At 40.7% G+C, this 144179-nt stretch overlaps 9 protein-coding genes across 16 annotated transcripts in view; 6 read left to right on the plus strand and 3 right to left on the minus strand.

Annotated features, from left to right (window-relative positions):
- dapk1 (death-associated protein kinase 1) overlaps positions 1–6730 on the plus strand; it is an 89967-nt gene extending 83237 nt beyond the window's left edge. Inside the window, exons 23-26 of the mRNA XM_087812706.1 lie at positions 908–1046; positions 1106–1226; positions 2257–2445; positions 2499–6730. Of these exons, the coding sequence (XP_087668832.1) occupies positions 908–1046; positions 1106–1226; positions 2257–2445; positions 2499–3788 (1739 nt within the window). The 3' untranslated portion in view covers positions 3789–6730. The remainder of the gene's footprint in view (positions 1–907; positions 1047–1105; positions 1227–2256; positions 2446–2498) is intronic.
- Positions 6731–7720: 990 nt separating this feature from the next.
- Positions 7721–16717, plus strand: LOC148090131 (G-rich sequence factor 1-like). Its single transcript, XM_087812805.1, has 10 exons — positions 7721–8099; positions 11597–11729; positions 11790–11945; positions 12008–12130; positions 12281–12419; positions 12474–12577; positions 14920–14990; positions 15096–15231; positions 15287–15345; positions 16654–16717. The coding sequence occupies exons 1-9, from the start codon at positions 7911–7913 to the stop codon at positions 15340–15342; spliced, it is 1107 nt and encodes a 368-aa protein (XP_087668931.1). The 5' UTR covers positions 7721–7910; the 3' UTR covers positions 15343–15345; positions 16654–16717.
- A 9644-nt stretch (positions 16718–26361) lies between these two features.
- On the minus strand, positions 26362–32326 carry LOC148090132 (G-rich sequence factor 1-like). Its single transcript, XM_087812739.1, has 10 exons — positions 31945–32326; positions 29036–29168; positions 28820–28975; positions 28635–28757; positions 28354–28492; positions 28196–28299; positions 28067–28137; positions 27844–27979; positions 27730–27788; positions 26362–26420 (listed from the first exon to the last, which is right to left on the minus strand). Exons 1-9 carry the CDS (start codon positions 32131–32133, stop codon positions 27733–27735), a joined length of 1107 nt encoding a protein of 368 aa, XP_087668865.1. The 5' UTR covers positions 32134–32326; the 3' UTR covers positions 26362–26420; positions 27730–27732.
- A 5220-nt stretch (positions 32327–37546) lies between these two features.
- On the minus strand, positions 37547–43304 carry LOC148090133 (G-rich sequence factor 1-like). The gene is made up of 7 exons (XM_087812750.1): positions 42926–43304; positions 40119–40251; positions 39903–40058; positions 39719–39841; positions 39462–39576; positions 39292–39383; positions 37547–37951 (listed from the first exon to the last, which is right to left on the minus strand). Exons 1-7 carry the CDS (start codon positions 43112–43114, stop codon positions 37929–37931), a joined length of 831 nt encoding a protein of 276 aa, XP_087668876.1. The 5' UTR covers positions 43115–43304; the 3' UTR covers positions 37547–37928.
- Positions 43305–48607: 5303 nt separating this feature from the next.
- LOC148090134 (heterogeneous nuclear ribonucleoprotein H2-like) lies at positions 48608–54960 on the plus strand. Its single transcript, XM_087812820.1, has 8 exons — positions 48608–48989; positions 50128–50260; positions 50321–50476; positions 50538–50660; positions 50802–50940; positions 50995–51086; positions 51142–51200; positions 54902–54960. Exons 1-7 carry the CDS (start codon positions 48801–48803, stop codon positions 51195–51197), a joined length of 888 nt encoding a protein of 295 aa, XP_087668946.1. The 5' UTR covers positions 48608–48800; the 3' UTR covers positions 51198–51200; positions 54902–54960.
- Positions 54961–62563: 7603 nt separating this feature from the next.
- Positions 62564–66481, plus strand: LOC148090135 (G-rich sequence factor 1-like). The gene is made up of 8 exons (XM_087812853.1): positions 62564–62942; positions 64092–64224; positions 64285–64440; positions 64502–64624; positions 64720–64834; positions 64913–65004; positions 65060–65112; positions 66274–66481. Exons 1-7 carry the CDS (start codon positions 62754–62756, stop codon positions 65107–65109), a joined length of 858 nt encoding a protein of 285 aa, XP_087668979.1. The 5' UTR covers positions 62564–62753; the 3' UTR covers positions 65110–65112; positions 66274–66481.
- A 7015-nt stretch (positions 66482–73496) lies between these two features.
- On the plus strand, positions 73497–79703 carry LOC148090136 (G-rich sequence factor 1-like). 2 transcript variants are annotated; one of them, XM_087812840.1, is made up of 8 exons: positions 73497–73888; positions 77143–77242; positions 77303–77458; positions 77521–77643; positions 77794–77932; positions 77987–78078; positions 78134–78192; positions 79523–79703. In XM_087812840.1, the coding sequence occupies exons 1-7, from the start codon at positions 73700–73702 to the stop codon at positions 78187–78189; spliced, it is 855 nt and encodes a 284-aa protein (XP_087668966.1). In that variant the 5' UTR covers positions 73497–73699; the 3' UTR covers positions 78190–78192; positions 79523–79703. The 2 variants fall into 2 exon arrangements, with proteins under 2 accessions (XP_087668966.1, XP_087668958.1); XM_087812832.1 differs by having other exon boundaries at positions 73500–73888; positions 77110–77242.
- Positions 79704–88728: 9025 nt separating this feature from the next.
- On the minus strand, positions 88729–111207 carry rufy3 (RUN and FYVE domain containing 3). 3 transcript variants are annotated; one of them, XM_087812784.1, is made up of 18 exons: positions 110725–111207; positions 104017–104190; positions 103833–103950; positions 103669–103770; positions 99690–99813; positions 99542–99606; positions 97120–97185; positions 96993–97062; positions 96847–96939; positions 96693–96776; positions 94258–94425; positions 94104–94201; positions 93458–93577; positions 90037–90139; positions 89915–89982; positions 89415–89442; positions 89271–89348; positions 88729–89090 (listed from the first exon to the last, which is right to left on the minus strand). In XM_087812784.1, exons 1-18 carry the CDS (start codon positions 110972–110974, stop codon positions 88947–88949), a joined length of 1953 nt encoding a protein of 650 aa, XP_087668910.1. In that variant the 5' UTR covers positions 110975–111207; the 3' UTR covers positions 88729–88946. The 3 variants fall into 3 exon arrangements, with proteins under 3 accessions (XP_087668910.1, XP_087668918.1, XP_087668901.1); XM_087812792.1 differs by lacking the exon at positions 110725–111207 and adding an exon at positions 107647–108089; XM_087812775.1 differs by having other exon boundaries at positions 89915–90139.
- Positions 111208–115608: 4401 nt separating this feature from the next.
- slc4a4a (solute carrier family 4 member 4a) overlaps positions 115609–144179 on the plus strand; it is a 66627-nt gene continuing 38056 nt past the window's right edge. For 4 of the 5 annotated variants that reach the window (XM_087812996.1, XM_087812962.1, XM_087812971.1 and 1 more), the window contains exons 1-2: positions 126927–127136; positions 137909–138082. In XM_087812996.1, coding sequence (XP_087669122.1) covers positions 126929–127136; positions 137909–138082 — 382 coding nt within the window. In that variant the 5' untranslated portion in view covers positions 126927–126928. Of the gene's footprint in view, positions 115682–116470; positions 116539–126926; positions 127137–137908; positions 138083–144179 lie in introns of those variants that run through there. The other variant, XM_087812979.1, reaches the window with a different exon arrangement.

A 144179-nucleotide genomic window follows, 5' to 3' on the forward strand; every position in this document is an offset into this window, starting at 1 on the left:
GCTAAAGGTATTAAAATCAATAAGATATAAGGCTGCCTAAATTTATGCACATGCCTAATTTTGTTTAAATAATTCTTGCACACTTTCTGTAAATCATATAAACTTTATTTCACTTTTCAAATATCACTGTGTTTGTCTCTTATTTTGATATTTAACTGGAATGTTTTATCCAAAAAACAGTGATTTATAAAAGAAAATCATGAAAATGTACAGGGGTGACCAAACTTTTTTATACCACTGTATCGATAGAATATAGACTCAGTTCAGTTAATATATAAAGATAGAATATAGACTCAGTTTAGTTAATATATAAAGATAGAATATAGACTCAGTTTAGTTGATATATAAAGATAGAATATAGACTCAGTTCAGTTAATATATAAAGATAGAATATAGACTCAGTTTAGTTAATATATAAAGATAGAATATAGACTCAGTTTAGTTAATATATAAAGATAGAATATAGACTCAGTTCAGTTAATATATAAAGATAGAATATAGACTCAGTTTAGTTAATATATAAAGATAGAATATAGACTCAGTTTAGTTAATATATAAAGATAGAATATAGACTCAGTTTAGTTAATATATAAAGATAGAATATAGACTCAGTTTAGTTAATATATAAAGATAGAATATAGACTCAGTTTAGTTAATATATAAAGATAGAATATAGACTCAGTTTAGTTAACATATAAAGATAGAATATAGACTCAGTTTAGTTAATATATAAAGATAGAATATAGACTCAGTTTAGTTAATATATAAAGATAGAATCTAGACTCAGTTTAGTTAATATATAAAGATAGAATATAGACTCAGTTTAGTTAATATATAAAGATAGAAGCTAGACTCAGTTTAGTTAATATATAAATTGTTACTAAAACACTGGTGGACTTGTGTCCAGTGTTCGGAGGTCGTATCCAGGATCCTCTGACGGTCGCTCTCGTGGCGACTCACGCTGATCTGGCTGACGTTCCTCGTTCCTTCTCCGGAGAGTTCATCTACGACAAGGAGTCGGCTCTGCTGAAGGAAGTCCGCAGCAGGTCTGTGTCTGTGTCGTCGACTACACGCGTGATCGTTGTGACTCATGCCGTGTTCTCAGGTTTGGAAACGACCTGACGCTCAGTGACCGAGTGTTCGTGATGGACGCTGGAGCCTCCAACTCCAAAGATCTCAAGCTGCTGAGGAGTCACCTGCAGGAGCTACGCTCACACATCATCGCTGTGAGACACACACACACACACACACACACACACACACACACATCATCGCTGTGAGACACACACGCACACGCACACGCACACGCACACACACATCATCGCTGTGAGACACACACACACACACGCACATGCACACGCACGCACGCACGCACACACGCACACACACACACACACATCATCGCTGTGAGACATACACACGCACGCACGCACACACACACACACACACACATCATCGCTGTGAGACACACGCACACGCACGCACGCACGCACACACACACATCATCGCTGTGAGACACACGCACGCACGCGCACACGCACGCGCACACGCACACGCACACACAAATCATCGCTGTGAGACACACACACACACACACACACGCACATGCACACGCACGCACACACACACACACACATCATCGCTGTGAGACATACACACGCACGCACGCACGCACGCACACACACACATCATCGCTGTGAGACACACGCACACGCACGCACGCACGCACACACACACATCATCGCTGTGAGACATACACACGCACGCACGCACGCACGCACACACACACATCATCGCTGTGAGACATACACACGCACGCACGCACGCACGCACACACACACATCATCGCTGTGAGACACACGCACACGCACGCACGCACACACACACATCATCGCTGTGAGACACACGCACGCACGCGCACACACACACACACACATCATCGCTGTGAGACACACACACACACACGCACGCACGCGCACACACACACACGCACACACACACACGCACGCACGCACACACACACACACACACACATCATCGCTGTGAGACGCACGCACGCACGCGCACACACACACACACATCATCGCTGTGAGACACACACACACACACACGCACGCACGCACGCACACACACACACACACATCATCGCTGTGAGACACACACACACGCACGCACACACACACACACAAATAATAAAACATTTCAATATAAAGTTCAAATGTATAAAATGTCTGATTCAACGTCGTCTCCTCTCAGGGCTGTGACCCGATGACGACGCTGTCCGAGCGGCTCCTGGCGGCGCTGCCGGCCTGGAGGAAACTGAGCGGACCGAACCAGCTGACGTCGTGGCAACAGTTTGTGAGTGACGTCCAGGAGAACATCAACCCTCTGGTCAGCCAGGACCACCTGCGAGTTCTGGCGCTGCAGCTGCACAGCATGGGCGAGGTGGGTGGACCACTCTGGTGCGACTGGTCGAGTCTGACGTCTGCTCCCTGCAGATCAACATCATGCAGAGCGAGACGGTCCAGGACGTGGTTCTGCTGGAGCCGCGCTGGCTCTGCAGCAACATCCTCAGTCGCCTGCTGTCCATCGAGACGCCCAAGGCCATCCACCACTACAGGGGGCGCTACAGGCTGGAGGAGGTCCAGTCACTGGCGCCCGAGAGCGACGTGGACGAGCTGCTGCAGATCCTGGACGCCATGGACGTGTGCGCCCGTGACCTCACCAACCCCGCCATGGTGGACGTGCCGGCGCTCATCAAGACGGGCGGGCTGCACCGCTCCTGGACGGACGACGAGGAGGACGAGGACGAGTCGCTCATCTACGGGGGGGTCCGCCTGGTCCCGGCCGAGCACCTCACCCCCTTCCCCTGCGGCCTGTTCCACAAGCTGCAGGTCAACCTGTGTCGCTGGAGCCACCAGCAGAAGCCCGAGGACGAGGCGGGCGAGGAACTGGACGGGGACATCCACCTGTGGACCAACGGCGCCAAAGTCAGCCAGGCGGGGGTCGAGGCCATGGTGCTGCTGGTCAACCACGGCCAGGGCGTGGAGATCCAGGTGCGGGGCCATGACTCGGAGCGGGCCAAATGCTACACCCTGCTGGATACCGTCTGCAGCATCACGGAGAACCTGCTGGCGTCCACGCTGCCCGGGCTGCTGACCGCCAAGTACCACCTGAGCCCGCAACAGCTGCGGGAGCGCCACGCCCCCGTCATGGTCTACCAGCCCAAGGACTTCCTGCGCGCCCAGGCCCAGCGAGAGACCTCGCTCACCAACACCATGGGCGGATACCGCGAGAGCTTCAGCAGCATCCTGACGTTTGGCTGTGCCGAGGTCTACCAGCAAGGCATTCTTGGAACCAACGTCCACATCTCTGACGTCCCCCTGCTGGCCCGCCGCAAACTCTGTCGGATGCTGGACCCGCCCGACGCCCTGGGCAAGGACTGGTGCCTTCTGGCCATGAACCTGGGTCTGACCGAGCTGGTGGCCAAGCACTGCCCGGGCACCCCCAACGGTACGTCGGAGATAGACTCATTGGGTCCGGCGGGGGCACTGCAGCCCAGCCCGACTGCGGCCGTGCTGCAGGAGTGGAGCGGGCGGGCAGGCAGCACCGTGGGGGTCCTGCTGAGCAGACTGAGGGAGCTCGGGCGCCGGGATGCGGCGGACTTCCTCCTCAAAGTGTCTCCGGTGTTCAGGGTCAACATGGAGGCGGTTGCGGCGGCCAGCTACCCGCCCGCCTGTAACGGCGGGACGTCGTACAACTCCATCAGCTCGGTGGTCTCTCGCTGAGCCACGACAGGAAGTGTCCAAAGACTTCTTCTAGCTGCTCCTTCAATGTCTGGCTTTTTTACTTTTGTTTTCTCGTCCGCCTTCATAGCAACGATCTTCACGTCAATGACCTTTACATTAACGACCTTCACATCAACTCCTTCTTATCCATGACCTTCTTAATAACAATATTCACGTCAACGACCTTCACATTAATGACCTTCACATAAACTCCTTATCTAACTATCTATATCTACGACCTGGGCATCAACGACCTTTACGTCAACGACCTTCATGTCAACGACCTTTACATCAAGACCTTCTTATTGATGACCATCATATCAACTCCTTCTTATCAAAGGCCTTAACGTCGACGACCTTAACGTCAACGACCTTCGCGACGACGACCTTTCATCAAAGATGTTCTCATCGACAACCTTCACATTAATGACCTTTATATCAACTCCTTCTTATCAACGACCTAAGATGTTCTTATCAAACTTCACATTACAATGACCTTTACCTTAATGACCATCACGTCAACTCCTTCTTATCCATAACCTTCTTATCCATGACCTTCTTATTAACAATATTCACGTCAACGACCTTCACATTAATAATGTTCACATCTATGACCTTCACGTCAGTGACCTTTACATTAAAGACCATCACGTCAGTGACCTTTACATTAACGACCTTAAAATCAACACCTTCTTATCAATGACCTTCTTATTAACAATATTCAAGTCAACGACCTTCACATTAATGACGTTCTCGTCAATGACCTTCACGTCAGTGACCTTTACATTAACGACCTTCACATAAAATCCTTATCAATGACCTTCTTATTAACAACATTCACGTCAACGACCTTCACATAAATGACATTCACGTCAACGACCTTCACGTCAGTGACCCTAACATTAATGACCTTCACATTAACGCCTTTATATCTACGACCTGGGCATCAACAACCTTTATGTCAACGACCTTCATGTCAACGACCTTTACATCAAGACCTTCTTATCGATGACCTACACATCAATGATCTTTACATAAAGACCTTCTTATCGATGACCTTCACATTGACGACCTTCACCTTAACGACCTCCATATCAACTCCTTCTTATCAACGACATTTACATCAAAGATGTTCTTATCGACGACCTTCACATTAATGACCTTCACCTAAATGACCTTCATATCAACTCCTTCATATCCACAACCTTAACGTCGACGAGCTTAACGTTGACGACCTTTACATCAAAAATGTTCTTATCGACGACCTTCACATGAAAGACCTTCACCAAAATTACCTTCACAGCAACTCCTTTATATCCACGACCTGGGCATCAACGACCTTTACGCCAACGACCTTCATGTCAACGACCTTTACATAAAGACCTTCTTATTGATGACCTACACATCAACGACCTTTACATCAAAGATGTTCTTATCGACGACCTTCCCATTAATGGCCTTCACCTTAATGACCTTCATATCAACTCCTTCTTATCAACGACCTTTACATCAACGATGTTCTTATCGACGACCTTCACATTAAAGACCTTCACCTAAATGACCTTCATATGAACGACCTTTACATCAAAGATGTTCTTATCAGCGACCTTCACATTAATGACCTTCACCTAAATGACCTTCATATCAACAACCTTTACATCAAAGATGTTCTTATCGACGACCTTCATATTAATGACCTTCACCTAAATGACCTTCATATCAACGACCTTAACGTCGGCAAGCTTAGCGTCGCGACCTTAGCTGACGAGCACAAAGTATTCCCGCCAAAATCTTCTGGACGACCTGTGCCTTTGCTCAACTTCACTGACGGCTAAGACAGGAAGTTCTTTTTATATCGATCCATGAACGTTTGTCTCTTGTTCGCTCCACAAACTTCACATTAAAACGAGATGAAATAATGTGTCGAGCTGAAAATAAATTGGTCACATGACTTGAGGAGGAAGTGACATCAAAAGTCACCCAAGGGCTCTTTACACGATGAAAAACAAATATTTATTCGTCTAACATTTTTTTTGTGTCGTTATATAGATTTATATTAAGGTATTTTTTGTTTAGTTTTTTATATTTCTGTCATTTATGACTCGTAAGATTTAAAACCAAAGGACGTTTAAAAGCATTTAATCCAAACTGATCTGGTTCTTGTTCCTCATAAAACTCAATAATGTTCTTGATCTGTCGCTGGTTTGAATCCTCAGTTGTGCCAATTCATCACTTAAATATCAGGAAAAAAAACTGTTTCTAAAACATTGTTGTCTTTTAAAATTAGAAAGATTATCATAAATTTGACTTTTTCATCCAAACTTGCTGTTTTTAGTTTGAGTTTTTCCAAAGCCATACATATTTGATGTTTTTTTGTTTTTTTTTACCCCAAAGATGCTATTTTTAACGTTTATTAAAGGCTTCTGGTCGAACTGAAGAACAGGGTCGACCGATATGAAGCGGCGCGTGTTGATGACATCACTCCGGACCGCCGGACGACTCGAGTGTTTCCGTCCAGAACTCGCCAACTCAGCAGCTGTAAATAACATGAATGTACCGTCATTGCTCTTGATCACCTGTGAAAGGTTTATTTATGGAAGGGATGTGTGTGTTATTGTGTTGCCAATGTTGTGTGTCCCTACACACACACACACACACACACACACACACACGTCTCTGCCTTGTTTAGTGAAAAAGTGTCAGAAAGGGAAGTTAAACCTTTTATTTCTGTTCCTCCTCTCACTTCTTTTTCGTTTCCTGGATCATTTTTTTTTCTGAATAAAAAAAAAACGACAGCTTCTTTTTCTTTCTTTTTTTTTGGTCCAGGTCGGCACATTGCACACGTTTGTCTCTTATTTATGTGGTTTTAGCATGTCCTGGAATGTTCTTCGTTTGTTTGACACTTTATAATGGAAAAGTTTTATAATAAATTCTGTAACTAATTTTGTTGTAGTTTTTTTTTTCCTCCTCCTGATGTGACTTGTGTTGCATCAGTGAAAGAAAATATAGAGAATATAATAAAAAAAAGTGAATAAAATTATGAATATTTTTTGCTCGTATTTAAGCTAACCACAGTTTTTTACCATTAGCAGCAGAAACTGTTTCCTTCAACTGAGAAAAATCTCTAAACTTGGGAAAATGATGTCACAACATGATCTGGATCTTATAATCCATGTGTTCGTGTCGTTTACACGATTTTAACAGTTTATTTTCATGTCTTAACCAGAAGGATGTGTCTCGCCTGCAGTTCATACAAAACTCTGCAGCCAGAATTCTGAGCAGCTCTAGTAGAAGAACTCACATTTCTCCTTCAAACTCTTCACTGGCTGCCAGTTTCTTTCAGGATCATTTTAAAATTCTGGTTCTTACTTTCAGATCTATTCATGGTCAGACCTTCCATCAGTGATCTGATCCAGACTTACACCCCAGCTCGGGCTCTGAGGTCTGTGGATCAGAATCTACTGATGGTTCCTGAACTTCAGGACCAGAGGAGAGAAATCCTTCCGGACTGTTGACAAGCTTTGGAACCATCTCTGTGTTTGATGATCTACTGACTCCTTCAAGAAACATCTGTGTTTGATGATCTACTGACTCCTTCAAGAAACATCTGTGTTTGATGATCTACTGACTCCTTCAAGAAACATCTGTGTTTGATGATCTACTGACTCCTTCAAGAAACATCTGTGTTTGATGATCTACTGACTCCTTCAAGAAACATCTGTGTTTGATGATCTACTGACTCCTTCAAGAAACATCTCTGTGTTTGATGATCTACTGACTCCTTCAAGAAACATCTGTGTTTGATGATCTACTGACTCCTTCAAGAAACATCTCAAGACACTTTGATTTGAGCTTTTCCTTGTTTCACTGTGAGAGAACCGTAGTGACGTCATCAAGTTTGCGACGTCACCGCACATGCGCAGACGCGATACTGTAGGATCTGTACAGACTCTGCCCTTGACTGACGCACGTGAGACGCACGTACTCATGCTCTCACGTTCTTCTTTATTTTCTTCTTTATTTTAATGGATTTAACTCGTCACTGGTTCCGGAACCAAGTGTTGGTTCGTTTATAAGTTACAAGTCAAAGCTCGCGTGGTTGTTGTGAAGCTACATGCTAACATGTCTGTAGCCGGGAAGTCAATGTCGTTGTTGCTGCGTCGGTGTTTTGGACCTTTGACAGCGACCAGAACCAGAACCTTGTGCGTGTTCCTGCAACGACCTTCATGGCCCTCGTCCAGTCGCCCGGGATCTGTTCAGAACCTCCGGCCCTGGTCCATCTTCACAAGTCAAGACCGGTTCTGCACCACGGTTAGCATCTCACAGGAAACTCTTTGAATCTGTTTTAAAATGTTTTAAATTATGATTTAATATTTATTCTCTGTTTGAGAATAAATCAAATGTCTGTTTAATTACAAGTATTAATTATGTGTCTATCTTTACCACAAATAGGTACGTCTGTGTCATCAGAGTATTGAAAGATTGAATTTAAAATTATACAATCTTTAAAGTTATTTTATGCAAATGTCGGGTTTTTTTTTTTTAAAGCGCTGAATTCTATTTTTTTAAAAATTCTAATAAAAACATAATGTAGGTTGAATTAGTTTTTCTTGAATAAGCGGATTCAAAAATGTTCCTATTAAAAGGTTGAATTCCTTTAGGTAAAAAAAATAATTTAAGAAATTGAGTATTTTTCATACAGAGTTTAATATCGTAATTACAAATAAAAAAAATAAATCTAAATGAAGTTTATTTTAATTCATTTAAATGTAATAAATAAATGCTACACGATCGTACTTTCAGCCAATCATTCGACACACAAACGATCACGTGACGACGTAGACGCGCGAGTTTGATACTTAAAAAAAAAACACAACAATGTTTTGTATTGTATTTAAAAGTCTATACATTAAACTATTGAATTGTCTTTTAAATATTGGAATTAGAATATCAAACTCACCTAAAAAATAATTCAAAATACTAAATATGAACAAATCTTTCAATAATGAAATAGTTGAATGCGTAAAATACACAAATAATACTTTTATATTTAATTTGAGACAATATTTGTATATGGAGTTTATCAAACGATTAGATTGTACAGATGGTTTATTGAAATATAAACCATAAAATGACCAAATTTTAATCAAATTTAAAGAAATGAAGAAAAAATAGATACAGTGCTGATCTTTTCTTATACAAATTGTTGAATTCTCTTAGAGCTGCACAATATTGGAAATAAGTGTGATATTCGATATTAATAAGTAAGTAAGTCATTTTTATTTGTATAGCGCTTTTCCAGACAAGGGTCACAAAGCGCTTAAACCAGGGGTGGGCAAACTCGGTCCTCAAGGGCCGCAGTGGGTGCAGGTTTTTGTTCCAACCGATCCAGCATGCACATTTTAACCAATGAGGTTTCGGCTAAAACAAGCAACACCAGACTGACAATCAACTGATTACACTCCTAACACACCTGATTGGTCAAAATGTGTCCTTGAATGGTTGGAACAAAAACCTGCACCCACTGCGGCCCTTGAGGACCGAGTTTGCCCCCCCCTGGCTTAAACAATCAAAACAATATTCAAAAAAGTATATACTTTAAAGGGCAAGATAAAACTGATAACACAACAGGAGTTCCAGAAAATCAAGGAAAAGCCTGAACGGTTTGGAGTACTGTAGTGAAGGTCCGGGAGTTAAGAGAAAGAAACGATGAGATATTTCCCTTTCGTTTATTTCAGCGCTTCGGTGTCGACATGATGGTAGAAAAATATCTCTTCTAACGCTCAGTCTCGCGGGACTTGAATCGGTTTCCTGCGCAACCGAGCGACATCAGAGAGGAGCCGCCGGCGCGTCGTGATATCACCAAATCAATAATAAATCCACCTCCTTGTACACACACACATAACACTTTATAAATGACGCTAACAACTTAGCTCGTTAGCATACGGTGAAGACGCACACATAACACTTTATAAATGACGCTAACAACTTAGCTCGTTAGCATACGGTGAAGACGGACAGGTTTGTTTGGAAGTTCACGATCTTATAAGAAAACAACTGAGACGAGATGAAAAGTTCTTACAATATGTTGCTTTAACAAAGGAGGTTGAAAGAGACGAGTGACTGGATCACTAGTGTTTGACTAGATCATGAGTTAGTATTACTTCACTGGATCACTAGTGTTTGACTAGATCATAAGTTAGTATTACTTCACTGGATCACTAGTGTTTGACTAGATCAGAAGTTAGTATTACTTCTGTGGATCACTAGTGTTTGACTAGATCAGAAGTTAGTATTACTTCTGTGGATCACTAGTGTTTGACTAGATCAGAAGTTAGTATTACTTCACTGGATCACTAGTGTTTGACTAGATCAGAAGTTAGTATTACTTCACTGGATCACTAGTGTTTGACTAGATCATAAGTTAGTATTACTTCACTGGATCACTAGTGTTTGACTAGATCAGAAGTTAGTATTACTTCTGTGGATCACTAGTGTTTGACTAGATCAGAAGTTAGTATTACTTCACTGGATCACTAGTGTTTGACTAGATCATAAGTTAGTATTACTTCACTGGATCACTAGTGTTTGACTAGATCATAAGTTAGTATTACTTCACTGGATCACTAGTGTTTGACTAGATCATAAGTTAGTATTACTTCACTGGATCCCTAGTGTTTGACTAGATCATAAGTTAGTATTACTTCACTGGATCACTAGTGTTTGACTAGATCAGAAGTTAGTATTACTTCTGTGGATCACTAGTGTTTGACTAGATCATAAGTTAGTATTACTTCACTGGATCACTAGTGTTTGATTAGATCATAAGTTAGTATTACTTCACTGGATCACTAGTGTTTGACTAGATCATAAGTTAGTATTACTTCACTGGATCACTAGTGTTTGACTAGATCAGAAGTTAGTATTACTTCACTGGATCACTAGTGTTTGACTAGATCATAAGTTAGTATTACTTCACTGGATCACTAGTGTTTGACTAGATCAGAAGTTAGTATTACTTCACTGGATCACTAGTGTTTGACTAGATCAGAAGTTAGTATTACTTCACTGGATCACTAGTGTTTGACTAGATCAGAAGTTAGTATTACTTCACTGGATCACTAGTGTTTGACTAGATCATAAGTTAGTATTACTTCACTGGATCACTAGTGTTTGACTAGATCAGAAGTTAGTATTACTTCACTGGATCACTAGTGTTTGACTAGATCAGAAGTTAGTATTACTTCACTGGATCACTAGTGTTTGACTAGATCAGAAGTTAGTATTACTTCACTGGATCACTAGTGTTTGACTAGATCAGAAGTTAGTATTACTTCACTGGATCACTAGTGTTTGACTAGATCATAAGTTAGTATTACTTCACTGGATCACTAGTGTTTGACTAGATCATAAGTTAGTATTACTTCACTGGATCACTAGTGTTTGACTAGATCATAAGTTAGTATTACTTCTGTGGATATACTGAGCCGGCAAGACGCGTGGTCATAACAACGAAGTGTCCGTTTAAGAAATGCTTGATGTATACAATAAATAATTATAAATGATGGGACATGTTTTATATATATACTATATACTATATATATATATATATATATATATATAAAACCCTAAACTCTATTATTTAAAAAAAAAAAATCATAAAACAACATTTCAAATGATATTCAATCAATATTCTGATAAACTCTTGTCTTAATTCAAGTATTATTTGTGTACTTAAATACTTGTCAAGTTGTACTCTAACTAAAACATGTATCATTGAATACAAACCCAGGATGTTCCTCCTGCAGGTGCTCGAAGAAAAAACGTTCCCGTCGTCGCAGGTCAATGAGGACGAGCCGGAGAAGAAGGACGTGTTCGTGGTGCAGGTCAAAGGTATCCCGTGGACGTCCACGTCTGCAGACCTGCTCCAGTTCTTCTCTGGTGAGAGTCTTGACGTCTGGTCCTGAACAGCAACCATTAAACCCATGACACTCCATGTAGACTGCAACGTCAGTAACGGGGAGTCTGGGATCCACCTGATACCAAATGCTGACGGCAGGCCGTCGGGTCGAGCCTTCGTGGAGCTGGAGCAGTCAAACGACGTGAGGAGAGCACTGGAGAAACACATGTGCAATCTGGACAATCGATACTTGGAAGGTAGTCCTTCCCTCTAACTGATTCATGTTTGTGGTCCTAATGTTTCGTGATGTCTCGTTCAGTGTACGAGCTGACCAACCAGCAGGCCGAAGAGCTTATGCAAAGTTGTGCTGACACCCGAGTGGTCCGAGTCCGAGGGCTTCCTCGCTCCTGCACGGAGGACGAAGTCAACTTATTCTTCAAAGGTGACTCTCTTTTGTTCTTCTAAAAATCTTCTTCTCTCTTTATATTACTCAATATTACATGAGTGGATAAAGTCTCCTAAAGTCGTGAGGCTTCGTGAGGCTTCAATAGGTTTCATAACTCTTCATCCACTGACCAAACATGTCCTCCAGGTCTGCAGATAAACCAGGACGGCATCTCCATAGTCCTGAACAATAAGGGTCAGTGTTCTGGGACAGGTTTCGTCCGGTTCTCCACGCAGGAAGAAGCCGACGAAGCACTGAAGAGGGACAAAAGCTACATCGGCAGCAGGTGGAGATGAAGCCTTGTGTGTCTGACGGAAGATTAACTTTCCTGCTTCTTTAGATACATCGACGTGTTTCCCAGCAACGTGGAGGAGCTGCTGTCCAGCAGGCGGACCTCGAAGTCCTTGCCCAGAGAGAAGCTCCCTCAGAGGAGCTCCAGGAGCGGTGAGGACATCCAATCTTCTAGAACCTTCCATGTTCAATTCAATTTTATTTAAAGTGTCTCATCATAACAAAGTTATCTCAAGACACTATACAGTTGAAATAAGACTATAGTTGATTAATGAAAAATAGATCCTAGCAATTAAACAAAGAGCAAGAAGCGAAACACTGTACAGTGAGCTATGGCGAGGAAAAACTTCCTTTTAGAAGCAGAAACCTCGAGCGGAACCAGACTCATTGTTGACGGCCTGCCGCTTTGACCGGCTGGGAGGAAGGATGGGGGGGTAGACAGATGGATAAGGAGAGGAGTGAGGGAAATTATAGTCTGAAAAAAAAGAGGAGAGTGTAGGAGAGTCCATGGAGGTGCTGGAGAGACCTCGGGATCTGATGACGTGGTGAAGATCCTGGATCAGCAGCAGCTCTGGAGTTGGATCCCTGGGGCTCCGGGAGAGAAATAAAAAGGTGTGGGTTTAAACTGCACAGGTGATGAATGTAATGCAGAAAAGAAAGATATACAGAGCTCGGTGTCTAAAACTTCTCCAGCATTCTCATAAACAGTAAATAAACAGTTAAGTTAGTTATAGCAGCTAAAGATAAACAGTTAAGTTAGTTATAGGCTTTATCGAAAAAAAGGAAGGTTTTAAGATTGTTTTTAAACATAGAGAGGGTGTCTGTCCTCCGGACTGAAGCCGGTAGTTGGTTCCACAGCAGAGGGGCTTGAAAACTGAAGGCCCTGGCTCCAAATCTACATTTAGAGATTTGTGGTATAACTAATAGATCAGAGTTTAAGGATCGTAAGGTCCTAGAGGGTTGGTAAGTTTGGGTTAAGTCTTTAATGTATGTTGGTGCTAGACCATGTAAGGCTTTATAGGTTAGGAGAAGGATTTTAAGTTGTATTCTAAATTCTACAGGAAGCCAATGTAGGGAAGACAGCACAGGTGTGTTTGCGCCTCTTAGTCTTAGTCAGGACACGAGCTGCAGATGAATGAGCTGAAGATTCTGAGAGACTTTTTAGAACATCCTGACAGAAGAGAGTTACAATAGTCCAGCCTGGAAGTTACAAAAGCATGGATGAGCTTCTGAGCAGCATCTAAAGGAAGGAAGTGCCTGATTTTTTTAAATGTTACGAAGGTGGAAGTAAGCAGTCCGTGAGATTTGTTTTATGTGTGAGTTAAATTATAAGTCCTCGTCAAAGCATACACCCAGATTCTTTACAGTGGTGCTAGTAGCAGGAGCAAGTCCATTTTGTAAAGCTAGATCATTAGTTAAAGATTGTCTGAGATGTTGCGGACCAACTAGTAAAACCTCAGTCTTTTCCGAGTTCAGTAGTAGGAAGTTTTTGGTCATCCATGACTTGATATCTGTGATACAGGACTGTAATTGTGTTAGCAGATTTCTTTCATCTGGCTTCATGGACAAGTAGAGTTGGGTGTCATCAGCATAACAGTAAAAAGTTTATAGAGTGTCTTCTAATCTAGTCCCCTAGTGGGAGCATATAGATTGTGAATAGTATTGGACCAAGAACAGAACCTTGTGGGACACCATAGCTGACCTTGGTGTGTGTCGATGAGAGGTGGTTGACATGTACATAGTGCGTTCTAAGATTTAAACCAGTTTAGAGCAGTTCCACAAATGCCTATATGGTTTTCTAGCCTCTGTAGAAGGATTTGGTGGTCGACCGTGTCAAATGCAGCACTGAGATCTAGAAGAACAAGAACTGAAACATGGCCCTGATCAGAGGCCATCAGTAGGTCGTTACTTACTTTTACCAGGGCGGTCTCTGTGCTGTGGTGTTCCCTAAAACCAGACTGAAACACCTCAAATTGATCATTGTCCTGGAGATAATCACAGAGCTGACTTGTTACCACTTTCTCCAGAACTTTTGAAATGAAGACAAGATTAGAGATAGGCCTATAGTTAGTGAGGACCTCTGGATCGAGAGTGGGTTTTTTAAGCAGAGGTTTAATTACTGCAACTTTAAAAATCTGAGGCACATGATGTCATTGACAAGTTAATAATGTCAAGTATGAAAGTGCTAAGTAAGGGGAACAGTTCTTTAAGTAGCCATGTGGGAATAGGATCGAGAAGACATGTTGTGGACTTTGAGGAGGAAACAACCTGGGACAGCTGTCGAGGACTCACTGGTAGAAAGGAGTCAAAACATGTATCAGTCATAGTGTCTGTGTCCGGTGAAGCTGCACCGGTTGTATTAGAAGAATCTAGCGGGTCTTGAATCTTTCCTCTGATAGTTACAATTTTTTCATTAAAAAAGTTCATGAAGTCACTGCTACTGAGATGGGGAGGGATGGACTGCTTAATGTTGAACTGGTCTCTTGTTCCTTCAGGACCTCTGTCGCAGCAGTTCATCCACATGAGAGGACTTCCCTTCCACGTGTCCGGAAACGACATTGTGAAGGTGAGGAACCTGCAGAACCTGCAGAGCCTGCAGAACCTGAAGAACCTGAAGAACCTGAAGAACCTGAAGAACCTGCTCACATGACTCACAGTCACCTTTCCTCAGTTCTTCCAGCCTCTGGTCCTGTCCCGGATCCTGATCGAGTGCAGAGGAGACGGACGTCCGAGTGGAGAAGCCGATGTGTGGTTCAGCAGCCACCAGGAGGCTGTGGAGGCCATGAGACGAGACCGACAACACCTCGGTGAGACTCCACTCTTCTCTGACGTGGATCCTTTGAATGACATGATTTATTTCAGGAAACCGATACATCGAGCTGTTCCTCAAATCTGCAGACGACACAGACGGAAGATAAACGGTCAGAACTTTGATTTCACCTGCTTTTTTTTGTTTAGCTTCAGTTGATTTATTTTCATTGAATCATTGATTTTTAAATCCTTTCACTTAATCTTCTAAATAAATCTCTTTATTTTATTTCATCTTGATCACATTTTTTTGTCTATTTTAACTAATATTCTGCATTGTTCCTCAAACAAAATTGTAAATGTTTTACATTTTGGTTTGATAGTTTATTAATATATACACATATATACATATATGTGCTTCGGGAGTATGGAGTGAGAGGCTCTACTGAGGCCCTCCAATCACTGTATTCCCGCAGCGGGAGTTGTGTGCGGATCCTTGGATGCAGATCGGATGTATTCCCGGTGAGAGTTGGTCTCCGTCAGGGATGTGCTTTGTCTCCTGTTTCTGGTTTTCATGGACAGGATTTCGAGGCGCAGCTCTGGCGGGGAAGGTTTGCGGTTTGGTGACCTGAAGATCCGATCGCTGCTTTGTGCAGATGATCTGGTTCTCATGGCTTCATCACGCTGCGACCTTCAGCTCTCGCTGGATCGGTTTGCATCTGAATGTGAAGCGGCTGGGATGAGGATCAGCACCTCTAAATCTGAGGCCATGGTTCTCAGCAGGAGAAAGATGGATTGTTCGCTCTGGGTTGAGCCTTTGCCTCAAGTGGAGAAGTTGAAGTATCTTGGGGTCTTGTTCTCGCATGAGGGGGTTCGGGAATTGGAGATTGGTCGGTGAATTGGTGCAGCAGGGGCGGTATTGCATTCGCTCTACCGCACTGTTGTGCGTAAGAGAGAGCTGAGCCAGAAGACAAGGCTCTCTAGTTACCGATCAATCTTTGTCCCAACCCTCGCCTACCGTCATGAGCTTTGGGTCATGAGGGAGAGAACGAGATCTCGGATACAAGTGGCTGAAATGAGTTTCCTTCGATGGGTGGCGGGCGTCACCCTTAGAGATGGGGTGAGAAGTTCGGTCATGAGGGAGAGACTCGGAGTAGAGCCGCTGCTTCTCCGCGTGGAAAGGAGTCAAATGAGGTGGTTCATCTCTTGAGGATGCCCCCTGGGCGTCTCTCTTTGGAGGTGTTCCAGGAGCGTCCAGCTGGGAGGAGACCTAGGGGTCGACCCAGGACCAGGTGGAGAGATTATATCTCTTCACTGGCATTGGAGCGTCTGTGTGTGTGTGTGTGTGTGTTTATCTTGAAACTAAGTAAAAAATGTTAGATTTGTTTCATCATTGATCTACAATAACTATTTAAATGCATTAATCGTTTTAAACATGTTTTTTTTCATCTCATGGTAAACAATGTTTTCTTCTTCAACAGACGGAACTTCATGTATTAAGTAACGACGTGTCAACAAATAAATGTTCCTGCAAAATAAAAAACATCTGGTTTATTTCATTTATTACATTCAAATGTTTGTTTAAATGTATTTGTCAAAAATATATATTTTTTGAATTGTACCTAAAAAAAAAAAACCTTAAAAAAAACAACAACTAATAACTTGTTAAGAATTTTATATTAAGAAGTATTTAATCCAGCAATAAATCAGTTGAGTCGGAGGTTTTTGTGTCTAAATTATTGTTAAAATGTCAAAACATTTTGGGATGTAAAGAAAAAACCAAGATGGACGACAAGCTTTTTTCTATTTCGTCCCTACTGACCGCCAGAGGCGGTGCTTCAAGCACTGAACGTATCCATCTCGCGCATGCGCTGTTCGAGTTTAATACCAACAAAGTCACCTGTGACCCCTGATGACCCCGGATAGGGTATATCTTCCGGTGACATCAGAGGATCTGTTCCTTTTCATCTTCTCACTGCGCAGGTAGCATGTCACAGAGCTAGCTCAAGGACTAGTTCTTTTGTGCGTTGCTGGTAGTCTCGCGACTTCTGGCGGAGCTGCGAAACTTTTGCCCTCCAGAGGCTGCAACAAACTTTGACGCTGAGAAGTTGTAGCGGCTCGCCGTGGACACTTCCGCGGATCGTCATCGTTTGGCTAAGTACTAACTTTCTTATATCATTGAATATCAGTACAACATGTTGTACTCGCTTTTGGTTGTATTTTGATTCATTTCGGTGACGGGATTGTGTTCGCTCCCTCTCCCGACATTTATACCGCTGATATACAGCTACAGTTAGTGAGTGCCGGTGCAACCTATCGCACTCTCTTGGTTATTTTTTACATTTGTTGGTGACGGCAGTGTTTTCGCTCCTTCTCCCGACATTTATACCGCTGATATACAGCTACCGTTAGTGAGTGCCGGTGCAACCTATTGCACTCTCTTGGTTATTTTTAACATTTGTTGGTGACGGCAGTGTTTTCGCTCCCTCTCCCAGCATTTGTGCTACTTCTATCTCATGTGTAACACTCGTTGGTGAAGGCTGTGTTTTAGCTCCCACTCCCAGCGTTTGTTGTTTTTTCTCTGTGTGGCCTTCCGCTCGTTACTAACATGCTTGGCGGCCACTCTTGCTCAGTCTGTATGGCTTCTCTGCAGCCTGAAGATGGCCATGATATGTGTCCCTCATGCCTTGGTCTTGAGCATCTGAGGGAAGGTCTTTCAGAAGATCCCTGTATGAACTGCAGTTTCATGCCCCGGGGAGTAAGGGCTGCCAGCCTTGCTGAGGTGTAACAACTGTTGGTCCTTGTTTCGTTGACCTCAGCCCAGCGGCAGACTCCAGCTCAATCCCGCCGATCTAAACGGCAGGCTGCTGAGACTAGAGGCCCCACTTCTAGGAAGAAGGTTAGAAAAGAGTCTGGACTTGCTTCCAAGGTGGACCAATTAACAGAGGAGGTTAATCAAATGAGATCCTTCTTCCTGGCCTTCAAGTCTGGCTCTCCAAAGCCTATGACGCAGCGGCACGCATGGGACGCATAGGTAATTCTATGTCCCACCTGATGCTTGCTTTATCAGCATCCCTACAGGAGACTCCACTGGATGCTTCTGTCCATAATTTCAGTGACTCTTCCCTGCAGGCATTCGCGCTGATGTCTAGAGAGCTGGGGCAGTTGATGTCCACTCTCGTCCAGGCTCGCCGCCAGGTTTAGCTGGCACAATCACCTCTGACAGAGGCATGCAGGAGAACCCTCCGCAGTGTTCCAGTGGAACCGGGGGAACTGTTCGGACCTGCAGCGCTAGAGGCACTTGAGCGTACTGTCCAAGCCAGACAAACTCAACAGCAGCTGTCCGGGCTTCGCAGGAGTGTGCCTCCTCCGGGCAGACCTAGGGGTTCTTCAGCTCCTCCCCAGCGCCGCTCTCATCCACAGGCTTACCCCAGAGGCTACCTCAGGTCTCAGTGCCCACGTCCACAGCCTGCTCAGCAGGCGGAACAGACTTTTCGAGCCCCTGAGCGGCTGCCCTCTGGACAACCTCAGGCCTCACATACTGTCCATCGTACCCCCAGAGCCTTTCGAGGCCGGGGGACCCGGGACTGAGGCATTGGGGTCGGCTGTTTTTCCCAGCAGCATCTCAGCTATTGGGCTGCTTACACCCGGGACCCTTGGGTGCTCTCCACCTTGACCAACGGGTACAAACTTCAATTCCGACGCCGGCCCCCAACCGTCGGCCAGGTCAAGATGACCATCATACGTGACCCGGCAAAAGCCCAAACCCTCAACCAGGAGTTGTCCGTCCTCCTGGACAAGGGTGCAATCGAGCAGATAGATCCCCTGTTACAACCAGGAGGGGTCTCCTCCACTTACTTTCTGGTAACAACGAAAGATGGCGGACTCCGCCCTATCCTCGACTTGAGGGGACTCAACAAGTTCCTGAAGGTCTTGAAATTCCACATGCTCAGCCCTGCAGAGGTTCTGTGCACTGTTTCCAGAGAGGAGTGGTTTACTTCAATAGACCTGAACTTACCTGAATTTACCTAGATGACTGGCTCATCTGTGCTCCGTCCCGGTCTCGGGTGACCCTGGACACGACAAGCCTTCTTTCCCATGTGTCTCGACTAGGTCTCAGGGTGAACTCTATAAAGAGTTGCCTAGTTCCCTCGCAGAGCACAATTTTTCTCGGTATGACACTTGATACAGTCTCAATGAAGGCCTGGCCTTCACCACAGCGGGTGGACGACATCCTCCGCGTCCTTCCCCTCTTTTTGCAGGGGCATGTGGTTGCATTACGTGGAGTTTCTGCGACTCTTAGGCAAACTGACGGCTGCCGCCACCGTGGTCCCTTTGGGGCTGTCGCTACGTCCCCTTCAGAGGTGGCTGAACAACTTTCATTTGGATGCCAGGTGGCACCGGCACAGGAGACTCAAGGTGTCACACCGTTGCCTCCTTGCTCTGGCTCCGTGGAGAGTAAGACGTTTTCTCCTCCAATGCATGCAGATGGGTTCGGTTGCATTCCGTTGAAAGGCCATCACAACAGACGCCTCCCTCTCAGGGTGGGGTGCAGTGTGGCAAAACCGTACAGCCCAGGGGCTGTGGTCTGCTCGAGACTGCTCGGAGCACATCAGTGTTCTAGAGCTACGAGCTGTGTATATGGCCCTGCAGTACTTTCTTCCCTTCCTGAGCGGGCGACATGTGCTTGTGCGGTCAGACAATGTGTCGACCGTATTGCATATAAACCACCAGGGGGGCACCAGGTCTGCACAGCTGTTGCAAGCATCCTGGGACCTCCTGCTGTGGGCGGCTCCACGCCTGGCCAGCCTGGGAGCAATGTATTTGCCCAGGGACCGGAATCAGGTCGCAGACCTGCTCTCTCGGGGCAAGCCTCCGTCGGGGGAGTGGCGGCTTCATCCAGAGGTGGTGCTCAATATCTGGGACATCTTCGGCAGAGCAGAGGTAGATCTGTTTGCCACAGAGGAGTTGACCCATTGCCCCCTCTGGTTCTCCCTGAAAGAGAAAAGCAGTCCTCTGGGCCGGGATGCTCTTGCGCACGACTGGCCAGAAGGTCTCCTCTATGCTTTTCCCCCAATCCCTCTGATATTTTTAACACTACAGAGGGTCCTCCAGCAGGGTCACAGGCTGCTGTTGGTAGCCCCCTTCTGGCCAGAGAGAACATGGTTTCCACTGCTGCGCAGGCTCTGCCGCAGCTCACCATGGCGCCTCCTCGACAGGAAGGATCTCCTGTCTCAGCTAGAGGGCCAGATTTGGCATCCCGACCCTCTTCGCCTGCAACTATGGGTCTGGCCGCTCTCGCAGACCTTCACCAAGTGTGTGGAGGCAGCAATGGAACCAATAAGAGCAAATGGGGTGAGCATCTCACCTATTTAGCGACTTGTTGATCCTTGCCAGGTCAGAGGCAGAAAGTCACGCTCACACACAGCAGATGTTGAGCCATTTTGTCAACCTGGGGTTCATGGTGACCCTCAGCTGGAAGCTCGCCGCCATGAAGAAAGAAGGATGGCAGCAGGCGCTGTTATGTCCCTCCTGGGGTCAGACCAAAGTCAGCAGTGTCTGTAACAGACCGGTGTACTTCAACTGGCTAGTGTTGAAAGCAATTCACAACGTCCTGCTTCACCTCTCTCTCCCCAACTGTCACAGTCCAACGTCCTAGTGCTATCAGACAGCTCCACCGGTTACGTGAATCGCCAGGATGGAGTCAGATCTCCAGCCATTCTGAGTGTGGCAAAGAAGATTTGGCTGTGGGCAGACTGTCACCTGCTTTCTCTCAGAGCTCAGCATGTGCCGGGTGCGCATAATGTAGTAGCAGACAGACTGTCAAGGGGGGCTGTCCAGGATGAATGGGGTCTGTCCGAGTCGTGGCTACCAAAATGTGGTCTTGGTTCGGTCACATGGTGGCAGACCTCTACGCCAAAAAGGAGAACTTCAAATAGACATTTGACTCTCCCTCAGGGCCCCTGATTGCCCCTCACTAGGCGTTAACGCTTTGGCCCACTTAACTTGGCTGGCCGGTTACTGTTTGCCTTCCCTCCTCCGCTGCGACTCCTCCCCTTGTTTCAGGGAGCAAACCTGGGGAGTCTGAGGTTAATAAAGGTGGCGCCGTACTCCCCGGGCAGGGGGGACTCTGACGGCACCCCTGGTGCTGGGTCTGCCTCTCAAAAAGTGACTCTTACATAGGACAAGCTGAGCGGGACTCTGGACCCGGACTTCCCAACCCGCTGGGCCTCACACATTTGAGCCTCTTGACCAAGTCCCACTGGACATTTTGTTTGAGGTTTCGCTCCTTCTGGTACGGACATCCACGAAGAGAGCGAGCGAGCCTCGTGCTCTCTCCATTAGTCCGGTTGACAACACAGTTGCTGGAAGCTTGACGTCATGTGACGTCAGCAGGCACTGTTTGTGTCCCCTGGGGCTCATGGCAGCAGCTCACAGGCGGCTGGGCTTGCTGCAAATGAGTGACATTTTGTCTTTAAGGTTTCACTCCTTCTGGACCTGACATCCACGAAGAGAACTAGTGAGCTTATGCTCTCCCCATTAGCCCTGAGTGTCTTCCTTGAGTCGAGGAATCATCAGTGTCATTGCATCCGATCCCAGCGTTCCGTCGTCCGAATGTTCAGGTCCTTCCGGGCAACAACTCTTACGCTGCAGGCCTTCCAACCGCCGCCCCACTGGGAACCGGGTCAAAATCGTCTTCACCTGTTGTCCTGTGCGGGTTTTGTTTTGCTACGCCTGGCCTCATTCGGCCGCTCGGATGCCCTATTCTTTGCCACGGTAGATGTTGGCCTGGTGAGCCGGTCTTCCCTCAGAGGTCTCTCATTGGGTGGGATCAGCCATTATCCAGGCCTAGCAGGCAGCGGGTGGATCTGCTCCTAGCAAATTAGGGGCACATTTCACCCGTGGTGTGGCGGGTTCAATGGCTCTTTCGTGGGGTGTTGTCTTGGGAGCCTCTTGGGCATCCACCTCAGCTTTAGCTAGAGCCTATCTCCTCGACATGCAGCAGGATCAGTAGCTCATACTGTTTTTGAGCGATTCCATTCCCCCGAGGCCCGTGGCCCCAATGGATTTGGATCCCTTTCGGTGTGTCTTGCTTCATTCTTTGATCTACGATTTAAGGTGTGATTTGCAAATAAAAAGATGTTTTAAATAACTGGTGTCGTATCTCTAATTCTGATCCAAGCTTGCCTCGAACCAGTGAATCAGTCTGGAGTGGAATGTTGATTGTGAATGTGTAGTCAAATGTTTAAGCTTTTAGATGAAGCGAGTAATTTATACTTTATAATTTGATTATCTTTTAGCATTGATTTAAGTATGGCGTATACATATAGTGTATAATAATTTTAATCTAACAGAATTGTACACGTTTCTTATCTCAACAAGAAGAGCATGCCCACATGGCTACATCCTCTTTCCCAACACATATCTTTCACAGTTTGGAACTATTGACACACGGAGGTCTCCGTCAATGATATCAGAGACACACACCAAGGTTCACACAAAGTTGAGGCACAGATGCTTAGAGCCTTCAACTTTTGAACCCTGCTTTTTGGGAATAACAAGTTTGTTAAAAGATAAAATACAAGGATAGATAGATAGATAGATAGCGACGTTCGCATATGCAGCGTGTGACGTCATCACGTAGGAAGTGTGGGGACAGAAAATGTACCTACACTGGTGCTGTGTCTCAAATCACATACTTCTCTTAGTATACTAGAAGTTAGTATGCGTCAGGATAGTGTACATACTAACTAGTAACTAATTCTCCACAGATAGTATGTCTCAAATCAAACTCTGCTGCTACGCACTAACCGGAATTGACGTGACAGCTTCTTCTTCTACTACTATTTAACGATGGTTGCAACCAACTGTTTGAACGCTATCGCCACCTGCTGGCAGCACGTTTTGCAAGTTTGGAAAAAGAAATAAAGAAAAAATATGAGAATCGAAATATTTACGAGATATTTAAGCTGGTATCAGCACCGAAGATGTGTCATCCTCCTACTGTTGGCTGAAAATACACCTGCAAGTATATGAACGTAACTTCCGTTTACAACGTCACTAAAATGGCGGCCGTTTAGGGTGGTTAGTGTCCATCGAACCTTTTCTAGTTTTGTGGGCGTTTTAGTGACAATTTAGTGTGCATGGCGTACTAAATTTCTCATACTAAGAATTGAGACGCATTAACGCACTAAAATTACTGAGTACGCAAGTATGCGATTTGAGACACAGCACGGGATACTGTAGGCTAGTGATGGCGAGATTAAAATTCCAATTCTCAGTTTGAGCCCTACCACTACCACTACTCCTAGCACTACCACTTCGCCACCCGGTAGGCCCTTCGCGTCACCCTTCAGATTTGGGCACGGCCTACCCTACGTTAAGTCATCAATCGTTGCCGCTGACGTCAGCAGAAGCGACTCAGAACCTGCTGCAACAACAACACTGGCTTTGCTCCTGGCGTTATATCGTTATATATCGTCTTTCTACAACAAGTCGCCGACCTATCCGGAGAAGAAGATATCATCGAAACATCCAAGTGCTGTTAGACAATTTCACGGTAAGTTTTTGCTTGAAAATAAGTTTTATACGCGCTAACGCTACCAGCGATTTATGTGTTTCTTTGTTTTGTTTTTAAAGTATGCAAACAGTATTGAAGTAAATTTGGAGCTTATTGTGGTTATTTTGTTCGATGTATTTTGAGGTTTATTAACTTTTTACGACCACAATTGTAAGCGGAATGCTAAACGTGCTAGCAATGGTCAATACAAGCAATCTATTTTAACGTGTTTCTTTGTTGTTGTTTCCTAAAAAATGCAAACGTTAGTGAACTAAAGTTTGGAGCTTATTGTGATTGTGTTAATCGATGTATTTTTAGGTTTATGCACTTTTTACGACCACAATTGTAAGCGGAATGCTAAACGTGCTAGCAATGGTCGATACAAGCGATCTATTCACATGTTTCTTTGTTGTTCAGTGTGTGAATTTTCCTCCTCAGACTGGTTCTCTCTCAGTGAACTGCAGAAACAACTTCAACTTGAACTTACTACTGTTATGGTTCAACGTGGAGACTGAGCTACAGCAGGATTTTTGCCTGTTATGTTTTTTGTTGTTTGTTTTATTAAAATGTTTATAATTGAACATTTGTATTTGTATTTATTGTACCTGTATGATTGTAAATGTGTATTTAGGAATGACAACACTAGAACTTGTAAAAACAAATCTTGTATTTGACCAAATAATCTGACTCATTTAACATGCAGAACCAAAATAAAGTGCAACAACCAAACAACAATAGTGCATAAACAAAATAATGCTTAAACAAACACTCAAAAAAAGAAAGTCCATCTACATTTTGTCTTTATTTTCCTAAGACAGATCTTTTTGTTGCTCTTCATGCCTCCTTTGCTGCCTCCTCCAAGTACCGTTAGGGTGTTGCAGGCATTGAAGCTGGGAGACCGGTGACAGAATCCAGACGTGCACCTGAGGCGAGTGGTGGGTGTCGGAGCTCCCGAAGTGCTGGACCCGGTTCGGGGCATTCTGCATCATCCTGGAGAACTGAGAACTGAATTAAACATCGTTTTTTATATGCAAGAAATAATACTGTAGCGAGCTTCAGTGAGCGTCAGGCACAGAGAACAAGGGTGTCTTTTCCACACTGCCACAGACAGGTGCCTTTTATTTAACAGAGCCCGTACAGGCTTCAGTAACATGTAAAACATGGTGAGGTTGAGGACCCATAATGCACCAGTCGCTACAATACTTTTCACAGTAAATACACAAACAATAGCATCTTAACTGTTACTCTTAAAAGTGTATTAGCATGAAATGTTGTTAAACAATGCTTAATTAGCGTCGAATTAAACATCGTTTTTTATATGCAATAAATAATACTTTTCACATGAAATACACAAACAACTAACATCATCACTGTTAAAAGTTAACAACTTAAAAGTTTATTAGCATGAAATATCGTCTAAATAATGCATACTCAAGAGTTTATGAACAAACAATTGCTAACGTTAGCATCTTCACCGTGTGTTTATATTTTATCAACATGGACTATCAGCAAAAACAATGCTTTCACATGAATTTTATGAAGAAACACTAAAGCAAGAATACTCACATTTATGTACTGTGTTGCTCACAATTCTTACGTCTCCGTCAGCACTCGGTTGCGAAGTGTGCCTCCGACATCACTACCTCTAGTAGGGAGACCTGGCACTACCTTGGACACTATCCCTACGCCGAAAGTAGAATTGGGAATCCACTACACCTCGCGGGCACGTGCAAACGTAGTGGTAGGGCGTAGTGGTAGTGGTCCAACTGAGAATTGTAATCGAGCCTAATGAAGCACTGAAGCCTCCCAGCCCAGTAGTTCATCTTTGGAGCAAAGCCTCGCGAGGCTTCATTTGCACGACCATGCCATCATGTGGACAATTGGGAGCGTTGCATATTTTGTGCGCAAATGATTGTGATAATAAAAAATTGTGCTTGACTAACTTGTTTTCTGAAATACTTATTTTTATTTTTTTTTAAAAGCAACAGTGCATGGCTTCAGTCTGTTTTTTTTTATTATTTCACCAGCTTTGGAAGTTCCCGAGCGATAACCGAACCGGTCACGTGACGGGCCGGTTCGCGAGGTGTCCTCGAATGTCATCACTACGTCTCCACCTACGTCTCCACCACACGCTTCATGAAAATTTCCTGGATTACTCGACACACGCTTCGACACAGTCGGACACATCACTACTGTAGGCTGCCCCGATCCTGTACTGACAAATACAACTCCTCGCCCTCGTGACCTTTGAACCCTCCACACCTTTTAACAAAGTCTTCAAATAAACCTATGGTTGTGGGTGTTGACATTTTTAATGTATTTAACAGAAGACAAACTCAATTAAAACTAATCAAGAGTCATGTGATCGTTGAATCAAGTGAGACAATAAAAGCTTTTATCACGTCGATCTTGGTTGTTTTTTTTACATTCCAAAAACGTTTTGACATTTTAACAATAATTTAGACACAAAAACCTCCGACTCAACTGTTTATTGCTGGATTAAATACTTCTTAATATTAAATTCTTAACTAGTTATTATTTGTTTTTTAAAGCTACAATTAAAAATATATATTTTTGACAAATACATTTAAACAAACATTTGAATGTAATAAATGAAATAAACCAGATGTTTGTTTTGCAGGAACATTTATTTGTTGACACGTCGTTACTCAATACATGAAGTTCTGTCTGTTGGAGAAAAAAACATTGTTTACCATGAGATGAAAAAAAACATGTTTCAAACTATTAATGTATTTAAATAGTTATTGTAGATCAATGATGAAACAAATCTAACATTTTTACTTAGTTTCAAGATAAACATTCATAGCCACACACACACACACACACGCTCCAATGCCAGTGAAGAGATATAATCTCTCCACCTGGTCCTGGGTCGACCCCGAGGTCTCCTCCCAGCTGGACGCTCCTGGAACACCTCCAAAGAGACGCCCAGGGGGCATCCTCAAGAGATGAACCACCTCATTTGACTCCTTTCCACACGGAGAAGCAGCGGCTCTACTCCGAGTCTCTCCCGAGTGACAGAACTTCTCACCCCATCTCTAAGGGTGACGCCCGCCACCCGTCGAAGGAAACTCATTTCAGCCACTTGTATCCGAGATCTCGTTCTCTCCCTCATGACCCAAAGCTCATGACGGTAGGTGAGGGTTGGGACAAAGATTGATCGGTAACTAGAGAGCTTTGTCTTCTGGCTCAGCTCTCTCTTATGCACAACAGTGCGGTAGAGCGAATGCAATACCGCCCCTGCTGCACCAATTCACCGACCAATCTCCAATTCCCGAACACAATCATGCGAGAACAAGACCCCAAGATACTTCAACTTCTTCACTTGAGGCAAGGGCTCAACCCAGAGAGAACAATCCATCTTTCTCCTGCTGAGAACCATGGCCTCAGATTTAGAGGTACTGATCCTCATCCCAGCCGCTTCACATTCAGATGCAAACCGATCCAGCGAGAGCTGAAGGTCGCAGCGTGATGAAGCCATGAGAACCAGATCATCTGCACAAAGCAGCGATCGGATCTTCAGGTCACCAAACCGCAAACCTTCCCCGCCAGAGCTGCGCCTCGAAATCCTGTCCATGAAAACCAGAAACAGGAGACAAAGCACATCCCTGACGGAGACCAACTCTCACCGGGAATACATCCGATCTGCATCCAAGGATCCGCACACAACTCCCGCTGCGGGAATACAGTGATTGGAGGGCCTCAGTAGAGCCTCTCACTCCATACTCCCGAAGCACATATATGTATATATGTGTATATATTAATAAACTATCAAATGAAAATGTAAAACATTTACAATTTTGTTTGAGGAACAATGCAGAATATTAGTTAAAATAGACAAAAAAATGTGATTAAGATGAAATAAAATAAAGAGATTTATTTAGAAGATTAAGTGAAAGGATTTAAATCAATGATTCAATGAAAATAAATCAACTGAAGCTAAACAAAAAAAAGCAGGTGAAATCAAAGTTCTGACCGTTTATCTTCCGTCTGTGTCGTCTGCAGATTTGAGGAACAGCTCTATGTATCTGTTTCCTGAAATAAATCATGTCATTCAAAGGATCCACGTCAGATAAGAGTGGAGTCTCACCGAGGTGTTGTCGGTCTCGTCTCATGGCCTCCACAGCCTCCTGGTGGCTGCTGAACCACACATCGGCTTCTCCACTCGGACGTCCGTCTCCTCTGCACTCGATCAGGATCCGGGACAGGACCAGAGGCTGGAAGAACTGAGGGAAGGTGACTGTGAGTCATGTGAGCAGGTTCTTCAGGTTCTTCAGGTTCTTCAGGTTCTTCAGGTTCTTCAGGTTCCTCACCTTCACGATGTCGTTTCCGGACACGTGGAAGGGAAGTCCTCTCATGCGGATGAACTGCTGCGACAGAGGTCCTGAAGGAACAAGAGACCAGTTCAACATGGAAGGTTCTAGAAGATTGGATGTCCTCACCGCTCCTGAAGCTCCTCTGAGGGAGCTTCTCTCTGGACGAGGACTTCGAGGTCCGCGTGCTGGACAGCAGCTCCTCAACGTTGCTGGGAAACACGTTGATGTATCTAAAGAAGCAGGAAAGTTAATCTTCCGTCAGACACACAAGGCTTCATCTCCACCTGCTGCCGATGTAGTATTTGTCCCTCTTCAGTGCTTCGTTGGCTTCTTCCTGCGTGGAGAACCGGACGAAACCTGTCCCAGAACAAAGACCCCTACTGTTCAGGACTATCGAGATGCCGTCCTGGTTTATCTGCAGACCTGGAGGACATGTTTGGTCAGTGGATGAAGAGTTATGAAACCTATTGAAGCCTCACGACTTTAGGAGACTTTATCCACTCATGTAATATTGAGTAATATAATAAGAGAGAAGAAGATTTTTAGAAGAACACAAGAGAGTCACCTTTGAAGAATAACTTGACTTCGTCCTCCGTGCAGGAGCGAGGAAGCCCTTGGACTCGGACCACTCGGGTGTCAGCACAACTTTGCATAAGCTCTTCGGCTTCCTGGTTGGTCAGCTCGTACACTGAACGAGACATCACGAAACATTAGGACCACAAACATGAATCAGTTAGAGGGTTGGACTACCTTCCAAGTATCGATCGTCCAGATAGTTCTTGTGTTTCTCCAGAGCTCTCCTCAGGTCGTTTACCTGCTCCAGCTCCACGAAGGCTCGACCCGACGGCCGGCCGTCAGCATTTCGCATCAGGTGGATCCCAGACTCCCCGTCACTGACGTTGCAGTCTACATGGAGTGTCATGGGTTTAATGGTTGCTGTTCACGACCAGACGTCAAGACTCTCACCAGAGAAGAACTGGAGCAGGTCTGCAGACGTGCACGACCACGGGATACCTTTGACCTGCACCACGAACACGACCTTCTTCTCCGGCTCGTCCTCATTGACCTGCAACGGCTGGAATGTTTTTTCTTCGAGCACCTGCAGGAGGAACATCCTGGGTTTGTATTCAATGATACACGTTTTAGTTAGAGTACGACTTGACAAGTATTTAAGTACACAAATAATATTATAAAAATATTGATTGAATATCATTTGAAATGTTTTGTAAATGATTTTTGCTTAATAATAGAATTTAGGGTTTTATTTTTTATATATATATATATATATATAAAAAACATGTGCTAAGATTGTGTACAATTAAATCAAGCATTTCTTAAACAGACACTTTGATCAATCAGTGTCACGTTCTGTAAAGTTGTCAATTTGTACTTCTATGTCTCGTTGTTGTTTACGTCTCCGTCTGTCTGTGAACTGTGCGGCGCAGCTTGTTAGGCTCGGTTGCTATGGCGACGCGTCTTGCCGGCTCAGTGTATACACGGAAGTAATACTAACTTCTGATCTAGTCAAACACTAGTGATCCAGTCACTCGTCTCTTTCAACCTCCTTTGTTAAAGCAACATATTGTAAGAACTTTTCATCTCGTCTCAGTTGTTTTCTTATAAGATCGTGAACTTGAGGAGCTTAAAGAGGTTCAGGATGGCCAAGGAGGAGTACAAGAGGAAAACTGGAGGAGCAACTGGCGCAGGGCAACACAAGGGATGTGTGAAAAGGCCTGAAGAACATCTCAGGTCATGGCCAGAGTGGAGCCAGAGCCACAGCAGGGGGAGACCAAAGATGGGCCACTGAACTTAACCAGTATTTCAACCGGTTTGATCAGGGCCCCCCTCCATCTCTGCCCCCCACTCTTCACAAAGCTGCTTCTCCTCTGCTTCAGCCCCCTCCCCCCCAACTGTTCTCACCTCCAAGCCACCTCTCTCCCCCCCAACATGCCCTACTGCCTCAGCTGCCCAACCCCCCACAGCCACCTCTCTCTGTTACATCTGAAAAGGTGAGGAGAGAATTAAGGCGACTGAAGATCAGGAAAGCTGCTGGACCAGATGGACTCAGCCCCAGACTGCTCAGGGACTGTGCTGATCAACTTTGTAAGTGGGTCACACACATCTTCAACCTGAGCCTCAAACTGGAGAAGGTCCCGGTCCAGTGGAAGACCTCCTGTGTGGTTCCGGTTCCCAAGGCGGTGCACGCGAAGGAGTCAAGCCACTTCAGACCAGTCGCCCTGACCTCCCATCTGATGAAGACCTTGGAGAGGCTGGTACTACTTGATTTCTCAAGTGCTTTCAACACCATCCAGCCGGCGCTGCTAAGGAAGAAGATGGAGGACGCAGGAGTTGGGACACAGCTGGCAGCATGGACGATGGACTACCTCACCAACAGGCCGCAGTATGTGAGGCTGCAGGACTGCTGGTCTGAGGTGACCATCTGCAGCACCGGGGTGCCTCAAGGGACAGTGCTGTCACCTTTCCTTTTTTCCCCTCTACACGGCGGACTTTACCTATGACTCCAGCAGCTGTCACCTCCAGAAGTTTTCTGACGACTCGGCCATTGTGGGCTGCGTGTCTGGGGGGGGGGGGCGAGCTTGAGTACAGGTCAGTCATCAAGGACTTTGTTGACTGGTGTGAGAGCAACTACCTTTGCTTAAACACTGGTAAGACAAGGGAGATGGTGATTGACTTCAGGAAAAAGTCCCCACCACATCAACCGGTGAGCATCCAGGGCTCGGACATTGAGCTGGTGGACAGCTTCAAATACCTGGGTGTTCACCTCAACAATAAACTGAACTGGTCCACACATATCAACGCCGTGTATAAGAAGGGCCGAAGTCGCCTCCACCTCCTGGGGAGACTGAGGTCCTTCGGAGTGTGCAGACCACTATTAAGGACCTTCTATGACTCCGTGGTAGCCTCTGCTATCCACTACGCTGTGGTCTGCTGGGGAGCAGGCAGCACGGACCGGGACAGGAAGAGATTGAACAGGCTGGTCACGAGGGCCGGCTCTGTCCTGGGCCGCTTGCTGGACTCGTGGAGGAGGTGGGAGAGAGGAGGACACTCTCCAGACTATCCTCCATCAGGGACAACACTCTTCACCCACTGCACCTGACCGTGGAGGAGCAGCTCCTTCAGTGGCTCAGGCCCCCCAGTGTAGGACGGAGTGTTATAGAAGGTCCTTCATCCCAACTGGTGTCAGGATATTTAACTCTACTTTAAATATCCTGATGCTAATCCGTAGTGTGTTTTTATTCTCGTGTGTTTTATTTTATTTTTTGTTTTTATTTTATCTTATTATTATTGTTATTATTTTTTTTAATTTTATTTTCTTAATAGTGTTACATTTCCAATATTGTAAATAATTTGTATATCTTTAAGATCTTTTTTTTTTTATTATCTCTTTTATTCTTTCTCTTTTCCTTGCACTTTATTTCTTTTTCAACTGTGCTGTTGTAAAAGTGTTTATCATCTCTGGGGATAAATAAACATTTTCTATTCTATTCCAAACAAACCTGTCCGTCTTCACTGTAAGCTACCATACCATCTGTACAATCTAATAATTTGATAAACTCCATACACAAATATTGTCTTAAATTAAATATAAAAGTATTATTTGTGTATTTTACGCATTCAACCATTTCATTATTGAAAGATTTGTTCATATTTAGAATGAATTGATTGTATAATTTTAAATTCAATCTTTCAATACTCTGACGACACAGACGTACTTATTTGTGGTAAAGATAGACACATAATTAATACTTGTAATTAAACAGACATATGATTTATTCTCAAACAGAGAATAAATATTAAATCATAATTTAAAACATTTTAAAACAGATTCAAAGAGTTTCCTGTGAGATGCTAACCGTGGTGCAGAACCGGTCTTGACTTGTGAAGATGGACCAGGGCCGGAGGTTCCGAACAGATCCCGGGCGACTGGACGAGGGCCATGAAGGTCGTTGCAGGAACACGCACAAGGTTCTGGTTCTGGTCGCTGTCAAAGGTCCAAAACACCGACGCAGCAACAACGACATTGACTTCCCGGCTACAGACATGTTAGCATGTAGCTTCACAACAACCACGCGAGCTTTGACTTGTAACTTATAAACGAACCAACACTTGGTTCCGGAACCAGTGACGAGTTAAATCCATTCAAATAAAGAAGAAAATAAAGAAGAACGTGAGAGCATGAGTACGTGCGTCTCACGTGCGTCAGTCAAGGGCAGAGTCTGTACAGATCCTACAGTATCGCGTCTGCGCATGTGCGCTGACGTCGCAAACTTGATGACGTCACTACGGTTCTCTCTGAGAGACAAAGGTCGTTCAACCAACAGTATCGCTGCTGCGCATGCGCGGGATTTGCTCGAAAGCGTTTTGAAACTCTTTACCGTGAGAGTCAAAGTAATCCAACAATGATTCAAAACATATTTACGTGCTGTAATGAAATAAACACGCGACCGAGATCCTACCTTTGTTTACTTCATTAGTGTTTTATTCACATCGCTATTATTAAACGGATCATAGATCAATGTTTGGACAGAGAATCATTTAATCTAAATATAGACTTTGACTAACTGTGCGATAAAAACAAGTTATTTATTAAAAATAATTGATCCAATAATTAGCTTCATTAGTACTCAGTTATTTCTAAAGTAGCAACAATACTCACTAAAATATATACTTTAAAGGTCAAGATAAAACTGAGAACAATACAGAAAATCAAGGAAAAGCCTGAACAAACAGAAACGTCTTAAGATGTTTCTTAAAGGAGTCAGTAGATCCATCAAGTGCAAAGAGAGAGAAGATCGTTCCAAAGCTTAGGAGCAACAGTCTGGAAGGATTTCTCTCCTCTGGTCCTGAACCGTGTGCGAGGAACCATCAGTAGTTTCTGCTCCACAGACCTCAGAGCCAGAGCTGGGGTGTAAGTCTGGATCAGATCACTGATGGAAGGTCTGACCATGAATAGATCTGAAAGTAAGAACCAGAATTTTTAAGTTGATCCTGAAAGAAACTGGCAGCCAGTGAAGAGTTTGAAGGATCGGAGAAATGTGAGTTCTTCTACTAGAGCGGCTCAGAATTCTGGCTGCAGAGTTTTGTATGAACTGCAGGTGAGACACATCCTTCTGGTTAAGACATTAAAACAAACCGTTACTGTAGTCATATGTATTCACAAATAAACAAGCGTGGAATATCCGTGTAGGTGTCCATCATGGATGATGACAGTCATCCTCTGAGCACTGTCATCAGTGAGCAGAGAAGCAGAATGAGTGCACGAATGCTCCTACCCAGGTGCAACACTAATAGACTCAGGGACTCATTCATTCCTCGGGCTATTAAATTGTACAATTCTGAGTTCGGGGGCAGGAGTGGAGTGAGAGTATCTGGATGTTCTGTTCTATGTTAGTCTTTGTATCCTTTGTCTTTGTTGTTTTTCTTTGACCTATGTTCTTTGTCTTTATCTTTAGACTTAGATTGTGTCATCTTGTTCTTTTTCTCTTTATGTTCTTCCTCTTATTTTATTTTTATTTATTATTTTGTATTGTTTAGGGAAAATTGCTGGCTGTTGGAAAAAACAATTTCCCGAAGGAGACCTCCTGAGGGATCAATAAAGTTTTACCTTACCTTACCTTACCTTATTTACACAGGTGTTTAGCCGTAGCTTCGGACCAAGAACAACACACACGTCACTCCCGATGTATCCATGCGCCGTGCGCTATAGAAAACAGTCCCTTAACACCACATCTCCCTTCCTTTGAGTCTGTTGAGACATAGTGTTACCATAACCAAATAAACATTTTCTTCAGAACAAATGAATAGAAATGTGTGCAAACAATATTTCAAGCATGTTTCCTTTAACATTTAACTAGGGTTTTCTCTCCCAAACAATTATTTACACAAACTCCTTAAATCTTTCTGGAGGTTTTATTTCCACTTCTTCTCAACACTTTAGGACTCTCCGGTTTGACAGGAGAAGAATCTTATTCCGTGGCTTCCGTTTGTTCACATTTTCTTTCTCAGTCTCGAGCCTTCAGTTGGTTGTTCAGGTGTTTAAACAGTTTGTCAATTTTGAAAGGTTCAAAATTTCAATATACTGGGAAAAATAATCAACCACCACTAAATCGTTTTTTCCCTCAAAGTGACAAATGTCAGCCGCGATTCTCTCCCACGGACGACTTGGTAGCGGTGTACAGATAACAGGCTCTTTCTTTTGAGATGGTTTCATCTCCTGACATTCTCTACACACACTGATTAGGTCCTGAATGTTTTTACTCAGACCCGGCCACCAAACACTACATTTCTCATGACACTTCACTATGCCTTGGTGGCCATCGTGAATGCGCTGTAGTATTTCCGACCTCATGTTTTGTGGAATTACTATTCTGTCGTTGTAAAGTAATGAACTTTGTGAGTAAGGTGATCACGATGTGAGAAATAAGGTTTCACACATACCGGTACATCAGCATAATACCTCGGCCATCCATCTGTAATGAACTTTTGGATCAACTTCAACTCTGGGTCTAGTTGAGTCTGCTTTCTAATCAGTTCCAGCTTTACAGGGGAAACTGGCCAACTTCCTTGAACTCCTTCCTCGTACGCCTCCATCTCACTGGTCAGTTCTGATACTTCTTGTTAAACTTCTACCAGTGGATGTCGAGAGAGTGTATCTGCCACGACTAACTGTTTCTGGTACAAACTCTGCCACAGGATTGTATCTCATCATGCGGATCAGCAGTCTCTGGCACCTCATAGGCACACTCTTTGCTGTTAATAAGTGGTACAAGTGGTTTGTGGTCAGTCTGAAGTCTGAAAGAATCTACAATCCCCATGTCCATGTTACATCAGTCTTTAACAAGTCATTCTTGGCTCGGATGTATAAAGATATTTATTTACATTTATATATTTATAATATAACATGTATCCTCCGTTCTCTCACTGGGCTGCTGTACACACTGGTGAAAACGTGCTCGTTCATGTATGACGTTAACTTTTGGCACAAAATAATTGTCCAGTTTGCCCAGCAGGGTTTCATAGTCATCTTCATCTCCTTCTTGCCCAAAGACAAACGTTTTTAAACACTTGCTCGGACTCTTTTCCAAGCGAATAGAGCAGCTACACACCTGCACTTCTCCCTCCTCCTTCTTTAACTTTTTTGCCACGCAGTAGCGCTGGTCTACATTCTGGCCAAAGTTGCGGGCGAGAAAAGTCCAAACTCCAAAGCGTGGAGTTTTATTTACACACGTCTTTAGCCGTAGCTTCGGACCAAGAACAACACAAAACACACATCACTCCCGATGTATCCATGCGCTATAGAAAACATAGTCCCTTAACACCATAGTTACAATAGTCCAGGTGAGAAGACACAAATGCATGGATTACAAGCTCCAGATCATGTTGTGAAAACATTTTCCTAAGTTTAGAGATTTTTCACAGTTGAAGGAAACAGTTTCTGGTCAGTTTTCTGCAGTGTTGAACTACATACATGTCTGTCAAATACAACACTAGGTTTCTCAGGCTCAGTTTGACAGACTGACCTAAGTCACCCAAGTACTGACTCAACCCTGGAACCTTATCATCAGGAGCAATAAGCAGAGTTTCAGTTTTATCCACATTTAGCTGCAAAGTGTTTTCACTCATTGTTTGATTTCTAGCAAACAATTGATTAAGCTGTTCAGCCTCTGGGGCTCAGTTGGATGAAAAGATTAGTAAAGCTGGATGTCATCAGCAAAAATGTGATAAGAAACATCATGAAATCTCTGAATGATTTTACCGAGGGGAATCAAGTACAGCAAAAGCAATAAAGGACCCAGAACAGAACCATGAGGGACTCCGCACAACAGATCCGTAGATTCAGAGCTCATTTGATTGGCAGATACACTAAAACTGCGCCCAGAAAGGTATGGCGAGAACCTCTGTAACACAGACCCAGACAGTCCCACTTCTTCCCTCAGTCTTCTCAGCAGGATCTGGTGATCAACTGTGTCAAAGGCTGAGGACAGATCCAAGAGAACAAGAACAGTGTATTGACCCGAGTCAGCCGACATCATGATGTCACTGGACACTTTCAGTAAGGCTGTCTCCGTAGAGTGATGTTTACGGAAGCCAGACTAAAACTTCTCATGAATGTCGCTCTGATACAGGAACAAAGACAGCTGCTCAGACACCACCTTCTCCAAGATCTTGGACAAGAAAGGGAGCTTAGAAATAGGCCTGAAATTTCTGAGGTCAGTCGGGTCCAAGCCTGGCTTTTTGAGCAAAGGCTACACAATCGCATATTTAAATGCATTGGGAAAAACCCCTGTGGAAAGGGAGAGGTTCACCATATTGGTAACCCAGGGGCAAATTACATCAAATGTTTCGATAGAAAGCCTACAAGGAAGGACGTTATCTAAGCAAGAGCAGGGTTTCATCTTGTTCACTAGTGCCGAAAAATCACCCAGAGATACAGCAGTGAAGGAAGACCAAGAGGAGGAGAGTGGCTCAGAGACAGACACCAAACAAAGGGGGAGAGATTTTCTCTTTGATCAATTTAATTCTGTCAATGAAAAATCTCAACAATGCATTGCTGTCAGCTTCACAGAAGACAGGCGTGATTTTAGGAGCAGGAGACACGAGAGAATTAATCGTGTCAAACAACATTTTGGGGTTTTTCTTATTTGCTGCTACCAGTTTTCAGATCTAATCAGATACAGCAGTTTCCACCATCTCATTGTATGAAGACATAAGATCCCTGAGGTGAATTCTGAGCACCTCAAGTTAAGTGGACAACAAAGTGTCTTCAGACTCGGGAGATCTTCATTTGTCCGAGGACACCATTTTTTTCAGAATTTTCAAGTTCGATTTAACAGGTGCCACTTGATCCAGTATTTCAACACAATGAGTAATGAAACAGTGAATCAAAATGTCCACGTTTAGGCAGTTATCAAAGAAAAGAGGGTCAATCATAGCAGAAAAACTGTCGGCAGTATCGGCTGAGATGACACGCCTCTGAGACCTAACTTTCAAAGGCTTAGGTTCAGGGATGAAGTCCAGGTTAAACAAGACAATATAATGATCACTCAAATGGACATCATGTACATTAGAAATGTCCAGGCAAGAGTAAAAACTAAGTCTAAAGTGTTTTTTGATGAGTGGGTTCAGAAACATGTTGCTCAAAATTAAAGGATTCTGTTAAAGTTAAAAGTTCTTGAGAAAAGACTTGACATCATCAACATAAGTCTCCAGGAATAAGGACAGATTCCATTTGAATAATGGAAGATAAGAAGTCACTAAAGTCTTTCAAGAACACCATCGCAGGACCATGCGGGCGGTAGATTGACACACAATAGAAAGTTCTTCTAGAACCAACCAAGATCATCCGAGACTCAAAAGAAGTTAATTCCTGTGTCTGAATCACTTTGCAAGAACAACTCTATGTCTATACGTCTATATATACACGTCTATGGTGTTGAGCTGCTTCTCTGAGCTGCTGCAACTATACGACTCCTCGCCCTCGTGACCTTTGAACCCTCCACATCTTTTACCAAAATCTCCAAATAAACCTCTGGTCGAGGGTGTTGACAATAAAAGCTTTTATCATGTTGTCTTCGTCCATCTTGGTTTTTTCTTTACATCCCAAAATGTTTTGACATTTTAACAATAATTTAGACACAAAAACCTCAGACTCAACTGATTTATTGCTGGATTAAATACTTCTTATTATAAAATTCTTAACTTGTTATTAGTTGTTTTTTAAAGCTACAATTAAAAATATATATATTTTTGACAAATACATTTAAACAAACATTTGAATGTAATAAATGAAATAAACCAGATGTTTGTTTTGCAGGAACATTTATTTGTTGACACGTCGTTACTCAATACATGAAGTTCTGTCTGTTGGAGAAGAAAACATTGTTTACCATGAGATGAAAAAAAACATGTTTCAAACGATTAATGGATGATTAAGATAAAACACATATTATATATATACATACACACACATATATATATATACATATACATACACATCTGCCAGCTCTGACTGAAGGATCCCGAGACGCTCCAATGCCAGTGAAGAGATATAATCTCTCCACCTGGTCCTGGGTCGACCCCTAGGTCTCCTCCCAGCTGGACGCTCCTGGAACACCTCCAAAGGGAGACGCCCAGGGGGCATCCTCAAGAGATGAACCACCTCATTTGACTCCTTTCCACACGGAGAAGCAGTGGCTCTACTCCGAGTCTCTCCCGAGTGACAGAACTTCTCACCCCATCTCTAAGGGTGACGCCCGCCACCCGTCGAAGGAAACTCATTTCAGCCACTTGTATCCGAGATCTCGTTCTCTCCCTCATGACCCAAAGCTCTTGACGGTAGGTGAGGGTTGGGACAAAGATTGATCGGTAACTAGAGAGCTTTGCCTTTTGGCTCAGCTCTCTCTTACGCACAACAGTTAGGTAGAGTGAATGCAATACCGCCCCTGCTGCACCAATTCACCGACCAATCTCCAATTCCCGAACCCCCTCATGCGAGAACAAGACCCCAAGATACTTCAACTTCTTCACTTGAGGCAAAGGCTCAACCCAGAGAGAACAATCCATCTTTCTCCTGCTGAGAACCATGGCCTCAGATTTAGAGGTGCTGATCCTCATCCCAGCCGCTTCACACTCAGATGCAAACCGATCCAGCGAGAGCTGAAGGTCGCAGCGTGATGAAGCCATGAGAACCAGATCATCTGCACAAAGCAGCGATCGGATCTTCAGGTCACCAAACCGCAAACCTTCCCCGCCAGAGCTGCGCCTCGAAATCCTGTCCATGAAAACCAGAAACAGGAGACAAAGCACATCCCTGACGGAGACCAACTCTCACCGGGAATACATCCGATCTGCATCCAAGGATCCGCACACAACTCCCGCTGCGGGAATACAGTGATTGGAGGGCCTCAGTAGAGCCTCTCACTCCATACTCCCGAAGCACATATATGTATATATGTGTATATATTAATAAACTATCAATCGAAAATGTAAAACAATTACAATTTTGTTTGAGGAACAATGCAGAATATTTAGTGCAAATGTTAAAATGGACATAAAAATGTGATCAAGATGAAGTAAAATAAAGATATTTATTTAGATTAAGTGAAAGGATTTAAAAATCAATGATTCAATGAAAATAAATCAACTGAAGCATAAAAAAAGGTAATTCAAAGGATCCACGTCAGAGAAGAGTGGAGTCTCACCGAGGTGTTGTCGGTCTCGTCCGGACAAGGACTTCGAGGTCAGCCTGCTGTACAGCAGCTCGTCTGCGTTGCTGGGATACACCTTGATGTATCTAAAGAAGCAGGAAAGTTAATCTTCCGTCAGACACACAAGGCTTCATCTCCACCTGCTGCCCATCTGGCATCTGTACCTCGTCAGCGCTTCGTCAGCTTCTTCCTGCGTGGAGAACTGGACGAAACCTGTCCCAGAACAACGACCCTTATTGTCCCGGACCAGAAAGATGCCGTCCTGGTTTATCTGTAGACCTGGAGGACATGTTTGGTCAGTGGATGAAGAGTTATGAAACCTATTGAAGTCTCACGACTTTAGGAGACTTTATCCACTCGTGTAATATTGAGTAATATAATAAGAGAGAAGAAGATTTTTAGAAGAACACAAGAGAGTCACCTTTGAAGAATAACTTGACTTCGTCCTCCGTGCAGGAGCGAGGAAGCCCTTGGACTCGGACCACTCGGGTGTCAGCACAACTTTGCAGAATCTCTTCGGCCTCCTGGTTGGTCAGCATTGACACTGATGAGACATCACGAAACATTAGGACCACAAACACGAATCAGTTAGAGGGAAGGACTACCTTTCACGCATCGATCGCCCAGATTGCTCTTGTGTTTCTCCAGAGCTCTCCTCAGGTCGTTTACCTGCTCCAGCTTCACGAAGGCTTGACCCGACGGCCGGCCGTCATTACTCAGAATCAGGTGGATCCCAGACTCCCCGTTACTGACGTTACAGTCTACATGGAGTGTCATGGGTTTAATGGTTGCTGTTCAGGACCAGACGTCAAGACTCTCACCAGAGAAGAACTGGAGCAGGTCTGCAGACGTGCACGACCACGGGATACCTTTGACCTGCACCACGAACACGTCCTTCTTCTCCGGCTCGTCCTCATTGACCTGCGACGACGGGAATGTTTTTTCTTCGAGCACCTGCAGGAGGAACATCCTGGGTTTGTATTCAATTATACATGTTTTAGTTAGAGTACAACTTGACAAGTATTTAAGTACACAAATAATTAAAGAATTAAGACAAGCGTTTATCAGAATATTGATTGAATATCATTTGAAATGTTGTTTTGTGAATGATTCGAAAACATATGCTATCATTTATAATTATTTATTGTATAAATCAAGCATTTCTTAAACGTATACTTCGACCAATCAGTGTCACGTTCTGTAAAGTTGTCAATTTGTACTTCTATGTCTTGTTGTCGTTTACGTCTCCGTCTGTCTGTGAACTGTGCAGCTTGTTAGGCTCGGTTGCTATGACGACACGTCTTGCCGGCTCAGTATATACACGGAAGTAATACTAACTTATGATCTAGTCAAACACTAGTGATCCACTGAAGTAATACTAACTTATGATCTAGTCAAACACTAGTGATCCACTGAAGTAATACTAACTTATGATCTAGTCAAACACTAGTGATCCAGTGAAGTAATACTAACTTATGATCTAGTCAAACACTAGTGATCCACTGAAGTAATACTAACTTATGATCTAGTCAAACACTAGTGATCCAGTGAAGTAATACTAACTTATGATCTAGTCAAACACTAGTGATCCAGTGAAGTAATACTAACTCATGATCTAGTCAAACACTAGTGATCCAGTGAAGTAATACTAACTTATGATCTAGTCAAACACTAGTGATCCACTGAAGTAATACTAACTTATGATCTAGTCAAACACTAGTGATCCAGTGAAGTAATACTAACTTATGATCTAGTCAAACACTAGTGATCCAGTGAAGTAATACTAACTTATGATCTAGTCAAACACTAGTGATCCAGTGAAGTAATACTAACTTATGATCTAGTCAAACACTAGTGATCCACTGAAGTAATACTAACTTATGATCTAGTCAAACACTAGTGATCCAGTGAAGTAATACCAACTTATGATCTAGTCAAACACTAGTGATCCAGTGAAGTAATACTAACTTATGATCTAGTCAAACACTAGTGATCCAGTGAAGTAATACTAACTTGTGATCTAGTCAAACACTAGTGATCCAGTGAAGTAATACTAACTTATGATCTAGTCAAACACTAGTGATCCAGTGAAGTAATACTAACTTATGATCTAGTCAAACACTAGTGATCCAGTCACTCGTCTCTTTCAACCTCCTTTGTTAAAGCAACATATTGTAAGAACTTTTCATCTCGTCTCAGTTGTTTTCTTAGAAGATCGTGAACTTCCAAACAAACCTGTCCGTCTTCACCATATGCTAACGAGCTAAGTTGTTAGCGTCATTTATAAAGTGTTATGTGTGCGTCTTCACCGTATGCTAACGAGCTAAGTTGTTAGCGTCATTTATAAAGTGTTATGTGTGCGTCTTCACCGTATGCTAACGAGCTAAGTTGTTAGCGTCATTTATAAAGTGTTATGTGTGCGTCTTCACCGTATGCTAACGAGCTAAGTTGTTAGCGTCATTTATAAAGTGTTATGTGTGCGTCTTCACCGTATGCTAACGAGCTAAGTTGTTAGCGTCATTTATAAAGTGTTATGTGTGTGTGTACAAGGAGGTGGATTTATTATTGTTTTGGTGATATCACGACGCGCCGGCAGCTCCTCCCTGATGTCGAAACCGATGCAAGTCCTGCGAGACTGAGCGTTATAAGTGATATTTTTCTACCATCATGTCAACACCGAAGCACTGAAATAAACGAAAGGGAAATATCTCATCGTTTCTTTCTCTAAACCCCCGGACCTTCACTACAGTACTCCAAACCGTGCTCGACTGTGTTTGCACGCGGCTACATTTTTAGCTGAAGGAAAGAATATCGCATTACTATCGAATATCACACTTATTTCCAATATTGTAGAGCTAATAGAATTCAACAATTTGTATAAGAAAAGATCAGCATTGTATCTATTTTTGTCTTCCTTTCTTAAAATGTGGTCATTTTATGGTTTATATTTCAATAAACCGTCTGTACAATCTAATAATTTGATAAACTCCATACACAACATTTGTGTATTTTACGCATTCAACTATTTCATTATTGAAAGATTTGTTCATATTTAGTATTTTGAATTGTTTTTTAGGTGAGTTTGATATTCTAATTCCAATATTTAAAAGACAATTCAATAGTTTAATGTATAGACTTTTAAATACAATACAAAACATTGTTGTGTTTTTTTTTAAGTATCAAACTCGTGCGCGTTTACGTCGTCACGTGATCGTTTGTGTGTCGCATGATTGGCTGAAAGTACGATCGTGTAGCATTTATTTATTACATGTAAATGAATTAAAATAAACTTAATTTGGAAAAAAAAAAAAAATCATTTGTAATTACGATTTTAAACTCTGTATGAAAAATACTCATTTCTTAAATTCTTTTTTTTTTTACCTACACGAATTCAACCTTTTAATAGGAAAGAAAAAAAAGAAGCCACATTTGCATAAAATAACTTTAAAGATTGTATAATTTTAAATTCAATCTTTCAATACTCTGATGACACCGACGTACTTATTTGTGGTAAAGATAGACACATAATTAATACTTGTAATTAAACAGACATTTGATTTATTCTCTGTTAAATCATAATTTAAAACATTTTAAAACAGATTCAAAGAGTTTCCTGTGAGATGCTAACCGTGGTGCAGAACCGGTCTTGACTTGTGAAGATGGACCAGGGCCGGAGGTTCCGAACAGATCCCGGGCGACTGGACGAGGGCCATGAAGGTCGTTGCAGGAACACGCACAAGGTTCTGGTTCTGGTCGCTGTCAAAGGTCCAAAACACCGACGCAGCAACAACGACATTGACTTCCCGGCTACAGACATGTTAGCATGTAGCTTCACAACAACCACGCGAGCTTTGACTTGTAACTTATAAACGAACCAACACTTGGTTCCGGAACCAGTGACGAGTTAAATCCATTCAAATAAAGAAGAAAATAAAGAAGAACGTGAGAGCATGAGTACGTGCGTCTCACGTGCGTCAGTCAAGGGCAGCGTCTGTACAGATCCTACAGTATCGCGTCTGCGCATGTGCGGTGACGTCGCAAACATGATGACGTCACTACGGTTCTCTCTCAGAGACAAAGCTCGTTCAACCAACTGTATCGCGGCTGCGCATGCTCGGGATTTGCTCGAAAGTGTTTTGAAACTCTTTACCGTGAGAGTCAAAGTAATCCAACAATGATTCAAAAAATATTTAAATATATTTAAAAACATATTTTAAATTATTTAAAATAATTGATCCAATAATTAGCTTCATTAGGATTCAGTTATTTCTAAAGTGGCATTTGATGATGTTCAAAATAGTTTTTATCAACGCTCGTAGTTAATTCATTTTAATTTAAATTAATTTTTTATACACATTACTACCATATAGGGCCAATTACATCAAATACTTTGATAAAAAGCCTACAAGGAAGGACGTTATCTTAGCAAGAGGGTTTCATCTTGTTCACTAGGGCCGAAATATCACTGACGATACAGCACTGAAGGAAGACCAAGAGGAGGAGAGGGGCTCAGAGACAGTAAGGGTTCCAAACAAAGGGGGAGAGATTTTCTCTTTGATTAATTTAATTTTGTCAATGAAAAATCTCAACAATGCATTGCTGTCAGCCTCACAGAAGACAGGCGTGATTTGACGAGCAGACACGAGAGAATTAATCGTGTCAAACAACACTTTGGGGTTTTTCTTATTTGCTGCTACCAGTTCTCTGATGTAATCAGATAAGATTGTAAGAAGACATCAGATCCCTGAGGTGAAGTCTGTGCACCTCAAGTTTAGTGGACTTCCAGAGACACAGTCTTTCGACAGAGTCTCTTCAGACTCAGGAGATCTTCATTTATCCAAGGGCACCGTTTTTTTTCAGAATTTTCATGAAGTTCTGTCTGGAGAAGAAAACATTGTTTAAAAATGTACAAAAATATATATATATATTTATAGTCTGACTGAAAAAAATACATGTATATATGTATGTATATGTATGTGTATATATATATATACAAATACATATATATTCTTGTTTTTTTTTTAGTACGCCTTGTGGCACCATACAACTTCACAACAGTATGTGCAAATGAAAAAATTAACCTCTGTTTTTTTTCTCAAACAAAGATTGAGTTCTTCGAAAACATATTTGTCTTCCAGTCTGACCTTCCGACAATAAGGAAATAGTGGACCCTGGTTCTGAGGGAGAACTTTGGGGACTTCCATGAAAGATAAGTCCTACAACATTAAATTACTGTGTGAAGAACCCATGTCTAACCAATCCATTGCAGGACAGAAAACCATGATGACAGAGAGATTAGTTTTTTTATTTCATAGTTTGGGTTATGAGGTTTCTTTGTTGCTTTTTGCCCTTTGTTTTTAGTGAATAAAGTTTTATGAACAGTGCCACTGTGTCTTTCAATAATTTGATTAATATATATGTGTTGTTAACATCTAAATTAATTGCTGATTGCTCCCCTGTGTTCTTAAGCCTCCACTCTCTGTCACGTCCTTTGTCTTGTCGTCACCGTATTCCAGTACCTGTATCCTGCCGTTGAGTATTCCTGCTTCCTACCCTGTCTCCTTACCTTTGTCCCGACCAAGACTCCATTCCTGCCTGTTGTGATTATCGACCTGTTTCTGCCCTGTGACGCCGAGTTTGCCTTACCCCTGCTTTTGCCTTTTGTTGCCATTTCCTGTGCTGTGTCTCAAATTGCATACTAGCGTACTCAAAGTTAGTATTTTTAGTGCGTTAGTGCGTCTCAACTCTTAGTATGCGAAATTTAGTGCGCCATGCACACTAAATTGGCGTACTAACACGCCCACAAAACTAGCATGGTTCAATGGACACTAACCACCCTAAACAGCCGCCATCTTAATGACGTTTTAAACGGAAGTTACGTCATATATAACTGCATATACAGTATATTCATATACTTACAGGTGTATTTTCAGCAGCAGTACTAGGATGACATGTCTACGGTGCGGATACCAGCTTAAATATCTCGCAAGTATTTCGATTCTCATATTTTTTCTTTATTTCTTTTTCCAAACTTGCAAAACGTGCTGCCAGCAGGTGGTGATAGTGTTCCTACAGCTGGTTGCAACATCGTTAAATAGAAGTAGAAGAAGAAGCTGTCATGTGATTTCCGGTTAGTGTGTAGCAGCAGTGTTTGATTTGAGACACACCATCATCTGTGGAGAATTTGCATACTAGTTAGTACGTACACTAAACTGATGCATACTAACTTCTAGTATACTAAGAGTAGTATGCGATTTGAGACACAGCACTGGACTGTCTGACTACGCACTGCCTTCCCCACTGAATTAAACCAAGTCTATGCAAATTACCTCTGCGCCTGGGTTTCTCCGTTCCACATCGTGATACCCTCAGTGGCTTAGGTTCGTTTGGTTTTATTTTAAGAACAAGTCACCACACCTATTCTTTAAAAAGTTATGCAGCTATACACATAAAAGCTTAGTTAAAAAAAGGGTTCATGATTTACTTAAGTTTATAATTAAGATTGTTTTATTCATTACTTCTCATTTACTATCTCAGTTAGTAGATATATGTAAATTGAAATTTTCATATTACAGTATGACGTTTAGGAGATTGATCTCTCGTGAATTCATTGCTCTTGCTTTGTCCCTTTTTTGTGAACCTGAGAGAACTCGAGTGAGCAGTGGAGGTACCTGTTACCAACTTACCTGTTACCAACTTAACATGGAATATAATCTGCAAATTTTTCGGCTATGCACAAGTTCCTGGAGAGACAGACAAAATAATTTTTCAAATATCAAGACTCTTGTGAAGACTCACGTACAGGATACGTGGGGTAAGGAAAACAAGGAGAGTTGCAGGAAATTATATTCTGATGACCCACATCCAGGATTTTGCATTTTGCACCTATTTAAAAGTGTGTTATTGTCTGATTAAATGCATATTATCGTCTCTTCTGGGCATCAAATCTTCTCACTCCTCGTCTTCCTGCCCATGGATTATTGGAGGATCCAATGTTCCATGAGCCAGTTGTTTTATTTATTATGGTGTGTTAATGTAAATAAATGTAATTGTGATCTTGTACACACCGAATATTTTTGTTTTTATGTCTGCATACAGCAGTGGCGGGTCGTGCATTTCACACATAGGCCTTCAGTGGCGCACATTTGAATGAATCCACCTCTCAATAACTACTTTAAGGTTCTTTATACACAACAGGGATCTGAGTGTGTACTGTTATAGGTCAATAAGACGTTTATCATCAAATGAACAGCACTGCATTATAAGAAATTGAATCAAAATATCACTCCCACTAGTCTGTGTGATTTCCATGGCCACGACACACAGGCTCTGCATCGCCAGTACCCGCCTACCCCCCAAAAACATACACACACACACACACTCACACACTCTACGCGCTTCAGCGACAAACACACATACGCTAAAGCGACATATACAAACACCCCTCTCCCCCCCCCCACACACACACACACACACCCACACACACACACACACACACAAGCACCACTATTGAACTCATAAAGCGCAACATTATTAAGAAAAAAATGCATTTACTCACGTAGTTCATGGAGGAAATAAATAAATCCTTTTAAACTTGTGAAAGACTCGTCTCGGAGTTAGCATAACTTTCTTAACAACGTCCTTTTTTTTTTTTTTTTATTAAAAATTTAAATGTATCTTCTGATTATATGTAGGCCAGCAGAGAAGGCCTTGCTGGCCCTGACGGCCCGCCACTGACTGTATGACCTATATGACTGTATGCCATACAGTCATTGTACTCTAGTTGGAATATTCTGTTATTATCAAATCTACAATTTCGATTTAGTTATACTAAAAGGCCACTAGATGGGAGTAATGTATATAAAAAATGAATTTAAATTAAAATGAATTAACTACGAGCGTTGATAAAAACTATTTTGAACATCATCAAATGCTACTTTAGAAATAACTGAATTCTAATGAAGCTAATTATTGGCTCAATTATTTTTAACAAATTACTTATTTGTATCACACAGTTAGTAAAAGTCTATATTTAGATTAAATTATTCTCTGTCCAAAAAATGATCTATGATCCGTTTAATAATAGAGATGTGAATAAAACACTAATGAAGTAAACAAAGGTCGGATCTTCGTTGCGTGTTTATTTCATTACAGCACGTAAATATGTTTTTCCTTCAACTGAGAAAAATCTCTTAACTTAGGAAAATGATGTCACAACATGATCTGGATCTTATAATCCATGTGTTTGTGTCGTTTACACTATTGTAACAGTTTATTTCATGTCTAAACCAGAAGGATGTGTCTCGCCTGCAGTTCATACAAAACTCTGCAGCCAGAATTCTGAGCCGCTCTAGTAGAAGAACTCACATTTCTACGATCATTCAAACTCTTCAATAGTTTCTTTCAGGATCATTTAAAAATTCTGGTTCTTACTTTCAGATCTATTCATGGTCAGACTTTCCATCAGTGATCTGATCCAGACTTACACCCCAGCTCGGGCTCTGAGGTCTGTGGATCAGAATCTACTGATGGTTCCTGAACTTCCGGACCAGAGGAGAGAAATCCTTCCAGACTGTTGACAAGCTTTGGAACCATCTCTGTGTTTGATGATCTACTGACTCCTTCAAGAAACATGTGTGTTTGATGATCTACTGACTCCTTCAAGAAACATCTGTGTTTGATGATCTACTGACTCCTTCAAGAAACATCTGTGTTTGATGATCTACTGACTCCTTCAAGAAACATCTGTGTTTGATGATCTACTGACTCCTTCAAGAAACATCTGTGTTTGATGATCTACTGACTCCTTCAAGAAACATCTGTGTTTGATGATCTACTGACTCCTTCAAGAAACATGTGTGTTTGATGATCTACTGACTCCTTCAAGAAACATGTGTGTTTGATGATCTACTGACTCCTTCAAGAAACATCTGTGTTTGATGATCTACTGACTCCTTCAAGAAACATCAGTGTTTGATGATCTACTGACTCCTTCAAGAAACATGTGTGTTTGATGATCTACTGACTCCTTCAAGAAACATCTGTGTTTGATGATCTACTGACTCCTTCAAGAAACATCTGTGTTTGATGATCTACTGACTCCTTCAAGAAACATCTCAATACACTTTTATTTGAGCTTTTCTTGATTCTCTGACTCTGATAGTCTTTTGTTTGTCTTATGTGTCTGACTCTCTCGGTAAAGAGTTTCAAAACGCTTTCTAGCAAATCCCGCGGAACGAGCTTTGTCTCTGAGAGAGAACCGTGGTGACGTCATCAAGTTTGCGACGTCACCGCACATGCGCAGACGCGATACTGTAGGATCTGTACAGACTCTGCCCTTGACTGACGCACGTGAGACGCACGTACTCATGCTCTCACGTTCTTCTTTATTTTCTTCTTTATTTGAATGGATTTAACTCGTCACTGGTTCCGGAACCAAGTGTTGGTTCGTTTATAAGTTACAAGTCAAAGCTCGCGTGGTTGTTGTGAAGCTACATGCTAACATGTCTGTAGCCGGGAAGTCAATGTCGTTGTTGCTGCGTCGGTGTTTTGGACCTTTGACAGCGACCAGAACCAGAACCTTGTGCGTGTTCCTGCAACGACCTTCATGGCCCTCGTCCAGTCGCCCGGGATCTGTTCGGAACCTCCGGCCCTGGTCCATCTTCACAAGTCAAGACCGGTTCTGCACCACGGTTAGCATCTCACAGGAAACTCTTTGAATCTGTTTTAAAATGTTTTAAATTATGATTTAATATTTATTCTCTGTTTGAGAATAAATCGTATGTCTGTTTAATTACAAGTATTAATTATGTGTCTATCTTTACCACAAATAAGTACGTCTGTGTCGTCAGAGTATTGAAAGATTGAATTTAAAATTATACAATCTTTAAAGTTATTTTATGCAAATGTCATTTGAAAAAAAAAAGGGCTGAATTCAATTTTTTTTAATTCTAATAAAAACATACTGTAGGTTGAATTAGAATAAAATAATAATAATAATAAAATTCTGAGCTGCTCTAGTAGAAGAACTCACATTTCTCCTTCAAACTCTTCACTGGCTTCTAGTTTCTTTCAGGATCATTTTAAAATTCTGGTTCTTACTTTCAGATCTATTCATGGTCAGACCTTCCATCAGTGATCTGATCCAGACTTACACCCCAGCTCGGGCTCTGAGGTCTGTGGATCAGAATCTACTTATGGTTCCTGAACTTCTGGACCAGAGGAGAGAAATCTTTTCAGGCTGTTGCTCCTAAGCTTTGGAACGATCTTCTCTCTCTTTGTGCTTGATGGATCTACTGACTCCTTTAAGAAACATCTTAAGACGTTTCTATTTGTTCAGGCTTTTCCTTGATTTTCTGGAACTCCTGTTGTGTTATCAGGTTTATCTTGATCTTTAAAATATATACTTTATTGAATATCGTTTTGATTGTTTAAGCGCTTTGTGACCCTGGTCTGGAAAAGTGCTATACAAATAAAAATGACTTACTTACTTACGGTTTGGAGTACTGTAGTGAAGGTACGGGGGTTTAGAGAAGGAAACGATGAGATATTTCCCTTTCATGTATTTCTGCGCTTCGGTGCCGATGTGATCGTAGAAAAATGTCACTTATAACACTCAGTCTCGCAGGACTTGCATCGGTTTCCTGCGCAACTGAGCGACACCAGAGAGGAGCCGCCGGCGCGTCGTGATATCACCAAATCAATAATAAATCCACCAATCCAATTATAAATGATAGCACATGTTTTTATTTTTACTCTGTGTGTGTCCATGTTTTTACTCAAACTAAAACATGTATCATTGAATACAAACCCAGGATGTTCCTCCTGCAGGTGCTCGAAGAAAAAACGTTCCCGTCGTCGCAGGTCAATGAGGACGAGCCGGAGAAGAAGGACGTGTTCGTGGTGCAGGTCAAAAATCTCCCGTGGTCGTCCACGTCTGCAGACCTGCTCCAGTTCTTCTCTGGTGAGAGTCTTGACGTCTGGTCCTGAACAGCAACCATTAAACCCATGACACTCCATGTAGACTGCAACGTCAGTAACGGGGAGTCTGGGATCCACCTGATTCTGAGTAATGACGGCCGGCCGTCGGGTCAAGCCTTCGTGAAGCTGGAGCAGGTAAACGACGTGAGGAGAGCTCTGGAGAAACACAAGAGCAATCTGGACGATCGATGCGTGAAAGGTAGTCCTTCCCTCTAACTGATTCGTGTTTGTGGTCCTAATGTTTCGTGATGTCTCATCAGTGTCAATGCTGACCAACCAGGAGGCCGAAGAGATTCTGCAACGTTGTGCTGACACCCGAGTGGTCCGAGTTCGAGGGCTTCCTCGCTCCTGCACGGAGGACGAAGTCAACTTATTCTTCAAAGGTGACTCTCTTGTGTTCTTCTAAAAATCTTCTTCTTCTCATTATATTACTCAATATTACATAAGTGGATAAAGTCTTGAGGCTTCGTGACGCTTCAATAGGTTTCATAACTCTTCATCCACTGACCAAACATGTCCTCCAGGTCTGCAGATAAACCAGGACGGCATCTTTCTGGTCCAGGACAGTAGGGGTCGTTGTACTGGGACAGGTTTCGTCCGGTTCTCCACGCAGGAAGAAGCCGACGAAGCACTGAAGAGGAACGGATGCTACATCGGCAACAGGTGGAGATGAAGCCTTGTGTGTCTGACGGAAGATTAACTTTCCTGCTTCTTTAGATACATCAAGGTGTTTCCCAGCAACGCAGGTGAGCTGCTGTCCAGCAGGCTGACCCCGAAGTCCTCGTCCGGACGAGACCAACAACACCTTGGTGAGACTCCACTCTTCTCTGACGTGGATCTTTTGAATGACATGATTTATTTCAGGAAACGGAAACATCGAGCTGTCTCTCAAATCTGCAGACGACACAGACGGAAGATAAACGGTCAGAACGTTTATTAATTATTTTATTTCTTGGTTAAAAAAAATGTATCTGTTCTGCGTCTTTGTTTTGAAATACAATCGTACATGTTTTACATTTTTTTGTTAGATAAGTTTTCATTATCTTTATTTAATTGTTTTTAATTGCAAAATTGCATTTCATTCCTTTATTTTCAGCATTTTTTCTTTATATAACATTATATACACATATATACATATCAGAATCAGAAATCCTTTATTTGTCCCGCGAGGGGAAATTCGGTTTAAACAACATCAAGCGCAATACCACAAATAAGAAACACCCAGAAATAAAAATAATAAAATGAAAAAAATCTAAATAGAATAAAATAGAAATCTGCACCATATTATATATACAACATATTTACAAAAATAACAAGAAGAGGTGCTGTTAAATATTATCTGGCTGTGTTCTTGTTGTGGAGTCTGATGGCAGCAGGGAGGAAGGACCTGCGGTACCTCTCCCTCACACACCTGGGATGGAGCATCCTATCACTGATGGAGCTCCTCAATGCCCTCAGTGTGCTGGAGAGGGTGAGATAAGTTCTTCCTCATGGAGGCCAGCTTGCTCTGTATCCTCCTCCCAGACACTTCCTCCACAGGATCCAGGGGGCGCCCTAGGACGTAACCGGCCTTCTTAATACGGCTTTCCAGTTTAGCCCTATCCTTTGCTGTCATGCTGCTCCCCCAGCAGACCACACCGTTGAAGATGGCAGAGGCCACTACTGAGTCATAGAATGACTTCAGGATGTTCAGTGGTGAGGGGGAGATGGAGGGACACCGCCGGAAATCCACAATCAACTCCTTAGTTTTGCTGGAGTTGATCTGGAGGTGGTTTTCCAGGCACCAGTCAACAAAGTCCTGGACAAGTCCCCGGTACGACCCGTCATCCCCGTCCTTAATGAGGCAGACGATGGCGGAGTCGTCCGAGAACTTTTGCAGGTGACTGGTGGGAGACAGGTGTTGGAAGTCTGCAGTGTACAGTGAAAAGAGGAACGGTGCCAACACTGTTCCCTGGGGGACCCCTACACTGCACAGTACAGTCTTCGAAACACCATCCCGGGTCCTCACGAACTGTGGACGGTTGGTGAGGTAGTCCACAATCCAGTGAGGTGAGTGTCCACTCCAGACAGCTCCAGCTTGTCCCTCAGGATCTCTGACCCGATGGTATTGAAAGCACTGCTTAGATCCAGGAAAAGGATCCTCACAGTGCTTCCAGGGGACTCCAGGTGAGAAAGTGCTCGGTGGAGAAGGAAGATGATGGCGTCCTCCACGCCGATGTCAGGTTGGTAGGCAAACTGCAACGGATCCATGGAGGAGCGTATCAGAGGACTCTGGTAACTAAGGACCAGCCGCTCCAGAGCCTTCATAAGGTGGGATGTCAAGGCCACAGGTCTGTAGCAGCTGGGATCCTTAGGGTGCTGAGTCTTCGGCACCGGTACCACACAGGAGGTCTTCCACAGTAGTGGAACTCTTCCCAGGGTCAAGCTCATGTTGAACAGAAGTCCAACAATTTCACTTAACTGGTCAGAGCACGTCCTGAGTACTTTGCCACCGATGCCGTCTGGTCCAAGGTCCTTTGTTGTCCTGGTTCTCCTGAGCTGATTTCTCACCTGGAGAGGTGTGAGGGACAGGCTGGGGTGGAGGGGGCATTGTCCCCTGTGGAGTCAGCGGGGGGGCTGAAACAATACAAGCTCGGGGGGAGGAGAAGGTAAATGTAGAGGTGTGAATGGTGGAGAAGCAGGGGGGGGAGCCGACACCTCAAACCTTGAAAAATAATTGTTTAAGTTGTCAATTGCCCAATTTTGATCCCCCACCGCTACAGAGAGCCTGGTCTGATGTCCGGATATGGATTTTAAACCTCTCCAGACATCTCTGGTGTTGTTATTGGCCAGACTCTCTTCCATCTTCCTCCTGTACCTCTCCTTTCCCTCCCTGATCTTTCTTCTCAGCTCCTTCTGAACTGAAGATCCTCTTTGTTTCCTGACCTAAAGACTCTCTTCTTCTCCTTTAAGAGAACCTTTATATCAGGATTAATCCAGAGTTTGTTGTTGGAGAAGCATCGTACAGTTCTGGTTGGCACAATGCTCTCCACACAGAAGTTTATGTAGTCCGTGACACATGTGGTTAGACCGTCAATATCCTCCTTGTGGGACTCACTGAAGATGCTCCAGTCCGTGGTCTCAAAGCAGACCTTCAGAGCTTCCTCAGCTTCTTCAGACCACTTCTTGACCGAGCGAGTCACTGCTGGTTGCATGCTCAAAAGTGGCTTTTAAACAGGTAGGAGATGGACCAGACAGTGGTCAGCTCGTCCCAAAGGAGGAAGGGGGGATGATAAATAAGCGTCTTTTGTGTTCGCATAGAAAAGGTCAGTGTGTTATTGTCCCTGGTGTCACAAGTGACGTACTGCGTGAATTTGGGCAGACGGGAAGAAAGAGATGCGTGATTAAAATCACCGGAGATGATAAAGAGGGCCTGAGGGCTCTGAGTCTGTAACCCGTTCACTACTCCAGTGATGACGTCACATGCTGCCTCCGCGCTCGCCGACGGAGGGATGTACACAAGCACTGCGACAACATGTGAAAACTCCCGTGGCAAGTAGAAGGGTCTCAGACTCAGCGCCAAAAGTTCAATGTCAGGAGAGCAGTGTTGATCCTTTAAAGTGACGTGTCTGGGAAGGCACCACTTCTCGTTGACGAACACTGCCAGTCCTCCGCCCTTTCTCTTCCCGCTCATCTCCGTCCGGTCCGCGCGTAATAAACAGAATCCATCCAGCGCAGCAATCGCGTCCGTGTGGTTCTGGTTCAGCCACGTCTCCGTAACATCAGCATACTGCATACATATATGTGCTTCGGGAGTATGGAGTGAGAGGCTCTACTGAGGTCCTCCAATCACTGTATTCCCGCAGCGGGAGTTGTGTGCGGATCCTTGGATGCAGATCGGATGTATTCCCGGTGAGAGTTGGTCTCCGTCAGGGATGTGCTTTGTCTCCTGTTTCTGGTTTTCATGGACAGGATTTCGAGGCGCAGCTCTGGCGGGGAAGGTTTGCGGTTTGGTGACCTGAAGATCCGATCGCTGCTTTGTGCAGATGATCTGGTTCTCATGGCTTCATCACGCTGCGACCTTCAGCTCTCGCTGGATCGGTTTGCATCTGAATGTGAAGCGGCTGGGATGAGGATCAGCACCTCTAAATTTGAGGCCATGGTTCTCAGCAGGAGAAAGATGGATTGTTCGCTCTGGGTTGAGCCTTTGCCTCAAGTGAAGAGATGGGGTGAGAAGTTCTTTCACTCGGGAGAGACTCGGAGTAGAGCCGCTGCTTCTCCGCGTGGAAAGGAGTCAAATGAGGTGGTCCATCTCTTGAGGATGCCCCCTGGGCGTCTCCCTTTGGAGGTGTTCTAGGAGCGTCCAGCTGGGAGGAGACCTAGGGGTCGACCCAGGACCAGGTGGAGAGATTATATCAGACTGGAACGGATAAAGTGGATGACTATGGATGGATGGATGGATATGTGTGTATATATATATATATATATATATATATATGTACACATACACATGAATTTTTTTTTCAGTCAGACTATAAATATTTGTATTTTTGTACCTAATATAATTCTTTGCATGTTTATCGTGATGTATACTATTTAATTACATTAATGGTTTGAAACATGTTGTTTTTTTCTTCTCCAACAGACAGAACTTCATGTATTGAGTAACGACGTGTCAACAAATAAATGTTCCTGCAAAACCAACATCTGGTTTATTTCATTTATTACATTCAAATGTTTGTTTAAATGTATTTGTCAAAAATATATATTTTTTAAATTGTAGCTTTAAAAAACAACTAATAACTAGTTACGAATTTAATATTAAGAAGTATTTAATCCAGCAATAAATCAGTTGAGTCTGAGGTTTTTGTGTCTAAATTATTGTTAAAATGTCAAAACATTTTGGAATCTTAAGAAAAATCCAAGATGGACGACGACGACGTGATAAAATTTTTATTGTCTCACTTGATTCAACGATCACATGACTCTTGATTAGTTTTAATTGAGTTTGTCTTCTGTTAAATACATTAAAAATGACTTGGATGTAAAACCATGTTTTTGGTTGAAAAGCTTTGAGAAATGATGCCAACATGTCAACACCCTCGACCAGAGGTTTATTTTGGAGACTTTGGTAAAAGGTGTGGAGGGTTCAAAGGTCACGAGGGTGAGGAGTCGTATAGTTGCAGCAGCTCAGAGAAGCAGCTCAACACCATAGACGTGTATATATAGACATATAGACAGAGTTGTTCTTGCAAAGTGATTCAGACACAGGAATTAACTTCTTTTGAGTCTCAGATGATCTTGGTTGGTTCTAGAAGAACTTTCTATTGTGTGTCAATCTACCGCCCGCCTGGTCCTGCGGCGATGTTCTTGAAAGACTTTAGTAACTTCTTATCTTCCATTATTCAAATGGAATCTGTTCTTATTCTTGGAGACTTTAATCTTTATGTTGATGACGTTACATCTTGCTCTGCTAAATAACTTTTAACTTTAACAGAAGCCTTTAATTTTGAGCAACATGTTTCTGAACCTATTCATCAAAAAAGCCACACTTTAGACTTAGTTTTTACTCTTGACTGGACATTTCTAATGTATCTGTACATGATGTCCATCTGAGTGATCATTGTCTTGTTTTACCTGGACTTCATTCCTGAACCTAAGCCTTTGAAAGTTAGGTCTCAGAGACGTGTCATCTCAGCCGATACTGCAGACAGTTTTCCTGCTATGTTTGACCCTCTTTCCTTTGATGACTGCCATAAACGTGAAGACTGAGCGTCTCTGCAAGTCCACTAAACTTGAGGTGCACAGACTTCACCTCAGGGATCTGATGTGCAATGAGATGGTGGAAACTGCTAGATCTGATAACATCAGAAAACTGGTAGCAGCAAATAAGAAAAACCCCAAAGTGTTGTTTGTCTTTGTTCCTGGATCAGAAGTTTCAGTCTGGCTTCCGTAAACATCACTTTACGGAGACAGCCTTACTGAAAGTGTCCAGGGACATCATGATGTCAGCTGACTCGGGTCAATACACTGTTCTGGTTCTCTTGGATCTGTCCTCAGCCTTTGACACAGTTGATCACCAGATCCTGATAGTGATACATGTCCTAAAGGGTTAGAGTCCCTGAGTCCTAAAGGGTTAGAGTCCCTGAGTATTGATTTTTAATCAATATCTTAAAAAGGACCATAAAAAGGTTGGAGGCCTTGGAAATTGATCAATTGATCAAATCCTAAAGAACCACAGGGTTAGAGTCCCTGAGGTCTGTGGATCAGAATCTACTGATGGTTCCACGCACACAGTTCAGGACCAGAGGAGAGAAATCCTTCCAGACTGTTGCTCCTAAGCTTTGGAACGATCTTCCTCTCTCTTGCGCTTGATGATCTACTGACTCTTTCAAGAAACATCTTAAAACATTTTTACTTGTTCAGGCTTTTCCTTGATTTTCTGGAACTCCTGTGTTGTTCTCAGTTTTATCTAGACATTTAAAATATATATTTTAGTGAGTATTGTTTTGATTGTTTAAGCTCTTTGTGACCCTGGTCTGGAAAAGCGCTATACAAAATACAATTTTGGTAAGACCAGACCACTTTATTGATTATTAGTCTTCTTTTGAGTCCAAGTCCCCGTTCCGTGGCTGAGACCAAGATAAATGTAAATTTAAATAAGTATAGAGTGAAGTGTGTTTGACTGTTCAGAAATGCCGAAGTTAATGTGTAAACTTTGTTGTTGTTGTTAAATATGCATGTGGAAAAAAAGGTCAGATGTGCTTTTTTTTATTTAAACATGATCATAAGCTGTTAAAGTTAAAAGTTAAATAAGGGTCTTGTTGGGGCAATGAACCAAGTTGTACAAACCTGACGGGTGTCAACACACACAACTTGGTTCATTGAAACAAACACGATCATAAGTTAAGATTAAATCAATAAGGGTCGGTGATTTCTTTCACGATCATAAAAAAGCAGACATATCGGAAAAAAATAAAGTACATAAAAAAATAATTAGTACATATAACGGGTTAAAGACCCTGAGTATTGATTTGGTAATAAATGTCCTAAAGGCTTAGAGTCCCTGAGTCCTAAAGGGTAAGAGTCCCTGAGTATTGATTTTTAATCAATATCTTAAAAAGGTCCATAAAAAGGTTGGAGGCCTTGGAAATTGATCAAATCCTAAAGAACCACAGGGTTAGAGTCCCTGAGTTCGAACAGGGTTGAGTTAAAGACGTCATTTTTGTTGTGGTTAGTTTAGTTTTGTTTTGCTTAGTTAGTTAGTGTTGCTGAGGAATTCTTGAATTAGTAATTATCTATGAAGTTGAAATTAATCTTGTGTTCAAAGTGGAATTTTGGGTGCAGCCTGCTGACCTGAGGAAAAAACATACAATCTTGTCCTTCTTTGGCTGACTAAAACGCAGACATAACATAGTGAATGTTACGTTTTTCTTTTCATATTCTCTTTAAATAAAACGTATAACATCTGTGAATGTTACATTTTTCTTTTCATATTTTCTTGAAAGAAAACGTATAGCATCTGTGGATGTTACGTTCTCCTTTTATATTTCCTTGATATCAAACTTACAGCATCTGTGAACCTTACATTTTTCTTCTTTTACTTTCCTAAATTACAGCCGCTGTGCTGAGAAATGTCTGTGGATGTTTTCATCCCTTAAGGGCCTTCTTGGATTAAAGTCTGCTGTGATACGAAATGGACGCAACTTGAATGTTTTTTCGATCAAATGAAAAGTTATGGCCAAACGGACAAGGGTGCAAAGGAAGTTGAAAAAAGGGTAAAAAGAATTGTGAAAGAATGGCAGAGTACAGGATTATTTCCAGCAAATAATCACAAATATGATGTGTTTAAAGGACTGATATGTGCACAGAGATGAGATTGATTAAAACTAGTGTTTCATAGTTAATTAATAAGGTCAATTAATTAATTATTATCCGTGTAAATTTAATAGTTTCCCTTGTACTATAACACAAAGGGTGGTGCTCCAACTTCAGGTAAATTTTAATTTTAAAGTTAAATCGACCAGAACTTAGATGTTCTGAAAATAAACCTTTTTTTATAAGGAACATATATAACATTACTACACTTTGAAGGCTCTAGCGTTCATTTGTTAGTATGATTCAAACCTATAATTTAAGTATTTGTCTATGTCTATGTGTCTGTGTGTCTGTGTGCTGCCAGGATGAATCAAGTGCAAGAACATGAGAGCATGTGTGTGTGTGCACTGAGAGAAAGAAGCAATATACACTAACACATGCATATGTGGTACGTGCATGTGGATGATTCAATTGATCATTCTTTTGATGTTTTGTCTAACGAAGTGTTCGATTAAAAATTATTATACACTATATGTATACGCCATACTTAAATTAATGCTAAAAGATAATCAAAATATGAAGTATAAATTACTAGCTTCATCTAAGAGCTTAAACGTTTGAATACACATTCACAACCAACATTTCACTCAGACTGAAACACTGCTTCAAGAAAAGCTTGGAGCAGACTTAGAGCCAAACAGCGATTAGTTTAACATCTGTCGTCTGCCCTTTTTCACACCTGTGGGCGTGAAACAAAAGAGCAAAACAGAACACACCCAAAAGAGGGGGGTTGGAAGACAAAGGAATCCGCCCACACAACAGGGAAGCAAGGAAGTTACTCTCCAGGTGACCCGCGACATCAAGAAACGTGAAAGAACCACTGCCTCGGAAATGACGACCCCCTGGACAGGAAACTTTCCCTTAAATATAGCGAAGCTCCATAACACGGGACCGTCTTTCCCGGAGCTATTGACCTGTAGAGCTGCCGGCAAAGATCGAGTCCTTTCGATCGTAAAAGTTTATATCTTTGTTTGACTTGAAGCGGGAAATAAACGACCCGTACACTCTGCATTTTGACCTTTTCTCTCCATAAAGCAAAGTATTAAGACCCGGATGTGACTTCATGTTGGAGCGACAGAAACGGACTAAGTTTTAATTGTTTTAGGTGCAACAGCTGAGGAACATGATAAACAACTGAAAGCTGTACTTTGGCGTATACAAGATGCAGGTCTCAAGCTGAATCATTCAAAATGCAACTTCAGACAACCAGAACTGTCTTTCTTGGGACACACAGTGTCAGGTAAAGGATTGCAGCCTGCACATGTGACTGCTGTTTTTCAAGCACCGCCACCAATGGACCTTCCCAAGTTGAGGTTATTTCTTGGGCTCACATCTTGGTATTCAAAATTCATACCAGACTATGCTGCAATTGTGGAGCCTCTGAGAGCACTTTTGCGTGGAGCAGAGACATTCACATGGTCTATTGAGGCTCAAAGGAGTTTTGAGAATGTTAAAAGACTGATTGTGAACAGCCCGGCACTATCAGTGTTCAACCCAGAACTACCTGCTTGTAACTACTGACGCGTCTGACTATGGACTAGGAGCAGTTCTCACTCAGATACATCAAAATGGTTCTGAAAAGACTGTGGCTTTTGCATCACGTACACCAAGGTTCCCTCTAAGCTGCGCGCCGCTCGAGGAAACTCCGCGCACAAGAACTTCTTTGCAGCGCACCTCAGTGAGTGACAGGTGTCCAGCCAATGATACGATACGATTTACTTACGCTACGCAGCATGTCAGACGTGTTTAAAATTAGTAATTGTAAACTCTTAGTTTAAATTCATGTTTTCATTTGTTTTTGTTTTCTCATGATCACAGAAATGGAGAAGTTTAAGTCTTGTGCTTCATTTAAATATGATCGACATGGAGGCAGGGAAAGGGATGAACCCTTCTGAGTTCTTTGTTGATTTTGATGAACAAAGTAAAAAGGCTCGAATTCGTGTCATGCACAGATTCTTAAATCTGAATATTTTTTGTGCACCATTTGGGTTCGAATGAACGACCATTTTTAGTTGGAAATCAATGCAATTCTTAGTACACATGAGTCTGAACTTGTCTGCAGTGAGGATGAGATTCAACACAGGCTGAGACACTGAGCTTAAGACCAGGTTTCATGGACATTTTTGGAAGTTACTCTCAGGAAAAGTATCTTCTTATGAGGAAATAAGTCTTGGACTGAACTATTTGAATCTAGTTATTTATGTAAGTCAGCCTTTTTTATGAAGATGATTAAATCCACTCATCCTTCCATCATGTCTGATTATCAGTCCATTCACTTCATTCAGTGCAAATCATCTGAGTGAAGTATGTACTTACTTACGTTGAGCAAATTTGATGAAGGTAGATCTTTTGAACTTGATCATTATAAAAGTAGCTCGCAAAATGAAAAAGTGTGGACGCCACTGTTTTAGATCATTTAAATGGAAAATTTAAGATTATGATAAATAAATACTTTCCATGGGTAACAATCATGGACATCTATTCTTGAAGATGTGGACTATTCCACAAAATATTATATCATTTGAATGTAGAATTTAGAGAAATTGATAATTAAATCATGATATTGTAGCTAGGAAGCATAATATTAATTGTCAAAGATGACATGGTTATTATATAAATCAATTGTATTATAAGTTAATATTGAATGGATGCGATACTGGCCTAATGACAGTACAGCTGATGTTGCTCACAGTGGTACAAGGGGCCGCTGAGGGAGACTTCCACTGCCAAGCTTAGAACCTAGCTTGGAAGATGACACAGAGGTTGCACTCACATCTACACTTACTGCTATTTCTGATGTGGACTTTAAAGCTGCATGTGCTTCATGTCCTGTTCAGACTGGACTACGTGAACTACTTACTTCAAGATGGCCAAAATCAGCAAAAAGCTTGGTATCAAACTTGCAGCCATTTTTCAAAATAAGGCACAAACTCTCCTTACAAGATGATTTAGTGGTGCATGGCAGACACAGACTCTTGGTACCAGACGGCCTTCAACCAAAGTTGATCTCACTGGCACATGACACACATACATGATAAGGCACCAATAGATTGTAGATTTGCAATCACACTTATTGATTATCATAGTAAGTGGCCAGAGCTAACATTTGTACCACAGGTCACTTCATGTACTGTTATTCAGTTTTTATCTGCAGTTTTCAGCAGAGAAGTTGATCCCAAGGAGCTGGTTTCTGCAATCGGCTCTCAATTCGTGTCACAGGAGTTTGAAACATTCCTCTGTGATCGAGGCGTTTTGCACAGGAAGTCTTCAGTCGACTATCCAAGAGCAAATGGAGAGATTGAACGTTTTAATCGCAGCTTGAAGGATAGTTTAGAGACGGCCTCACTGGAAGGAAAGCCATGGAAGGAGTTCACAAGAGAATTCTTACACGTCTATCGTGGAACACCTCACTCTACAACTCAGTGCTCACCAGCTGAACTGTTGCATGGTTGACCCATGCCAACCAGACTTCATGTGGCCGGACGTCCACTGCCAGTTAAAAAATGCTGTCACCAAGACAGGTTGCTCTCCGAGTGAGAGATATGCAAAAGAAAAGCAAGGATTACACAGACAAAAAGCGAGGAGCTACTGCTGTGTTTTTCAAATGTGGATCATATGTCCGGGTTAAGAAACCTGGCATTATTCCTAAAGGCACCTGTTTCTCTTCAGGAGAAGGAGACTGATAGAGAACTTATACCTATGGACTTTCTGAATATACCACCTGTTTTACCACTAAAGGGAGACATCCACATCACAGGCGAGACCAGTCAGGTTCAGAAGAGTCCCGGTGTGGACTAAGGACTTTGTGTGATAGTTACTGTTTGGAGTACTTTAATGTTCTTGAGTTTGGCAGAGTTCAATTAACACAATGGTGAATATACAATGTTCTTATGCTAGAGTTTAAAAGGATAATACATGGTTGATTTGGGTTTAAAGATGTTTAACTAAGTTGGATTATCTACGCATAAGTATTTAAAGACTGTGTAAGAAATGTTTACTACAAGTAAGGGTACGAAAGAAAACATTTTAATTTGTTGAAATGTTCTTCATGAATAGAAAATGTTTGCTTATTAAGGGGGATATGTCGTGTTTCAGCCTGAACACTAGAGGCGCTAGTGAATGCTAGATGTAGAATAAGCCAGTGAGAAGAAGACTGTACTGTGATGCTAGATACTACTGCTAGATACTACGTTCTACCTGTTGATCCATTTGCCTTTGAATAAAGTGTATGAAGAAAATCACCGACTCATTTCTGCAACAATACAACAATTACTTTGATTCTCACGGTAAAGAGTTTAAAAACGCTTTCGAGAAAGTCCCGCGCATGCGCAGCCGCGATACTGTCGGCTGAACGAGCATTGTCTCTGTGAGAGAACCGTAGTGACGTCATCAAGTTTGCGACGTCACCGCACATGCGCAGCCGCGATACTGTAGGATCTGTACAGACGCTGCCCTTGACTGACGCACGTGAGACGCACGTACTCATGCTCTCACGTTCTTCTTTATTTTCTTCTGTATTTGAATGGATTTAACTCGTCACTGGTTCCGGAACCAAGTGTTGGTTCGTTTATAAGTTACAAGTCAAAGCTCGCGTGGTTGTTGTGAAGCTACATGCTAACATGTCTGTAGCCGGGAAGTCAATGTCGTTGTTGCTGCGTCGGTGTTTTGGACCTTTGACAGCGACCAGAACCAGAACCTTGTGCGTGTTCCTGCAACGACCTTCATGTCCCTCGTCCAGTCGCCCGGGATCTGTTCGGAACCTCCGGCCCTGGTCCATCTTCACAAGTCAAGACCGGTTCTGCACCACGGTTAGCATCTCACAGGAAACTCTTTGAATCTGTTTTAAAATGTTTTAAATTATGATTTAATGTTTATTCTCTGTTTGAGAATAAATCAAATGTCTGTTTAATTACAAGTATTAATTATGTGTCTATCTTTACCACAAATAAGTACGTCTGTGTCGTCAGAGTATTGAAAGATTGAATTTAAAATTATACAATCTTTAAAGTTATTTTATGGAAATGTCATTTGAAAAAAAAAAAAAAGGGCTGAATTCAATTTTTTTAAATTCTAATAAAAACATACTGTAGGTTGAATTAGAATAAAATAATAATAATACAATTCTGAGCTGCTCTAGTAGGAGAACTCACATTTCTCCAATCCTTCAAACTCTTCACTGGCTTCTAGTTTCTTTCAGGATCATTTTAAAATTCTGGTTCTTACTTTCAGATCTATTCATGGTCAGACCTTCCATCAGTGATCTGATCCAGACTTACACCCCAGCTCGGGCTCTGAGGTCTGTGGATCAGAATCTACTTATGGTTCCTCGCACACGGTTCAGGACCAGAGGAGAGAAATCCTTCCAGGCTGTTGCTCCTAAGCTTTGGAACGATCTTCTCTCTCTTTGTGCTTGATGGATCTACTGACTCCTTTAAGAAACATCTTAAGACGTTTCTATTTGTTCAGGCTTTTCCTTGATTTTCTGGAACTCCTGTTGTGTTATCAGGTTTATCTTGATCTTTAAAATATATACTTTATTGAATATCGTTTTGATTGTTTAAGTGCTTTGTGACCCTGGTCTGGAAAAGTGCTTTACAAATAAAAATGACTTACTTACTTACGGTTTGGAGTACTGTAGTGAAGGTCCGGGGGTTTAGAGAAGGAAACGATGAGATATTTCCCTTTCATGTATTTCTGCGCTTCGGTGCCGATGTGATCGTAGAAAAATGTCACTTATAACACTCAGTCTCGCAGGACTTGCATCGGTTTCCTGCGCAACTGAGCGACACCAGAGAGGAGCTGCCGGCGCGTCGTGATATCACCAAATCAATAATAAATCCACCAATCCAATTATAAATGATAGCACATGTTTTTATTTTTACTCTGTGTGTGTCCATGTTTTTACTCAAACTAAAACATGTATCATTGAATACAAACCCAGGATGTTCCTCCTGCAGGTGCTCGAAGAAAAAACGTTCCCGTCGTCGCAGGTCAATGAGGACGAGCCGGAGAAGAAGGACGTGTTCGTGGTGCAGGTCAAAGGTATCCCGTGGTCGTCCACGTCTGCAGACCTGCTCCAGTTCTTCTCTGGTGAGAGTCTTGACGTCTGGTCCTGAACAGCAACCATTAAACCCATGACACTCCATGTAGACTGTAACGTCAGTAACGGGGAGTCTGGGATCCACCTGATGCGAAATGCTGACGGCCGGCCGTCGGGTCGAGCCTTCGTGGAGCTGGAGCAGGTAAATGACCTGAGGAGAGCAATGGAGAAACACAAGAACTATCTGGGCGATCGATGCGTGAAAGGTACTCCTTCCCTCTAACTGATTCATGTTTGTGGTCCTAATGTTTCGTGATGTCTCATCAGTGTCAATGCTGACCAACCAGGAGGCCGAAGAGATTATGCAACGTTGTGCTGACACCCGAGTGGTCCGAGTCCGAGGGCTTCCTCGCTCCTGCACGGAGGACGAAGTCAACTTACCCTTCAAAGGTGACTCTTGTGTTCTTGTGTTTGGCTTCGTGAAGCTTCGTGAGGCTTCAATAGGTTTCATAACTCTTCATCCACTGACCAAACATGTCCCCCAGGCCTGCAGATAAAGGAGGACGGCATCTTTCTGGTCCGGGACAGTGAGGGTCATTGTCTTCGGACAGGTTTCGTCCAGTTCTCCACGCAGGAAGAAGCCGACAAAGCACTGAAGAGGTACAGATGCAACATGGGCAGCAGGTGGAGATGAAGCCTTGTGTGTCTGACGGAAGATTCACTTTCCTGCATCTTTAGATACATCAGGGTGTTTCCCAGCAACGCAGGTGAGCTGCTGTCCAGCAGGCTGACCTCGATTTCCTCGCCCGGACGAGACCGACAACACCTCGGTGAGACTCCACTCTTCTCTGACGTGGATCCTTTGAATGACATGATTTATTTCAGGAAACATCGAGCTGTCTCTCAAATCTGCAGACGACACAGACGGAAGATAAACGGTCAGAACGTTTATTAATTATTTTATTTCTTGGTTAAAAAAAATGTATCTGTTCTGCATCTTTGTTTTTAAATACAATCAATTTTCTTGATATAACATTATATACACATATATACATATATGTGCTTCGGGAGTATGGAGTGAGAGGCTCCACTGAGGCCCTCCAATCACTGTATTTGTGATCCTTGGATGCAGATCGGATGTATTCCCGGTGAGAGTTGGTCTCCGTCAGGGATGTGCTTTGTCTCCTGTTTCTGGTTTTCATGGACAGGATTTCGAGGCGCAGCTCTGGCGGGGAAGGTTTGCGGTTTGGTGGCCTGAAGATCCGATCGCTGCTTTGTGCAGATGATCTGGTTCTCATGTCTTCATCACGCTGCGACCTTCAGCTCTCGCTGGATCGGTTTGCATCTGAGTGTGAAGCGGCTGGGATGAGGATCAGCACCTCTAAATCTGAGGCCATGGTTCTCAGCAGGAGAAAGATGGATTGTTCGCTCTGGGTTGAGCCTTTGCCTCAAGTGAAGAAATTGAAGTATCTTGGGGTCTTGTTCTCGCATGACTGTTGTGCGTAAGAGAGAGCTGAGCCAAAAGGCAAAGCTCTCTAGTTACCGATCAATCTTTGTCCCAACCCTCACCTACCGTCAAGAGCTTTGGGTCATGAGGGAGAGAACGAGATCTCGGATACAAGTGGCTGAAATGAGTTTCCTTCGACGGGTGGCGGGCGTCACCCTTAGAGATGGGGTGAGAAGTTCTGTCACTCGGGAGAGACTCGGAGTAGAGCCGCTGCTGTGTGGAAAGGAGTCAAATGAGGTGGTTCATCTCTTGAGGATGCCCCCTGGGCGTCTCCCTTTGGAGGTGTTCCAGGAGCGTCCAGCTGGGAGGAGACCTAGGGGTCGACCCAGGACCAGGTGGAGAGATTATATCTCTTCACTGGCATTGGAGCGTCTCGGGATCCTTCAGTCAGAGCTGGCAGATGTATATGTATATATATATATATATATGTGTATATATGTATGTATGTGTGTGTGTGTATATATGTGTGTATTTTTTCAGTACTATAAATATTTGTATTTGAGTTCTTTGCTTGTTTATCTTAATCATACATTAATCGTTTGAAACATGTTTTTTTTCATCTCATGGTAAACAATGTTTTCTTCTCCAACAGACAGAACTTCATGTATTAAGTAACGACGTGTCAACAAATAAATGTTCCTGCAAAACAAACATCTGGTTTATTAAATTCAAATGTTTGTTTAAATGTATTTGTCAAAAATATATATTTTTTTAATTGTAGCTTTAAAAAACGACTAATAACAAGTTAAGAATTTTATAATAAGAAGTATTTAATCCAGCAATAAATCGGTTGAGTCTGAGGTTTTTGTGTCTAAATTATTGTTAAAATGTCAAAACATTTTGGGATGTAAAGATGGAACGACGACAACATGATAAAAGCTTTTATTGTCAACACCCTCGACCAGAGGTTTATTTGGAGACTTTGGTAAAAGATGTGGAGGGTTCAAAGGTCACGAGGGCGAGGAGTCGTATAGTTGCAGCAGCTCAGAGAAGCAGCTCAACACCATAGACGTGTATATATAGACATATAGACATAGAGTTGTTCTTGCAAAGTGATTCAGACACAGGAATTCACTTCTTTTGAGTCTCAGATGATCTTGGTTGGTTCTACAAGACCTTTCTATTGTGTGTCAATCTACCGTCCGCCTGGTCCTTCAGTGTTCTTGAAAGACTTCAGTGACTTCTTGCTGGCTAAAATCCCGTGGGTACTTCGGAGGGTACTAAATTCATTGAACAACAAATTGACTAATTGACAAATTGACAAATTGAAAAAACAATTGAACAACAAAGGTTTTGTATAAAAAATCCCAAAATTGCTGGCTATTGTAAAAAAACAATTTCCCAAAGGAGACCTCCTGAGGGATCAATAAAGTTTTACCTTACCTTTACCTTACCTTACCTTATCTTCCATTATTCAGATGGAATCTGTTCTTATTCTTGGAGACTTTAATCTTCATGTTGATGACGTCACATCTTGTTCTGCTAAAGAACTTTGAACTTTAACAGAAGCCTTTAATTTTGAGCAACATGTTTCTGAACCCACTCATCAAAAAAGCCACACTTTAGACTTAGTTTTTACTCTTGCCTGGACATTTCTAATGTCTCTGTACATGATGTCCATCTGAGTGATCATTGTCTTGTTTAACCTGGACTTCATCCCTGAACCTAAGCCTTTGAAAGTTAGGTCTCAGAGGCGTGTCATCTCAGCCGATACTGCAGACAGTTTTTCTGCTATGTTTGACCCTCTTTTCTTTGATAACTGCCTAAACGTGGACATTTTGATTCACTGTTTCATTACTCATTGTGTTGAAATACTGGATCAAGAGGCACCTGTTAAATCGAACTTGAAAATTCTGAAAAAAATGGTGCCCTTGGACAAATGAAGATCTCCCGAGTCTGAAGACACTTTGTCGTCCACTTAACTTGAGGTGCTCAGACTTCACCTCAGGGATCTTATGTCTTCAAACAATGAGATGGTGGAAACTGCTGTATCTGATTACATCAGAAAACTGGTAGCAGCAAATAAGAAAAACCCCAAAGTGTTGTTTGACACGATTAATTCTCTCGTGTCTCCTGCTCCTAAAATCACGCCTGTCTTCTGTGAAGCTGACAGCAATGCATTGTTGAGATTTTTCATTGACAAAATGAAATTGATCAAAGAGAAAATCTCTCCCCCTTTGTTTGGTGTCTGTCTCTGAGCCCCTCTCCTCCTCTTGGTCTTCCTTCACTGCTGCTATCTCTGGGTGAAATATTTGATGTAATTGGCCCCTGGGTTACCAATATGGTGAACCTCTCCCTTTCCACAGGGGTTTTTCCCAATGCATTTAAACATGCCATTGTGGAGCCTCTGCTCAAAAAACCAGGCTTAGACCCAACTGACCTCCGTAATTTCAGGCCTATTTCTGAGCTCCCTTTCTTGTCCAAGATCTTGGAGAAGGTGGTGTCTGAGCAGCTGTCTTTGTTCCTGTATCAGAGCGACATTTATGAGAAGTTTTAGTCTGGCTTCCGTAAACATAACTCTACGGAGACAGCCTTACTGAAAGTGTCCAGTGACATCATGATGTCGGCTGACTCGGGTCAATACACTGTTCTTGTTCTCTTGGATCTGTCCTCAGCCTTTGACACAGTTGATCACCAGATCCTGCTGAGAAGACCGAGGGAAGAAGTGGGACTGTCTGGGTCTGTGTTACAGAGGTTCTCGCCATACCTTTCTGGGCGCAGTTTTAGTGTATCTGCCAATCAAATGAGGTCTGAATCGGCGGATCTGTTGTGTGAAGTCCCTCATGGTTCTGTTCTGGGTCCTTTATTTTTTTTGCTGTACTTGATTCCCCTCTGTAAAATCATTCAGAGATTTCATGATGTTTCTTATCACATTTTTGCTGATGACATCCAGCTTTACTAATCTTTTCATCCAACTGAGCCCCAGAGGCTGAACAGCTTAATCAATTGTTTGCTAGAAATCAAACAATTAGTGAAAACACTTTGCAGCTAAATGTGGACAAAACTGAAACACTGGTGATTGCTCCTGATGATAAGGTTCCAGGGTTGAGTCAGTACTTGGGTGACTTAGGTCAGTCTGTCAAACTGAGCCTGAGAAACCTAGTGTTGTATTTGACAGACATGTCTGTAGTTCAACACTGCAGAAAACTGACCAGAAACTGTTTCCTTCAACTGTGAAAAATCTCTAAACTTAGGAAAATGTTTTCACAACATGATCTGGAGCTTGTAATCCATGCATTTCTGTCTTCTCGCCTGGACTATTGTAACTATGGTGTTAAGGGACTATGTTTTCTATAGCGCATGGATACATCGGGAGTGACGTGTGTGTTGTGTTGTTCTTGGTCCGAAGCTACGGCTAAAGACGTGTGTAAATAAAGCTCCACGGATATTCTACGCTTGTTTATTTGTGACTACATATCACTACATGGTGTCAGAAGTTAAAGGACCATGGCGAAATTCTCCCCACCAGAAAGTTTGGACTTTTCTCGCCCGCAACTTTGGCCAGAATGGAGACCAGCGCTACTGCGTGGCAAAAAAGTTAAAGAAGGAGGAGGGAGAAGTGCAGGTGTGTAGCTGCTCTATTCGCTTGGAAAAGAGTCCGAGCAAGTGTTTAAAAACGTTCGTCTTTGGGCAAGAAGAAGATGAAGGTGACTATGAAACCCTGCTGGGCAAACTGGACAATTATTTTGTGGCAAAAGTTAACGTCATACACGAACGAGCACGTTTTCACCAGCGTGTACAGCAGCCCAGTGAGAGCACGGAGGATACATGTTATATTATAAATATATAAATGTAAATAAATATATTTATACATCGGAGCCCTGCACAAGCACGCAGACACATGTGCCTTTGAGGAAGTGAAAAATTAAAATATTGTGACAGACTGGTCGTGGGCATCTTGGATAGGGAACTGTCAGAGAAGCTACAGTTAATCCCGGACCTAACTCTGGACAAAGCGGTCGAGATCAATCGGAACAAGTTAAATGTCACATTGGTGAACAAGGAGCTCACGCAGAGACGAGAACTAACCTGAATGAAGTATCAAAGTGGAAAACAAAGAAGGATGCTGGTCAAATGCAGAGACATGGACAAAGAGGAACTCAAGCACATGCATCAAAAGGAAGAAAGAAGTGCTACAGATTTGGAAATACTCATTTAAGAGATGAGGTGTGTCCTGCAAGCAACTCCGAGTGCCACACATTTAAAAAGATGGGACATTTTGCTGCTGTGTCGTTCACACATATTCAATGAGGTCAATGTGAGGACAGACAACCATCTTCTACATTTCCTAGGAGAGGTTACGGAAGTAAATGACTCAAATGACGCCTGGAAAGTGAAACTCAGAATTCTTGACGTTCTGGTGAACTTTAAAATTGACACTGACGCTGATACCACTGTTGTATCAGAAAATACATTCAAGTTGATGAGTGGAAAACCTGCATTAAAGAAGGCCTGAGTACCACTCGACAGCCCAGGAGGTAGCCTTGAGTGTTTGGGTTATTTCACAGTGACTACTAAGAGTAAACGGAGACATTACAAGTTCAAAGTTCACATACTCCGTGGTAGTGAAAGTCATTTGCTCAGAAGCAACAGCGATGGGCTTAGTGAAACGGATCAGAGAGGTGAAAACTTCACAGAAGGAAAAGATCCAAAGTTCAAATGAAATTGGAGCATTGAACATCATGCCAATAAAAATCAGACTTATAGATGATGTCCAACCATACAGTCTGACAACAGCAAGAAGAGTGTCAATACCTATGCTTCAGAAAGTGAAGGAGGAATTGAAACGTATGGTTGAGGCTGGAGTCATAACAGAAATCAAGGAACCAACAGAGTGGTGCGCTCCAATGGTACCAGTACCAAAGAAGAACAAGGAACAGCTGAGGATATGTGTTGTCTTGAAGAACCTCAACAGAGCAGTCAAGAGGGGAAAGTATTTGCTACCAACGATAGATGACATCTTGCCAAAATTAGCACATGCCAAAATGTTTTCCCTACTTGATGCTGCAAGTGGATTTTGGCAAATACCGCTGGATCCTGAGAGTGCAAAGTTGACTACGTTCATAACGCCATTTGGGAGATACTACTTCAACCGGCTTCCATTTGGAATAACAAGTGCCCCAGAAATCTTCCCGCATGAGATGACAGAACTGCTGAAAGACCTTGATGGAGTAGCTGTATACATGGATGACATTCTTGTTTATTCGGAGTCAGTGGAGCAACATGAAGAGATACTGCAAAAGACCCTTGACATCCTGAGGAGAGCAGGCCTGAAGCTGAACAAGGAGAAGTGCTTACTGCGACAGCGGAAACTTAACTACTTGGGACACTCCATTGATGAGAATGGAATACGTCCAGATGATGTGAAAGTTCAAGCCATCATGCAGCTGGTTGAACCAAACAATGTGCCTGACCTCAGAAGGATTCTGGGGATAGTTTATTATTTAGGCAGGTATCTTCCTCACCTATCTGAAATTACGAAACCCCTGAATGACTTGTTAAAGACTGATGTAACATGGACATGGGGATTGTAGATTCTTTCAGATTTCAGACTGACCACAAACCACTTGTACCACTTAGCAAAGATTTGGACTGTGTGCCTATGAGGGGCCAGAGACTGCTGATCCGCATGATGAGATACAATCCTGTGGCAGAGTTTGTACCAGAAACAGTTAGTCGTGGCAGATACACTCTCTCGACATCCACTGGTAGAAGTTAAACAAGAAGTATCAGAACTGACCAGTGAGATGGAGGCGTACGAGGAAGGAGTTCAAGGAAGTTGGCCAGTTTCCCCTGTAAAGCTGGAACTGATTAGAAAGCAGACTCAACTAGACCCAGAGTTGAAGTTGATCCAAAAGTTCATTACACATGGATGGCCGAGGTATTATGCTGATGTACCGGTATGTGTGAAACCTTATTTCTCACATCGTGATCACCTTACTCACAAAGTTTATTACTTTACAACGACAGAATAGTTATTCCACAAAACATGAGGTCGGAAATACTACAGCGCGTTCACGATGGCCACCAAGGCATAGTGAAGTGTCGTGAGAAATGTAGTGTTTGGTGGCCGGGTCTGAGTAAAAACATTCAGGACCTAATCAGTGTGTGTAGAGAATGTCAGGAGATGAAACCATCTCAAAAGAAAGAGCCTGTTATCTGTACACCGCTACCAAGTCGTCCGTGGGAGAGAATCGCGGCTGACATTTGTCTATTTAAAACGATTTAGTGGTGGTTGATTATTTTTCCCGGTATATTGAAATTTTGAACCTTTCAAAATTGACAAACTGTTTAAACCACCTGAACAACCAACTGAAGGCTCGAGACTGAGAAAGAAAATGTGAACAAACAGAAGCCACAGAATAAGATTCTTCTCCTGTCAAACCGGAGAGTCCTAAAGTGTTGAGAAGAAGTGGAAATAAAACCTCCAGAAAGATTTAAGGAGTTTGTGTAAATAAATGTTTGGGAGAGAAAACCCTAGTTAAATGTTAAAGGAAACATGCTTGAAATATTGTTTGCACACATTTCTATTCATTTGTTTTGAAGAAAATGTTTATTAGGTTATGGTAACACTTTGTCTCAACAGACTCAAAGGAAGGGAGATGTGGTGTTAAGGGACTGTTTTCTATAGCTTACGGCGCATGGATACACCGGGAGTGATGTGTGTGTTGTTCTTGGTCCGAAGCTACGGCTAAACACGTGTGTAAATAAAGCTCCTACACGGATATTCCACGCTTGTTTATTTGTGACTACATATCACTACAGTAACGGTTTGTTTTAATGTCTAAACAAGAAGGATGTGTCTCGCCTGCAGTTCATACAAAACTCTGCAGCCAGAATTCTGAGCCGCTCTAGTAGAAGAACTCACATTTCTCCTTCAAACTCTTCACTGGCTGCCAGTTTCTTTAAGGATCAACTTAAAAATGCTGGTTCTTACTTTCAGAGCCATCACTGATCTGATCCAGCCTTACACCCCAGCTCGGGCTCTGAGGTCTGTGGATCAGAAACTACTGATGGTTCCACGCACACGGTTAAGGACCAGAGGAGAGAAATCCTTCCAGACTGTTGCTCCTAAGCTCTGGAACGATCTTCTCTCTCTTTGCTCTTGATGATCTACTGACTCCTTCAAGAAACATCTTAAGATGTTTTTATTTGTTCAGGCTTTTCCTTGATTTTCTGGAACTCCTGTGTTGTTCTCAGTTGTATCTTGACCTTTAAAGTATATATTTTAGTGAGTATTGTTTTGATTGTTTAAGCGCTTTGTGACCCTGGTCTGGAAAAGCACTTCATAAATACAAATTAATTACTTACTTACCATATATAATAGACGCCGGATCGACTGTAGACGGTTGTGTATAAAGCGCCGCCATCTTAAAACTATTGTGTACATCATCAAATGTTACTTTAGAAATAACTGAATACTAATGAAGCTAATTATTGGACCAATTATTTTTAATCAATTATTTTTAACAAATTACTTGTTTTTATCGCACAGTTAGTCAAAGTCTATATTTAGATTAAATGATTCTCTGTCCAAACATTGATCTATGATCCGTTTAATAATAAAGATGTGAATAAAACACTAATGAAGTAAACAAAGGTAGGATCTCCGTCGCGTGTTTATTTCATTACAGCACGTAAATATGTTTTGAATCATTGTTGGATTACTTTGACTCTCACGGTAAAGAGTTTCAAGCATCAAGCTTTCGAGCAAATCCCGCGCATGCGCAGCAGCGATACTGTAGGTTGAACGACATTTGTCTCTGAGAGAGAACCGTAGTGACGTCATCAAGTTTGCGACGTCACCGCACATGCGCAGACGCGATACTGTAGGATCTGTACAGACTCTGCCCTTGACTGACGCACGTGAGACGCACGTACTCATGCTCTCACGTTCTTCTTTATTTTCTTCTTTATTTTAATGGATTTAACTCGTCACTGGTTCCGGAACCAAGTGTTTGTTCGTTTATAAGTTACAAGTCAAAGCTCGCGTGGTTGTTGTGAAGCTACATGCTAACATGTCTGTAGCCGGGAAGTCAATGTCGTTGTTGCTGCGTCGGTGTTTTGGACCTTTGACAGCGACCAGAACCAGAACCTTGTGCGTGTTCCTGCAACGACCTTCATGTCCCTCGTCCAGTCGCCCGGGATCTGTTCGGAACCTCCGGCCCTGGTCCATCTTCACAAGTCAAGACCGGTTCTGCACCACGGTTAGCATCTCACAGGAAACTCTTTGAATCTGTTTTAAAATGTTTTAAATTATGATTTAATGTTTATTCTCTGTTTGAGAATAAATCGTATGTCTGTTTAATTACAAGTATTAATTATGTGTCTATCTTTACCACAAATAAGTACGTCTGTGTCGTCAGAGTATTGAAAGATTGAATTTAAAATTATACAATCTTTAAAGTTATTTTATGGAAATGTCGCTTTTTTTTAAAGCGCTGAATTCTATATATATTTTTAAATTCCATTAAAAACATCTTGTAGGTTGAATTAGTTTTTCTTGAATAAGAGGATTCAAAAATGTTCCTATTAAAAGGTTGAATTCGTTTAGGTAAAACAGTTACCTAGTACAGTTTAATATCGTTATTACTAATGATTTTTTTTTCTAAATGAAGTTTATTTTAATTCATTTCAATGTAATAAATAAATGCTACACGATCGTACTTTCAGCCAATCATGCGACCCCAAAGTTTTGTTTGACACAATTTATTCTCTCGTGTCTCCTGCTCCTCAAATCACGCCTGTCTTCTGTGAAGCTGACAGCAATGCATTGTTGAGATTTTTCATTGAGAAAATTAAATTGATCAAAGATAAAAATCTCTCCCCCTTTGTTTGGAACCCCTACTGTCTCTGAGCCCCTCTCCTCCTCTTGGTCCTCCTTCACTGCTGTATCTTTGGGTGATATTTCGGCACTAGTGAACAAGATGAAACCCTCCTCTTGCTCAGATGACGTCCTTCGTTGTAGGCTTTTTATCAAAGTAGTTGATGTAATTGGCCCCTGGGTTACCAATATGGTGAACCTCTCCCTTTCCACAGGGGTTTTTCCCAATGCATTTAAATATGCCATTGTGTAGCCTTTGCTCAAAAAGCCAGGCTTGGACCCGACTGACCTCAGAAATGTCAGGCCTATTTTTAAGCTCCCTTTCTTGTCCAAGATCTTGGAGAAGGTGGTGTCTGAGCAGCTGTCTTTGTTCCTGTATCAGAGCGACATCTATGAGAAGTTTTAGTCTGGCTTCCGTAAACATAACTCTACGGAGACAGCTTATTGAAAGTGTCCAGTGACATCATGATGTCGGCTGACTCGGGTAAATCCACTGTTCCGGTTCTCTTGGATCTGTCCTCTGCCTTTGACACAGTTGATCACAAGATCCTGCTGAGAAGACTGAGGGATGAAGATTGCCTGGGTCTGTGTTAGAATGGTTCTCATCTTACCTTTCTGGGCGCAGTTTTAGTGTATCTGCCAATCAAATGAGGTCTGAATCGACAGATCTGTTGTGTGGAGTCCCTCAAGGTTCTGGTCTGGGTCCTTTATTGTTTTTGCTGTACTTGATTCCCCTCGGTAAAATCATTCAGAGATTTCCAGATGTTTCTTATCACATTTTTGCTGATGACATCCAGCTCTACTGCTCTTTTGACCCAACTGAGCCCCAAAGGCTGAACAGCTTAGTCAATTGTTTGCTAGAAATCAAACAATGGCTGAATGAAAACACTCTACTGCTAAATGTGAAAAAAACTGAAACACTGGTGATTGCTCCTGATGATAAGGTTCCAGGGTTGAGTCAGTACTTGGGTGACTTAGGTCAGTCTGTCAAACTGAGCCTGAGAAACCTGGGTGTTGTATTTGATAAAGACATGTCTCTTGTTCAACACTGCAGAAAACTGACCAGAAACAGTTTCCTTCAACTGAGAAAAATGTCTTAACTTAGGAAAATGTTGTCGGAACATGATCTGGAGCTTGTAATCCATGCGTTTGTTTCTTCTCGTCTGGACTATTGTAACAGTTTGTTTTCTTGTCTTAACAAGAAGGATCTGTCTCGTCTGCAGTTGATTCAGAACTCTGCAGCAAGAATTCTAACCCGCTCAAGTAGAAGAACTCACATTTCTCCGATCCTTAAAATTCTTCACTGGCATCCAGTTTCTTTAAGGATCAACTTTAAAATTCTGGTTCTTACTTTCAGAGCTATTCATTGTCAGGCTCCTCCTTACATCACTGATCTGATCCAGTAATGTAAGGAAGCACTTCTGGCATTCCTTGCTTTGAACAAACCTCATCAGATCTGGCTTGTATTCAGTTGTTGCCACTCGAAGCAATTCTTTCACATGGGTGTCAGTCAGAACAGATCAGTGCTTTGATTTCACGTGTTTCAGGGTAGAAAACACAGACATATGTCGACCCAAATATTGACAGTATCTTAAGCGCAGCCCGTTTGACATTGGGGTACTTTTCCATAAAAAATATAAACTCTCCCATGTAAAAAAAAACGTCCCGTGTTCATCTTCATATTTTCGTTTGGCTGTGCATTTTTTCCCTGCCATTTTGAAGGCGAACTTGACACAAATTGTTTACTCAAAAGATCCTGTCCCTAATGGGAAACTTTGCGGTATTTTCATCCAACGCGCATGTATTGAACTCAAGCGAAGCGAACACGCACATTAAAATCACAAACCCAAACTTCGATATGATTGTTATAGTGATGGGATCGGCAGTTCTTTTGACTGACCTAAATCACTAGTATTAGTTCATTAAAAGGATTCGTTCAGTTTGTTCGTTCACCAAATCACTAACTCAGTGCTAAGTTCTTCTACTTCCTGAACGCAGCCAAACAATCCGTTACTAGGTTTAATGATTCAGATCCGAGGTTCACATTCACTGCACTTGAGGGACAATGCAAAAAAAGAAAAAGTGCGTTCACGGAAAAGGACCAGTACACAGACATTCGTGAGAAATTAGGCAAATAGAGAAGATCTTGAGGTGTGTTCACAGCCGAACATGAATCCTCGTTCACTGAACGAATCTGTGCCAACATAAAAACTAAATGTTCTGTAGCAAAGTCTATCATAGAATCCCTCACACCGGCACAGTCGCGGCGTTCAACTGAACTGAGAAAGGAATGAAGTTCAGTACTTTCACTCAAAAGATCGTCGTTCGCGATAGACACAACACTAGAACGTTAGAGCCGCATGAAACCAGGCAAAGAGCCGCATGCTGGATTGGCCAGGCCTGGACTAGATCATAAGCAAGTATTACTTCCGTGTATATACTGAGCCGGCAAAACGTGTCGTCATAGCAACCGAGCCTAGCAAGCTGCGCCGCACAGTTTACAGAACATGACACCGATTGGTCGAAGTGTCCGTTTAAGAAATGATTGATGTATACAATAAATTATTATAAATGATAGCATATGTTATATATATTCATGTGCAGGTGCTCGAAGAAAAAACGTTCCCATCGTCGCAGGTCAATGAGGACGAGCCGGAGAAGAAGGACGTGTTCGTGGTGCATGTGAGAGGTTTCCACAGGTCGTCCACGTCTGCAGACCTGCTCCAGTTCTTCTCTGGTGAGCGTTTTGACGTCTGGTCGTGAACAGCAACCATTAAACCCATGACACTCCATGTAGACTGCAACGTCAGTAACGGGGAGTCTGGGATCCACCTGATGCGAAATGCTGACGGCCGGCCGTCGGGTCAAGCCTTCGTGGAGCTGAAGCAGGTAAACGACCTGAGGAGAGCTCTGGAGAAACACAAGAGCAATCTGGGCGATCGGTTCGTGAAAGGTAGTCCTTCCCTCTAACTGATTCATGTTTGTGGTCCTAATGTTTCGTGATATCTCGTTCAGTGTACGAGCTGACCAACCAGGAGATCGAAGAGATTATTCAAAGTTCTGCTGACACCCGAGTGGTCCGAGTCAGAGGGCTTCCTCGCTCCTGCACGGAGGACGAAGTCAACTTATTCTTCAAAGGTGACTCTTGTGTTCTTCTAAAAATCTTCTTCTCTCTTATTATATTACTCAATATTACATGAGTGGATAAAGTCTCCTAAAGTCGTGAGACTTCGTGAGGCTTCAATAGGTTTCATAACTCTTCATCCACTGACCAAACATGTCCTCCAGGTCTACAGATAAACCAGGACGGCATCTTTCTGGTCCAGGACAGTAGGGGTCGTTGTACTGGGACAGGTTTCGTCCAGTTCTCCACGAAGGAAGAAGCCGACGAAGCACTGAAGAGGGACAAAAGCTACATCGGCAGCAGGTGGAGATGAAGCCTTGTGTGTCTGACGGAAGATTAACTTTCCTGCTTCTTTAGATACATCAAGCTGTATCCCAGCAACGCCGGCGAGCTGCTGTCCAGCAGGCTGACCTCGAAGTCCTCGTCCGGACGAGACCAACAACACCTCGGTGAGACTCCACTCTTCTCTGACGTGGATCCTTTGAATGACATGATTTATTTCAGGAAACGAAAACATCGAGCTGTCCCTCAAATCTGCAGACGACACAGACGGAAGATAAACGGTCAGAACTTTGATTTCACCTTTTTTTTTTTAGCTTCAGTTGATTTATTTTCATTGAATCATTGATTTTTAAATCCTTTCACTTAATCTTCTAAATAAATCTCTTTATTTTATTTCATCTTGATCACATTTTTATGTCTATTTTAACTTTTGCACTAAATATTCTGCATTGTTCCTCAAACAAAATTGTAAATGTTTTACATTTTCGTTTGATAGTTTATTAATATATACATATATGTGCTTCGGGAGTATGGAGTGAGAGGCTCTACTGAGGTCCTCCAATCACTGTATTCCCGCAGCGGGAGTTGTGTGCGGATCCTTGGATGCAGATCGGATGTATTCCCGGTGAGAGTTGGTCTCCGTCAGGGATGTGCTTTGTCTCCCGTTTCTGGTTTTCATGGACAGGATTTCGAGGCGCAGCTCTGGCGGGGAAGGTTTGCGGTTTGGTGGCCTGAAGATCCGATCGCTGCTTTGTGCAGATGATCTGGTTCTCATGGCTTCATCACGCTGCGACCTTCAGCTCTTGCTGGATCGGTTTGCATCTGAGTGTGAAGCGGCTGGGATGAGGATCAGCACCTCTAAATCTGAGGCCATGGTTCTCAGCAGGAGAAAGATGGATTGTTCTCTCTGGGTTGAGCCTTTGCCTCAAGTGGAGAAGAAGTTTAAGTATCTTGGGGTCTTGTTCTCGCATGAGGGGGTTCGGGAATTGGAGATTGGTCGGTGAATTGGTGCAGCAGGGGCGGTATTGCATTCGCTCTACCACACTGTTGTGCGTAAGAGAGAGCTGAGCCAAAAGACAAAGCTCTCTAGTTACCGATCAATCTTTGTCCCAACCCTCACCTACCGTCAAGAGCTTTGGGTCATGAGGGAGAGAACGAGATCTCGGATACAAGTGGCTGAAATGAGTTTCCTTCGACGGGTGGCGGGCGTCACCCTTAGAGATGGGGTGAGAAGTTCTGTCACTCGGGAGAGACTCGGAGTAGAGCCGCTGCTTCTCCGTGTGGAAAGGAGTCAAATGAGGTGGTTCATCTCTTGAGGATGCCCCCTGGGCGTCTCCCGTTGGAGGTGTTCCAGGAGCGTCCAGCTGGGAGGAGACCTAGGGGTCGACCCAGGACCAGGTGGAGAGATTATATCTCTGCACTGGCATTGGAGCGTCTTGGGATCCTTCAGTCAGAGCTGGCAGATGTGTATGTATATGTACAGTATATATATATATATATATATGTGTGTGTGTTCATATATATAATATGTGTTTTATCTTAATCAACCATTAATCGTTTGAAACATGTTTTTTTTCATCTCATGGTAAACAATGTTTTTTTCTCCAACAGACAGAACTTCATGTATTAAGTAACGACGTGTCAACAAATAAATGTTCCTGCAAAACAAACATCTGGTTTATTTCATTTATTACATTCAAATGTTTGTTTAAATGTATTTGTGAAAAATATATATATTTTTAATTGTAGCTTTAAAAAACAACTAATAACTAGTTAAGAATTTTATTTTAAGAAGTATTTAATCCAGCAATAAATCAGTTGAGTCGGAGGTTTTTGTGTCTAAATTATTGTTAAAATGTCAAAAAAATTTGGAACGACTTTAGTGACTCTTGCCTGGACATTTCTAATGTCTCTGTACATGATGTCCATCTGAGTGATCATTGTCTTGTTTAACCTGGACTTCATCCCTGAACCTTAGCCTTTGAAAGTTAGGTCTCAGAGGCTTGTCATCTCAGCCGATACTGCAGACAGTTTTTCTGCTATGTTTGACCCTCTTTCCTTTGATAACTGCCTAAAAGTTGAAATTTTGATTCACTGTTTCACTGATCATTGTGTTGAAATACTGGATCAAGTGGCACCTGTTCAATCGAACTTGAAAATTCAGAAAAAATCGTCTGAAGAGACTCTGTCGAAAGACTGAGCGTCTCTGCAAGTCCACTAAACTTGAGGTGCACAGACTTCACCTCAGGGATCTGATGTCTTCAAACAATGAGATGGTGGAAACTGCTACATCTGATTACATCAGAAAACTGGTAGCAGCAAATAAGAAAAACCCCAAAGTGTTGTTTGTCTTTGTTCCTGGATCAGAAGTTTCAGTCTGGCTTCCGTAAACATCACCCTACGGAGACAGTCTTTCTGAAAGTGTCCAGGGACATCATGATGTCAGCTGACTCGGGTCAAAACACTGTTCTGGTTCTCTTGGATCTGTCCTCAGCCTTTGCCACAGTTGATCACCAGATCCTGCTGAGAAGACTGAGGGACGAAGTGGTACTGAATTCCTGATGTTTCTTATCACATTTTTGCTGATGACATCCAGCTCTACTGCTCTTTTGGTCCAACTGAGCCCCAGAGGCTGAACAGCTTAATAAATTGTTTGCTAGAAATCAACAATGAGTGAAAACACTTTGCAGCTGAATGTGGACAAAACTTAAACTCTGGTTATTGCTCCTGATGATAAGGTTCCAGGGTTCAATTCAATTCAATTTTATTTAAAGTGTCTTATCATAACAAAGTTATCTCAAGACACTATACAGTTGAAATAAGACTACAGTTGATTAAGGAAAAATAGATCCCAGCAATTCAACAAAGAGCAAGAAACAAAACACTGTACAGTGAGCTGTACAGTGAGCAATGGCGAGGAAAAACTTCCTTTTAGAAGGCAGAAACCTCGAGCGGAACCCGACTCATTGTTGACGGCCTGCCGCTTTGACAGGCTGGGTGGAAGGATGGGGGGGGTAGACAGATGGATAAGGAGAGGAGTGAGGGAGGATATAGTGAGAGAAAATAGGAGAGTGTAGGAGGGTCCATGGGGGTGCTGGAGAGAACTCGGGATCTGATGACGTGGTGAAGATCCTGGATCAGCAGCAGCTCTGGAGGTGGATCCCTGGATCAGCAACAGCTCTGGAGGTGGATCCCTGTATCAGCAGCAGCTCTGGAGGTGGATCCCTGGGGCTCCGGGAGAGAAATAAAAAGGTGTGGGTTTGGGACAAATGTAGACAATACACAGGTATACAGACTCCGGTGACGGGTGAAGATATATAGAGGGGAGAGGGAAGGGGTTGAAATAGCCAGGCCAGAGGGCACATACCTAGCACAGCAGATCCAGACACAGGGGCCCAAGCCGCGGCAGGAACCCGCGGGAGACCAGGACCCGGCAGGCGAGATAACCACCAGAGCCGACCCCAAACACCAGCGAGAAGGCGGACCACCACCGGGGGCGCAAGCACAGGCGAGGACGACCGAGGAAGCAGAGAGGGGGAGGCGCCAGGCGCAGGCACCGGGGCAGAGGGGCAGCCAGAAGAACCAGTCAGGGGATAGGGCCCCGGGGCCAGGCCGGGCGACTGAGGACCCCCAGACCGTCAGGCTGCCACCAAGTCCATAGCAGGGGACCGAGTCAAGGAGATGGGGATCTACCACAGCAGTGGCAGCGGAACCCCCCCCAATACCCTCCGGACATGGACAGTAGCCGGGTTGAGTGCCACCGCATGAGCCCGGGGGAGCGATGGCCAGGCACCGGCCCAGGTCCCCCGGGTCACAGGGGGGCCACGGTTGTGCGGGCAGGGCGGGGGCAATGGGGCTGCAGCCGTCCGGGAACGGCCCCCAGTCTTTGAACTGTAGACCGTCCCCAACAGCCGCAGCCCACCTCCCCATGAGGGAAGTTTGGGGGGCCAGCAGTATTCCATGGGCGGTCCACGGTCTCTAAGGTGCCGAGGCCCCGCCCATCACACGTACTGACCCCCAGCCCCCGCCCCACCCACCATGCAGCACCCAGGGGGACAGCAGCACTTGCATGGGCGGTACATGGTCACTACGGTAACATGGGTCCGCCTAATGCCTCCGCTGTCCCCCCAATGTGGCCCCGCCCAGTTTGCCCCCCCCCACCCGGGAAGCCCCCGAAAGACCGACCAGCCCGGCCACGAACTCCCAGGACCAAGGGCGACAAACCCCCCGACCACGGCACATGCCACACAGGGCGGGTAGAGGACCACAGCCACCGCTGCAGCAGACACCCACCCCAAGACATGCCCCCCACCACAGACCAGGTGAAGCCATCCGGGCCGGAAGGTCATCCAGAACACCCGGCCAGCCCCAGCCCCACCCCTGACCCGCAACCCCCCAGCCCCAGCACCGCCCCCAGCGCAACCCCCCATCCACCACCCCAGCCACCCCCGCCAGCACCCGCGCCCACGCACCATCAAAAAAACCCCGGAAGTGGGCCACCCCCCCGCCGGCGCACGGGGCCATCGCGGCACCAGCGGTCACCACCACCAGGCCCAAGGCCCCCACAGGCCCCACCCGCCGGACCCCCACACCCGAACCGGCCAAGCCAGAACGGCCTCGGCGAGAAAAGGGTTGAGTCAGTACTTTAGTGATTTGGGTCAGTCTGTCAAATTGAGCCTGAGGAACCTGGTGTTGTGTTTGACAGACACGTCTGTAGTTCAACACTGCGGAGTCTCGAGGTCTTTAAAAGAAGGGACATGCTATGAGGTTTTCAGCCACTCTCTGGGAGGATCTGGTTGGTGAACCAGGATTTCGGACAGAGACTGGACCAAGAGCTCAAACTTCTGGTATTTCTGAATAATTTGCATTCTTTGTTAACTGTTGTATTTAAGGTCTTGTATGGCCTACTTTTGTAATCATTCTTTACTTTTAATAAATTGACTGTTTTAATTCTAAATGTTACTCTTCCTTGGATCAAACAAATGCGCAGAACTCATTAGACAGGAAGGAGTTTCTTAGTTCAAGAAGAGGAATATGTGTGGATCTAAGAGAACCTAACAAGGCAGTTGTAATAGATGGATTTCCATTACCTCACATAGAGGAGATGTTCGCAGAGTTGAGAGGAGCAACACTGTTTTCCACACTAGATCTCCAGAGTGCTTACTATCAGATGCTGCTACATGAGGACAGCCATAGCTTGACTACTTTCATAACCCATGATGGCTTGTTTCACTTCAAAGGGTGCCATTTGGACTGGCATCAGCACCCAGCTGTTTCCAAAGGATGATGTCAACGATCCTCAAAGGTTTAACGGGTGTCCAATGTTACCTCGATGACATTATTGTGTCAGATGCAACAGCTGAGGAACATGACAAAAAATTGAAAGCTGTACTTTGGCGTATACAATATGCAGGTCTCAAGCTGAATCATTCAGAATGCAACTTCAGGCAACCAGAACTGTCTTTCTTGGGACACACGGGGTCAGGTAAAGGATTGCAGCCTGATGCTTCACATGTGACTGCTGTTTCTCAAGCACCACCACCAATAGACCTTCCCAAGTCGAGGTCATTTCTTGGGCTCACATCTTGGTATTCAAAATTCATACCAGACTATGTTGCAGTTGTGGAGCCCCTGAGAGCACTTTTGCGTGGAGCAGAGACATTCACATGGTCTATTGTTATATTAAAAATTATTATACACTATACGCATACGCCATACTTAAATTAATGCTAAAAGATAATCAAAATATAAAGTATAAATTACTAGCTTCATCTAAGAGCTTAAACTTTTGAATACACATTCACGATCAACATTTCAAGACGGAGGCCCCCACCCGAGAACATTTGAATCTTAGATTACAAGAGGGAAGTTAGGAAGTTCGCTCTGCGGATGATCGAGACGCAGGCAACTTGAAAGAAACATTTGCCGGAAAGAGACGACCCCCTGGCCGGGGAAATTTTCCTTAAATATCGCGATGTTTCTACAGCTCGAGAACCGTTTCTCCTGGGGCTATTGAACTAAGTTGCCGGAAGAAAGTGCGTTCGATCAATCGTAAAGCTTGTATTTTGTTTGACTTGAAGCGGCGAATAAACGACCCGTGACACTCTGAATTGACCATTTTTCTCCACAAAGCGAAGTATTAAGACCAGGTGACAGGAAGTGACGGCGTGTTGGAGCGACCGGAACAGACTCCTGTTTTGACCGTTTTACTATTGAGGCTCAAAGGAGTTTTGAGAATGTTAAAAGACTGATTGTGAACAGACCCGCACTCTCACTGTTCAACCCAGAACTACCTGCTGTTGTAACTACTGACTCGTCTGACTATGGACTAGGAGCAGTTCTCACTCAGATACATCAAAATGGTTCTGTTGCTTTTGCATCACGTACACTGACCAAGGCAGAGCGAAAATACTCCACTGTTGAAAAGGAGGCATTGGGGTGTGTGTGGGCAACAGAAAGATGGAGAACATACTTGTAGGGGAGACATTTCACTTTACGTACTGACCACAGCCCTCTCACCACACTTATTGCTACAAAAGGTCAAGGACATGCAGGTATGCAGATAGCTAGATGGTCATCAAGGCTATTATCATTCAACTACGACATTCAGTACACACCAGGAAGAGATAATGTAACTGCGGACTGTTTGTCTTGACTTCCACTGCCAAGCTTAGAACCTAGCTTGGAAGATGACACAGAGGTTGCACTCACATCTACACTTACTGCTATTTCTGATGTGGACTTTAAAGCTGCATGTGCTTCATGTCCTGTTCAGACTGGACTACGTGAACTACTTACTTCAAGATGGCCAAAATCAGCAAAAAGCTTGGTATCAAACTTGCAGCCATTTTTCAAAACAAGGCACAAACTCTCCTTACAAGATGATTTAGTGGTGCATGGCACACACAGACTCTTGGTACCAGACGGCCTTCAACCAAAGTTGATCTCACTGGCACATAACACACATCAGGGAACTGTGAGAACAAAACAGAGACTCAGAGAAGCTTATTGGTGGCCGAGCATGGATGCTCAAGTCGAGTCAGCCATAAAAGCATGTATTACATGTCAGTTACATGACAAGTCTGCAGTCACCCACACTACTCCACTACAGCCTGTGCCATATCCAGAAGGAGCCATTGATGTGGTAGGGCCCTTTGATAAGGCACCAATAGATTGTAGATTTGCAATCACACTTATTGATTATCATAGTAAGTGGCCAGAGCTAACATTTGTACCACAGGTCACTTCATGTACCGTTATTCAGTTTTTATCTGCAGTTTTCAGCAGAGAAGGTGATCCCAAGGAGCTGGTTTCTGCAAACGGCTCTCAAGTCGTGTCACAGGAGTTTGAAACATTCCTCTGTGATCGAGGCGTTGTGCACAGGAAGTCTTCAGTCGACTATCCAAGAACAAATGGAGAGATTGAACGTTTTAATCGCAGCTTGAAGGATAGTTTAGAGACGGCCTCACTGGAAGGAAAGCCATGGAAGGAGTTCACAAGAGAATTCTTACACGTCTATCGTGGAACACCTCACTCTACAACTCAGTGCTCACCAGCTGAACTGTTGCATGGTCGACCCATGCGAACCAGACTTCATGTGGCCGGACGTCCACTGCCAGTTAAAAAATGCTGTCACCAAGACAGGTTGCTCTCCGAGTGAGAGAAATGCAAAAGAAAAGCAAGGATTACACAGACAAAAAGCGAGGAGCTACTGCTGTGTTTTTCAAATGTGGATCATATGTCCGGGTTAGGAAACCTGGCATTATTCCTAAAGGAAGAGTAAGTTTTCAATTCAATTCAATTTTATTTAAAGTTAGATTTTAGATTTTTGTTAGTTTAGACCCCCATTTCTTCTTTATTTTAATAGATTTAACTCGTCACTGGTTCCGGAACCAAGTGTTTGTTCGTTTATAAGTTACAAGTCAAAGCTCGCGTGGTTGTTGTGAAGCTACATGCTAACATGTCTGTAGCCGGGAAGTCAATGTCGTTGTTGCTGCGTCGGTGTTTTGGACCTTTGACAGCGACCAGAACCAGAACCTTGTGCGTGTTCCTGTAACGACCTTCATGGACCTCGTCCACTTGCCCGGGATATGTTCGGAACCTCCGGCCCTGGTCCATCTTCACAAGTCAAGACCTGTGCTGTGTCTCAAATCGCATACTAGCGTACTCAAAGTTAGTATTTTTAGTGATTAAGTACGTCTCAATTCTTAGTATGCGAAATTTAGTGCGCCATGCACACTAAATTGGCGTACTAAAACGCCCACAAAACTGAGTATGGTTCGATGGACACTAACCACCCTAAACGGCCGCCATCTTAATGACGTTTTAAACGGAAGTTACGTCATATATATATATACATATATATGCATATACTTACAGGTGCATTTTCAGCAGCAGTAGGAGGATGAGACGTCTTCGGTGCTGATACCAGCTTAAATATCTCGCGAATTTGTAACGTTTGGTCCTCCACACAATGACCAGACGATTGACTTGCACAGATGGCTTCTTTTATTAGCAGTACTTTACAGAAAGGGTTTTTGTTTCGGCCACAACCCACGCCGCTCATTCTCCACACCACACGTTGTAAGCGAACTCCCTTCAACAACACCTGCGCATGCGCACACACTCAACTTCTTAAAGTGCCCCGCAACATTACTAAACACAACAAGTTAGGATTGTTACACTGCCCCCCCAACAGTTAGTTTCTCGACCCAGAGGAAACAACAAAGTCCCTAAGCGAGGAGGCAGCTGAAGATGCCTTCTAGGCCGCTTGGATCTGGCCGAGGGACTAGGAGTCTCAACAGTCTGGGGGTCCGAGCTGCTCCGGGTAACTGTTGGTTCACTCTGGGGCCCCCTATCCACAGCAGCAGGTAGTGCCACTGAATGTCCCCCCTGAAAGGAGGGCTGCAACTGTCCCCTGTATGGAGCCAGTCTGTCTCTGTGTAGGACCACCTTTCTGCCTTTAGGGGACTCTGCAAGGACCAACCCAGTGACTGTCCAATTTGGGGCACCGACCCTTCTTTATTCTGGGACTGAAAACCCACACCACCTTATCAGAACAGAAATGTCTTCCTTTAGTGGTCAGGTCATAGTTTTTCTTTGGGCGTATTCCCGCCTTCTCCAACTGGTTCCTTGCGAACGTCTGAGCCGTCTCCATATGGTCCTGTAGTTTCCGGGCATAGTCAGGACCGGGTGCTGCAACTGGTGTTTCTGGTGGCACCCCGAATGCCAATACGGCGTAGAGTGTGTGTGTGTGTATATGTTTTGGGGGGGTAGGGGGGTACTGGCGATGCAGAGCCTGTGTGTCGTGGCCATGGAAATCACACAGACTAGTGGGAGTGATATCTTGATTCAATTTCTTATAATGCAGTGCTGTTCATTTGATGATAAACGTCTTATTGACCTATAACAGTACACACTCAGATCCCTGTTGTGTATAAAGAACCTTAAAGTAGTTATTGAGAGGTGGATTCATTCAAATGTGCGCCACTGAAGGCCTATGTGTGAAATGCACGACCCATAGATTCACTGCTTAAATCTATGACAGTAAAATACTGTCCTTTTTGGACTTTATCGAGTTGAGCAACATATGTGATTTGATACATTTGGCGCCCTCTGCTGTACAATTTCGAAGAGAAATAATTTCTGGTTTAAGTTTGTAATCTGTTTCATCTGACAGTTAATAAATGTCTGCTTTGTTTGAGTTATTTTTTTCAATTTTGTCCAGCAAAAAATGGTTTTCTGTATGAATCAGTGAGCGCGGCATTATAGTCTTCACAGGGAGACCAGCTCCCATATCTTGGTCAGGTCACTGTATCTTAATGCAAAAACTGTCATTTCTCGAGAAATTAAACTAACTGGGCACATTCCTTCCAGCTCATTGTGAGCCGCAGCATGACTACATGTTTATTGTGATGAGACTATAAGCAACATAAATTCTTTAACAGTTTACGAGCTGACCAACCAGCAGGGATCACATATTCTGCAAAATTCTGCTGACACCCGAGTGGTCCGAGTCCGAGGGCTTCCTCGCTCCTGCACGGAGGACGAAGTCAAGTTATTCTTCAAAGGTGACTCTCTTGTGTTCTTCTAAAAATCTTCTTCTTCTCATTATATTACTCAATATTACATGAGTGGATAAAGTCTCCTAAAGTCGTGAGGCTTCGTGAGGATTCAATAGGTTTCATAACTCTTCATCCACTGACCAAACATGTCCTCCAGGTCTGCAGATAAACCAGGACGGCATCTTTCTGGTCCTGAACAATAAGGGTCGTTGTTCTGGGACAGGTTTCGTCCAGTTCTCCACGCAGGAAGAAGCCGACGAAGCACTGAAGAGGGACAAAAGCTACATCGGCAGCAGGTGGAGATGAAGCCTTGTGTGTCTGACGGAAGATTAACGTTCCTGCTTCTTAAGATACATCAAGGTGTATCCCAGTGGGAAAGAAGGGAGTCCTTGAAGCCCTCGCCCGAAGAGAAGCTCCCTCAGAGGAGCTCCAGTAGCGGTGAGGACATCCAATCTTCTAGAACCTTCCATGTTGAACTGGTCTCTTGTTCCTTCAGGACCTCTGTCGCAGCAGTTCATCCACATGAGAGGACTTCCCTTCCACGTGTCCGGAAACGACATCGTGAAGGTGAGGAACCTGAAGAAGAACCTGAAGAATCTACTCACATGACTCACAGTCACCTTCCCTCAGTTCTTCCAGCCTCTGGTCCTGTCCTGGATCCTGATCGAGTGCAGAGGAGACGGACGTCCGAGTGGAGAAGCCGATGTGTGGTTCAGCAGCCACCAGAAAAAGAAAAATCCAAGATGGACGACGACGTGATAAAAGCTTTTATTGTCTCACTTGATTCAACGATCACATGACTCTTGATTAGTTTTAATTAAGTTCGTCTTCTGTTAAATACATTAAAAATGACTTGGATGTAAAACCATGTTTTTGGTTGAAAAGCTTTGAGAAATGATGCCAACATGTCAACACCCTCGACCAGAGGTTTATTTGGGAGACTTTGGTAAAAGGTGTGGAGGGTTCAAAGGTCACGAGGGCGAGGAGTTGTATTGTTGCAGCAGCTCAGAGAAGCAGCTCGTGCAGACGGTCTCGGGAAAGATGGACGACGGCAGCGGCAGCTCGTGATGCACGCAGCTCTCGCAGAAGACGCCGCCGCAGTTTTTACAGCGTTTCTGGGAGAAAAACACACGAGCGGCAGTTTTTAGTTGATCCGTCTCTGCTCACATGGAACTGGTCGAACCAGTCCAGCGATCGCTGACTCAACCAATGTTTTTGGAAGGTTTTTAAGCATTTGAATAACTTTAAGTTCTTATTCAATCTTCATCCTCATAACATTTTCACCATCTTCTCACCTTCATCTTGAGCAGAGAGTCGTCGTCCTCACACATGGAGCAGATCATGGGTTCGCTGATGTTGAGGAACGACTCGTCCTGCAGGATCAAAGTCGTGATGAAAAACCAGGATCAAACCGTAGGCTGTGAGGGTTCAAGTCTCACCTGCTCCTCCTCGTGGTGCGACAGCGAGCTGAGAAGAACAAGAAGAGCAGGTGAGAAGAACAAGAAGAGCAGGTGAGAGGAACAAGAAGAGCAGGTGAGAAGAACAAGAAGAGCAGGTGAGAAGAACAAGAAGAGCAGGTGAGAAGAACAAGAAGAGCAGGCGAGAAGAACAAGAAGAGCAGGTGAGAGAAACAAGAAGAGCAGGTGAGAAGAACAAGAAGAGCAGGTGAGAAGAACAAGAAGAGCAGGTGAGAAGAACAAGAAGAGCAGGTGAGAAGAACAAGAAGAGCAGGTGAGAAGAACAAGAAGAGCAGGTGAGAAGAACAAGAAGAGCAGGTGAGAAGAACAAGAAGAGCAGGTGAGAAGAACAAGAAGAGCAGGTGAGAAGAACAAGAAGAGCAGGTGAGAAGAACAAGAAGAGCAGGTGAGAAGAACAAGAAGAGCAGGTGAGAAGAGCAGGTGAGAAGAACAAACTTCCTCAGAGACGTGAGCACACTCACAGGCTGGAGCTCAGGCTGGTTCTCTCCACAGAACTGGGCCTCAAGCGCCGCGGAGACTCTGGAACAGACTGAAGAACAACATCATCAAGAGTCGTGCGTCCGCGAGCAACTCCTGGATCTACCGGAATATTCTCTGGTCCTCTTCGCTCCACGTCCGGAGTGCTGGAGAGTCTGGTCTCCACGTCACCCTGACGATGTTTCATCAGCTCCACCTCCAGACTGAACCTGAAAACAGCTTTGCTTCACTCAGAGTGTGGGATCGTAACAGAGTTGAGTCACTTCAAACTTCAGAACAACAGATGAACTGATCCAGACACTGAAAAAACCTCCGTTAAACAGGCAGAAACCTCGAGCAGAACCCGGTGGTGTATGGTGGTGTGTGGTGGTGTGGGGTGGTGTGTGGTGGTGTATTGTGGTGGTGTATTGTGGTGTGTGGTGGTGTGTGGTGGTGTGTGGTGGTGGTGTGTGCTGGTGTTTTGTGGTGTGTGGTGGTGTATTGTGGTGTGTGGTGGTGTATTGTGGTGTGTGGTGGTGTATGGTGGTGTGTGGTGGTGTATTGTGGTGGTGTATTGTGGTGTGTGGTGGTGTGTGGTGGTGTGTGGTGGTGTATGGTGGTGTGTGGTGGTGTGTGGTGGTGTATGGTGGTGTGTGGTGGTGTATTGTGGTGTGTGGTGGTGTGTGGTGGTGTGTGGTGGTGTATTGTGGTGTGTGGTGGTGTGTGGTGGTGTATTGTGGTGTGTGGTGGTGTGGGGTGGTGTGGGGTGGTGTGGGGTGGTGTATTGTGATGGTGTATTGTGGTGTATGGTGGTGTATTGTGGTGTATGGTGGTGTATTGTGGTGTGTGGTGGTGTATTGTGGTGTGTGATGGTGTGGGTGGTGTATTGTGATGGTGTATTGTGGTGTATGGTGGTGTGTGGTGGTGTGTGGTGGTGTATTGTGGTGTATTGTGGTGTGTGGTGGTGTGGGGTGGTGTGGGGTGGTGTATTGTGATGGTGTATTGTGGTGTATGGTGGTGTATTGTGGTGTATGGTGGTGTACTGTGGTGTGTGGTGGTGTATTGTGGTGTATGGTGGTGTATTGTGGTGTGTGGTGGTGTATTGTGGTGTGTGATGGTGTGGGGTGGTGTATTGTGATGGTGTATTGTGGTGTATGGTGGTGTGTGGTGGTGTGTGGTGGTGTGTGGTGGTGTGTGGTGGTGTGTGGTGGTGTATTGTGGTGTGTGGTGGTGTGTGGTGGTGTGTGGTGGTGTGTGGTGGTGTGTGGTGGTGTATTGTGGTGTGTGGTGGTGTGTGGTGGTGTGTGGTGGTGTGTGGTGGTGTGTGGTGGTGTGTGGTGGTGTGTGGTGGTGTGTGGTGGTGTGTGGTGGTGTGTGGTGGTGTATGGTGGTGTATGGTGGTGTGTGGTGGTGTGGGGTGGTGTGTGGTGGTGTGTGGTGGTGTATGGTGGTGGAGTATGGTGGTGGTGTGTGGTGGTGGTGTGTGGTGGTGGTGTGTGGTGGTGTATTGTGGTGGTGTGTGGTGGTGGTGTGTGGTGGTGTATTGTGGTGTGTGGTGGTGTATTGTGGTGTGTGGTGGTGTTTTGTGGTGTGTGGTGGTGTATGGTGGTGTATGGTGGTGTATGGTGGTGTGTGGTGGTGTGGGGTGGTGTGTGGTGGTGTTTTGTGGTGTGTGGTGGTGTATTGTGGTGGTGTGTGGTGGTGTATGGTGGTGTGTGGTGGTGTGGGGTGGTGTGTGGTGGTGTTTTGTGGTGTGTGGTGGTGTATTGTGGTGGTGTGTGGTGGTGTTTTGTGGTGTGTGGTGGTGTATTGTGGTGGTGTGTGGTGGTGTGTGGTGGTGTGTGGTGGTGGTGTGTGGTGGTGTGTGGTGGTGTGTGGTGGTGTGTGGTGGTGTGTGGTGGTGTGTGGTGGTGGTGTGTGGTGGTGTGTGGTGGTGTATGGTGGTGGAGTATGGTGGTGGTGTGTGGTGGTGGTGTGTGGTGGTGGTGTGTGGTGGTGTATTGTGGTGGTGTGTGGTGGTGGTGTGTGGTGGTGTATTGTGGTGTGTGGTGGTGTATTGTGGTGTGTGGTGGTGTTTTGTGGTGTGTGGTGGTGTATGGTGGTGTATGGTGGTGTATGGTGGTGTGTGGTGGTGTGGGGTGGTGTGTGGTGGTGTGGGGTGGTGTGTGGTGGTGTTTTGTGGTGTGTGGTGGTGTATTGTGGTGGTGTGTGGTGGTGTATGGTGGTGTGGGGTGGTGTGTGGTGGTGTTTTGTGGTGTGTGGTGGTGTATTGTGGTGGTGTGTGGTGGTGTTTTGTGGTGTGTGGTGGTGTATTGTGGTGGTGTGTGGTGGTGTGTGGTGGTGGTGTGTGGTGGTGTGTGGTGGTGTGTGGTGGTGGTGTGTGGTGGTGTGTGGTGGTGGTGTGTGGTGGTGTGTGGTGGTGTGTGGTGGTGTGTGGTGGTGGTGTGTGGTGGTGTGTGGTGGTGGAGTATGGTGGTGGTGTGTGGTGGTGGTGTGTGGTGGTGGTGTGTGGTGGTGTATTGTGGTGGTGTGTGGTGGTGTATTGTGGTGTGTGGTGGTGTATTGTGGTGTGTGGTGGTGTTTTGTGGTGTGTGGTGGTGTATGGTGGTGTATGGTGGTGTATGGTGGTGTGTGGTGGTGTGGGGTGGTGTGTGGTGGTGTTTTGTGGTGTGTGGTGGTGTATTGTGGTGGTGTGTGGTGGTGTATGGTGGTGTGGGGTGGTGTGTGGTGGTGTTTTGTGGTGTGTGGTGGTGTATTGTGGTGGTGTGTGGTGGTGTTTTGTGGTGTGTGGTGGTGTATTGTGGTGGTGTGTGGTGGTGTGTGGTGGTGGTGTGTGGTGGTGTGTGGTGGTGTGTGGTGGTGGTGTGTGGTGGTGTGTGGTGGTGTGTGGTGGTGGTGTGTGGTGGTGTGTGGTGGTGTGTGGTGGTGTGTGGTGGTGGTGTGTGGTGGTGTGTGGTGGTGGAGTATGGTGGTGGTGTGTGGTGGTGGTGTGTGGTGGTGGTGTGTGGTGGTGTATTGTGGTGGTGTGTGGTGGTGTATTGTGGTGTGTGGTGGTGTATTGTGGTGTGTGGTGGTGTTTTGTGGTGTGTGGTGGTGTATGGTGGTGTATGGTGGTGTATGGTGGTGTGTGGTGGTGTGGGGTGGTGTGTGGTGGTGTTTTGTGGTGTGTGGTGGTGTATTGTGGTGGTGTGTGGTGGTGTATGGTGGTGTGGGGTGGTGTGTGGTGGTGTTTTGTGGTGTGTGGTGGTGTATTGTGGTGGTGTGTGGTGGTGTTTTGTGGTGTGTGGTGGTGTATTGTGGTGGTGTGTGGTGGTGTGTGGTGGTGTGTGGTGGTGGTGTGTGGTGGTGTGTGGTGGTGTGTGGTGGTGTGTGGTGGTGTGTGGTGGTGGTGTGTGGTGGTGTGTGGTGGTGTGTGGTGGTGGTGTGTGGTGGTGTGTGGTGGTGTGTGGTGGTGTGTGGTGGTGTGTGGTGGTGTGTGGTGGTGTATGGTGGTGTGTGGTGGTGTGTGGTGGTGTGTGGTGGTGTGTGGTGGTGTGGTCATGTGTCACCTCTGCCTCCTCAGCTCCACCGTCTCCGCCTGCAGACTCTCGATCTTGTCTCCGAACTCCTGCTTGAAGAGTCGAGTCGCCTCCAGAGCTGAGTCTCTCTCCTTCTGGACTCTCTTGCACCTTGTTGGAGGAGGTGAGTGAAGGTCGGGGTGGATGCGAACCAAAGCAAACATACAAGACAGAAGCAGGAGCTGCTTTGATGGGAGGTTTTATTACTAATGTTCACTACAGTTACATCCACGTGAAGCTCACAAACAACTTTGTCAAAGTCATCAATTAGTTTTGTCACTTTTTCCCTCTTTTATCTTCGGGTCTGACGAACGGATCGTTTCCGTCTCAGCCATTAAAATCCAACTTCAAGTCTCGGGAGAAAAGAAGGACTAGTTTCAGGGTCGGGCGGAGGTCAAACGTATGAAAGCGGGGCAGGTCCAAAATGTGGGCGGGGTCTATTGGACTAGTGCTGCAGCTGCAGCAGCTTCCCTGCGGTGGAGTTGATGTTTCGGGCCTGTTTGACTAGATGTTTGTCGCTACGTGATGGTGGAGATAAAAATGAAGGAGGGAATCAAACAAATGGAGGAGGTTGAGACAGAAACAAGAGTCGGAGGTGAGCCAAGGAGAAGAAGCACTTTCATGGTTTCGGTCTCACCTGCTCTCCAGCTGCTTCACCGTCGACGACATCTGGTTGACCTTCTCCTCCAGGCGGACGACGGCCTCGCTCTTCTGTTTGGAGCTGGACTCTGCCGTCTGGAGGCAGGAGGCGGAGCTTAGTGGGAACCAGGCGTCGACCTGAAGAGACTCACCTGTGACTTGTGGCCGAGCTGCTGGTTGATGGCGCGAAGATCTTCCATCTGCTGCCGCAGCTCCATCAGCGCGTCATGCTTCTCGCACACGTCCTTCTCCAGCATCTTCATGGACATCTCCATCTCCTGCTTCATCCCGATCTGCACCTCCAGCTCCTTCTCTACGTCCTGAACCAAAGCTTTAGTTGGATTGGAACTAAACAAAACTATGGCGTGAAAACTTGATCAACTCTTTCAAAGTCACACTCACTCGACACCAGACAATAATTACATCCAAATTCTTTAAAAACATGTTTTTGTTTTTACAATTGTTGAAAGAAAATATTTGGAATCATTGGCAGAACTTTATATACTATAAACAAGTACATTTATGTAGTAATATTTTTTAAATAAAATAATGAAGCATCATCAAGTCATGTTAGACATAAACATAGATTTCAGTTGAAAAAAAGATCAGAAATAATGTTATTTTGCTTATTTTTAATGCCTCGACAAACTCCATTAGTTACATTTAATCAAACAATTTTCAACTATAATCAAACAATTTTCAACTATAATCAACTATAATCAAAATGTTCAACTATAATCAAACAATTTTCAACTATAATCCACTATAATCAACTATAATCAAACAATTTTCAACTATAATCAAACAATTTTCAACTATAATCAAACAATTTTCAACTATAATCAAACAATTTTCAACTCTAATCAAACAATTTTCAACCATAATCAACTATAATCAAACAATTTTCAACTATAATCAACTATAATCAACTATAATCAAACAATTTTCAACTATAATCAAACAATTTTCAACTATAATCAACTATAATCAAACAATTTTCAACTATAATCAACTATAATCAAACAATTTTCAACTATAATCAAACAATTTTCAACTATAATCAACTATAATCAAACAATTTTCAACTATAATCAAACAATTTTCAACTATAATCACACAATGTTCAACTATAATCAACTATAATCAACTATAATCAAACAATTTTCAACTATAATCAAACAATTTTCAACTATAATCAAACAATGTTCAACTATAATCAAACAATGTTCAACTATAATCAACTATAATCAAACAATTTTCAATTATAATCAAACAATTTTCAACTATAATCAAACAATTTTCAACTATAATCAAACAATTTTCAACTATAATCAACTATAATCAAACAATTTTCAACTATAATCAAACAATTTTCAACTATAATCAACTATAATCAAACAATTTTCAACTATAATCAAACAATTTTCAACTATAATCAACTATAATCAAACAATTTTCAACTATAATCAAACAATGTTCAACTATAATCAACTATAATCAACTATAATCAAACAATTTTCAACTATAATCAAAGAATTTTCAACTATAATCAAACAATTTTCAACTATAATCAACTATAATCAAACAATTTTCAACTATAATCAACTATAATCAAACAATTTTCAACTATAATCAAACAATTTTCAACTATAATCAACTATAATCAAACAATTTTCAACTATAATCAAACAATTTTCAACTATAATCAACTATAATCAAACAATTTTCAACTATAATCAAACAATTTTCAACTATAATCAACTATAATCAAACAATTTTCAACTATAATCAAACAATTTTCAACTATAATCAACTATAATCAAACAATTTTCAACTATAATCAAACAATGTTCAACTATAATCAACTATAATCAAACAATTTTCAACTATAATCAAACAATGTTCAACTATAATCAAACAATGTTCAACTATAATCAACTATAATCAAACAATTTTCAACTATAATCAACTATAATCAAACAATTTTCAACTATAATCAAACAATTTTCAACTATAATCAAACAATTTTCAACTATAATCAAACAATTTTCAACTATAATCAACTATAATCAAACAATTTTCAACTATAATCAACTATAATCAAACACTTTTCAACTATAATCAACTATAATCAAACAATTTTCAACTATAATCAAACAATTTTCAACTATAATCAACTATAATCAAACAATTTTCAACTATAATCAAACAATTTTCAACTATAATCAAACAATTTTCAACTATAATCAACTATAATCAACTATAATCAAACAATTTTCAACTATAATCAACTATAATCAACTATAATCAAACAATTTTCAACTGTAATCAAACAATTTTCAACTTTAATCAAACAATTCTTCTTTAAATGCATCTATTGCTTTATTCATTACATGTAAATATGATTGTGTAAATATTATATAGCGCAGATTATCTTTTATTCCATTTAGATTTTATTTCTCTTTTTTATTCTGGGTGTTTCATTTCTCTTGCTGCTGTTAAACCGAATTTCCCCTCGCGGGACTAATAAAGGTTTTCTGATTCTGATTCTGATTCTGATTAATGACTTCGACATGAAAAATCTCACCAGTCTGAGCAGAGTTTCCTCCTTCAGTTGCTTCCGTGCGTCACTCATGGTTTGTCCTTCTGCAACCGACTCACTCCTGGACGCCTGAGGACAGACAAGTTCTACCTTCTTTTCTCACGAACCCCTAAACTAGTATTTGTGGTCGCGGTCGCACCTTCCTGTTGCACTCCAGCTGATACGAACTCTCCTCCTTGACTCGCTCCACGTCCTCCTGCAGAGTGATGATGCGGTTGTTGGCGACGGCGAGCTGCGGAGACACAGGAGTGACCACGTAGTTCCTGAGGTACCGCGAGCGCTCACCTCTTCCGTCAACTTGGTGTTGGACTTCTCCAGAGCGTCCACTTTGGCCTGGAGGTTGTTGACCGAAGCGCTGAGCAACACAAGCGGGTGAGTGTTGAGCTGCAGCGTGGATGGAAACCCGACTCACCTCAAGTGTCTGTTCAGCTCCTCCACGTAGTTCTTCTGGTCCAGGATGGCTGTGATCTGTCCGTCGCTGGAGGAGAACAAACATTCGTGGTGTTCGTTAGCCGTTACATTATGACCACGGAGCGCGGCTGCTTTAAATTGACAACTTGTGAAAAATATTGAAAGGAAATTCACGAATACGTTTATTCAACGATGAGCGAGCGATCAATAGATCGGGGCTCGTTTGGTACCGTCTGGTGGAACTATTATACCAACAGTTTTTAAGACACATTAAAAAATATGGAATTAAAAAAAAAGAAAAATTGTAAAATATGTAAAAAAAAAACTATTAATATTTATTTTTTAATCAATTTTTATTAAATTATAAAATAAAATAAATCCACCTTTAAATATAGAAACAAACTCTAAGAAGTCGTCCAACTTTCACTCATCTTTAGGAAAGAAAAGAAGGAGAAAATAAACAGTCAAATAAAAATCCATGGAGTATTGTTATCAAGAACAAAGCAGTCTGGTTCTGCTCTAGGTTTCTGTCCATTAAAAGTCACTGTCAGTCATGATGATTGTCAGGGACCAATTGTTCTCTTCGCTTATGTAGTTTTATTTAAAATGTGTCTTCAGATAACTCTTATAAATTTAGATAAAAGTCTTGTGTATATGAAGAACGATAAATGACATAAGAATAAATAAATGTATAAATACATAACAAAATGTATAAATAAATGCGTGGATAAATATCAATGTAAAAATAAATAAATGACTTCTGATTTAATTTTTGTGGAAGAACAGTGCTACTATGTTTTTATACACATTTTTCTTTTATTTATCATTCATTCATTTTGTCTTTTATGTATCATTCATTCATTTTGTCTTTTATGTATCATTCATTCATTTTATCTTTTATTTATCATTCATTCATTTTGTCTTTTATTTATCATTCATTCATTTTTTCTTTTACTTATCATTCATTCATTTTATCTTTTATTTATCATTTATTAATTTTATCTTTTATTTATCATTTATTAATTTTGTCTTTTATTTATCATTCATTCATTTTTTCTTTTATTTATCATTCATTCATTTTATCTTTTATTTATCATTTATTAATTTTATCTTTTATTTATCATTTATTAATTTTGTCTTTTATTTATCATTTATTCATTTTGTCTTTTATTTATCATTCATTCATTTTGTCTTTTATTTATCATTTATTCATTTTTTCTTTTACTTATCATTCATTCATTTTATCTTTTATTTATCATTTATTAATTTTATCTTTTATTTATCATTTATTAATTTTGTCTTTTATTTATCATTTATTAATTTTATCTTTTATTTATCATTTATTAATTTTATCTTTTATCTATCATTTATTAATTTTGTCTTTTATGTATCATTTATTCATTTTGTCTTTTATTCATCATTTATTCATTTTGTCTTTTATTTATCATTCATTCATTTTGTCTTTTATTTATCATTTATTCATTTTTTCTTTTACTTATCATTCATTCATTTTATCTTTTATTTATCATTTATTAATTTTATCTTTTATTTATCATTTATTAACTTTATCTTTTATTTATCATTTATTAATTTTATCTTTTATCTATCATTTATTAATTTTGTCTTTTATGTATCATTTATTCATTTTGTCTTTTATTCATCATTTATTCATTTTGTCTTTTATTTATCATTTATTCATTTTGTCTTTTACTTATCATTCATTCATTTTATCTTTTATTTATAATTTATTAATTTTATCTTTTATTTATCATTTATTAATTTTGTCTTTTATTTATCATTTATTAATTTTGTCTTTTATTTATCATTTATCCATTTTATCTTTTATTTATCATTTATTCATTTTATCTTTTATCTATCATTTATTCATTTTGTCTTTTATGTATCATTTATTCATTTTGTCTTTTATTTATCATTCATTCATTTTATCTTTTATTTATCATTTATTAATTTTATCTTTTATTTATCATTTATTAATTTTATCTTTTATTTATCATTTATTAATTTTGTCTTTTATTTATCATTTATCCATTTTATCTTTTATTTATCATTTATTCATTTTGTCTTTTATGCATCATTTATTCATTTTGTCTTTTATTTATCATTCATTCATTTTATCTTTTATTTATCATTTATTAATTTTATCTTTTATTTATCATTTATTAATTTTATCTTTTATTTATCATTTATTCATTTTGTCTTTTATTTATCATTTATCCATTTTATCTTTTATTTATCATTTATTCATTTTATCTTTTATCTATCATTTATTCATTTTGTCTTTTATCTATCATTCATTCATTTTGTCTTTGATTCATCTGGTTGTTACTCAGACACGTTTCCTCAAAGACACTCGGACATGGTTTGATTGACAGCCAGATCAGAGGTGAGCATGAAGAACTCACCCTTCTGCACTCTTGCTGGTGTGACCTCCGTCTTTCAGGTACATGGAGAAGTCGATCACACCGACCTGCAGAGAGAAGCGACTCTGAGGTGAAACCCAGCGATGACGAGTCAGATGTGATGAAGCTCCCATCACTGCAGAGCAGGTACCTGTGAGTCCAGGTCTTCACCTTTCATGCACAGATTGGCGTCGATAACGTTCAGTCCCACCAGGAGTCCTGCGATCACGGCTCCCTCCTCCTCCATCATCAGAGCGTTAGGCTCGTAGAACTCACTGCAACACAAAGAGTCACAACAATAGTTGATACACACTAAAGAAACTTAAAAAAGTGAAAAAGTCGTGACCTTGAGCAGCCAAAATTATCTACTGTGGACTTTCTTGTACATACTACTATGTGTTTTTATATTGTAATATACTTTTTATTATATGAATATATTTATAGCTCGAACATTTGTTATAATTATTTTATATTTATTTATTATTTAAACAGAAATATATTTTTCAACAAATATATTTTTTAATTTAAAATACATTTCTCTATATTTTTTATTATTATTTTGATAATTATTATTTTATATTTCTCAACTGCATTTATTATTTTAGTTTTTAAAGAATATTTATCATGTACATTTTTAGATTTTTTTTTATTTTAATTAATTATTTTGTTATATTTCTATATATATATTTTTAACATTTATTAGTTTTATATTTTCAGATTCTATATGATTATTTTACATTTCTCAAATATAATTGATTTCATATTGTATAGTTTGTTCAATACAACACGATCTTGTAATCCATGCGTTTGTGTCGTTTACACTACAGTAACAGTTTGTTTTGTGTCTAGACAAGAAGGATGTGTCTCGCCTGCAGTTCATACAAAACTCTGCAGCCAGAATTCTGAGCCGCTCTGTGAAGCTGACAGCAATGCATTGTTGAGATTTTTCATTGACAAAATTAAATTGATCAAAGATAAAATCTGTCCCCCTTTGTTTGGAACCCCTACTGTCTCCGAGCCCCTCTCCTCCTCTTGGTCTTCCTTCACTGCTGTATCGTCAGTGATATTTCGGCACTAGTGAACAAGATGAAACCCTCCTCTTAAGGTAAGGTAAAAACTTTATTGACCCCTCAGGAGGTCTCCTTCGGAAAATTGTCTTGCTCAGATGACGTCCTTCCTTGTAGGCTTTTTATCAAAGTATTTGATGTAATGGCCCCTGGGTTACCAATATGGTGAACCTCTCCCTTTCCACAGGGGTTTTTCCCAATGCATTTAAACATGCCATTGTGGAGCCTCTGCTCAAAAAGCCAGGCTTAAACCCGACTGACCTCAGTAATTTCAGGCCTATTTCTAAGCTCCCTTTCTTATCCAAGATCTTGGAGAAGGTGGTGTCTGAGCAGCTGTCTTTGTTCCTGGAATAGAGCAACATCTATGAGGAGTTTCAGTCTGGCTTCCGTAAACATAACTCTACGGAGACAGCTTTACTGAAAGTGTCCAGTGACATCATGATGTCGGCTGACTCTGGTAAATCCACTGTTCTGGTTCTCTTGGATCTGTCCTCAGCCTTTGACACAGTTGATCACCAGATCCTGCTGAGAAGACTGAGGGGTGAAGTGGGACTGTCTGGGTCTGTGTTAGAATGGTTCTGATCATACCTTTCTGGGCGCAGTTTTAGGGTATCTGTCAATCAAATGAGGTCTGAATCGGCAGATCTGTTGTTGTGTCAAGGTTCTGTTCTGGGTCCTTTATTGTTTTTGCTGTACTTGATTCCCCTCGGTAAAATCATTCAGAGATTTCCAGATGTTTCTTATCACATTTTTGCTGATGACATCCAGCTCTACTGCTCTTTTGATCCAACTGAGCCCCAGAGGCTGAACAGCTTAATCAATTGTTTGCTAGAAATCAAATAATGACTGAGTAAAAGCCCTTTACAGCTAAATGTGGACAAAACTCAAACTCTGCGTATTGCTCCTGATGATAAGGTTCCAGGGTTGAGTCAGTACTTGGGTGACTTAGGTCAGTCTGTCAAACTGAGCCTGAGAAACCTGGGTATTATACTTGATAAAGACATGACTCTTGTTCAACACTGCAGAAAACTGACCAGAAACTGTTTCCTTCAACTGAGAAAAATGTCTTAACTTAGGAAAATGTTGTCACAACATGATCTGGAGCTTGTAATCCATGCGTTTGTTTCTTCTCGTCTGGACTATTGTAACAGTTTGTTTTCATGTCTTAACAAGAAGGATGTGTCTCGCCTGCAGTTCATACAAAACTCTGCAGCGAGAATTCTGAGCCGCTCTAGTAGAAGAACTCACATTTCTCCGATCCTTAAAACTCTTCACTGGCTGCCAGTTTCTTTGAGGATCATTTTAAAATTCTGGTTCTTACTTTCAGATCTATTCATGGTCAGACCTTCCATCAGTGATCTGATCCAGACTTACAACCCAGCTCGGGCTCTGAGGTCTGTGGATCAGAATCTACTGACGGTTTCTGAACTTCCGGACCAGAGGTGAGAAATCCTTCCAGGCTGTTGCTCCTAAGCTTTGGAACCATCTCTGTGTTTGATGATCTACTGACTCCTTCAAGAAACATCTCTGTGTTTGATGATCTACTGACTCCTTCAAGAAACATCTCTGTGTTTGATGATCTACTGACTCCTTCAAGAAACATCTCTGTGTTTGATGATCTACTGACTCCTTCAAGAAACATCTGTGTTTGATGATCTACTGACTCCTTCAAGAAACATCTGTGTTTGATGATCTACTGACTCCTTCAAGAAACATCTGTGTTTGATGATCTACTGAATCCTTCAAGAAACATCTCTGTGTTTGATGATCTACTGACTCCTTCAAGAAACATCTGTGTTTGATGATCTACTGACTCCTTCAAGAAACATCTGTGTGTTTGATGATCTACTGACTCCTTCAAGAAACATCTGTGTTTGATGATCTACTGACTCCTTCATGAAACATCTGTGTTTGATGATCTACTGACTCCTTCAAGAAACATCTGTGTTTGATGATCTACTGACTCCTTCAAGAAACATCTGTGTTTGATGATCTACTGACTCCTTCAAGAAACATCTGTGTTTGATGATCTACTGACTCCTTCAAGAAACATCTGTGTTTGATGATCTACTGACTCCTTCAAGAAACATCTGTGTTTGATGATCTACTGACTCCATGAAACATCTGTGTTTGATGATCTACTGACTCCTTCAAGAAACATCTGTGTTTGATGATCTACTGACTCCTTCAAGAAACATCTGTGTTTGATGATCTACTGACTCCTTCAAGAAACAACTGTGTTTGATGATCTACTGACTCCTTCAAGAAACATCTGTGTTTGATGATCTACTGACTCCTTCAAGAAACATCTGTGTTTGATGATCTACTGACTCCTTCAAGAAACATCTGTGTTTGATGATCTACTGACTCCTTCAAGAAACATCTGTGTTTGATGATCTACTGACTCCTTCAAGAAACATCTGTGTTTGATGATCTACTGACTCCTTCAAGAAAAATCTGTGTTTGATGATCTACTGACTCCTTCAAGAAACATCTGTGTTTGATGATCTACTGACTCCTTCAAGAAACATCTGTGTTTGATGATCTACTGAATCCTTCAAGAAACATCTGTGTTTGATGATCTACTGACTCCTTCATGAAACATCTGTGTTTGATGATCTACTGACTCCTTCAAGAAACATCTGTGTTTGATGATCTACTGACTCCTTCAAGAAACATCTGTGTTTGATGATCTACTGACTCCTTCAAGAAACATCTGTGTTTGATGATCTACTGACTCCTTCAAGAAACATCTGTGTTTGATGATCTACTGACTCCTTCAAGAAACATCTGTGTTTGATGATCTACTGACTCCTTCAAGAAACATCTCAAGACACTTTTTTTTAGCTTTTTCTTTTAAAGTATATCATTTTAACTGTGTATTGTTTTTGATTGTTCAAGCGCTTTGTGACCCTGGTCTAGAAAGATCTTTACAAATAACCTTTACTTACTTACTTAAATGCTATATTATGTATATTATATTTCTCCATGGTTCAAGTATTACAGGACCTTGTGTTGATGAAAAAGTGCAAAAGAAGGAGGTGAAAAGTGAGGATAACAGACCTGAGCAGGTCTTTTCTGTTGATGATGGTCTTCATGTAGTCCGAGAGCTTCTTCTGCATGAGAGCCAGTCGTAGCCAGGCTCGTCCTCTTCCTAGAGGAGTTCTGACGGCAGGACATCACATCAGGAACCACATCAGAACAACTGCACGGATCATCGGACTCACTTCAGACCCGGCAGGTCTTTGACACTCGCCGTGATCTCTCCCGCTTCAGGGGTCAGCTTCTCCACCAGCTCCAAGGCCCCCCAGAAGGACTTGTTCTGACCCAGGAAGGTCTTCTTGGCTGACGAGAAATCAAAGATCATCAACGACTGTTGAGGATCAACACTTTGAAGTTGAATCCTTGTACTTTTCAGGCCGTGCTTCAGGCAGTGCTCCATCACCACGAAGAACTGCTGCAGGGGAGCGTAGTCCGAGTCCAGGGTCCGACCCAGGTTCAGCGCCGACTCGATCAGGCCTTTGATGCTCAGTTTGGCCATGTTCATCAAGTTGAGCCGCTCGATCGTGATGGGATCTTTTGGATCTGGAGAGAAAAATAATGAAGTGAGGCAGGAAGTGAAGAAGAGGAGAGATTTTTAAAAAGGATCAGAGGTCTGTCCTTTGTGGATATATTTTTAAAAATGTCTTGAGCTGTTCAGATGACTTTGACTAAATATAATATATCGACACCCTCGACGTGAAACCATAAGGTTGTCTCCTCCGGTTAAAGAAGGAAAAACAGGATGACAAAAACATCATGAAAACCATGTTTTTATTTATTTTGCAGTTGCTGCTTTGTGCTTGTACTTTTCATCTTTGTTTTGTGATTTTTTTAAATTATCATTACTTTTTTTGGTTGTCATTTGTACTTGTGAAGGAGCTTGATTTCTCCACCACAGCTAGAGAGCTCAATTAGTTACATGTTCCTCCAGAGAGATCAATAAAGTCTATCTATTCATCCATCCATCCATCCATGTATCCATCATTCCATGCATCCATTCATTTATCATCCATCCATCCATCCTTCCATCCATCTATGTTAAAACACAGATATGGTTCCAGACAGTCACGTATGAAGGAAAAAAGACAGATGGAATCAACAACAATATTGGTCGTCAGTATCTATAGGACAATATTAATAGATAAACGGCCAACATTCACAGTCCTTTTGAATAAAAGTGGGGTCGATATTTTCATTTTTTTTTTTTTTACAAAAATAACACTTCATAATACTTTTATTGATTTTTTTTGGGCGCATGTGGTGTTTTGGGTAGAAATTGTAAAGAACAAATAAAATAACAAAATAAGTGAACTGAATAATGTAAATAAATAATAAAATTCAAACAGGTGCTTGTACAATAAGTAGCCATATTGAATGAAATGATTAAATCAGGATAAATAATAAATGAAATTGAAATAATAAATCATTGAAGGGTTTAGGATGCAGGACAGCAGATGGGTCGAATAAGTTCTGGTCCTGAGAATCTTAATTTCCTGCACTTCTTATTCTCACCAGACAATAAATCAATCTTGCTACTGAGACTCTGGAAACCACAGACTGGGATGTACTGCTGAAGTCTCATGGTGAGGATATCGAGGGTCAGACACACTGTCTAACAGATTATTTAAATTTCTGCTTAGATGTTGTCGCCCCTGCTAAGACTGTCCGCTGTTACCCTAATAATAAACCGTGGGTAACAAAGGAAGTCAAGGATGTCCTTAACAGGAAGAAGGTGCTTTCAGGAGCAGAGACAGGGACGCAATGAGGTCAGCACAGCAGGAGCTGAAGCTTGAGGGAGGGACACATACAGGAGGAGGTTTGTGGAGAAGCTGAGTGAGGAACAAATAAGAGAGTCTGGGATGATGTTAATACCATCACTGGACACAAGACCAAGGCCTCTCTGACAGCAGTGGACACGGTGGAGGAGGCAAACGGTGCAGCTTTAGAACCTGCCCCACCTTCTTGTGCCCCCATCAGCTCCACACAACCACTTCCCAGCTTCACCTCACTCCAGGTACATGATGTACTTCGGAGGAGTCCTGCTCGACTGCTAAAGACCTGCTGAACTAGCTGAGCCGCTCCAGCATATCTTCAACCTCAGTCTACGGCTGGGGAAAGTACCAACTCTGTGGAAGACTTCCTGTATCGTTCCAGTCCCGAAAAAAGATCCGGCCAAGGGAGCTGAACGATTACAGACCAGTGGCACTGACTTCAAGGCTGATGAAGACAATGGAGCGGCTGGTCCTCAAACATCTCAGGCAAAAAGTCCAGCACGCGCAAGACCCTCCTACAGTTTGCCTACCGGCCAGCAGTTGGTGTAGAAGATTCTTCACTTCCTGCATTGGACCTACTCCCACCTGGATAAAGGAAGTGGCTCATTGAGGATCCTGTTCCTGGACCTTTTTTTTTAGAGCCTTTTACACAATCCAGCCCACTCTGCTGCAGGACAAACTGACACAGATGCATGTGGACCCTGGTCTGGTCTCCTGGATTTCGGACTATCTCACTGATCGACCACAGTATTTCAGGCTGAAGGACATCATGTCCGACACTGTGGTGTGCAGTACAGGAGCACCTCAGGGGACAGTACTGGCCCCTCTCCTCTTCACCATCTACACTTCTGCTACAACTCAGAGCTGAGTCTCGTCCAGAAGTTTCGGACGACACTGCCATTGTTGGATGCATCAGGGACAACAGCGAGGACAAGTACAGAAGTCTGATACATGACTTTGTGGACTGGACTGAGAGAAACCACTTGCAGCTGAACACTTCAAAGAGAGGCGACGAGGTGGAGATAGTTGACAACTATAAGTACCTCGGTGTGTGTCTGGACAGTAAACTGGTCCTGCAACACAGACCATGTGTATAAGAAAGTTCAGAGTAGACTGTACTTTCTGAGGAGGCTCCGATCATTTAACATCTGCAGGAAGATCCTCTGCATGTTCTACCAGTCTGTGGTGGCCAGTATCCTGCTCTATACTGTGGTGTGTTGGGGTTGGAATGTGTCCAGGAGGAGGTCAACAGGTTGATCAGAAGCTCTGTGGTTGAAGCTGGACTCACTGGTGACAAGAGAGGAGATCACTCGACAAACTACTGTCCATCATGGATGATGACATCATCCTCTCAACACTGTCATCAGTGAACAGAGAAGCAGATGCAGCACGAATGCTCCTCCCATGATGCAACACTAATAGACTCAAGGACTCATTCATTTCTTGGGCTATTAGATTGTTTCATTCTGAGTTTGGGGGCAGGAACGAAAAGATGATACTCTTTGTATCTTTGTGTTTGTTATTTATTTATTTTCTATGTTCTTTAGCGTTAGACTTACATCGTGTCATCTTGTTCTTTCTTTTTCTTTTCATGAATAATCGTCTCTATTGCTGTGTCTAATTGGAAAAACAATTTCAATAAAGATCAATAAAGTTCGATCGATCCATCTATCTATCTATCCTTGTTACTCAGTAACAAGTTGTTACTTGTAACAGTATCACGATATATCGTATCGTGATACATACAATATCACCAGACTCTTGCCAATAAAAACTTGATCACACAGAAATGATAAATCACCGTTTTCAACATTCAAAACAATCGAGACGTTTCTGTAAATAGCACTCGGGACAACAATCTCCTCCTGATTTGGCAGAAGGCGTGGCAAGAGAAGAGGAAGACAAACAACAGAAGGCATCTACAAAAAAGAGAGTGACATCATACAAAGACCAAACGGGATTTATCTTAGGAACGTCTGCTGGATTCGCGTCGTATCGACTGCCATGAGGATGCGTTTACCGGCCTGCACTTCCTGTTTGCCTTCCTCGCCCATCCCTTGTTTATTTACTCACACGTACGTCATCCATGGGTGCAACAAACAAACACTCTTACACAGCATCATCACTGAGGCTAATTCAAACACAGCAGGGGGGGCGGGGGGGTTCAGGAGGAGGGGGGCGGGGGTCCACACACAGAGATGCCACTGTGCCGGACACTGAGATCTACCTTCATGGGCCGGCTCCGGGTCCGGGGTGAGGGAGATGTCGTTGAGCTCGCGGAGACACAGCCACTCGCCGTCCACGGACACGCGGAAGTTACAAAGATAGATGGTCTCCCGGGCGGCCTGCGTGATCTTGTCTGTGGTGGGAGTGGGGGTCTCGCTCTGGGGCGTCAGGTCAGACATGATGACTCGGCGAGTTTAAAAAAAACAAAAACAGCAGACGATGTTCTGACCGAAGGCTTCCAGAAAATATGAAGGAGGATGACGAGGCCAGAGATGCTGCAGCCGCGCGAGGGAAACTCCTTCTATTCTCCCGGCTCTTCAGCCTCTCCTCGTCCCTTTTGTGCTGCTTTAAAATGCGAGACGAGCTGAGAATCTCTACCCTCCTCCGGTCGCCTCAGCACCGGCTCGCTGTGATTGGGCTGCAGCCTCTGCGGTGAATGCACTGGGTGGGTGTCGACCAAGATGGCCGACAGCAGTGCTGGATATACATGGTCACGTGAGCAGATGGTGCATGCGTATAAAAAAATATATAGATGGAGGGGTGTGTGGAGAGGAAGGAGGGGAGGGGGGTCCCAGGAGTATTCAATCATTACCAAGCATTCACCATGTTGCTCTCAAACGACCTTGTGACTGTTTGACAATCCAATCATTGAGCCGGAAGAAAGAGTAATGATGAACATCCTGAGAGCCATTGTTGCCATTCGTGTTATAATGAAGACGTTTTTATTCGAGTCGGCATCTCCCGATCCGAAAAAACAAATCCCTCGGTCAATGAACGATAACTCTTTTCTCCTGACAATGCCGTCGGTCGTGTGACTTCACTAAATGGATTTAGAGACTAGTTCACGGAACATAAACACAGTTTTTCTCTATTATCATCCTCCAAAATATTATATCCTTACAAAGATCAGAACTTTTTTTTCCAAACATCATGATTAAAAATGATTAAATAGTTTAACTATTAGAATGAGAAATAAAATGATTCATTTGCATAATCAGGATATTTCTAGTGACACGTTGATATTTTTTGTAGCATTGTAAATAACAATAAGACTAAACAACTCTGTATGATAAGCAGAACAACCTTTATAGTAAAGATACATAAACTATACACAACTCAAAGTGTTAAATTAAATAAAAACACTTAAAAAATGAAAAACAACAGATGACAAACCGAATCCACAACGGTAACTTCAATTTTCAATTTAATAACAGTATGTTTTTAAACACAAATACTTACCATTTTTAGAAAGCCCATGTGTTTTCTGTGTCTTAATGTGTTCATTGAAGTGATCACTATTCAACTACACAGTTATTTGTGTTTAGTTCTGAAAATAAATCCTACGACGTCATTGAATGCATCGTTTACTTGTGACAAGCTGTGCAGCGACAGACATTGTGTTTCTTCAACGTATTCATTGCAGATTTATTTTAAGTAATAACTAAAATTAAATATATATTTAAGATGTGTGGATATAGATATTAACTTAGTCAAATGACAAGTATACATCTATTCTTTTTAAATGTCATTAATGCTCAATCAATAAAGGTATCATGACACAGTGTTGTCATATTGAAAGAGCGCCATCTAGTGGGAATTGGAACTGAAGAAACACTGCATCATGACCTTATCAACCATTTCTTGAAGCCTCCCTTATTGATTGATAGCTTTTCTGATCAGGGGTACTGGCCAATACACTTTTGCAGCAGGCGTAAAGATATATAGCGACAAGATGACTTTCAAGCAGAACGCGGAGCTTAACAAAAAATAACGACACCTTTTATAACGATGAATTAATTTAAATCGCAGAAGCTAAAAAGGTATGAAATGTTATGCATGAAAATGATCATGTGATAATTGAATATCACACCATTTGTGCTGAATACATTCAGTCAAGACGACAAGACACAACACTTACAGGATCAGAAACGGGTTCTATTTTAACACTTCCTCATATAAGACTGTTTACTCACCAAGAAGCATTTAAGGAAGTGAGGTTATAAATACTAATAAGCATCAGAGGAAAATAAAAGTCTTACAGGATAAACGACACAATTACAGTACCACAAATGACTATATTTCATAAACATTTAACAACAACATAATCTCATTCTTTTCTATTTCTGTGTTGAAGGAAAGTCAGTCCATAAACACAGATGCCAAATTTCTTACCAATCTAAAAACCTTTGCACCCTGTAACAATCGTCCTAAAGTATGCATGTATTTATCAACAGCGCTTGAGGACAACGTGCGTTTATTTAACCACCTTTTTTAGGTTAATTTTTAAGTAGTTTAATGGCGTGTCAAGCACAGCATGTGGCCTTATATCAAGTTAATAAAACATGCTGGAAATAAATGGAATACTCCATTCAAAGTTCATCCAAAATTAATATTTATACTCTAATAAAACAAGTGGAAGGGTTTGTAATTTTTTTTAAATACGTATTTATAGTTTAAATATACTAATACAAATATAGAGTCATAATAAGTAATTACACTATCGTTTTGCAAATATTTATAGATCAACGACAGATAAAAGCAATGGTTTGTGGTGATTTGTAAATTGTTTGTTTACCGTTTAATAAATTCAGAATGACTTTACCAACTATACCAATGGATATGTCATTCTAAACTGGAAAATGACCAAAGAGATACTGGTTTAAAATAAGTACAAATGTTAAATGAATATGACAATGATCCAAAAAGTTGACAAAAAAAGTAATGTAAACAATAACGAGTGTAAACAAAATGCTATTGCTACTTTTAAGCTAACAGTTGACTTTAGCTTAACCTCACCAACAATTCTTATTTACTTTTTTTAAATTGTATTTGAAAATCAATAATAATAATCAAATTACCTGTGTGTATTAAGAGTTTTTAAGAATATTTGTGAGGGAAAAAAAATAAGAAACCTAAATTCAACAATAAATAAAGCAACTTTTTATTTCCGTTGTCACTTGACAGTAAATAAATAAGCGCTAGCAGTAACAAGCTAGCAACATTTACCCGAACATAGAGGAACATAAACGTTGACATTGTTGACTTTATTTGAGGTTAATGTCGTGTGTTCGGGACTCACTCTTGCGCCTGGACTCGACCCTCTCGATGTGGAAGTCATAGCGTCGCGGAGGAGAAAGCGAGCCCGGGTCCCTGAACTTGACGTTAGCCGAGTGAAGAGCCTCCTTGAAGTAGATCACGGAGGTGGGCGACAGGGTCTCGTCCGGACTGTCCAGGTGTCCGTTTCCATCCGAGGAACCTCGTCCCTGGTGACAGTCCGGGGACGAGTGCAGCGACAGGCTCCCCGGGGGAGAGTGATCCCTCTCCGCCATCCTGAGCTCGATCCTGTCCCTGGAAGACTCACTTCATGTGACCCGCGTCAGGCTAGCTAGGCGCGGCTAGCTAACCGGACTGCACATCCCAAACACAGCCTAGATGTCGGCTCTGAAAGCTCCCCGTGAACTAGCGTCGTGTCGGACAGACGGACCGTCCAGGCTCGATGATTGACATGCTGTCCAAATCACTCACGAGTGTCAGCGGTGTTCGACCTATTTACTCCACCAGAGGTGCTCCAAACGGGAGATGCCCCCTCGACTTGTACCCATGATTCCTTGCGGTCTGGTTGGTGCGCTTCTTCGATGCGCATCTTATCGTTTAAGATCTCTGTTGAGCTCTCTGTTTTATTCATAGTTTTTAAGTTGTTGTGGTAACTTTTGCTCACTTTAGGAGCAGGGGTTGAAAGACGAGTTGTTATTTAATTTTCATTAAAAAAAAGAAAAGAAAGTCAGAATAGAAGTATTTTTTTTTTTTGCTTTTACATCCAAAATGAATAAACACAATTTTTAAATGGGTCGTTTTTTTTTAATTTGTGAGAAGAGCAACACACTTTAAATTACAAACGCACTAAACATAAAAAGCAGAGACTTTTTCAGTCAGTCATTTCACTGCGGTCAAGTGAGCCGCGATCCAGCCGTAACTTTAACACACTTGCGCTTTTGTGAAGGTGTTACGGTAGTGAGAGAGAAGTCACGCGCGGGAGGATCTACGTCACTATTACTGATAGAGTCTCAAAAATACTCTGATATCTTGACATTAAAGTATCTTTTCTCTGAATAGATTCCAGAGACACTTCTGTTTTAGATTTGAAGCGACATTTGCGTGATGAGACCAGAGTCTGCAGACGTGTGTGACACTGTTGGAAGAAAAGCGGTGGAAATATATAACATTTAATATTTATTTTCTGCTGATCTGTTATAAATTCCCGTTTATTCTTTTGTTTTCTTGCAAAATTATTAAATTACGGTTGTTTCAATAATTTAAGTACTAACTTATGACGTTATTTTTGCTTAGAAAGCTGTTTGTCACAATGTATTGTATTATTTTTAAAAAATAAACCTTAATATTTGACAAAGATCTGACTTTACTTTCATGTTCAGCAGGTTTTGAAGTATTAATAAACAAAGTTTCATGTATTTTTACTGTAGAAATATTGGTTTATTGTCAATTTAGTACAGTGTATTATTGTCACTGTTATTCAAGCACAATCTATTTTAATTCTTCTAAAAAAACCTTAATAGTTGACAAAGATGTGACTTTACTTTCATGTACAGCAGGTTTTGAAGTATCCATAAACAAAGTTTCATGTATTTTTAGAGTATAAATATTGATTTATTGTCAATTTAGTACAGTGTATTAATGTCACTGTTAATCAAGCACAATATAGTTTAATTAATGCAAAAAAAAGAAGTAATAGTTGACAAAGATCTGACTTTACTTTCATGTTCAGCAGGTTTTGAAGTATTAATAAACAAAGTTTCATGTATTTTTACTGTAGAAATATTGGTTTATTGTCAATTTAGTACAGTGTATTATTGTCACTGTTATTCAAGCACAATCTATTTTAATTCTTCTAAAAAAACCTTAATAGTTGACAAAGATGTGACTTTACTTTCATGTACAGCAGGTTTTGAAGTATCCATAAACAAAGTTTCATGTATTTTTAGAGTATAAATATTGATTTATTGTCAATTTAGTACAGTGTATTAATGTCACTGTTAATCAAGCACAATATAGTTTAATTAATGCAAAAAAAAGAAGTAATAGTTGACAAAGATCTGACTTTACTTTCATGTTCAGCAGGTTTTGAAGTATTAATAAACAAAGTTTCATGTATTTTTACTGTAGAAATATTGGTTTATTGTCAATTTAGTACAGTGTATTATTGTCACTGTTATTCAAGCACAATCTATTTTAATTCTTCTAAAAAAACCTTAATAGTTGACAAAGATGTGACTTTACTTTCATGTACAGCAGGTTTTGAAGTATCCATAAACAAAGTTTCATGTATTTTTAGAGTATAAATATTGATTTATTGTCAATTTAGTACAGTGTATTAATGTCACTGTTAATCAAGCACAATATAGTTTAATTAATGCAAAAAAAAAGTTATAGTTGACAAAGATCTGACTTTACAAGTACGTGGGTCAATGTGTCAATAATTAAGTTAAAGTTAAAGGGACGACCAACAGAGTCACGGAACATTAGTGTCGCCTCTTAGCTCAGACAGCGTATAGAATAACGTGGACCAGAGAGCGCCACCTCGAGGACGATAATAGTAATAATAATACAAACTACTTAATCTGAGAACAGGAAGTGCAGAGGAGGTCAGTGAGTTGGGAACAGGTCATGAAAATATCTTAAAATAAACAAATGTTTCATGTTTCATTTCAAAAAAGTCAGCAAATTGTAGCAGAACTTTGAACTGTGAGTTTCATCAACAAAGTCATAAAATATAATGAGCAGGTTTGATGTGTTTCATGTGACTGAGACTATAAAAGTGTTCACCTGTGAAGGAGTGTTTCAGTCGCAGAGACATGGAGACTAGAGTTGATCTGAGATCTTGTTCCATCTGTCTGGATCTACTGAAGGATCCAGTCTCTCTTCCCTGTGGACACAACTACTGTAAGACCTGTGTTGAAGGTCACTGGCAGGACAAGAAAGTCAACGAGTGTCCTCAGTGCAGACGGAGCTTCAGCGAGAGACCTGTCCTCCAGAAGAACACTGTGTTAGCAGAGTTAGTGGAGGAGCTGAAGAAGACTGGAGCAGCTGAGGACCTCTGCTCTGCTGGACCTGAAGATGTGGCCTGTGACGTCTGCACTGGGAGGAAGATGAAAGCCCTCAAGTCCTGTCTGGTGTGTCTGGTCTCCTACTGTGACCTTCACCTCCAGACTCATCTACAAGCTCCGGCCTTCAGGAGACACAAGCTGGTCCAGCCGTCCAAGCAGCTCCAGGAGATGATCTGCCCTCAACACGAGGAGGAGAAGATGTTCTGTCGTTCTGATCAGCAGCTCATCTGTGGACCAACACAAAGATCTGACTATTCTTTAATAAACATGACTAGTGCGTCTCTTTTCCTCTGACGTGTCAAACCTTTAAATCTTGAGAGAAAATAACAAACAAATAATTCTGATGAGTAGTTTATTATGCTATATACACAATACACGAGGTGATTAATATATTTTATTTACTCTGGCTGCTTCAGCAAATAAAAAAACGAATTTAAAACGAGACAGGCTATAATAACTTTTATCTAATCATCATTTTGAAGAAGTTTCATCCCAGTCTCAGGAGGATTGATGGAAAATGACCACAATGACAAAAATTAATTAAACAATTATAATCTCTTTATTGTATTATTTATGCTTTGAAACTAAAGTATTCCAGAGGCTGGACCACAATAAGAAAATATATTTTAAGAATTACAACTTCTCAGTCAGACGTAACATTAACAACATCCGAGCGCCACCTCCTAATCGGTCCGGGTCCCACATACAATACATGTGGTTCCTACACACGTATAATATACAATATATACAATATATATAAGATTAAAAGTAAGTCAGAGCAGGCTTTGCAAAATTAATAAACAAACATTGAAACTGTAAGACACTTGAACAACACTGTAGTAATGGGTGTTTGATCACCTTTTATAAAACGGTGTGACGTACAATTCCGGTCCGGGCACTTCCGACTTGAGTAGCTGCAAAAGCGAACGACATTTAAAATATATATTTTATAAAAGTGAACGAAGCCTCAACTGAACGATTGCATGGAACCCTGTCCTCCATTATAACACACATAAATAAATAAAAAGACGCACATGAATTTCACCGCGATGTTTCCTGGCTACAACGCCGCTGATTGGCGGAACCGAGTCACATGCGACATTTTTAATTTTTAAGTAATCGAGTAATCAATACATTTAAACATTTCTTTTTTACTATTAAAGTTTCAATCTTTTTATTTGGTTACCTCTGTTAGTCACTTGGATGTTTATATTACATTGTACGGTTACAACTGAATTATTATTATTATTATTATTATTATTATTATTATTGACTAAATCATTATTAACTTTAGTTTTAATTCGCTGACAGATGATGACGTAAATATAGAAAAACAGACAGTAGATGAACCAGAAAGTCATTCTTAATCACACCAGCAGATGGAGCTTGTGTCTGACTAAGAACTCAGCAACGAAAAGTCATCAAAACCATTGATTGATCCATGAACGATCTATTCATGACACACTCACACAATGAGTCATTATAACTGTCATGATACTGTAAATAAATGAGATAAATGATCAAATAATTCCGATTAACCTTGAAATATAACGTTGCTTCCAATTGGAATTTGATTTAAAATGGAATATTCATGTCTTTGAATGACCGTGAGCTGTTGCTTTAAAAGTTGGGGTCTGGACCTGATCTGAGGGTCAGGACCTGATCTGAGGGTCAGGACCTGATCTGAGGGTCAGGACCTGATCTGAGGGTCAGGACCTGATCTGAGGGTCCAGGTGCTGAAGGTGAGAGCAGCGGGTCGACCTCCCACATGGAGGAGTGGCGACACAGAAGGATGGTCCAGCATCACCGCTGATCCCAGACGACAAATACAAAGTTACTGTGGAGGGTCAAGTCTTTTACCTTCACGCTGCGTGGAGGTGACAGTCACGAGCGTCAGACAAACACCTTTGCACGGTAAGTTTTAATTTAAATCAACGCTTACATTGTCAATGTGAATGTTTTAACCTCAAAGATTTCCATTTATAATAAAAGTAAACTGCACTTTCTGTTTGACAAGGAACATTTAAAGATAGTTTTTTTTATACCAAATACGTGTCATTTATGTTTAATTGAAAACGTCTGTCCCACTTTAAACATTTTTAAAATACTAAAAATCACGTTATAATAATTACAGTTACAGTTTGAATTACAGTGATAGTTCCTTCGGACAGTGATGTGGCATCAATTATTTACAGTTATGAATTATTTAACTTAACTTTAACGACACTTGATTGACTTTAACTGCTCTTTTAGATCTTCTCTTAAAACTGCACATTCTTTTAACCAATATCCTGGTTTTATATATTTATTTTGATATTTATTGTTTTTGATGTGTAGCTGGTTGAGGTTGGTTGACATAAAGGGAACAACAAACGCACTGTATTATTATTATTATTATTATTATTATTTAATTATATTTACTTGAGCGCGATGACACATATAACTGCGTTGAATCACACGACACTATTCTTCTACATGTACGGCTGATTAACAATGTCGTCGGTCGTTCTATCCACGAACAAACAAACTCCCAGAGAGAAGAGAATCTCACTGATGAACAAATACCTTTCTTTTTTTAAAACACACAATATCTTCTTTTAAATTCAGATCTTCCATTAACGGTGTAAAGTCACGGCATCGGACTGACATCGACTGTCACTCAAGCTGTTGGTGAAGTCACTTAAAGTGCTTTAACGTTGACAGGTCAAGCGTCGAGGATCGCGTGGGTCAGCATATCCAGGAGTCGCTGCAGAGATGAGCTCCAGCAAGAAGTGAGTGGCTTGAGAATCCGTGTTTAAAGATGCTTCAGTGTGTAGAGCAAGAGTACATTTCATTGAGAGGTGAACAAGGATGTATTTCCAGACCAAACTGTATCTGTCACGACTCTCAATGCTTCATCAGGGTCGAAGGAAGTTTCTTAAATTATTATCCAAAGGTTAAAGTTTCGACATATAATTGTTCGGTAAGAAATGCAGCCTGAGGGAAACATTCAGTCGCGTGTGAAGTTCAGAAGATCTTTGGAATACGACAAACATTGTCCCCGAAGCTGCGTCGGTGAGAAGAGAATCACGAGTCCACCCACCTTGACCGACCTTTGCCGTTAAAAACACGCTTTCCCTGGTAAATGACTCCATTTATTTACATATTATTCCCAGCGTAATGATACACAGTATGTATGGAACTCAAGGAGACACGCGAGTTTTTGAACGACAGCATTTATTGAGTAAAATAAAACATATATTTCATCTGTTACTTACTTTTCTCTTAAATGATATGCTTATAATTAAATATATGATTTAAATGTTATTGTTTCTTTTTTAGATTTAGTAACTGGATTTACTTTTAGATCTGTTTGGTATTTAAAGATGAAATATATTTCTAACCATTGCAAAAATTCTGTTGTATTGATTATAAATGTAAGTAAGTAAGTAAGTAATTTGTATTTGTATAGCACTTTTCCAGACCAGGGTCACAAAGCGCTTAAACAATCAAAACAATATTCACTAAGTTATCTACTTTAAAGGTCAAGATAAAACTGATAACACAACAGGAGTTCCAGAAAATCAAGGAAAAGCCTGAACAAATAGAAACAGTATTTTCTCTGAAGTAACATTAGTCTGTGATACATCAAGACTTTTGTTTCATCGAAGTTTACTCCAAAAATAAACCTGTAAACCAGTGAAATATGAAACAAGAACTCTATACGACTTATTTTTACTGTTTTCACCAGAACTTTTGTCTGTGAAACTTCTCCATATCTTTCATTAGTACATTACAATTAATCGTATTAAATATATTTGTTTCTCTCGTACTAATCCAATCCTAAGACAATCCATGTCTCAACAAAATATGTATTTTTCTTTACTGGAATCTGAATATAGTCTTAAAAAAAGTTTTGTACAATCATTGTTGAGTTGAGTAATATAATAGATAAAGTAGTTCTGGAGGTACTTTGATAGCAAAACCGACCTTGGCCTTAAAGTGTCTTTTGACACTAAAGAATGTTTTAAACTTTTAGACTCATGTTTTATTTTTCTTAGGATTCACGGTTTTAATCTGTGGTGTGAAGGAAACTCTTGATAACAGCTGATGTTGTTCTTCTCTCAGTGATACACTGTGTATTGTGACTGTACCCGCAGAAGAAAACTAACTTAACTACATTTCTGACATCATTGTAAGTTTATAAAGATTTGATTTTTGAGGTTAACTCCAAGTGTAGTATTGTGTAGTACTTGACTCTGGTGTTGTGATAGTGTAGTAACAAGTATATATGTGTAGTATTGTCCAGTACTTGACTCTGGTGTTGTCATAGTGTAGTAACAAGTATATATGTGCAGTATTGTTGAGTACTTGACTCTGGTGTTGTCATAGTGTAGTAACAAGTATATATGTGTAGTATTGTCGAGTACTTGACTCTTGTGTTGTGATAGTGTAGTAACAAGTATATATGTGTAGTATTGTGGAGTACTTGACTCTTGTGTTGTGATAGTGTAGTAACAATATATATGTGTAGTATTGTCCAGTACTTGACTCTGGTGTTGTGATAGTGTAGTAACAAGTATATATGTGTAGTATTGTGGAGTACTTGACTCTTGTGTTTTGATAGTGTAGTAACAATATATATGTGTAGTATTGTCCAGTACTTGACTCTGGTGTTGTGATAGTGTAGTAACAAGTATATATGTGTAGTATTGTCCAGTACTTGACTCTGGTGTTGTGATAGTGTAGTTACAAGTATATATGTGTAGTATTGTCCAGTACTTGACTCTTGTGTTGTGATAGTGTAGTAACAAGTATATACGTGTAGTATTGTCCAGTACTTGACTCTGGTGTTGTGATAGTGTAGTAACAAGTATATATGTGTAATATTGTCCAGTACTTGACTCTGGTGTTGTGATAGTGTAGTAACAAGTATATATGTGTAGTATTGTCCAGTACTTGACTCTGGTGTTTTTGATAGTGTAGTAACAAGTATATATGTGTAGTATTGTCCAGTACTTGACTCTGGTGTTGTAGTATTTACAGACCACATGACTCTTGACGAAGTCGTAACTGCTTTCATTTGTTTTCAAACCAAAATATGTCCAAAATGGAGTCGACTGTATCCTCTCGTCCTCAGTCATCACTGTATCCTCTCGTCCTCAGTCATCACTGTATCCTCTCGTCCTCAGTCATCGCTGGGATTTCATTGTTCTTTTAGCTGCGAAGGACTTAATGACTGCTGCGGTCAACAGTTTATGTACAACAGAAAAAAAAAACCTGCTGTGAATATTTGCATGTTTTTATTAAAACAAAAATTGAATTGTTTATACTATACACATATTTATTGATTTCAAAAGAACCATAAAATAAATATGACAAAGATAAATCAATAAAATGTTTCAATAAAAAATAAATCGATACATTACTATAGAGTGTCTTGATAAATAAATGTATCGATGTTTTCTCTGATCCCAGTATCTCCGCTCGTGTTCCAAACACTCGTTCATCTCACGTCTCTTTGACTTTGAGCTCATGATTCTGGACAGAGGCGACGAAGCTTCACATCAGCCGTGATGACAGCTGCAGATACTGTACGACAACAGTGTGAGGCCCCGGGGCCCGTGTGCTCGTCAGCTGGAGCTCCAGAGAACACGCTCTCCAGACCGACGTGTGATCATTGAAGGTCTCTCTGTGAGATTGATATGTTATCAGTGAGCGCCGCTATCACCGCTGCAGAGTCACGGCTTTGATGACGCTCATCACAGCCATTGATCCTCATTCCACTGATGGACCCAACATTCTTAGACGCTGTACAGACCAAAACTGAAATGTTATTTAGAGCAAAGAATACGAGTCTTCATGTCTGTATTCAAACGTTTTTTAAATTGAGAGAAATAAAAAGAGCTAATTTAAGACGTTTGTAAAGTAGAAAAGTAAAGGTTATTCGTACCTTTAACAATTACAAACAATACACAGTTAAAATATCAACTTTAAAAGGTCAAGACACATAAGACAAACACAGGAGTCTCAGAAAATCAGGTAAAAACACGGATAAAAGTGCCTTGAGATGTTTCTAGAAGAAGTCAGTAGATCATCAAACACTGATGTTTCTTGAAGGAGTCAGTAGATCATCAAACACTGATGTTTCTTGAAGGAGTCAGTAGATCATCAAACACAGATGTTTCTTGAAGGAGTCAGTAGATCATCAAACACAGATGTTTCTTGAAGGAGTCAGTAGATCATCAAACACAGATGTTTCTTGAAGGAGTCAGTAGATCATCAAACACAGATGTTTCTTGAAGGAGTCAGTAGATCATCAAACACAGATGTTTCTTGAAGGAGTCAGTAGATCATCAAACACAGATGTTTCTTGAAGGAGTCAGTAGATCATCAAACACAGATGTTTCTTGAAGGAGTCAGTAGATCATCAAACACAGAGATGTTTCTTGAAGGAGTCAGTAGATCATCAAACACAGATGTTTCTTGAAGGAGTCAGTAGATCATCAAACACAGATGTTTCTTGAAGGAGTCAGTAGATCATCAAACACAGATGTTTCTTGAAGGAGTCAGTAGATCATCAAACACAGATGTTTCTTGAAGGAGTCAGTAGATCATCAAACACAGAGATGTTTCTTGAAGGAGTCAGTAGATCATCAAACACAGATGTTTCTTGAAGGAGTCAGTAGATCATCAAACACACATGTTTCTTGAAGGAGTCAGTAGATCATCAAACACAGATGTTTCTTGAAGGAGTCAGTAGATCATCAAACACAGAGATGTTTCTTGAAGGAGTCAGTAGATCATCAAACACACATGTTTCTTGAAGGAGTCAGTAGATCATCAAACACAGAGATGTTTCTTGAAGGAGTCAGTAGATCATCAAACACAGATGTTTCTTGAAGGAGTCAGTAGATCATCAAACACAGATGTTTCTTGAAGGAGTCAGTAGATCATCAAACACAGAGATGTTTCTTGAAGGAGTCAGTAGATCATCAAACACAGATGTTTCTTGAAGGAGTCAGTAGATCATCAAACACAGATGTTTCTTGAAGGAGTCAGTAGATCATCAAACAAAGAGATGGTTCCAAAGCTTAGGAGCAACAGTCTGGAAGGATTTTTCTCCTCTGGTCCAGAAGTTCAGGAACCATCAGTAGATTCTGATCCACAGACCTCAGAGCCCGAGCTGGGGTGTAAGTCTGGATCAGATCACTGATGGAAGGTCTGACCATGAATAGATCTGAAAGTAAGAACCAGAATTTTAAAATGATCCTGAAAGAAACTGGCAGCCAGTGAAGAGTTTGAAGGAGAAATGTGAGTTCTTCTACTAGAGCGGCTCAGAATTCCGGCTGCAGAGTTTTGTAAGAACTGCAGGCGAGACACATCCTTCTGGTTGTGTGTCTTTGAAATATGTGCTATTGTTGTAACCATTGTTCAATATAGATGTGTTTCATTTCTAAAGGTTAAATTATGGATTTAGCGATGAACTGGAACGGTTGAGTTTCAAAAAACATTGAAAGGTAAAATACTTGAGGATTACGATGTAAAATGACTGAAATGTAAAATGAATAAGAAGTAAGAATTTTGAGTACTTTTTTTTGTGTGTGTTTTCTTCTGCTTTGTATAATATATACTTAGTTTATTTCATGGATGCATAAGAAAGGCTAAAATAAGCTCCGGCTTAAGCCTGTTCCTTTTTTTCAGTCACAAGTTTTCAAGTTTTGTGTTGAGAAAGTGTTGAATGAAGTGTATTTGGTAATAATTGCCAGTTGACGGCACATAATTGAAGTATTTTGTAACCGAAATAAAACTATTTATTCAAGTTTAGTGAGTCTTGAGAAATGTAAAATAACTGTTTCAAGTTCAATCACAACAAGTGACAGTCATTGTTGAGTAGAAAATAATAGATAAAGTAGTTCTGGAGGAACTTTGATAAAAAAACAACCATGGCCTTAGTGTCTGTTGACACAAAGAAAAATGTTTTAAACATTTAGACTCATGTTTTATTTTTCTCAGCATTCATAGTTTTAATCTGTGGTGCGAAGGAAACACTTGATAACAGCGGATGTTGTTCTTCTCTCAGTGATACACTGTGTATTGTGACTGTACCCGCAGAAGAAAACAACTCTTTAGAAGGGTAAACAAAAAAATGCAACATATCAGTTGGACACAAAAATCCCAACATATATGCGAGTCAGCGCTTTTATGACGAGCAACATCTGACTCTTCTCAGGTTCATGAGATTCATGTTGACTCTGGTGTTTGTTGGACGAGCAGTGACTAGTTCTGTGACCGGCTGTGAAGCCAGAGGACGCTCGTAGATGGACAGTTGTGGTGGTTGTGACTTTGATGCTGGTCCACGACAGAAAAAAAAGGACACACCACGTGGGACCTTCTGTGACCTTGCCACGGGTTAGTCCATCACTGCACTGCAGTCCATGTTTGATATGAACGTCTGGACTTAACATACTTTGACTTAGTCAAGCCATTTATTTTAGTTGAATCTAGGATTGATGGAGAAACATTTGTTTTCTCAATAAACAAACTGACTATTCTGTCAGGGGTTAAAAAATAAACATTTAAAAAACTCCGTCCGTCAGTCAAAGTCATCCATCTTCCCAGGACTGGTCAAACAATTCCATTGAATTTAAAATGTCAAAATAATAAATTGACTATTTTTAAGAGGAAAGAAAAGAATTTCCCAGTGAATCATAATAAGCAACAGTGGTGAGTAAAAAACGTCCTTTCACCAGGCAGAAACCTCGAGAAGAACCAGACTCAGTGTGACAACAACAACAGTAATATTAATACTGCTACTACTAATAATACTCGTACTACCAATAATTATAATAACATTAATTACAATATTATTATTTATAATAATAATAATAATACCCTTCTTACTACTACTTCTATAACTACTACTACTACTCATTTTAATAACAACAATACAAATAATAGTAATAATAATATTCTTACTTCTTCTACTACTAAAAATACACTCACTACAAAAAAATATTACAACATTAAAAACAATATTAATATTAATAATACTCTTCAGCGCTATATAAATAAATATTACTTACTTACTTACTTACTACTGCTACTACTACTATTACTACTAATACTACTCATTTTAATAACAACAACAATAATAATAATAATAATAGTCTTACTCTTTCTACTTCTACTACTACTACTAATACTCTTACTACTAAAAATTATAATGACATTAATAACAGTATTATTATTTATAATAATAATAATACTGTTCTTACTACTACTACTACTAATTTTATTAACACAAATAATAATAATAATAGTCTTACTACTACTTATAATAATACTCTTACTACTAAAAATTATAATGACATTAATAACAGTACTATTATTTATAATAATAATAAAACTCTTCTTACTACTACTACTACTACTACTAATAATAATAATTTTAATAACAACAATAATAATAGTCTTCTACTACTACTACTATCACAAATACTACTACTACTATTACTACTTCTATTTCTAATAACCACAATAATAACAATAACAATAATAATAATAGTCTTACTACTACTACTACTACTACTTCTATTTTTAATAACCACAATAATAACAATAACAATAATAATAATAGTCTTACTACTACTACTACTACTACTACTCATAATATTGATAATATAATAATGATGAACATAACAACAACAACAACAACAACAACAACAACAACAACAATAATAATAATAATAGTCTTACTACTACTTATAATAATACTCTTACTACTAAAAATTATAATGACATTAATAACAGTACTATTATTTATAATAATAATAATACTCTTCTTACTACTACTACTACTACTACTACTAATAATAATAATTTTAATAACAACAATAATAATAGTCTTCTACTACTATTACTATCACAAATACTACTACTACTATTACTACTTCTATTTTTAATAACCACAATAATAACAATAACAATAATAATAATAGTCTTACTACTACTACTACTACTACTACTACTCATAATATTGATAATATAATAATGATGAACATAACAACAACAACAACAACAACAACAACAACAACAATAATAATAATAATAGTCTTACAACTACTAATACAGCTACGACTACTACTACAGCTACTACTACTAACAATAATAATAATAATAACGTTAATAACAATAATAAGATAGAAAGTAAGAATCAAAGCTAAACAAGAGGATAATCAAAGAAATATAAAATTCCACTCAGGTTTCCAAACATGCTACATGTTTTATATCCTGGATCATAAACTGTTGAGAGAAATCGCATCCATGTCAGTGACCTTTTGTTTTTTTTACTACGACAAATCCTGTTAGTGGCTCCTGAGTCATTTTTCTCCGCTGATTGAGGAATAATCCTGGAGGCCAAAGGATCATCCGTTTGGTCGAGAATTCAATTCCACTGCAACCAAAGCTGTGGCTCGTGAGTTAATCTTTTCTTTAAACGATAAAAAAGAAGAGCTCATTACCTCGGAGTGATAGGAACGATTCAAGGGGAGCTCAGGTCGTGGTAACTTTGGCTTATCACACCAAAGTCTTCAGAAATACATGAAGATACTCAGAGTTTCTGCATGTTATGCCCACTCTTGTTCCATAGGTGGCAATGGAGGAGGAAACACTGAGGCCGAGAGAAGCTGCTTCCAGCAAATCACACACACAAAGGTTTATAAGGACAAAAAGTATTTTCTACGTCCTTGAGCCAAACTAATGGAAGCTGCTGTCAAGGAAATGTAGAAAATACATGTATATTTGCACAAACAAAGTATTATTCAATTACTTAATACAAATCACGTGTACATTTTGTTCCTAATATTTAGTTATTATACATCCATAATGAAATTAATAGTGTGGCTAAACTGTAAGAAAACACCAAAATGCTAACAAGTAAATTAATAAAAACAAATGACCAAAACAAAGCTTATATCTGTAAGTAAGATTGAATTAGATTCAATACGAGCCAAGTCTTTATCTTAGTATTTAGTTACTAAACAACCATTATGAGAATAAGATGCTGGATAGAGCTAGCAGTTAGCAAAATACCCAAAAATGCTAACACGTAAATGAAGTAAAGCAATTTATATTTGTCAAAACAAAGCTCATATTTGTTAAGTATCAATTAAATTAACTTAATAAAAACTAAATCTTATTATCATTATCACTAGAGCTAGAGCTTTAACAAAATACCAAAAATGCTCACCAGTAAATTGAAAATATTTAGTTAAAACATAGCTTTAACAATTAGTAATACAAACTTAATCCTCCTTGTAATGTTTAGTTATTAAACAACCATAATGAAAACAAGAGGCAGGCTAACTCTAACTGTTAGCAAAATGCTAAGATGCTAACAGCCAACATCATACCGACAGCCAGGATTATTATTTCAGTCGTTTCAGTTTTAGGGAAGATTTAAATGTTTATCACTCTGAGGTTAAGAGATCTTACATATTGAAAATCAAGATGAATATTAGCTTAGACAAAATACAATATTGTCTCAGTATAAACAGCGTCTAACAACAGTATTCTGACAGGAAATGCTTTCTATTAAAAATACATACAAACGTAGAAATAAGATCAACGGATTTTATTATTGTAAAATACGTCACATGTTTATTTTGTTTCATTCCTAAATGTTGAATCATAATAAGCGACAGTGGTGAGTAAAAACGTCCTTTCACCAGGCAGAAACCTCGAGCAGAACCAGACTCAGTGTGATAACAACAACAATAATATTAATACTGCTACTACTAATAATACTCGTGCTACTACTAATTATAATAACATTATTAACAATATTATTATTTATAATACTAATACTAATAATAATACTCTTCTTACTACTAATATAACTACTAATACTACTCATTTTAATAACAACAATAATAATAATAGTAATAATAAAAGTCATACTACTACTACTTCTATTACTACTACTACTAAAAATATAATAACATTAATAACAATATTAATAATAATAATACTCTTCTTACTACTGCTACTAGTACTATTACTACTAATACTACTAATTTTAATAACAACAATAATAATAATAATAATAATAGTCTTACTACTACTACTACTACTCTTACTACTAAAAATTAAGATAACATTAATAACAATATTATTATTTATAATAATAATAATACTCTTCTTACTACTACTACTACTACTCTTACTACTAAAAATTATGATAACATTAATAACAATATTATTATTTATAATAATAATAATACTCTTCTTACTACTACTACTACTACTACTAATTTTAATAACAACCATAACAATTTTCAATTTAACATTTCAAGTTCATGATAATAACAACCACAAGATTGTGAGAAAAAAAAATCAACATTAACGAAGATAGTAACATTATTGTTTTTTATACTTCATAATCATTATCGTTATGACAGCGTATAGCAATAAAAACACAACGAAAAGAAAGAAAAAAGTGACGATAAGAGAACTAATTAACAATTAGAATTGAAATAAACAACCAACCACAGTTTGTTAAATATTAAGTGTAGGGGAGTCACTTTTTTTATCCATGTAGTTATGATTATTTTATCTACTTCATGGGTCTTTATCTTCATACATAAATGGAACATGTTCTGATGACATCATCCCATAGAAACAGTGAATTATCTTCATTTACGCAGACAGAAAACCCAGCCGTCATGTAGCTCGTATCAGTGTTGTTACCTCGCTAAAGCCGGCGTAATCCTGTAAGGGCGGATGAGTAGACAGACATGTGATGCCCCACTTGTTTTCTCGGTGGGAGGAGGTGACGGCCGGCATTACCGACCAGATGGAGAGGCTTTGTAGTAGGTGTGGGGGCGTGATGATTAAAAGACAATATACAGTTCAAATCATCTGTTGATTTGATATCTCGGACCAGGATCAAAAAAAAGAGCGTCCACTTTTGTCTCGGCGAGTGCGACAGGTTTGCGCTCGGGGTCTCGCCGTCACTACAGTCAATTACCGTAGACTTCCTGTCCCGCCGCTCACCTCATCCGCCAGATTAAACCATTACACCGCGCCTACTTGCTGCCCTGCTCAAGGACTCACTCGCACTCGGGGACTTTCATCTTAGCGCAGGGCTAGCTTGTTGAGACCAATGCTGGCCGGGCGGAGATGACCGCCACCAGCAGCACTAGACTGACTCCCAGTCCAAACTTACTGCAGGTGAACGAGCCAAAGCGATATGGCTCAACGTTGTCGCTGGAGGAAAAGTGTGAGCAGTCTTTCTTCCTCTTTTACTACTACAGGATGGAGGACGAGGCGGTGCTGGACCGGGGGGCCTCTTTACTCAAGCACATCTGTGACGAAGAGGAAGTGGAAGGTAGGCTCTTGTTTTGACTTTCATTCCAGGGAAATCAATTTCATTTGAAAATTCAGCTTTTTTTTTCTCATCTTATCATCCGTCGCTCGTAATTGATGCTTCAAACTGTCCGTCTGCGACTGAAACAATCATCTAGAATAAGTCTAATTCATCCTCCTGAAGACAGGATAACTCACTGACAGATTTAGTTGATTCCCGGGGGCGGAGTGGCGGCCAAAATTATAGGATTTCCGGTTGGAATAAATTCACCTGTGGTGCGATCTGGCAAGTCACACATGTAAACGAGTGAGCATGTGACGCTGTGTTTACCTTGATAATCTCCTTAAAGCTTTACGCGACAACCTACAGGCAGAGGAAATAAGTCAATGAAAACATGAGTGACGTCTTGTTGTTCTTGTTGATTGGTTCAATATCTCAGGGGTCAAACTCAATCATAAAACACTTGAATCTTTAGCTAGGATTTGATATGATATATTCAGCTCTCGATATAATTCAATACGATATATTCAACTCACGATACGATTCAATACGATATATTCAACTCACGATACGACTCAATACGATATATTCAGCTCTCGATATAATTCAATACGATATATTCAGCTCTCGATATAATTCAATACGATATATTCAACTCACGATACGATTCAATACGATATATTCAGCTCATGATAAGATTCAATACGATATATTCAACTCACGATACGATTCAATACGATATATTCAACTCACGATACGACTCAATACGATATATTCAGCTCTCGATATAATTCAATACGATATATTCAACTCACGATACGATTCAATACGATATATTCAGCTCACGATACGATTCAATACGATATATTCAACTCACGATACGATTCAATACGATATATTCAACTCACGATACGATTCAATACGATATATTCAGCTCACGATACGATTCAATACGATATATTCAACTCACGATACGATTCAATACGATATATTCAGCTCACGATACGATTCAATACGATATATTCAACTCACGATACGACTCAATACGATATATTCAGCTCACGATAAGATTCAATACGATATATTCAACTCACGATAAGATTCAATACGATATATTCAGCTCACGATACGATTCAATACGATATATTCAGCTCACGATAAGATTCCATACGATATATTCAACTCACGATAAGATTCCATACGATATATTCAACTCACGATAAGATTCAATATGATATATTCAACTCATGATACGACTCAATACGATATATTCAACTCACGATAAGATTCAATACGATATATTCAGCTCACGATAAGATTCAATACGATATATTCAGCTCACGATAAGATTCAATACGATATAGTCAACTCACGATAAGATTCAATACGATATATTCAACTCACGATAAGATTCAATACGATATATTCAACTCACAATAAGATTCAATAGGATATATTCAACTCACGATAAGATTCAATACGATATATTCAGCTCACGATAAGATTCAATACGATATATTCAACTCACGATAAGATTCAATACGATATATTCAGCTCACGATAAGATTCAATACGATATATTCAACTCACGATAAGATTCAATACGATATATTCAGCTCACGATAAGATTCAATACGATATATTCAACTCACAATAAGATTCAATAGGATATATTCAACTCACGATAAGATTCAATACGATATATTCAGCTCACGATACGATTCAATATGATATATTCAGCTCACGATAAGATTCAATAGGATATATTCAACTCACGATAAGATTCAATACGATATATTCAACTCACGATAAGATTCAATATGATATATTCAACTCACGATAAGATTCAATACGATATATTAAACTCACGATAAGATTCAATACGATATATTCAACTCACGATAAGATTCAATACAATATATTCAGCTCGCGATACGATTCAATATGATATATTCAGCTCACGATAAGATTCAATAGGATATATTCAGCTCACGATAAGATTCAATACGATATATTCAACTCACGATAAGATTCAATACGATATATTCAGCTCACGATAAGATTCAATACGATATATTCAGCTCACGGTAAGATTCAATACGATATATTCAACTCACCATAAGATTCAATACGATATATTCAGCTCACGATAAGATTCAATACGATATATTCAGCTCACGATAAGATTCAATACGATATATTCAGCTCACGGTAAGATTCAATACGATATATTCAGCTCACGATAAGATTCAATACGATATATTCAGCTCACGATAAGATTCAATACGATATATTCAGCTCACGGTAAGATTCAATACGATATATTCAACTCACCATAAGATTCAATACGATATATTCAACTCACGATATGATTCAATACGATATATTCAACTCACGATACGATTCAATACGATATATTCAACTCACGATACGATTCAATACGATATATTCAACTCACGATACGATTCAATGCGATTTATTCAACTCACGATACAATTCAATGCGATTTATTCAACTCACAAATAGATTCAATAGGATATATTCTGCTCACGATACGATTCAATACGATATATTAAACTCACGATAAGATTCAATACGATATATTCAACTCACGATAAGATTCAATACGATTTATTCAACTCACGATACAATTCAATGCGATTTATTCAACTCACAAATAGATTCAATACGATATATTCTGCTCATGATAAGATTCAATACGATATATTCAACTCACGATAAGATTCAATACGATATATTCAACTCACGATAAGATTCAATACGTTATATTCAACTCACGATAAGATTCAATACGATATATTCAACTCACGATAAGATTCAATACAATATATTCAGCTCGCGATACGATTCAATATGATATATTCAGCTCACGATAAGATTCAATAGGATATATTCAGCTCACGATAAGATTCAATACGATATATTCAACTCACGATAAGATTCAATACGATATATTCAGCTCACGATAAGATTCAATACGATATATTCAGCTCACGGTAAGATTCAATACGATATATTCAACTCACCATAAGATTCAATACGATATATTCAGCTCACGATAAGATTCAATACGATATATTCAGCTCACGATAAGATTCAATACGATATATTCAGCTCACGGTAAGATTCAATACGATATATTCAGCTCACGATAAGATTCAATACGATATATTCAGCTCACGATAAGATTCAATATGATATATTCAGCTCACGGTAAGATTCAATACGATATATTCAACTCACCATAAGATTCAATACGATATATTCAACTCACGATATGATTCAATACGATATATTCAACTCACGATACGATTCAATACGATATATTCAACTCACGATACGATTCAATACGATATATTCAACTCACGATACGATTCAATGCGATTTATTCAACTCACGATACAATTCAATGCGATTTATTCAACTCACAAATAGATTCAATAGGATATATTCTGCTCACGATACGATTCAATACGATATATTAAACTCACGATAAGATTCAATACGATATATTCAACTCACGATAAGATTCAATACGATTTATTCAACTCACGATACAATTCAATGCGATTTATTCAACTCACAAATAGATTCAATACGATATATTCTGCTCATGATAAGATTCAATACGATATATTCAACTCACGATAAGATTCAATACGATATATTCAACTCACGATAAGATTCAATACGATATATTCAACTCACGATAAGATTCAATACGATATATTCAACTCACGATAAGATTCAATACGATATATTCAACTCACGATAAGATTCAATACGATATATTCAACTCACGATAAGATTCAATACGATATATTCAACTCACGATAAGATTCAATACGATATATTCAACTCACGATAAGATTCAATACGATATATTCAACTCACGATAAGATTCAATGCGATTTATTCAACTCACAAATAGATTCAATACGATATATTCTGCTCACTATACGATTCAATACGATATATTCAACTCATGATACGACTCAATAGGATATATTCAACTCACGATAAGATTCAATACGATATATTCAACTCACGATACGACTCAATACGATATATTCAACTCACGATAAGATTCAATCAAACATCAGCTTCAAAAACTGCTGGAGTGGACTGTATCCTCTCGTACTCAGTCATTGCCGGGATCTCTTTGTTTCTTTTGGCTGCGGAGAACGTAATGGCTGCTGCCGTCTAGTGGCCTGAAGTTTAATTGAAACACAAAAATGAACAAATGCTGTGAATATGTTCACGTTATTTCTTAATTATAATAATTGAATATTGATAAACCAAAAAGCCAAAAAAATAAAAAGTTTATTTTTAAAAAATCGATACAGTATGGTAGTAAAGTTAAAAAAAGTATTTATATATCAGTGCGTTTTTTTTTCTCTCACACCCCTACTTGATGTAAAAAGATTAAGTCTGAGTGTCGCACTGCACTACTATAGTAATAGTAATAATAAACACTGATTAATAACACATTATAAGTCACTGACAATATCAACAATGCATTAAACATATATTTCTGAAATCTTCATAAATGTGTTAGCTTTCATTATAAACATTTAAAAAATGATCCTAACAATACACTATAACACACTGTAGATTATTTTAAAAGTATAATAACACTTCATAATACTTTTACCATCATGAAGAAGGTGCATCTCTCAAGTATTCTTTCAAGATCCAGACATTCATATACAGCTGTGAAGCACGTAGAAAACAAACTCTAATATACCGGCGGGCAATAGCCGGGGCAGCTAAAAGGTCTTCATAAGGACATGAGTGAGGCATTGTTATGAGTGTGTTACAGCTCTTTAAGTTGCGGATTTAAATGTCCAGTAACTTGCCTGCATGAGACCTTGGCTCCTGCAAGGGTTTTGTTAATGTCACGTAAAAAAAAGAGCTTTTCTTTCGGTAATGAATTAAATACAAAAATATATTTTTCAAATAATATGTTGATAGACTTTTAGAGCCGGTTCTGTGGAATCTGTCCTTCAGCTCCGACAACATTTTCTCAGGTGTCACCTCAGCTTGAACTGTTTTCAAACGTCCTGTGTGCGTCCCTTTGAACAGCTGCCCCCCTGCTGGGAGTCTGTGGAGCGAGTCGACATGTTTGTCATCGTTGCGACGCCAAGGGACCCCCAGATCGTGTTTTCACCGATCGTGACTTTTAAAATGTTCCCAAATTATTGTTGAACTCAAAGAATCCACCCAAGTATTCATCTCGAAATGCAGCGTTTCAGTTACTCTCCGCTTTCAATTCCGTGTGTCGCCATGGAAACCAGCCACGGCGTCCAACACACTCCGGGGACAAACACAAGTTTCCTCATTTCATTCAGGCGGCGTTCCCGGGCAGCCCCGAAAAGAAGTTCTTCTTGCACACAACAAACCCCAGAGGAAGTGGTTTTCACAGAGCTGCTCTGGCAGTTTGCAAATCTTCCCGTCCAGCTCTGTGACTCTCCTCCCTTCGTCGCCATCACTCTCTCTGCTATTGTCCGGGCGCTGGAGGAGCTTGTGCAGTGTTTCCACGGGTTTATAGCTTCATCCATCAGCCTCGACAGCAGCTTCATGTCCACCTTCAGTCGCCTCCAGAGCTGGACATCAAGCTTCTGCTGTTCAATGAAAAACATTTAAAACTAATTAAACTGTGAATAATGTACTCGTCACCAGAGCAACTGCTAATACTACTAATACTCCTGCATACACTATATATTTATATATAAATAAATATATAGACTTAAAGTTAAGGATTGTATTTCAATAATTGTATTATATGTTTACTGTAACCATAAAAATGAAAATATTTGCAATTTTGATAAAATACAAATCAGTTCAATTTAAACACATTTTTTAGGATTGTATTTGATCCTTAATTGATTTACCCTTGCGTTATCTCAGGGTCAAGGTGGCCTGAAAACAAAAGTTTTTTGTTGTATCCCTTGCGTTATCTCAGGGTCAAGGTGGCCTGAAAACAAAAGTTTTTTTGTTGTATCCCTTGCGTTATCCTAGGGTCAAGGTGACCCAGTGGCTTAAAAATAAATACGTGTTTTTGTGGTATCCCTTGCGTTATCTCAGGGTCAAGGTGACACGAAAGCCTGAAAACAAACGTGTTTTGTTGTATCCCTTGCGGTATCTCAGGGTCAAGGTGACCCGGTGACCCGAAAACCAACGTGTTTTGTTGTATCTCTTGCGTTATCTCAGGGTCAAGGTGACCCGAAGGCCTGAAAAAAAAACGTGTTTTGTTGTATCCCTTGCGTTATCTCTGGGTCAAGGTGACCCGAAGGCCTGAAAAAAAAACGTGTTTTGTTGTATCCCTTGCGTTATCTCGGGGTCAAGGTGACCCGGTGGCACGAAAACAAACGTGTTTTGTTGTATCTCTTGCGTTATCTCAGGGTCAAGGTGACCCGGAGGCTCAAAAACAAATGTATTTGTGGCTTCCATAAATACATATGCATTGGTTGAGGTCGTTCAGCTTGATCCAGAGACAACACAAGGGATACAACAAACACATTTGTTTTCTGGCCACCGGGATAACGCAGGTGGTTAAGAACTCAAAATTCCTCCTAGTTGTGCGTCATTGTTATTAGTAATAATAGTAAATATATGCATGTATTTTTGGAATCTGTGAGGAAACCGGAGTCTCCAGAGTAAAGCCACCCAAGCATGGGCAATTTTTTTAAGGATAAAATTTCAACCTTAACTGATTTAAATGTAATAAAAACTGGACACATTTGAATTTCCATGGGGGGCTTCTGGACCCTTTGGGCCCCTTTTCCCTCGACCCACTTTCAAGAAGTTTATCGAGCTGTTTGTGAGTCAATGATTAAGATCAGGAAACAAACAGAGAAAAATAACTATTTTTTTTAATATTTGCAACGTCCAATGAAACATACTTTTGGTTATTCAGGTTTATTTTCAATTGTTTGTTTAAATCAAATATTAAGTGTTTTTGTCTTTGCATCTTTAATAAACTTGATAGAATCTAGAAAAAAAAACGTAATTTTCCTCCACAAATCTTTATTATTTAGCAGAAAGTCATGAGCAGAGTTTTTATGAAGAAGTTTTGAATCCGTCTGGCAGAAGGATTTCTGGGCCGAGAGCAACGTCTTCTTCATCCAGGGATTCGATTTAAACAATGTTCTCCTGGCGAGCTGCTCCGTCAATTTCCTGTCGATCCTCGTGTCTCTCTGGACCAAAGAAGTCTCTCACAAATCGCTTTGACCTTTTTCAGGAAATCTCTCCGACGCTTCTTTACAAACACAATTTGTTTGACATCCGTTGCACCTTTAATATTAAAAAAAAGCTTTTTTAAATGTAAAAAAATCCTCCTAAAGTGCATTTTTCAATGTCATTATAAAGAATAGTTTAGGCAGCATCAGAATAACAGTTAAACAAACGGTGATACATTAATATGATGGTAAAATTCAACAAAATCATTGAGAAATATGTTAAGATTAATTATTTTAAAAATGCTAATTACTTTAATTCATACACAAATCAATGTAACAACATTTGTTTCAACTTACTTAGACATAACTATAGGGCGTTATGTTTTAAACTATATTATTCAACCAGAGAATATAAAATAAACAGGTATTTTAATAGAAAAAAATGTAACTTTTACAAAAGTCACACAAGGCTTTTATGACAAACACCACAAAGTGAAGCTAATACATGTTGATGCTAATTCTTGAAAACTGAAAAAGTTTTATTTCCCGTCTCAGTGTTGTGTTGAACAAATTAACATTTTTTTTAGCTGGACGTCATCAAATGTTGTCATTTAAACAGCTTTGATTGGTTGATTGATTAGAGTTTCGATCGGACATATGGTTCAAGTAAAAGTGATCAAATTCGCGGTAAAACAAATGTCACCATTTGAATTCAAAACTTCAATCCAAAATATAACCAAACATCAGCTTTGAAAGCTACTGGAGTTGACTGTATCCTCTCGTACTCAGTCATCTTGAGGGATTTTTTTTGCTGCGGAGGATGTGATGGCTGCTGCCATCTAGTGACCGGAAGTTTAATTGAAACACAAAAATAAACAAATGCTGTGTATATTTAAATAGCCGAAAAAATAAAAAGTTTAAACATTTATTGTTTTTATAAAGATGCAAATGTCACAATAAGACTTCAAACTTCCACTCTACTGTGTTTCCAATATATATTTGTAATGGCCTCTGTTACTTAAACAGTACTTTTTGACGGCATCTTTTCCACTTGACTATGTGGAGATTTTCCCGGCGCTGCCGGCGAGGATTTTTAAAAAAGTACTTTCACACTCAAGTGCACTCGTGTTCTGCAAGACGACTTAGTTGTTGCTGTTTTCTGCCGCCGTCGACCGCGGATGTTTGATCTTGTGTTGTCATGTTTCCATGTAAACAGGCCAGACGTGCCGTCTTTGTTGAACCAAAAACGCCGTCGTGCGCCGCCTGGTGTGGGCGATGCCGGCGCCGACTCCGGCTCCTTCTGGGCTTTCATGGAAAGTTTTCTCGCCGCCATGGGTTTCGTGACTTTCACTCTTTCGTAATCTTCGCGTCGCCTCTTTGTTGACGGGCGGTTTCGGATTTTATGGAATCTTTTCTCATGACCCGACGAACACAACTGTGTGTTTTGACAAACCTTTTCGTGACACGTTGCAAACCATTAAAAAAACAACATTTTAATTAAAAGTTGGCTTTATAATTTCAAAATCCACCTGGTCATGAATCATTCAAGAGATGATCTAGAGAAAGCAAAACAGCGATAGAAAGACCTGTTAAGACCTTCTCTGTTGAACCGGTGACATCCATCCGAATCCCAGCTATCGGGCGCTCGACTCTCGGCCCGACCGTTGAATTGAGGATGAATCCAGGAAAACAAAAGCCTCGTGGTACCAGAGGAAGAAAGAATTCTCTTGTGTTGCTTCCAAGGGTCATTGTTTGTTGTTTATCGGGACAATAAGTCACTTCCTCCTATCATGCGCGTGGCTTTACCCGAACTTCCTCAAATATTGCCTCATCCTTTTGCTACAAAAAAACGAAAAAAAAGGATCAACAATTTTATGACGATAGATTAGAATAAAGAATAAAAAAGAATTTGCAAACTTTAAACACCATCTGAAATTGAACATGCAGACTATGCCCCCATATTATGGTTATTACGGTAACCCCCTGACACTTCAGACCTATTAAAGTAGATTTGTTTTTTTTCATTATCCAAAAAAAGTTGCTTCAATCAAAGAAAAAAATCGATAAACAAGACTTCAATTTAAAAATAAAGCCTTGAAAATGACTTGAATATTTAAATAAACGAAACACTTAAACATAATAGAAGAAAAAAACGATTTCATTAAGAATAAACAAACTAATTATTGAAGCAACCTTTTTGGAGATTGAATCATTTCGACGCAAACACACACTTTTTTTGGCTTAGAAATCATATATATTATTTTTTATCATATATCTTTATGGTTTACTAATATTCAATTATTATAATTGAGAATAAAGGTGCAAGTAATCACAGCATTTGTTCATTTTTATGTTTCAAATAAACTTCCGACCACTAGATGGCAGCAGCCATTACGTCCTCTGCAGCTAAAAGAACCAAAGAAATCACTTCAATCGAAGAACTGTTTGAAAATATTTTTTGGTTTGAAGAAACTTTTTAAAAAATTTAACATAAACATATACATTTTTTTTAATTGAAGCCAGTATTTTTGATTAAAAAAATATATTTTTGTATAAAAGCAACTATTATTTACATTTTAAATATTTGTTTCAAATGAAGCACTTTTTTTTTAAATTTAATTATAAAGAAACAAAAGTGTGTCATGGTAAACAAATAAAAATGCACCTGCAGCTGCAGTGATGAGTTCACTGAGAGGATGCAGGCCAGAGAGAGAGAGAGAGGTGCTGGAAAATAACAGGATTTAATGAGATTAAAAAGACTACAAAGAATCTTATTTTTTAGCTGCCATTTTTCCTCCGTCAACTTTCTTTTGTCATTAGAAAATACACTAAATAATCAAAAATATGTAATCACCCCGAGAAGTTCGTTGTAGTTTACCATCCAAATAACATTTTTTTTAATGTTCTCTAATGCAAATCACTGATTTGTCTGCAATATGTTGTTTGTAAAAGACGGTTCAGATCCTGGTAAGGATGTGATGTTCCTCTATTGCCACAATATTGAAATGTGACTCTGATTATCTATATACAATGATACCTCCGCGGTCTCACCGTGTCACAGATTCTTTTGTTTTTGCACACGGTACTGCATCTTTGAAAATACTGTATCAAGCAGGAAGTTTCTTGTCATTATTCGCACGGTTACGAATTATTTTAGAAGCAAAAACAAAAACAAAAAAGACCGTGACCCCCTCATGCTTTTGGTGCCTCAAAACAGTCAACTCCCATGATGCCTTTCTACCTGTCTATTGAGCCATGAGTTTAAACGAGTTTTTGACGTCTATGTCGCAACGTAGAAGGGACTCGCAGCTGTGATTGGTTGGCTGGGCGGCAAAGCATCACGGGAGCTGTGCAGGTCACAGTTACCGAGGGGGTTGTTCAGAGTGATGACACTCGTTTGCAAAGTTTAAAAAAACATGTTAAACAAGTGAGAAGTTAAACGGCCAAACGTTGTCTGAACTTAATCCCCGCGATAAACGACGGCTCGCGGTATTTGATCCACATAAGTATTTGACTCTTAAGATGCAAAAAAAACACTCTTATTTTGGCTTAAGTGCTTTTCCATTGATTTTGTCTTCCTGTCCCCCGCAGGCCACCATACCGTTTACATCGGCGTGCGAGTGCCCAAGAGCTGCCGCAGTCGGCGGCGCCACCGTCGCCGGAGTGGCCACAAGGACAGGAAGGAGAGGTTGACGGAGAACGCCGTCGACAAGTCGGACGCCGACAACCCCGACGACGCCGGCAACAGCATCCTCAGACCCCTCAGTAAGTTCTGACGGAGCGGGAGTCACGGCCCGTTAGCGCTCGCGTCCGTCTTCAGCCGTCCTCTGAGGAGGATAGCCCGGCGTGGCCCCCCTACGTGACCCCCTCGCCGAGGAAAAAAACTGCTGAGAAGGGGTTCAGGGCCAGAAATAGCCGCACGTGTCCCTGACGAGTTTGATGTTTCCTCTTTGAGTGCAATCGTGCAGCTCGACGAGCTTCCGCGGCTGGAGAGCAGCGTTTGTTGCGGTGACTTTGCCCCGGGCTGTAGGCTAGTGTGTGTCTTTGTGTGCGACTGTTTTTGTCGCATCCTCACTTTGGCTCCTTCCCTTGAGTGTGACGCTGGGATCGCCGAGCTTCGAGCTTGTGGGATCGGAACCCACGGTGTTATGGATTGTTGTCGCTACCGTAGCGATGTGTCGACGAGGCTTCACGAAACAGCCGATGAGATGTCGTGATACGCTGTTTTGGAAGGCTCACTGTGTCTCGAATCACATACTTCTCTCAGTGCACTGGTTAGTATCATCAGGATAGTGTACGTACTAACTAGTAACTAATCCTCCACAGATAGTATGTCTCAAACATACTTCTCTTAGTATACTAGAAGTTAGTATCATCAGGATAGTGTACGTACTAACTAGTAACTAATCCTCCACAGATAGTATGTCTCAAACATACTTCTCTTAGTATACTAGAAGTTAGTATCATCAGGATAGTGTACGTACTAACTAGTAACTAATCCTCCACAGATAGTATGTCTCAAACATACTTCTCTTAGTATACTAGAAGTTAGTATCATCAGGATAGTGTACGTACTAACTAGTAACTAATCCTCCACAGATAGTATGTCTCAAACATACTTCTCTTAGTATACTAGAAGTTAGTATCATCAGGATAGTGTACGTACTAACTAGTAACTAATCCTCCACAGATAGTATGTCTCAAACATACTTCTCTTAGTATACTAGAAGTTAGTATCATCAGGATAGTGTACGTACTAACTAGTAACTAATCCTCCACAGATAGTATGTCTCAAACATACTTCTCTTAGTATACTAGAAGTTAGTATCATCAGGATAGTGTACGTACTAACTAGTCACTAATCCTCCACAGATAGTATGTCTCAAATCAAACTCTGCTGCTACACACTAACAGGAAATGATGCGACAGCTTCTTCTTCTACTACTATTTAAGGATGATTTCAAGCAGCTGTAGGAACACTAGCGCCACCTGCTGGCAGCACGTTTGGTTTCAAGAAATATGAGAAATATTGACAAGATATTTACGCCGGTATCAGCAGCGAAGATGTGTCATTATCATACTGCTGCTGAAAATACACCTGTAAGTATAGGAATATATATATATATATATATATATGATGTAACTTCCGTTTACAACATCATTGTCACTAAGATGGAGTCGTTTAGTGTAGAAAGTGTCCATCGATTCATACTCAGTTTTGTGGGTGTTTTAGTGACAATCTAGTGTGTATGGAGCACTACATTTACATACTAAGAATTGAGACGCACTTACGCACTAAAAATACTAAGTTTAAGTACACAAGTATGCGATTTGAGACGCAGCTCTGATGTCACTCTCAGTTATTTGAACTAGATCAGAGGCCAAAGCAGAGAGTGCCATCTAGTGGTCATGTATAGTGATAAAGTACCAACATAAAGCTAGAGAAGATTCACCTGCACGTTGGTCAAAAGGGCTTTTCAGTAGAAATATTCTTCAGTGTTCAGGAACCATCAGTAGATTCTGATCCACAGACCTCAGAGCCCGAGCTGGGGTGTAAGTCTGGATCAGATCACTGATGGAAGGTCTGACCATGAATAGATCTGAAAGTAAGAACCAGAATTTTAAAGTTGATCCTGAAAGAAACTGGAAGCCAGTGAAGAGTTTGAAGGAGAAATGTGAGTTCTTCTACTAGAGCAGCCAGTGAAGAGTTTGAAGGAGAAATGTGAGTTCTTCTACTAGAGCAGCCAGTGAAGAGTTTGAAGGAGAAATGTGAGTTCTTCTACTAGAGCGGCTCAGAATTCTGGCTGCAGAGTTTAGTATGAACTGCAGGCGAAACACATCCTTCTGGTTTAGACATGAAATAAACTGTTACAATAGTGTAAACGACAAAAACACATGGATTATATGATCCAGATCATGTTGTGACATCATTTTTCTAAGGTAGGTCAGATTAAACCCTGAAAATCTTCAATAATCTGAAAGTAAGAAAGTATAGTTTGTTTTGTTCCGACACGTGACGAAATAGAAGTGGATTTCTCGTGTGTCCAACGATGTAGGATTTTACTTCAGGACATTAATCCAATCACAGATTATTTTGACACCAGCACACGAGGTTGGTAGCAGTTGTTGAAGAATTTCAGGGTAAAAACAGAGATACATTTTCAACAGATTTTAACTCGTCCTGAGAGGGAAGCACAGAGTTCACGACATCAATTGATTCCTGGTTGTTGGCGAAGGTTCCGCTCGTGAAACAAATGATCAAATAAAATGTGGGTTGAAACCCAGACGTGTTGGGTGTAAACAGAGATGTAGTCGCTCTTCGTCTCGCTGCCAAATCCAGGTTTTTCCAAAACGACGGCCAGTATTTGTAAACCTGATTAATACTGATGCGGGCTGTCGTGCGAGAGTCTGCCAAAGGTTTATATTGATGGATTGTTACCATGGATACAGGGGAGATGTGACCTTTTGTTCGTGCCTTAAATCCTGTCAACTCACCCAAACAGATCGATGATGGACCTTCGTCTTCTTCAACGAGGACAATGGATGATTTAACTGTCTTGAAGCCTGGTGGACATGAACATGATCTAAAGTGTTTTTAGTCTGTTTTTATTCAATAATCAAACAATTTTCAACTGTAATCAAACAATTATCAATTATAATCCAACAATTTTCAACTATAATCAAACAATTTTCAACTGTAATCAAACAATTTTCAACTATAATCCAACAATTTTCAACTATAATCAAACAATTTTCAACTATAATCAAACAATTTTCAACTATAATCCAACAATTTTCAACTGTAATCAAACAATTTTCAACTATAATCAAACAATTTTCAACTGTAATCAAACAATTTTCAACTATAATCAAACAATTTTCAACTATAATCAAACAATTTTCAACTGTAATCAAACAATTTTCAACTGTAATCTAACAATTTTCAACTATAATCCAACTATTTTCAACTATAATCAAACAATTTTCAACTATAATCCAACAATTTTCAACTATAATCCAACAATTTTCAACTATAATCAAACTATTTTCAACTATAATCAAACAATTTTCAACTATAATCCAACAATTTTCAACAATAATCAATCAATTTTCAACTATATTCAAACAATTTTCAACTATAATCAAACAATTTTCAACAATAATCAATCAATTTTCAACTATAATCAAACAATTTTCAACTATAATCCAACAATTTTCAACTATAATCAAACTATTTTCAACTATAATCAAACAATTTTCAACTATAATCCAACAATTTTCAACAATAATCAATCAATTTTCAACTATATTCAAACAATTTTCAACTATAATCAAACAATTTTCAACAATAATCAATCAATTTTCAACTATAATCAAACAATTTTCAACTATAATCCAACAATTTTCAACTATAATCAAACAATTTTCAACTATAATCAAACAATTTTCAACTATAATCAATCAATTTTCAACTATAATCAAACAATTTTCAACTATAATCAAAAAATGTTCAACTATAATCAATCAATTTTCAACTATATTCAAACAATTTTCAACTATAATCAAACAATTTTCAACTATAATCAATCAATTTTCAACTATAATCAAACAATTTTCAACTATAATCAATCAATTTTCAACTATAATCAAACAATTTTCAACTATAATCAAACAATTTTCAACTATAATCAAACAATTTTCAACTATAATCAATCAATTTTCAACTATAATCAAACAATTTTCAACTATAATCAATCAATTTTCAACTATAATCAAACAATTTTCAACTATAATCAAACAATTTTCAACAATAATCAATTAATTTTCAACTATAATCAATCAATTTTCAACTATAATCAAACAATTTTCAACTATAATCAAACAATTTTCAACTATAATCAATCAATTTTCAACTATAATCAAACAATTTTCAACTATAATCAATCAATTTTCAACTATAATCAAACAATTTTCAACTATAATCAAAACATTTTCAAAAAAGTTGTTGATAGTTGTTGATAGTTATTGATAGTTGCTGATAGTTGCTGATAGTTGTTGATAGTTGTTGATAGTTATTGATAGTTGTTGATAGTTATTGATAGTTGTTGATAGTTATTGATAGTTGCTGATAGTTGCTGATAGTTGTTGATAGTTGTTGATAGTTATTGATAGTTGTTGATAGTTATTGATAGTTATTGATAGTTGCTGATAGTTATTGATGTTGATTCGTCTCACAGTTCTCTGCACCTGGTTTAACTTCCTCTGCTCAGCAGGTTTCGACTCTTAAATCAAACCAAATGTGTCAAAGGTGGTAAGAAGCTTCTGACACGTGTCCCTCATACTCTCTGTTTACACCAAAACTCTCGTCTCCACTCTGACGGAAAGTCCACGTCCATGGTGGCGAGAGAACGTGATCGTTGACGTGTTGTCAGTCAACAGGTCTGCTGCTCCATGCGTAGCACCGCGGTTATGTTACCGTCCGTGTTGTCGTCTGAGCTGGAAATGTACCTTCTCACTGCGGGTTCATTGAGATCATGTCGGCCAGACCTGGGGTTGCATCAGCACCAGGGTCTCATAGGAAGCTCTTTAGATGTCTTCAGGTGGACAGTGTTGAGGAACGATGATTTAAAAAGACGTCATAGCCGTGAGACGGACGATGGCGTGATTTAAAAGTTCTTCACAATATTTTCAAATCAACTCTGAAGCAGAAACAATTTTGGTGAAGACCAGGAGATCATGTGGAAAAGACTCCAAACACAACAACGTGACCATATTGGACAATTGTTGAAAAAGAAAAAAAACCTAATTCTCAGTCCTTCACCATAAGTTTACTGGATAGTGATTAATATAAAAGTTTATAGAAGAGATTTTTATACAATTGTACAATCATATCATACGTCGTTTGATGTATGTTCTGGTTTAGAAATTTCAACCAAAATACTTTTTAAAATATAAACTATCAAAGTTTTAACCAAAATCAAACTTTAATTAAATAATTATCTAACTATAATCAAACAATTTTCAACTATAATCAAACAATTTTCAACTGTAATCAAACAATTTTCAACTATAATCAAAGAATTTTCAACTATAATCAAACAATTTTCAACTATAATCAAACAATTTTCAACTATAATCAAACAATTTTGGTGAAGACCAGGAGATCATGTGGAAAAGACTCCAAACACAACAACGTGACCATATTGGACAATTGTTGAAAAAGAAAAAAACCTAATTCTCAGTCCTTCACCATAAGTTTACTGGAAGACATTTTTATACAATTGTACAATCATATCATACGTCGTTTGATGTATGTTCTGGTTTAGAAATTTCAACCAAAATACTTTTTAAAATATAAACTATCAAAGTTTTAACCAAAATCAAACTTTAATTAAATAATTATCTAACTATAATCAAACAATTTTCAACTATAATCAAACAATTTTCAACTATAATCAAACAATTTTCAACTATAATTAAACAATTTTCAACTTTAATCAAACAATTTTCAACTTTAATCCAACAATTTTCGAATATAATCAAACAATTTTCTACAATAATCCAACAATTTTCAACTATAATCAAACAATTTTCAACTATAATCAAGAATTTTTCAACTATAATCAAACAATTTTCAACTATAATCAAACAATTTTCAACTGTAATCAAACAATTTTCAACTGTAATCAAACAATTTTCAACTATAATAAAACAATTTTCAACAATAATCAAACAATTTTCAACTATAATCAAGAATTTTTCAACTATAATCAAACAATTTTCAACTATAATCAAACAATTTTCAACTATAATCAAACAATTTTCAACTGTAATCAAACAATTTTCAACTATAATCAAACAA

Source organism: Callionymus lyra, chromosome 1, assembly GCF_982586985.1.
Source record: "Callionymus lyra chromosome 1, fCalLyr1.hap1.1, whole genome shotgun sequence".
NCBI classification, from domain to species: Eukaryota; Metazoa; Chordata; class Actinopteri; order Syngnathiformes; family Callionymidae; genus Callionymus; species Callionymus lyra.

Excerpts from the sequence above, each read along its gene's own strand:
- LOC148090131 (XM_087812805.1), top strand. The coding sequence starts at position 7,911 with ATGTCTGTAGCCGGGAAGTCAATGTCGTTGTTGCTGCGTCGGTGTTTT. Across the intron at positions 12,131-12,280 it reads AGTCAACTTATTCTTCAAAG|GTCTGCAGATAAACCAGGAC; the intron begins GTGACTCTCTTT and ends CATGTCCTCCAG. Across the intron at positions 14,991-15,095 it reads CCGGAAACGACATTGTGAAG|TTCTTCCAGCCTCTGGTCCT; the intron begins GTGAGGAACCTG and ends ACCTTTCCTCAG.
- LOC148090132 (XM_087812739.1), bottom strand. The coding sequence starts at position 32,133 with ATGTCTGTAGCCGGGAAGTCAATGTCGTTGTTGCTGCGTCGGTGTTTT. Across the intron at positions 28,493-28,634 it reads AGTCAAGTTATTCTTCAAAG|GTCTGCAGATAAACCAGGAC; the intron begins GTGACTCTCTTG and ends CATGTCCTCCAG. Across the intron at positions 27,789-27,843 it reads ACGAGACCGACAACACCTCG|GAAACAGATACATAGAGCTG; the intron begins GTGAGACTCCAC and ends GATTTATTTCAG.
- LOC148090133 (XM_087812750.1), bottom strand. The coding sequence starts at position 43,114 with ATGTCTGTAGCCGGGAAGTCAATGTCGTTGTTGCTGCGTCGGTGTTTT. Across the intron at positions 40,059-40,118 it reads CCTGCTCCAGTTCTTCTCTG|ACTGTAACGTCAGTAACGGG; the intron begins GTGAGAGTCTTG and ends CACTCCATGTAG. Across the intron at positions 39,577-39,718 it reads AGTCAAGTTATTCTTCAAAG|GTCTACAGATAAACCAGGAC; the intron begins GTGACTCTCTTG and ends CATGTCCTCCAG.
- LOC148090134 (XM_087812820.1), top strand. The coding sequence starts at position 48,801 with ATGTCTGTAGCCGGGAAGTCAATGTCGTTGTTGCTGCGTCGGTGTTTT. Across the intron at positions 50,261-50,320 it reads CCTGCTCCAGTTCTTCTCTG|ACTGCAACGTCAGTAACGGG; the intron begins GTGAGAGTCTTG and ends CACTCCATGTAG. Across the intron at positions 51,087-51,141 it reads ACGAGACCAACAACACCTTG|GAAACGGAAACATCGAGCTG; the intron begins GTGAGACTCCAC and ends GATTTATTTCAG.
- LOC148090135 (XM_087812853.1), top strand. The coding sequence starts at position 62,754 with ATGTCTGTAGCCGGGAAGTCAATGTCGTTGTTGCTGCGTCGGTGTTTT. Across the intron at positions 64,441-64,501 it reads GGGCGATCGATGCGTGAAAG|TGTCAATGCTGACCAACCAG; the intron begins GTACTCCTTCCC and ends ATGTCTCATCAG. Across the intron at positions 64,835-64,912 it reads GCCGACAAAGCACTGAAGAG|ATACATCAGGGTGTTTCCCA; the intron begins GTACAGATGCAA and ends CTGCATCTTTAG.
- LOC148090136 (XM_087812832.1), top strand. The coding sequence starts at position 73,700 with ATGTCTGTAGCCGGGAAGTCAATGTCGTTGTTGCTGCGTCGGTGTTTT. Across the intron at positions 77,644-77,793 it reads AGTCAACTTATTCTTCAAAG|GTCTACAGATAAACCAGGAC; the intron begins GTGACTCTTGTG and ends CATGTCCTCCAG. Across the intron at positions 77,933-77,986 it reads AAAAGCTACATCGGCAGCAG|ATACATCAAGCTGTATCCCA; the intron begins GTGGAGATGAAG and ends CTGCTTCTTTAG.
- rufy3 (XM_087812775.1), bottom strand. The coding sequence starts at position 110,974 with ATGGCGGAGAGGGATCACTCTCCCCCGGGGAGCCTGTCGCTGCACTCG. Across the intron at positions 99,814-103,668 it reads AACAGAAAAGACCTGCTCAG|TGAGTTCTACGAGCCTAACG; the intron begins GTCTGTTATCCT and ends TTTGTGTTGCAG. Across the intron at positions 90,140-93,457 it reads GTGGAGCTGAGGAGGCAGAG|GTTCAGTCTGGAGGTGGAGC; the intron begins GTGACACATGAC and ends AGCTGTTTTCAG.